At 42.6% G+C, this 144,179-nt stretch overlaps 1 protein-coding gene and 2 long non-coding RNA genes across 3 annotated transcripts; 2 read left to right on the plus strand and 1 right to left on the minus strand.

Moving 5' to 3' along the window:
* The first annotated feature begins 16,224 nt into the window (after nucleotides 1–16,224).
* LOC306669985 lies at nucleotides 16,225–28,257 on the plus strand. Its single transcript, XR_013766276.1, has 4 exons — nucleotides 16,225–16,508; nucleotides 23,919–24,044; nucleotides 26,850–26,911; nucleotides 27,499–28,257. It is a non-coding gene; the product is annotated as an uncharacterized lncRNA (long non-coding RNA).
* LOC306669986 lies at nucleotides 20,934–56,877 on the minus strand. Its single transcript, XR_013766277.1, has 3 exons — nucleotides 56,498–56,877; nucleotides 25,452–25,918; nucleotides 20,934–23,219 (listed from the first exon to the last, which is right to left on the minus strand). It is a non-coding gene; the product is annotated as an uncharacterized lncRNA (long non-coding RNA).
* A 210-nt stretch (nucleotides 56,878–57,087) lies between these two features.
* TAPT1 (transmembrane anterior posterior transformation 1) lies at nucleotides 57,088–112,102 on the plus strand. The gene is made up of 14 exons (XM_079154257.1): nucleotides 57,088–58,016; nucleotides 66,342–66,472; nucleotides 76,592–76,710; nucleotides 86,755–86,917; nucleotides 88,791–88,926; nucleotides 90,658–90,755; nucleotides 90,928–90,997; nucleotides 96,709–96,789; nucleotides 99,275–99,384; nucleotides 100,930–100,989; nucleotides 101,360–101,428; nucleotides 103,688–103,764; nucleotides 107,453–107,613; nucleotides 109,918–112,102. The coding sequence occupies exons 1-14, from the start codon at nucleotides 57,182–57,184 to the stop codon at nucleotides 110,145–110,147; spliced, it is 2,340 nt and encodes a 779-aa protein (XP_079010383.1). The 5' UTR covers nucleotides 57,088–57,181; the 3' UTR covers nucleotides 110,148–112,102.
* Nucleotides 112,103–144,179: the final 32,077 nt, after the last annotated feature.

Here is a 144,179-nt window from a genome sequence, read left to right on the forward strand (position 1 = left end):
CTGATCCATGGGATGTGCTCTTCATCCAGACGCGCTGCCCCAGGATGAACACAGGCTTCTGCCACCTGAGGTAGTCCTGATAAATTCTTTTATGTCCTCCAGCATGAGGTTTTGTGCAAAAACTTCTATTCAGAAGTTCATATTTTTAATTGAAAGTGAGATTGTCACAACTGAAAAAAAAATGTCTCCCCAGTTCTGCCACGTGGCTTCCCAGAGAGCCCACGGAGTCGAGGCTCCTCCTGCTGCCAAGTGAAGCTGCCCATTTCAGGCAGCTTGCCAGCCTTGCTGGACTACTGTTGTCCAAGAGTCTGACTTTTGTCCCTCTGGCAGGTGTGGTGTGGTGTCTTGCTGTTGAAGCTGGGTGTCCCCATGATCCTCAGTGAAGCGGGGCTCCTCCCTGTTCATCTCCATCGTCTGAGTCTCCCATTCAGAGTCCCCTCCGCCTGGCCTTTGATCATCTGGCTGGTTTTCTTCCCTTTACTCACTCACTGATTTGCAGGAGCGCTCCAATTTTATTTTTTATTTATTTTTTTCATTATCTGATGAGTTTATGTTTCACAGTGAAGTTTTTGATGATGTGAAAGTCCTCCCTTTGTGGTGTGAGGTAAGATCTGCCTTCTCTATTGTCCTGCATAGGAGTCCATTGCTAGCACCAGCTTCTTAACCATCCCTCTCTTATCTATATACCCATCTGCTTCTGAACCTTCTGTCCCCTTTCACTGTTGCTCGAATATTCCTGCCCCTGTGTTGTTTCAGACCCGGGGCTTGAGGCTTATCTTCACATCTGATAGGGAATGCCCCTTATTTGCTCTTCTTGAAAAAAATGAATTTAGCTATTCATGGACTCTTAATATTAGCCACAAGTTTGTGAATGTTAACTATTAAAAATGCTGGATTCTTAAAATTGATTTACTTTATCAATTAACTTTGGGAGGGAGGATTGATTTCATTGCAACTTTGTCATTCCTCTCAGGCACCTGATGGTATTGTCAAGTATACGGTCTTTGTCTTTTTCTTTGCATGAAGCAAATTACTCTCTGTGCAGCTCTTGTGTGGGCGGGCTGGAGCTTAGTGGTAGAGTGTGTGCCTAGCATGTGCAAGGCCTGGGTTCCATCCCCAGCACACAACGAACATACAGAAAAGTTCATGCGTTCTTCGTTAAGCAAAATTCTTAAATACGCTACATATAAAGATAATGTTATCTTTAATTAATGTTGCTATTCCCTTCCCTTCCAATCTTTAAGATTCTCATTTCTGTTTCTTGTGCTTATACCCATGATCTTCAAAACCACATTCACAGCAGCAGTGACAAAGGGCTGCACCTTGTCTTCCTAATCTTAATAAGGACGATCAAAGAGTGGCCATTACAGATCATTTGCTGTAGGATTTAGGTGTGTAAAGTGTATGTCCTTTCCCCAGGCTAAGAAGATTTTTGTTAGCCTAATTTTCAGAGAGATTTTAGAATAAATATACGTTAAATTTTGTCAGATTTTTAATCTATTCATTATATGACTGTTCTCTTCAGATCATTATTTGGATAATACCTAGCATATTTTGTGAATATTTTTTGCATGCTCAAGGAAAACATTATTCCATTGTAATTCTTATTTGCTTATTTATCTACTGTCAAGTTGTTCTCAACTGTTTGAAAGTCATTCATTCTACTTTAAAGTACTTATCCTTAATTAATAAGTTCTGTACTTGTGTTTATTTTTGTCTGTGAATTTCTAAAACTCAGCATTGACTCTATTTTTGCCTCTAACAGGAAAGGGGCCTTACTATTCTCTCCTTTCATAATTTTTTAAAATTTTGTGGTTCATAGATTCTACTAAACAATTCATCTATTAGGTTGTCTTATTTCAACTATGATGCTTCTCATATCCTAATTTTCAAGTCATTTATTCTTTACTAATGCTTATTCTGGCCTTGTATTGCATGTTTCGTTGGCTCTCCCTTTGAGATCTTTATCATATCTAATTTAAAAATCTTTTTATTTGCTCCATTCATTCTGCTTCATCTGGTATGAATTATTTCCATTTGTTTTTGTTGTCATTTGTTTGATATTGATTGAGCTGTCAGACGGTTCATTATTCTTTCTGCAAGCTCTTCTTGCCCTGGGAGAATGAATTGCTTCCCCTGTTCATCTGTGGCAAGAGAGGTAAGAGTCCATCCCTGGTGGCCCTCCTGGGAGTTCGAGGGGGAGAATGGACGGCGCCTCTGGACACTGGCATTACACGTTTTTCTCAGTCTCTCCCATTTGCCACTCCTGTGAGGCAAAACTGGTCTTTGCTAAAATGGCTTTAAGAAGGTACCAAATTTGATTGGCTTAAATAATTTATCATCCCATGGATCTAGAGGCTGGAAGTTCAAGACTAAGGTGTCAGCAGAGCCAGTTCATCCTGAGGGCTGTGACGTACAATCTCTCCACGCCTCTCTCCTTGGAGTTCCCTGGCTTGTAGAGTGTTGCCCCAAACTCTGCCTCCAGACTCACAATTTCCCCTTTTATAAGGGCACCCACCCTATGGGGTTAGGGACCCATCCTTCTCCAGTATCACCATATCTTAAAGAATCCCATTTTCAACAGCTCTATTTCCAAGTCAGGTCACACTCTGATGTACTAAGGGTTCAGACTTCAACCTGTCAATTTTCAGAGACACAATTGAAACCCATAACAGCCTTCGAAGTACCTCCCGGTCTTGGCCCTGGGTACTGCCACTTTACAGTGTAAGCAAGTATCCCTGTAAAGCAAGGAATAGAGAGAAGGTTTGCCCTCCCTTGTTATAGGCCTCCTGTCCCAGCTGCACATTAGCATCATTTCTCTTTGGTCTCCAGCTTGGACTGAGCTTCTGCTATGGTTTTTCTGATTCATACTGGCAGAAAACATGAGAGAGAGAGAGAGAAAGACAAACACATCGTGAAGGTACTTCTTCCGTCCGCAGCACTGCCTTCTTCCACTCTGAGCAGACATTACTCCTCCACACTGGCACCCGATCACCTCTTCCTCTCTGGGGGTTTTACAATTTTTAGTCACATTCTCAGGTTTGCCACTTTCTCTCCCACTTCTGGAACTTTCAAAGGATGTTTTCATGGGCAGGAGACATAGTCCTTGTTAATTTGGTACCTACTTGGAATCATCCTTTGCCAGAAATTGTTTTGTTGTGTCGGTAGTCAATACTTAGTTCATTAGCTCTCTCAGATTTAGAGAAGAAAGTTCACAATTCCCACAACGAAGACACTGGATAGGCAATTATAGACAAAAGCAAAGTTTAAAAATATGTTTTAAAGATTTTAGGTCTAGAAAGACTAAGCCACTGTAGACAGTTAGGATACTGATAAATGATGGTTCTCCATACAGGGGTTCTTTTTCAAAATAAGAGGATGCCTGCTCAAGAACCATAGATACGTGCATTTTTCTTTTCAGCATTTTGATCATACTTCATTACGGTTCTTCCTCGTATCTAAGGCACCCTGAACCTCCTCCAGTGTTGACATCTTCACTTTAGGGTTCACTCTTGGTGTTGTGCACTCTGTGAGTTTGAGCAAATATATAACATGGATCCACCATTGCAGTAGCATACAGAATAGTTTTGGTCCCCTAAAAAATCCTGTGCTCCACCTATTCACCCCTCTCTCCCCACTAACACTTGCTTTTTAAAAATTCTTAATGATACTTTTTCTCTTTTTTGCAATAACTTTAGATTTTTAGGAAAGTTACAAAGATAATACACAGAAGTCCTGTATGCCCTGCAGCCAGCTCCCTGCACTCTGAACATCTTATATTTTCACAGTAATGTGAGAGACCAGAACATACCTCCCCAAAATGGGAAGGATGGAGACAATCAAGCAGGTGCAGGAAAGCTCCCTGCTTTTCCTCTATTTGTCTAAAAGCAGGATATAGATTTACAAGGACAAAGGGTATTCCACCACTTTCCCACCAGGAAGAGCAAAGGTTAGTCACTGAGGACAATTTTGAAATTTTATTGTCTGAAGATGACACCAGAGTGGTCTATGTTTCCAAGCTTTACTGAATAACTTTATCTGCCAATTACGTGGAATCTCGAGATCTTTCCATATTATGGCCATAAAAACTCAAAGTCTTTTTCCAGAGTCTTATCACTTCTCTAACTACTCACTGTTCTTTGTTGAACATGTTTTATAAGCTGGAATTCAATGCCACCTCTGAAAATCACTCATTCTCTCGGTGGCTCTCAGGTATATAAGCAATATACATTTAATAAAGCTCTATTTGTTTTGCTCTTATTAATCTGTCTTTTGAAACAGAGGTGCTGTGTTAACTTTCCATTACTATAACAAATATCTGAGATAATCAACTAAAAGAAAAAAGGTTTATTTTGGCTCCCAGTTTTAGAAGTTCTAGGTCATGATCGATTGGCTTTGGGCCTGGGGTGAGGCAGTGCATCATGGTGAGGCATGCATAGTGGGATAGAACTTCTCACCTTATGGGCTGAAGTGAAAGAGAGGAGGAGGAAAGGGCTGGAGGTGGGGATGCCCCATATTTCCCATTGAGGGCATGTCCCCTGTGATCTACAGATCTTTCACTGAGCCCTATCTCTTAAGGGTTCCACTACCTCCCAATAGTGCCACAGGCTGGGGACCAAGCATTTAGTCCATGGACTTTTAGGGGATATTTATCCAAAATAATGGATAGCAGATCCATTCCAACCAAAAACCTATGAGGTTATTCTTTTGCTCTTGTAATTCATTTATTAAAACTGACATTGACATTGGTACATTTCTATTAACTAAACTCCAGACTTTATTTTGATTTTATCTGGTTTTCCATAAATTTCCTTTTACTATTTCAAGATCCAACCCAGGATGCCACACTGCATTAAGTTGCCCCTGTTCCCTCTGGACTGCAACAATTTCTCAGTCTGTCTTTCATGGTCATGGCCTTGACATTAAGGGCCACTGTTCAGATATAGTGTAAAATGTCCCATGATCTGGTTTAGTTTGATGCTTTTCTCAAGCAACTCCTGGGGTTCGACTTCTTTTCTGAAAGGGCACTACACATGTGAATTATCTCCTCACATCAAATTACTGGGTGCATGACATTTGCCCAGTGATATGAACTCTCATCACCTGGCTAAGGTAGTATTTTTAGGTTTCTTCACTGAAGGGTACTATTTTCCCTTTCCCTGTGTTATTCTTTGAAAAGTGTCACTCACTGTAGCCCATTCCCATGAGGGGAACGGGATGAGAGTGGAAATTCAGCTCCAACTCATGGAAGTGGGGTAACATCTGCATATATTATTAGGAATTCCCCTTTATCCCTTGCTCTTTGGATATAAATGTTCTATTTTATTTCTTTTCCTTGTGTTTATTTTAGCCATGTGCCAATGGTGTGGTACCAATGGCTCATACCAGCTTGGAAAGAGCTTACTGTTGAATTTTCAGGAATTTTACAAGCAGAGGGGTTGCCTAGACTTACAGCCAAGTCATCACGTAGCAGCCTGCAATCAGCCACGGCAGGAGCATTTACACCACCGATATTGGCAAACAGTACAGACCGGCCTTCCCCACAGCTGGTTGTAAACAGTAGCACACCCACATGTCATGGAGAGAGGCCAAGTGAGCAGGAAGGACTAAAAAAAGCAAAGGAAGATAGTGATTGGATATCACCGTGGGCTCTTTATTTCTTTTCTGATTGAAATAGAAAAATAAGACAGAACATCTCCCTTTTCTGCCACCTCACTCCTACATTGGACTCCACACCATCACCGAAGAAGACGCTTAGCCGTAAATCTGTGCAACCCCTCTGCTGTTTGTCCCAATCATGAGCTCAACATACCACCTCTGGAACCCTACCTCTTCACACCCCCAGCTGACGTATTTTTAATACCTGCAGTTATATTATCCTGAATGCTATCATGAGGTCTCCAGAGCAAGGCAATAATTATTACTTACAGCCACAACCACCATCCTTTTTGCATGTTCCAATTCTTCCTCCTTCTGAGGTTGTCCATAGGGCCACTCCTACACATACAAAGAAGGTTTTTCCTACCACTGGAGGGAACCCAAAATATATGTCTAGGAATTTATGTATGCATTGCCCCCTGCACCTCTCTATTCCAAAGACAGGGGGGATTCAATGCCCTTAATGTATCTCTAGTCCCTTTTAGATGAGAAGGAAAGGTTCCTGGATTCTTCCTCTTCTGAATGTAGCCTAAATACCTCATCCCTTAGGGTGCATAAGGCAAACTGGGGTTTCAAACCAAGGGTTTTATCATGCCTTTGAAAAGTAAACACACAGAGATAACCTGCTGAGGTCTCTTGGCTTTGAATCACCCTTTAACTTCCATGCTTGTCCTCCAGTCCAAGTCCCAGGTATTTTTGCTCTGAAAGTCAAAACATGCAAAAACATAAATATGTCCTCTGCCCACACTATCTTCTAGGTAAAGAGAGGGGCTGTGCAGATTAAGAACTTGACATTCAGTGTAGCTATAATAAAATGAAGTAAACTCCTTAGCCATCCTCCACTCTTTGGATTTTCTTGTTGTTATCATCCCAAACACCAGTACAATGGTTTTACTGAAAGGACCTTAAAATTGAATACGTAAAGCTTGGGAAACAGTGATTGGTCTCACAATGAAAAAACAGGTAACAAATGCTTCTCTGGGGGAATAAGTCACACACCTCCGCAAAATCATCAGGCAGAGCTGGCTTCTGTAGGGCATGGTGGCCCAGCGTGAGCAAGAAGCCCTCAAAACAGCCTATGGTTGCATCCCTATCATTGGGACCCACTGCAAATCTTCTGAATTGGAATCTCTAAGACTCTGTTGCCCAAGAGCCCCACCAGGTGCTCTGCAGGGCACCCAGATTTGACATCAGCTCCTCCAGTGTTCACCAATGCAAAATGATAACGTTCAGGAAAGGGTTACATCGCCACCTACAGGTGATATTGGTTTTGCAGCAACTAAATTCCCTCACAGGTACCGCAGACACCAGGAGTGTGGTTTCAATGGGATGTAAACATAGAGGCCTGAAATATTTACTTTTCTACAATCATTGCCTTCAGTTGAACCTTTAAAATGTCATTTGAGGTCTTTAAAAGGCACTTTGGGCCGAGTTCACAACTTCCCAGACATTTTATTTAAAGTTCAGCTCAGTTCAAACTTTGGTCTTAAACACCATCTGCGTCCTATTCCCTTGCTGCACCCTCCTCCACAGAGCCGGGTTCAGGCTGTACTGGTGCCATAAAGATTAGGATAGAGGTTTGGGGCATAATCTAGTCTGTTCATCCTCCAGAGTCCTTCAATTGGCAAGGGCGGTGAGGTCGGCCCTGGCACACACACCTCCTTCCCCCCTCTGCTTTTAGGTCTAGCTTTCCAAGGTTGGTGGAAGTGGGGAGCAGATGCTCACTGTAGCAGTGGTGCTGGGGTGTTTTCCTACACTCCTGCCAACACACTGTGGCATGGTGGTGGGGACAGGCCCCTGTTTGGATCAAATCAGACTCAAGCTCATTTTCCAGGGGTTTCACCTAATACCTGCCACCAGTGAGGATATCCTCCTGACGTCTCTTGACCCTGCCAGTGGTCCTCACCATCCCGCTTTCTGAGAGAGGTGTCTTCTGACCACTAGGGACCTCCTGGGGGCCCCGCTGCTCCTGCCTTTGCCTTCTGTTTCCCTCGCGGGAGCCTTTGGGCTGTGGCATCCTCTGGGGACAGAAGGGGAGGCATTACTGTCCCTTTCCTAGATATGAACACTGCAGGAGCTGCCAGTCCTACTGGCACAGCAGGAATGCAGAGGCAAAAGGCAGCCCTGGAGTCTCTGATCTTGCGTGCCCCCAGGTGGAGTGTCAGACCCTCCCAAGGACCCCTCACCACTGTCCACTCCACTTGATGGCAGCACCAGGTGGGTCCTCAGTTTCTGCAGCACCTGAGCAAGCCAACAGCAGGGCAGCACAATGGCAGTTTGTCCTTCATACAGACACCTCTAATCCCTATGGATGGTTTCATCTTTGCCACCTTCCATTGCAATTTGGGGGAAGCTAATTACCCACTCTTTCATCTCCCTTGCAGTGTGGTGCAGCCATATCACAATGTCTGAATGTCTGTCATGTGAACAGAAGTTTTCTAGAGTTAGAGGGGACTCTAGGGAATGTTTAACTTACTCAATTAAAAAAAAAAAAAAAAAAAAAAAAAAGGACAAATGAGTCTTCTTACCCCTTCTCCTTCCTCCTGCCTCGAATGCGGATATGATGGCTGAAGCTATGGCAGCCATCTTACAACCATGAGGAAAAGGTCAAAAGGCTTATAAAATACCAACCCTAGCATTGTTGACAAATGCTAAATCTATACCAAATTGAGTATATTAGAAAAATAAATCCCTTAGAGTCAGTTTTTCACAGTTTTAGAGTTAAAAGCATCTGTAAGTGAAAGAATCAATTTCTTATTTTTAAAATGAGAGTGTCTAATTAATAGGGATATTGAAAGAATTCAACAAGACCCAGTAAATAAAACTTGGAAGCCAATAGATATTTAATAAATGTTAGACCCCAAAGACAAATCCTTCTCCTTTCTTCTTACTTCTGCCCCCATGAATTTAGTGAGTCATAGACCCTTTCAGCTTTTTAAATGGATTGTCTTTTATAACGTTCAATTTTTCTGCTATTATGCATCATCTTATAACATAACTGAGTTTCTTTTTATTAAAATTTCCAGAACCCAGCTGGAACTTTTCATTGTTTTTCAATTGTTCTGAATTGAAAATATTAGTGATTCTCCTCAATAGTTTGTGAGAATAAAAAGGAATAATGTATGTGTAGGCTTCATTTTCACATTTTACCTGAAGAAGTAGCCTGTTTTTATTTAAGGAATACTGTTGCCACCATCAGCTATGAGTAATAATCCAAGATGTCTATTATTAATAGACGTAAAATTTAAATTAAAACTGAAACTCGCTGCCTATGCCAGAGGTGCCCAATAGTCAGCAGCAGCATCATAACTCACATTTGCTTATCCTTTTTGAGTTTACAAAAGTGTTTTCACAAGTTCAATCAACTGTCAGTGGGGAACATTTTTACCCACTTAGGACTGCGGGGACTGAGGCCCAGAGAGGTCTTGCGAATAACAAGCAGAAAAGAGTCGAGCTAACTCTGACACCAACTCTGGGACTCCATCCGTTCCCGCCTCCTGGAAGCCAAAGAATGGAGGGAAGTTAGAGGCCAGTGGGTGGAGGCCAAAATGATCACCGAAGCAAACAGACCTCACGTTGAAGTTCATGAAATCCTTCCACAAGTATCAGTGCACGCCTACTAGGGTCTCATGCCCTGTGGTCACTGTTGGGATGCGATGATGAACAAGGCAGAGGTGGCCTCTGCCCCAGGAGCTTGCTCTCCAGTGAAGAGAGGTGGGAAAACAAGCATTCCCAGCGGAATACAGGATGCTGTGTGGAAGGAAGGCCGAGCTGCCTTGGGAAGCCCGCAGGAAGGAGCGGAGCTTGAGTGAATTCTCGCTGAAGGGCACAGACTTTGGAGTAGCCAGAGCATCACAGACGAAGAGGTGACAATAGCTGAGCCAGATGAGGTTCGGGAGGGAACACACCACGGAGGACAGCACTGGCCCCCTGAGGAGTCAGGGCCTTATCCAGCAGGGGACCAGAAGAGGACTTCCAACACCTGCTGTGCGATTCCAGCCCCACAGGTTTACCTGAGACAAAGACACAGCTGAGCCGGACAGGAGGCGGGTGCGTAATAAATATTAGTTTCGCTCACATCGTCACCTCAAAGCCACTTCTCTTTTCATCCTTCTCATTCATAACATCAAAAACGAAAGACATGATTCTTAGAACATAAAATTTCCCTGACAAGCACATTAGTCGGGCTTCTCCAGAGAATCCAAACCAATAAGATATAGATAGATGAAGGATGGATGGATGGATGGATGGATGGATGGATGGATGGATGGATCGACAGATAGATAGATAAATTGCTCACAAGCCCTAATCCCAGGCTGAGGCAAGAGGAGAGCAAGTTTAAAGACAGCCTGGGCAATTCAGCCAGACCCTATCTCAAAATGAAAAATTTTAAAAGGCTGGGGTTGCTGCTCAGTGTTAAAGCCCCTGGGTTCAGTCCCCGGTGCTACAAAAAAACAAAATACAATAATTTTTTTTTTTAAAAAAAGGAAAGAATCATCTCACACGCTGATAAAGGTTGAGAAGTCCCCAGATCTGCTGTGTGCAAGCTGGAGACCCAGGAGAGCCAATGGTGTGGTTCCAGTTAAAGGCCTTACAGGCAGAAAAACAAACAAACAAACAAACAAACAAATCAGAACAAAGCAAAGCCGCCTCAGGGCAGTCATGCAGGAGGAGCCCCTCTTGCCAGTGGGAAGCATCACCCACACTGGGGAGGGCAACAGGCCTTACCCAGTCCGCTGATTCAGGTGTCAACTTCATCCAGAAAACCCCCTCACAGAAACACCCAGAATGTTCCACCTGGCACCCCATGACCCAATCCAGCTGACACATAAAATTAGCAACAAAACAAGAAAAAAGAGAGCTGTCAACTTTACTTTGGAAGAGAGACAAAGATAGAGATGGAGGTGATTTGTCACCCGTACACACACATTCCTACATTCATTTCCTCTATTTTTCTGATTTTTGCCACAAGTCAATGAACACTGACTGCACTGTGGCCTGGCTTCAACCTACAGACAGCACAGAGACATTGGCGATGCGGACACGTGTCCCCTTCTCCTCACTCCTGCAGCTGAGGAGAGAGTTTCTGGCACTCCAAGTGCAGGAAGGCCAGAAGAGCCAGATTCAAACGCAAAGAGATGGAAGTTGGTTAGCTAATAACCCAGCTTCCCTGTTTCTTAGGGGGACACAGAGCCATATGCTCTTCATGCTTCCTCAAAAGTCCCCAGCAGGACTGACCCCGGTTGCCCACAGAAGCGACCTACTGACAAGCTCAGCCTTTGTCATTTCTTCCTCTGCCAGTTCTGGTTTCCTCAGTCTGACCTTTCTGCTCCTGAAATTACTCCCCAAATAGCTACGGGCCATTTTGGGGGAGATCCCAAACTAGGACAAGAAGTGTTTGGGAAACATTAGTGTCACCAGTTCCCAACCAGTGAAGAGTCAGACCACCTCGCAAGGTTGACTCAGCGTCTTTTCTGCTCCCCAGGCCCTGGGATATCAGATTAATCAAAGGACCCCAGAGCTAGTCTTTGACTAGGGGGTGTCTCTTGTTGCTCCGGCTGGGTTCCCTGCTGCCTCCTCAATCAGCTTGGGTTAAGGCTACTTTTCCATCCTTGGGGCCTTTTACACCATGTGAAGAGGGGAAGGGAGTGCTCCTTGGTCCCCCACTTCCCAGATGGACGCATTGGCCTCGGCAACGAAACCCTGCAGTCACCGTGGTTCTCAGCAGTCATGGTGCCCCAGCAGCCTGAGCACCTCCAAAGCCCACTCCACTGAACCCTGACTCCTGGGCCACCTCCTGGGTGCTCAGCACCAGAAACACAAACAAAACTAGGACACAGTCTCCGCCATCTCACAGATGACCCCACCCAAAGGCTCAGGGTTCTAATCTGTATGATCAGCCAGGATTCCCCTGTTTCTGAAGTCTTAAAAGGGACCCTTGCCTTGTCCCTCCGCAGTTCCGCATCACTTGGGCACAGTCCGGGAGCGATTCCAGCGCCCCTGCTCTTTGATCTTATGAGATCCCGTCCACACCTCTGTCTCCTTGACTCCTAGCATTTCCCTCCATGCTTTCTGGCTTTTCCCTTCTCATTTCTCCATGCCTCTTTCTAGTCTCTTAAGAGACACTCAGGAAAATATCGAAACCTCATCAACAAGTTTTTATGCGTTCACAATCATCAAACTCCACCGATTCCTCAACTCTGTCCACCTGTCTTCCTGTGTTCATCTTTCCACTCACTCTCACATTCTTTGTGACAACTATTCCACACAAAGCCGAGGCTGATGGCATCTCTACTTCCCGTGGTGACAGTAACTGCCTAGGTTTCTGGCCCACACTGCTCTCCTGACCTTCAAACGCAGGTACCCAACCACACTTTGGGCATCTTCGTCCAGGCAGGTTCCCAACCTCAAAGAACCATCTTCTTCCAAAACCTGCTCCTCCTTCAGTGTTTCTTATTTCAGTAAATGACCCAACTACTCTATCCAGCTCCTCAGGCCTGACACAGGCAGGTCACCTTTGCTCCCTCATGCTCATCCTTCTCCCCATAGTTATCAATCTAGTCAACTGTACCTCCTCACTTCCCAGCCCTGCCGCCATACTAGTTAGTGCACACTGCCATCACCTCTCACCTGCATCATGGCTACAGTCTCCTACCTGGTTTCTTAACTTCCGTCATCCTTTCTGCATTAATTTCCTAGGAATGCTATACACATCACACAAACTGAGCAACTTCCAGGAATAGAATGCTGGTCTTACTGTTCTCCAACTCAGAAATCTAAGATCAAGGTATTGGCAGGACCACACTCCCTCTAAAGCATCTGGGGAGGACACTTCCTGCCTCTTACAGCTTCTGGTAGCCTTGGGTTCTCCTTGGCTTGTGGCTGCAGCAGTCCAACTCTGGCTCCTTCTTCACATGATCTCTTCCCTTTGTTTCTTAGTGTTCCTGTGTCTTCACAAGAGTTCTCATGTACGTATCTCTGTTTTCTCTTTTTAGAAGGACAACAGTCATACTGTCTTAGGGTCCATCCTAATCAAATGCACCCTCATCGTAACTTGATTATGTCCACAAAGACTCTACTTCTGAATCCATGGTATTGAGAGTTAGGAGTCTGCAAATCTTTTCAGGGGACACACTGCAACCCACCACATTTCCTTCTAAGTTTTCCTTTATGTTGCCACCAGAGTGCTTCTCCAATTTAGCTGCTGACTTTCAATTCTCTTGCTGACAATGATGGACAAGGGGGATGGAGCTGAGTGATGATAAAGCCAAGTATCCACGCTTATCACAAGCTTCTGCTGGGCTTGCCTGGGTTACCTAACAAGAGAGTGAGCCACAGAGCATTGTATTTGCCATTTGCAGATGACGGATCCCTTCGGCATTTGCCCACATTTGGTGACAATTTGGTGGCTTGGAGTTTTAAAGAGTAACAGTCCTTTGAGTCAAGGATGTGTTAATAGTTATACAGCATAATACCTCACAAGTATTGGAAGCATCATTATTTGGTTATTTTCTTAGGATTTTAGACTCTGCCTCCTACAGCTCAGTCTTTTCACTGACTTCAATTTTAAATTGCTTTGTTTTTTTCCTTTTGGAGTTCATGTGCTCTCACTGGATTAATCATAACCTTTGGTGTATGGCACGCTAGCATCATTGGTCCTTAAATGACTTTTACTTGTTTACTTTTTCGTAATCTAGTTAATCATTTGCTCAATCAGGCGATTGAACCTTGTAACTCATTACCCACCCTGAGAACCAAACCATTACCCATTCATCCAGATCTGCTCAGTGACTCCCCATCATTTCATGAACTAATTTTACTCGCCTAGAAGCAGAACTGGGAATTAGAAGGGAACTTTGAGGTCTTTTGCAGTTCATTCAGTTTGTAGGTAAAGAAACTGAGGGCCTGAGAAGTAAAATACTTGTCCCAGGTAACACGGACAGTGTTGTAAGTCTAGGGCAAGAATCCAAGATTCCTAAATCCCAGTGCACAAACATATACTCATAAATATCATTTTCAAAATTATCATTGACTACTACTTAATATAAATGCTAATATTTACTATTGGACAAATGAACAGGGAAATTTTATCTTTAGTTATGTGGGATCAGAGCACACCCATTCACTTACACATTGCCACAGCTGCTTTTACTATAACATCAGAGTTGGGTAGTTGAAACACACCTATGTCCTGAAAAATCTGACAGATACTCCTTTCCAAAAGTGGCAGTTAGCTAAAGGATCCCCATAGTCTCAGCATAAGCTGAGGATGACTCGACTGTGGTTCTGATTTGGACAAAGTGGTGAAGACCCCAGAGACCCACGAATACTAACATTACAGATAGCAGCACGTGTACCCTGGGAACTCACTTTGTCCTTGTTCTTATGTAGCCTTTCCTCTGCGTGTGTATGTGTGTGTGTGTGTGTGTGTGTGTGTGGAGAGAGAGAGAGAGAGAGAGAGAGAGGAGTCTCTGGTCCTTCTCATCAGGACACAGCCCTAGCTGGTTAGGCCCACCTTCTGACCTCGTTTAACCTTGATTATATCCTACAGGCCCTATCTCCAAATACAGCCACAGTGGGAGTTAGGGCTTCAGCATACCAATGCGAGGGAGAGAGGGACCCAATTCCATCTAAATTATCATTTAATTACTATGATGGCAATCATTCTTCCTACTCATCACAAAAAGAAAACAAAGCTATTTGACTCTAAAATCTGTGCTCCTTCCATTATGCATCAAATGAGTACTCACTTAAGTATATATTATTACTCAGAAAGGGTACAGCATGGTCCTAAAGTGTTCCTGAGAGGCTGGGCTCACTGGAAGGGGCCCCAAGTTCACAGGCATCCCTGGTCCCACTTTGAAACACTCACCAGTCTTTCTTCAGTTGCCCAAGATGACCCCTTAGAGGTGTGTAGTCAGGGCTACAGATGGGCTCACTGGGCTCAGATATGCAGAGAAAAATAATCTTTATTCTATCTAATACCTATCTTCAATATCACCCCTTGGCGCCCCCTAATTCCTGGAAGTGACTGCCCCTCTCCAGCTGCAGTCCAGAGAGAAGAAATGAGGACACCTCTGTCCCTGGCTGCAGTCCACCCTCACGTCCCCACATGTACCCTGGGGACCAGAATGGGGCTGATTTCTTATTCTTTTCCTCTACTATGTCCAGTGTAGGGGAGGCAGGCCCTGGGCCTCTGACTTCCCTGAATATCACATCCTCTTTTTACTTTTTCTTTTTTTTCTCTCGCTCTTTTATCTTATTTTGAGATAACTTGCCATGTTGCCTAGGTTGGTCTGTGATTGCTGGGCTCAAAACATCCTCCCATCTCAGCCTCCCCAGTAGCTGGGGACTACTACTGTACACCATTGTGCCTGGCTCTCAGGTCCATATCTAAGTTTAAATCATGGGAAGAATTGACTATGAGTGGTTAGGCACGTGAAATTTGGGCTAATTACTTGAAACCATGTTTTAAATTGGACTTAGTAAATTTAGAATTTTTTTCCTAGTATATGTTGTGTATAGTTTGATATTGAAGATGACAATTTCCTCAGTGGTGGTGACACCTTAGGAGGTGATCACTTTCAGGCCCCAAATATAGTGAGGCCACCACTGAGGAAATTGTTTCAAGGAGTCCTCAGCATGTCGGTGTTGATCCGACACTTGAGAGAACAAGACTACCGCGTTTCAAGAGGGCGCAAGTGCATCCAGGGACTTTGGTCGTGTTATTGACTTAACCTTATTGAAAAAAAAAATTTGCTGATTCCATGCTATTTTAATTGCACCAGAGGTACCTGGGATTTAGAGACATTTTTTAAAAGAATCCTTTTGTAAAATGAGGGCTAAGCCCCCAATTGTTTGTTTTGGTTCCTTTTTAATGCAAACTCAGATTTTTCTGTATACATTTGGTTTGTTTAAAGTAGATCTCTCTCTCTCTCTCTCTCTCTCTCTCTCTCTCTCACACACACACACACACACACACACACACACACACAAATATATATCTCAATTACCTTGAGAACCTATAATATTAGTTTTCAGGCTTCATTTTCAGATTGGAGGAGGGAGAAACGTAAGAGAAGGGAGGAGGACAAGATGAGTAATTGGCACTTTGGGATTTTTAAATAAAATTTCCCTAGAATGATCCCTTGGCATTTTAGACTGTTTTCCTGATGCATGAGTAGTTTAGAGACTAAAACAACATCAGAGGGAGGATGATGGAACACACAGAAACGTTGGTTTAGAACCTAAGACGCCCTGAGCTTAGTGGGGGTGCCCCACTCTGCCTCCTTAACACTGCCATCTGGCAAGGTTTTCCTTGTGATTAATGAGCAACCACTGTACAGCATCACCAGAATGCAAACAACTCCAATTACCAATGGAGCTAAACCATAATTACCATGCAAATGATTTCAATAATGTAACAGAATGGAATATCTGGTCATTACAGGGCAGACAATTCACAATGTTAATTGGGGTGAGTCTGTTTTCAGAGAGTAAATAATATTAACAGTAAAATAAATCCAAACTAATATTGGGTTTGACTTTGCTCATAATCAAGGGGAACGGTCTACTTCAGAAATTACATTCACACTACAAAGACAAACAACACGGCTTCCGTCTCCATCAGAGGGAAAATGATCGGGAGTGAAAGTATTGCAGAAGAAAACGAAAGTGGGATGAGATGTAGGATTTGAGAGAAGAGGTCAGCAACTGAAGGTCTTTAGGACAGAAGCTGGACAGGGAAACAGACAACCTTCCATTCCCAGAGTCTCCCAAATATACTTGGGGCAGGAGGTGATGGTCAAGAACTTGAGGAACAGGGGAGAAAAAAGAGAAAAAAACTGTGGGTAAGTCACCCCTATTTTTTTTTTTTTTTAATTTCTGTAGTTGTAGATGGACACAATACCTTTATTTTATTTATTTATTTCATGTGGTGCTGAGGATCAAACTCAGTGCCTCACACGTGCTAGGCAAGTGCTTTACCACTGAGCCACAAACCCAGCTCCAGTAAGTCACACCTTAAATCCCATTTTCCTCCCGTTCTTTATTTCTTTATACAGGTTCTTACTGTTGTTGCCATTTTTTTGAAGTCAAGTCCCCAGTTTAATTATTTCTGCCTTGACCTCTAAGGGCATTCAGAATAAATGAAGAAGTAAATAAGAACCAAGCCACAAAGACAGGAGCACTCCACTTTGAAGACTGAAATGAGAACGGAAGGTCAGATCTGAGATGGCCAAGGCCACCAGTCAGATGGTTTTGCACAAAACCTCCGCCCTCTTATGGACAAATGGGACTTCAAGGCCACCAGTAGACAGTAGAAGCTATTCAGGGACATAAGGCCTGTTAGTCTATCTGTGTTCTTTTTAAATGCATATTAATTGCACAGAATAGGGGGATTTACTGCGGCCTATCTGTACATACATTAGCAAACCTTGATCATATCCACTCCCAGGTTATCTTCCCTTCCCTCCCTTCCCCCTTCTCCGGATCCTCTTCCTTTTCTCTAATATTCTCCCTTCTACTTTCATATTATCTTTTCTCCCCCTACCGCCCTGGATTCTGCCTATGAGAGGAAACGTGATCTTTCTCCTTTTTTATTTATTTGGCTTATTTCAGTTAGCAGAATGATCTCCATTTCCATCCATTTTCCTGCAAATGGCAAAATTTTGTTCTTATTATGGCTGAATAAATTAATTAAATATAAATAAATATACATATATAAATATGTGTAAATTAATATATGTAATATATAAATATATATTATATAGTATATATAAATTAATAAATATATATATAGTCTATTGATGGGCACCTTGACCGTTATGAATTGGGCTGCAATAAAGCACAGGTGTGCAGGCTTTAGTTCCCCAAGTATATACCTAAGAGTGGTATACAGCAGATCATGTGGTAGTTCTATTTTTAGTTGTTTGAGAAATCTCCACAAGGGATTCCATAGTGGTTGTAGCAATTTGCATTCTCACCTATAGTGTATAAGGGTTCTTTTCTCCCTGCATTCTTACCAGCATTTATTGAATTTTTATATTCTTGATGACAGCCATTCTAACAAGGGTGAGATGGAATCTCAGTAGAGTTTGAATTTGCATTTCCCCGATGGCTACGATGCTGAGCATCTTTCACACAATTATTCACCATTTGTTCTTCTGTCTGTTCAGTTCAGTTGCCCAGTTATTGATTGTGCTATTTGTTATTTGGTGTTACATTTTTGAATTCTTTATATATTCTGGATGTTAATCCTTTGTCAGAAGAGTAGCTGACAAATATTTTATTCTACTCTGTAAGCTGTCTCTTAATTTCGTTGTTTCCTTTGCTGTGCAGAAGCTTTTTAACTTGATGCAACCCCATTTGTTGATTCTTGCTATTATTTCCTGAGCTTTTGGAGTCCTATTCAGGACTTCATTGCCTGTGTCTATGACCCAAAGTGTTTCCCCTACAGCAATGACAAAGTTTCAGGTCTTATACTTCGGTCTTTGATTCAGTTGGAATGGATTTTGTGCAGGTTGAGAGAGAGGATCCAGTTTCAGTCTTCTGCATATGTCTGTCCTCTTTCCCCACACCATTTGTTAAAGAGGCTGTCTTTTCTCCATCTTATGTTTCTTGCACCTTTGTCAAGAATCAGACCACTATGGTTGCATGGATTTATTTATGTGTCCTCTATTCTATTCCATTGGTCTGTGTGCCTTCCTTTACTTCAGTACTATGCTGCTTTTGTTACTATAGCTCTGTGGTATTTTTTGAAAGCGGATATTGTGATTCCCCAGCATTGCTTTTTGCTGGGTCTTTTGTGCTTCCCTATGAATTTTAGGATTGTTTTCTTTAATTTTATGAAGAAAGTCTTTTGTATTTTGATGGGAATTACATTGAATATATAAATTGCTCTCATTAACATGACCATCTTAACATTAATTCTGCCAATCCATGAACATGGAAGGTTTTTTTCATCTTCTAGTGGTTTCTTCAATTTCTTTCTGAAGTGTTCTACAATTTTCATTGTAGAGGCCTTTCACCTGCTTGATTAAATGTATTCCTAGGTTTTTTTTTAAAAACTATTGAATGAAATTATCTTCCTGATAATTTCTTTCTCAGCGGGTTTGGTTTTTGGTGTAAAGAAAAACTGTTGATTTTTTGTGTTAATTTTGTATCCTACTACTTTGCTGAATTTGTTTATCAAACCTAAAATTCTTCTGGTGGAGTCTTTAGGGTCTTCTGAGTTAGGATCTGCAAATAGGGATAATTTAACTTCTCCCTTTCCTACTTGTATCCCTCTTATTTCTTTCTCTTGCCTAATTGCTCTGGTTAAAATTTCAGTAATATATTAAGTAACAATGGTGAGACTGGACATCCCCATCTCATTCCTGATTTTAGAAAGAATGTTTTCAGGTTTTCCCCTTTCAGTATATTGCTGGCAGTGGGTTTGTTGTGTATAGTCTTTATTATTTTGAGGTTAAGCTCCTTTTATACCTAGTCCCTTCGGGGCTTTTATCATGAAAGGATACCAAATTTTGTCAAAGGCTTTTTCTGTTGAGATAATCATGTGATTTTTATCTCTGATTCTATTGATGTGGCATATTATGCTTTTTGATTTGCATTTGCTGAACCATCCTTGTATCCCTGAAATGGAATCAACTGGATCACAGTGTATAATATTTTTAATGTATTATTGAATTTGGTTCACAAGTATTTTATCTAGGAATTTTTTATCTGTGTTAATCAAGGATACTAGTCTATAGAGTTTTCTCTTTTACTGGTGTCCTTATCTGGTTGGGGGTATCAGGGTGATACTGGATTTGTAGAATGAGTTTGGAAGCATTCCTCCCCTTTCTATTTCATGGGATAGTCTGGGGATCATTGATGTTAGTATTTCTTTAAGGATTTGGTAAAACTCAGCCATGAATTTGTATAGTCCTGGACTATTCTTTGTAGGGAAACTTTTTACTACCGTTTCAATCTATTACTTATCAATCTGTTTAGGTTGTTTTTTATATATCCTCTTGGTTCAATTTTGGTAGATCTTATATGTCTAGAAATTTATCCCTTTCTTCTAGATTTCCCAATTTAGTGGAATATGTTTTTAAAATAGTTTCTAATGTTTCTCTGGATTTCAGTGGCATCTGTTGTAATATCACCTTTTTCATCTCTAATTTTATTAATTTTTGTCTCCTTCCTCTCCTTCTTTTGATTAGTTTGGCTAAGCATTTATCAATCTCATTTATTTTTTCAAAGAGCCAACTCTTTGTTTAATTGATTATTTTTTTTTTAGTCTCTATCATTAATATCAGCTCTGATCTTTATTTCTTTCCTTCTGCTGATTCGGGGTTTGGTTTGTTCTTGTTTTCTAAGAGCTCCATCCTTAGGTTATTTATTTGAGATCTCTCTTACCTTTTCATGTAGGCACTCCTCCCTCACCCCTGTTTTAATCTTCTGTCTCCGCCTTTGTGGCCTATTAGAATGGCTTCAAGTCCACGTCCTTCTCACTGCCTCTTCTTCCATATTTACAGCCTCTCCTCTCCCCATTCTATAGCACATCAGTAAGAAAAAAATTGAGACTCCTCCCTGCCGCTGCTAAAGCCCCCCACTTTCCTCCTCAGATGGAGTGCCCTCTGACCCATTGTCCTAGACTCCTACCACACGGCAGAAAGCATTGCTCCAGCAGAAGCAACGTGCTTTTTGAGTTCTTGTTGCTCACTGGGTTCATCGGCTTTTTTATTGCTGTGCCAAAAGACCTGACGAGGACAAGATAGAGAAGGAAGAGTTGATTTTGGCTCATGGTTTCTGAGGTTCAGCCCATGGTCAGCTGACTCCATAGCTCTGGACCAAAGGTAAGGCAAAATATCATAGCAGAAGGGAGGAGGGGAAGCAAGCAGCTCAAGATGTGACATCCATAAAGCCAAGAGAGCTCCACTCACCAGGGACAAAATACAAACCCGAATAGCACACCCTATGACCTCCAGCCACATCCACCTACCTACAGTCACCACCCAGTTCATTCATATCTGTGGATTAATTCACTGATTAGGTTATGCCTCTCATAACCCAATCATTTCACCTCTGAAAATTCTTGCATTATCTCACATATGAACTTTTGGGGGGACACCTAATACTGAAACCATAAAACATACACGCACACAGAGCCAATTTCTGATTGTGGCTCCTCCCCTCCTACTAAGCCGGATTGTGCAGTTTCCTTTCATTTCCTGATCCACAAAACATCCCTCAAATAAATTCCCTCTTTTATATAATCTTTGAGTTTATTTTTGTTGATTTCCAAAGAGAACCCTGACCCCACCCCCCTTCTCCTAAGAAACACAAGCCAAATCTCCACAGTATCCAGTGGTGGGGTGGGAAGAAGGGCCTTGGTCATCTGCTAAATGGGAGTGGTTTCTAAAGATTGCCCTGGTCACTTTAAATGACCTGTGGGTAAAGGACCTGCTCAGATGCAGTGGAGGTTGTGGTAAAGAAACAAGCCCCAGAACTAGATCTTGTGGGTCTGAACCTCATCTCAGCTCTGCATAGCTATATGACCTTGGGCAAATTGCTTAAAAGTCAAATGGAGAAAGGAAGAATACATTCCTCTGGCGGTTTCTGTGAGAAGGAATGAGTCAAACATGTGGAATTCATAGAGCAAAGCTTGACACCAGCGAGCATTGGTAAGTGTGTAAAGCTGGGTGATTATACGTTCTGAAAAACAGTCCATGTGAGTAAGCAAATAAGACTTTTTAACAGTGCTTTAATAAACTTACTCAATACCTGTATACAAGTAGTTATGTAGCACCCAGAGTAGGGGTGATATTGTCAACATTCAAGATTTTGTCAGAAATTCTCCTTTTGAACTTCATTTAGATCCTCACATACCTAGGTTTCATTGCCCTTATTCCAGCTAAAAAAGGGGATTCAATTACCAAACACCAAAATAATTATTAAAGCATGCAGACTGTATCACTGTTCTTCTACCTGTCCCCCCAAGCCTTGTCCAGAAGAGTGGCACTGTGAATAACTGCGGAGGTGAGGAACTGGAAATTTTTGTTCACATCTGGGCCCCTCTGGCTGGGGACCCTCTCTAGTGCTCACCAGGAAGGACACCTAGAATCCAGGTTCTGATTCTCCTCCTGGCCCAGCAGGCTCTTGGAGAGCTTGTAGGAAGACTGTCTCACAAGACTTTCCTGCCCTCTCCCTTCATCTACTTCTTCTAGAAGGCCTTGGTCAGCCCCTACTGCTGCTATGTCTTGATGGGGTGGGCTTGTCCCAGCCTGTCTATGGTACTTTGTTAGCCTCTCTAAAGGTGGCCAAGTCTGTCTCTTCAGAGTAGCTTCTGAGGGAGGTTCATGTGGACCAGTTCCCAGCAACCCATGAGGGACTTGAGAGCATACCCAGCACCTGTCTAAAGTTTACCCCCTACGATGTTCAGAATTTTAAAAAGGGGCTGGTCAGTACTTGGAATGAGATGCTGTAGCTCCCACTTGCTAATTAGAGCAGAAAGTCAAAAGGCCTGTGGGTCTCACTCCCAGGTTCCCATGCATGCTGTGCTTTGCATTTGGGATGCCTAGTGCCTACACACGCCTCAGTGCAGTGTGCTAGTAGTGGACATAACCAAGGCACAGGCACATTTCCAGGCACACACAAATCAGAGGGATAGTGGCGGTTGAATAGAATCAGGTCCTTCATGTTCTTATACCAAAAGGAGACCCGGCTCACCCAGGCCTTTAGTGGAGACAAGTCCGGGTGTCCTCCTCCAGTAGAGACTGTGATGTGATCTCAATGGGCTTCTGCATTGATTGCCACCATGAGACTCCATAGAGACCTCTGCAGCACTGAGGAGGCAGAACCCAGTGGGTTCCCCTGGTAACGGGATGGCGTGGTCTCCCTCCACAGTTCTGACACAGAGCACCTTGCACCATCATAGTAAAGGCACTGAGTAGTTGATATTCTGAGTTCTGAAGACTTTCAGGTGGTGGGATCGATTGCCCAGTTCCATAAAGTACTCTGAGCAGGGTCGTTTTGACAGAATGAGCACCATCACCACCTCCATCCGCACACTAAGTTCCACACAGAATAGGGATGGGGAAGTAGGAGTAGAAGAAAAATAAGACTTGGTGGGGTGCGGTCTTTCTTCTCATTTTAAAGACTGGGCCGATGTTTCTATTTGCCATTTTAGTGCCAACACCTGAGGCAGAGTTGATTATCCACCCGGAGTCACGCAATCATTTGTTGGGAACAATCCCAAAACTAAGTTTAGTAGAAGACTAAGGCAGTTAAAAAGACAGCTTCCTCCAGTCCTGCTCATCTCAGCCCACTTCCAAGCTGAAACAAAATGACAGTCATCATCCCTTTTCTTCTGATTTTTAAAATATGATCAAGGAGTTAAGATGTATATTGAAAACCTGACAATACAAAATAGAATATGAATACATACTTACTGTGTTGCGAGGTAAACAAGAATGGTCCTTTATTCATTTCCACTGGGTAACAAGATGGACTGCAAGCTTTTCCTGAACTGCATTGTGGTGTGGTTGTTTTTTGCTTTCTGGTTTTTTGGGCTTTGCCTGGTAAAAGTAACACACACGAAAAGCAATATAGAAATGTATAAAATAAAATTTAAAAGTCCTCCCTACCTCAAGAATTGCTGGTATTTTTTTTTTTGTAGGATTTCTTTACTTTCCTCTTTACTATAAATTTTAAAAAAACTTTTACATGTATCCTCCTGTCCTCAACTTCTGACAAGTTCATAAAAGGAAAATAAGGTGTCACACTCACTTGTGGTAGACTTCAGGATGGGGAAATTTTGAGATTTGAATGGGAACTTAAAGAATAGGTAGGTTTCTGCAGGTGAAGAGGACTTGGGGAGACATTTGTATTTGGCACTGAGCAAGAGTGTTACAAATGTGTGTTGAGTGAATGAATAAATTTACAGTAAAATTCTGGACTGAAATAAATTCATAATTTTAAAAGTTTATGAATAAAAATTCCTAAAAGAAGCAAAATGAGAGAAAGAAGAAGAAAAGAAAAAAATCAGTCTCAGTGATCATGACTTGAGCATGTTGCTAAATTTCAACTGGTACAAATTATCAGTTTTAATTCTCAACTTTTCATCAGTTCTTCTTCCAGAACAATTAAAAATACTCCTCATATATATAAATGGCTGGTCGTATGCCTGTGCTTTATTTCAATTTTTAAAAGTAGATATTCTTAAGAAAAAAATGGTTACATTTTCACTTTTCATATTGTCCTTGTTTGTTTTCAAGGGATCAGCCTCATTCAATAAATTTAGGAGCTTTCTACCTTTCTGAAGTCACCGGGACAGTTTCCATAAGCCAGTGAATATCTTCCTTCATAATCTAACGGACAGTCTTCACAATCGTGAACCCCAGGTGAGTGAGTGGAGAACAGGTGTATTTTTGAACACTAATTCAGTTCTTTAATGTTAATAGGACTTTTCAGATTTTCTATATTCTCATAAGTTGGTACTTTACATCTTTCTACAAATTTAATGAAATATTTCCAAAATTTTTAGCACAAAGTTATTCACGATATCTACTTGTTCATATCTAAAAACTCTTCTGTTGTAATTCTTTTTCCATTCCTGATAATAATTATCATTTACCATTGATATTAGTTGATATTGATGATTTACCATTGATATATTAATTGCATTGATGAAAGCTTGTGTATTTTGTTAGTCTTTGTAAAGAACTAGTTTTAATGTCTGACATTCTATTTTTTTGGTTCCCATTTAATTAATTTCTGCTCTTTATTACCACTTTCTACTCTTCCTTTGAGTTTTTCTGCCATTCATTTCAAACTTCCTGGACTAAATAGGTAGTTTGTTTGTTTTGGAATTTTATATGTTCTTTCATCTAATAAATATATTAAGGTTAGAAATTTCAAGTATTGCAACAACTATATTCCATTATCATTACTGTAGTTAATTATTATTAAGTTCTAAATATTTTATAGTTTTACTATAATCTCTTCTTGAGATGTCCATTACTAGTTAATGACCATAATTTTTATTTCTTATGCTGTGAAAATTGTTTTTAGTACCTATCGAAAGCTTACTTGCATTTTGGTCCATAGTGAATTAAATTTTAGGCAGTTGCTAAGATATCTGTGACTTAGTGCATGTGCATTCTCTAATGGATGGGATCAGGGTTCTAATATGCCTATTTTATTCTACTATTCAAATTTTTTAAACTTTTTTGAAATCTCTGTTCTATCAGGTTTTGAAAAATATGTTAAACTCTCCTGTTAGTTATAAGAATATATTTATTCCTCTTTGAAATGATTTTCCTGTTGGATTAAGTATTTTGAAAGGCAATGTTTTTAGGTGCAGATGGGTTCAGAACTTGATTAGTTTCTTGTTTCTTTTATGTAATGACTCTTCTTATTCCTAACATTGCTTTTACTGCTATGAAAAAGGTAACATTAGGCTAACAGTAATAGTTAATCATTAATAGTAATAATTAAGCTGATATTAATATTGCTGTCACGGCTTCTGGGAGAAGGGCTTGTGTAGGGAACTCTGTTTTCAGAGTCGGGGGATGGCTTGGGCTTCCTGCCCGTGAGTTCAGTATCCCTCTTCTTAGGCCAGCCCCTCTGGTGAAACACGCCATGTAATTTCCATTATGCCTCTCCTGGCCCTGCAGGGAGACCCCACAGTCCAGCTGGATGAGACTCTGCCAATGGACACTTCTTCATTGGCTACAGACCCTGCCCCTCCCATTAAACTGTAGCTCCTCTCCTCTCCGTCCCATCTCAGCCTTCTTTAGCTCTCTTACCAGCACAGGGAGCACATCACAGTGCCTGTCAGTGCCATCAGTGGCCATTGAGATACTTGGGCCTACGCTCAGTCCTGGTGTGAAGAAGCTCAAGGGCAAGGAAAGCCTACTGGACCGATCTAGGTGTGTGTTTCCTATATAAAGTGAGGAAGGCATATTTTTTTAGAAGTCTGAGGTCATTTCTAGCTCAGGAGAATGTCAAGAGACCAAGGCTCTGCTTGCAGTAAGGGAGTCTGCTTTTCATGCTTGGAAATTTCAAATACTAAGTACTTTACTAAGAAATTTAATAAATCCCCAGCATTAGTCCTAAAAGGACTCAGTGATGGGGAATGGCGAGAGATGCCGGGAGATAGAAAATACTTACTGGGATGCAGCCTGGACAAGCAGGAGCAATTTTCTTCAAAGAAACTCTCAAATTAATGATGACTATTTTTCCAGAAAGTTCTTTCTTCTGAACTGCCATATCTCTGAGAAAAAAAAAAAAAATGGCAGTTCTTAATACAAGGCGCACTAGCTATAAACATAAAACATTTTTCAAATACAACATGCCTTTAGCCTTTCAAAAAATCTAACAAAACAGCTTTCTATCGGTTAAAGAAAACGTTTTAAGTATATGCTATATAGACCTCCTGTTTTCTAGGAAAACACATGCAAGTGTTTTTACCCTCAAATGTTACATAAATTTGGGAGAATTATAAATTTTAGCAAAATTCAGATACAAAACACACAAATCTGCAATCTCTAGCGTGGTGTTCCTGCTTCCTTATCGTCAAACCATGAAATCACTAGATGGCAGCATGTAATAACAAATAATGACATTGCAAGCTTATGGATATTAACTGAAAAGCTACTTTAAGACCAACATCCGCCTTTGAAAGATCCTAAACAATAGAAAACTTTTCAGTCCTTCTCATCTTCACTTCACAGGATGGTGGGCCGATCAGAGGTGCTTTTCTTTCCCTTTACACGTTCACACTTTCTGTTCTACATAAAAGTTCTTGAGACGAAAATGTAGTGGATAGGATTCTGTAAAACATCTTTTCTTCTTTTATACTTACATAAACTACAGGAAAACTCATCTCTATGCAAAGAGGTTTTACTTAATAGATAATAAAACCAGTTATAATTAAGCCTTTCTCAAGGTCAGATCTTACTTAGCAAGGTCAGGAATTTATTTGGCAACTAATTATCTAAAAAAGAAAACTAAACTTTTAGCCCTAGGGGTAATTACCAATGCAACTGAGAAATTTAAGGTCTTAGGTAGCAAATTGGCACTCTACCAATCTAGGAAATAGACATATTTTGCTTGGCCTGAATTTGTGTGTGTGTGTGTGTGTGTGTATGTGTGTGTGTGTGCATGTGTGTTAAGAATTACCCATATTCTGATCTTATTCCTAGGTCTTTGATCTCCTTTAAGTTGACTTTTGTGCAGAGTGAGAGACGGTGTTTCATTCTTCTACGTATGTATATCCAGATTTCCTAGCAACATTTGTTAAAAAGACTGGTTTTTTTTTTTTTTTCTCCAAAGTATGCTTTTGGCACCTTCGTCAAGTATCAGATGACTGCATCCATCTGGGCTTGTCTGTGTCTTCTATTCTATTTCACTGGTCTTCGTGTTTGTTTTGCTCTTTTGTTACTATAGCTCTGAAGTATAATTTGAGATTAGGTATTGTGATGCTTCCAGCATGCTCTTTGTCATTCTGGGGCTTTTATTTTTCCAAATGAATTTTAGGACTCTTTTTTTTTTTTTCTAGTTCTGTAAAGAATGCCATTGGTATTTTGATGGGGATTGCATTTAATCTGTATATTGTCTTTGGAAGTATGGTCATTTTGATAATATTAATTCTGCCTATCCAAGAACATGGGCGGTCTTTCCATCACCCAAGATCTTTTTCAATTTCTTCAGTGTTCTGTAGTTTTCATTATAGAGGTCTTTTACCTCCTCGGTTAGATTTATTCCCAAGTTTGTTTCTGCTGCTGCTGTTGTTATTGTTTGTTTTTTGAGTCATTGTGAATGGTATAATTTTCCTGATTGCTTTCTCATCAGGTTCATTTTTGGAGTATAGGAAAGCTATTGACCAGAAACTTTGCAACCGCTAAAAGAAAACATCAACACTCCAACAGACTGATCCAATGGTCAACTTCCTCAACAAGATACCAAAAGCTAAGAAATAAAACCAAGAATCAACAGCATGGTATTGGCATCAAAATAGACACGAAGACCAATGAAATAGAATAGATAACACAGACAAACCCACAAACTTACAGTCATCTGATACTTGACAAAGGTGACAAAAATGTATGTTGGAGAAAAGACCACCTTTTTAACAAAGGGTGCTGAGGAAAGAGGACATCCATATGCAGAAGAATGAAACTAGATCCCTATCTCTCACCCTGCCCCAAAGCCAACCCAGAGTAGATCAAAGACTTAGAAATTAGACCAGAAACTTTGCAAGTGCTACAAGAAACTTCAACTTGTTGGTACCCGCACCAACTTCCTTAACAGGACCCCAAAAGTTCAAGAAATAAATTCAAGAATTAATAAGTGGGATGCCATCAAATTAAAAGGCTTCTGCAAAGCAAATGAAACAAGAACATGAAGAGAGAGCCCAAAGGATGGGAGAAAAAATTTACCAGCTATTCCTCTGACAGGGAATGAATATTCAGAATACATAAAGAACTCAAAAATCTCAACGCTACAGAAACAAATAACTTTCTTATGTTTATATATGAATACAGAACCAGTGTAACTCACATCATGTACAACCCCAAGAATGGGCATTTATTCTCCATGTATGTAAGATATGTCAAATATATTCTACTGTCATGAATAACTTAAAAGAACAAACAAGAATAGATGCAAGCATATGTGATCCATTGACTTTTGCTAAAAATGCCAAGAAAAACCAATGAGAACTGTCTTTTTAGTAAATGGTATTGAACAACTGACTATTCATCTGCAAATAAATACATATAATAACCTCAATTCTTAACTCACTATACTATATAATTAGCTCAAAATTAATGAGAACTAAAGATAAAAAGCTATAACTGTAAAACTTCTATAAGATAAAAAATAGTTTCTATAAGAATGCACAAAAGAGAAATCTTACAAACTTGGAAATAGGCTAAGATTTCTTCAATTAGAATTAAAAAGAACATGCCATAAAAGAAAAATTGACAAATATGACCTTGTCAAAATTAAAAATGGATCCCTATGATTGGGGATGAGGGACATTATATGCAAAGGGGCAGGAGAGAATTTTTTTAGGCAATGTAGTCAAAACTGTGTGTGATTGTGCTGGTGATTGCTTAGCTGAATATGTGTTTGAAACGCATAGACATGTACCACAATAGAGACAACCAGTTAGTGGGCCTGGCAGGGGGTAGGGAGGATGTAGAAGGGAGATAGCCTAGTAACAGCACCCCTGCAGTTGTTGTCTGCAACTTGCCTTTGATTCATGATACATGATTCTGGTTGCTATGTCCCAGTTTTCTGCACAAGATGCATGAAGGAACAGTCCAAATAGCAAAGAATTCTCATTTCTCCAGCTACAAATACTTCACACTTCAATCACTTTTAATCTAAAAATGCTCTGATTTTTGCATCTGCTTTTCTATCAACCTGACTGCTGCACTGGTACAAGATACCATCCTGAGGTTTCATACATGTGTGTGCACATGTGAGTACCTGTGTGTGTGTGTGTGTGTGTGTGTGTATAGTTATTTCATGATTTTTAAAATTTCTTTGGGCTTACCAAAGAATCTCCGCAGCCACAAGCCTGATATCGCAAACAATGAAGCCATAACGTTTAATTACCATAAAAAATTTAGGGCAGAGTTCATGACATATTTATTCCTAGAGTCATATTTTCACCAAATGAACAAGGTCCAAGAGAAGGTGGAAAGGACAGGGCCAAGCACACAAGCGGGGAGACTGGCTCTGGGTAAAACTCAGAGGTCCCGCTCATGGTGACAGGAAGAAAGATGGGCTGCAACTGGTAGCATTTTGAGGGGTTTGCTATGAATTTGGAAATGACATGGACTGGGCACAGTGAGGGCTTCAAGGAATTGAGCAAAGCCTGCAAGAACCACTGTGAGGCATTGAACACAAAGTCACAACAGAAGAGCATGCTGGGTCTCCTCAGGACTGACTGATCAGAAGTCTGAACTGCCAAAACATGTCTCCTCTGAGAGTCTTATGTGGGCTCTTTGCCCTTCACATGTAGGAATTGGAACATTTTGAAATAGCAGAATGGTGTGTGTGTGTGTGTGACATTATAGGTCTCCGGACGGTGAGAATGTGCAGGTATTACTATCTTTCTGTTACTATAGGTCCCTAAGTCTTCTCTTTTGAGGTTTAACATCTTAACCTACAACTCTCTCTCAAAGAGTCTTCATGTGGCCACTTTCGCAGCTTTCTCTTGGATGAAGATAACAACAACAACAGAAACAAAAACATAATTCTTCATTTTATCTTGTGAAGGTTGACTTATATGGCAACCTGGCAGGACCAAAGTGCCCAGAGAGCTCATCAAATGTTATCCTGGATGTTTCTGTGAAGGTGTTCTCAAATGAGGTGACATTCCAATTGGTGGACTTGGGGTGAAGCTGTTGCCCTCCATAATGTGGGTAGACCCTCACGCAATCAGGGTCTTAATGGAACAAAACCTGATCTTCACCAAGCAAGAAGGAATCTGCCAGAGAAGGCCTTCAGACTCAAACTGCAATGCTTCCTTGGGTCTTCGACATCCTGGCCTACACAAACAGATTTTGAACCCACCAAGACTCTACCACACAGAATTCATGTATTGGAATCTTAATCCCCAATATAACTGTGTTGAGAGATGGAAACTAATGGGAGGTGTTAGGTCTTGGGAGTCTGCTGCATTAACTCAGTTAATGCCCTTATGAACAAGCCTTTAGGAGAAGACTTGATTTCTTGCACACTTGCCTTTCTCCTTCCGCCAAGTGATCACATGCACAAAGGCCCTTGCCAGAGGCTGGTACCTTGATTTTGGACTTCCCAGTCTCCAAAATTGTGAACCAGCACATTTCTGTTCATTATAAATTATCCAGTTCCAATTATTCTGTTACAGCAGCACAAAAATGACTAATATATACATTTATTTAAAAGGTTTCACATAAGCTCTCCAGTAAGTAGATACTAGAAGCCATTTGTGCTAATCACTCTCTGTAGCCTTTCAAACTACGTTCACTTGAAAAGTAGCATAATTAACCATTACATATATACTTTCCTGTTTCTTCTTGATAGCTATAATTTCCTTTCCCCACAGAGGCCATTGAAACTTCGTGGTATCTAGTATCTTGATGAAGGCTTTCAAAGAGTTGTACAGTGATATGTTAAGACTCAATTCATGGTAGCAGTTTTAAAGATAATTAGTGACCAGGAGCTTATTATCCCCCAACTTTTCCATTCATCTTCAAATAAGTTGCTTTTTAAAAAAAATACCGCAGGGCTTCTAACACAATAACAAAGATTATTTTAAAGGTGAACTGGAAATTCAGCATCCAATCTATTGCAAATGAAGAGGACTTTTCTGGAACAAAAATGACTAATAATGTATTATCAAGAGCAATAACAGCTAGGCTGATGCAATTGGCAACTCACCCACGTATTTCCAAAAACAGCCTGCCTTTTATAGGTTGTGAGGTAATGCTGGGCTCCTTCTTCCACTCAGCTTTTAGGGTCTTTTCGATGACCCAGCTTATTGATAGATCAATACCTTCAAGCCAACTAGTCCTTGTTCCTGTTTGGGATGGGAAGTGAACTGAGAAATAGTACACAAAGGATATATTCTCTCTCCTTGCTACTCTATTTCTGCAGGATTTCATGCTGAGGACAGGGCTCCTCAGATGGCAAGCTCTTGCACAGAAGTCCAATTATTAAGAATGAAATTGTCTTATACTTGTAAAATGGCTGCCCCACTATGCTAACCCCTCCGTTTCGTATTCTCTTTCTCTTCCCTGGTCCTTTCTTGGGACTCCCCCAAGACCTATCCATAATTTCTAGCCAAAGAGATAATACATGGCAGATTCAGGGACTCCAGAAACCACTCTTGAGCATTTATCCATTTGGTCAGTACCAGGTCCCACAATTGCTAAATATTCTAAATATCATATCTGTGATCAGAAAGCTGATAAGTAGGTATGATTCTTTTTATTTTTTAAAACAGAGTCTTCTAATCAATCTATTTTGTTGAAGATATTAGTAATAAAAAAGAAATGAACATTTTATAGCAATCTACACTTGGTAATTTTTCCAATACATTAACATATTGAATAATTATTTATTGAGCCCTACCATGTTTTATTCATTTTTAAGTGTCAATGTTTTTTTCTTTTTTTAAATTTGCTCTTTTTAGTTAAACATGACAGTCGGATATATTTTGACATACCTTACATACATGGAGCATAAGTGCCCATTCTTGGGCTTGTACACAATGCGGAGTTACACTGGTTGTGTATTCATCTATGAACAGAGGAAAGTTATGTCTGATTCATTCTATTGTCTTTCCCATCCCCCCAACGTGCCCTGTCCAATCTGGTGAACCTTCCCACTCGCCACCCCCACAGCTTATTGTGAGTCAGCATCCACGTGTCAGAGAAATTATTCAACCTTTGGTTTTTTGGAATTGGCTTATTTCATTTAGCATGATAGTCTCCCATTCCATTCATTTACTGGCAAATACCATAATTTCGTTCTTCTTTAAGACTGAGTAATATTCCATTGTGTATATGTACTACATTTTCTTTATCCATTCATCTATTGAAGGGTACCTAGGTTGGTTGCATAGCTTAGCTATTGTGAATTAAGCTGCGATAAACATTGATGTGGCCACATCAGTATGCTGATTTTAAGTCCTTTGGGATAACTGGGTCAAATGGTGGTTCCATTCCAAGTTTTCTGAGGAATCTCCATACTGCTTTGCAGAGTGATTGCACCAATTTGCAGTCCCACCAGCAATGTATGAGTGCACCTTTTGCCCCACATCCTCACCAATATTTATTGTTGCTTGTATTCTTGATGATTGCCATTCTGACTAGAGTGAGACGAAATCTCAGTGTAGTGTTAATTTGCATTTCTCTAATGGCTAGTGATGTTGAGCATTCTTTCATTTATTTGTTGACTGATCGTGTTACTTCTGTGAAATGTATCCTCAGTTCCTTTGCCCACTTATTGATTGGGTTATTTGGTTTCTGGTATTAAGTTTTTTGAGTTCTTTGTATATCCCAGAGATTAATGCTCTATCTGAGGTGCAGTTGGCAAAGGTTTTCTCCCATTCTGTAGGCTCTCTGTCCACATTCTTGATTGTTTCCTTTGCTGTGAAGAAGGTTTTTAGTTTGCTACCATCCCATTTGTTGATTCTTGAATTTACCTCTTGTGCTTCAGAAGTCTTGTTGAGGAATTTGGTTCCTAAGCCAACATGATGGAAAGTTGGAGCAGTACCAAATTTTAAGCACAGCTCTATGTATTCATTCTCTCTCTCTCTCGCTCTCGCTCTGACCAAAAAGAAAAGAAAAAGAAAAAAAAAGAAAAGAAAAGAAAAGGAAAAGGAAAAGAAAGGAAAAAACACACCACAGACTAGGCAATATGTAAACAAAAGACACTTATTTCCCATGGCTCTAGAGGTTGGGAAGTCCAAGATAAAGGGGATAAAATGATTGGAGTCTGGTGAAGCCTGGGTGTTGGCCTGCAAGATGGTTCCTGGTTGCTGCATCCTTCAAGAGGGACAAATGCTGTGCCCTCCCACCTTCATAGGGACAGAAGAGCAAGAACGTGCTTCCTTCAACCAGGACCCCTTTTATAAAGCAGTTAATTACCTCCCAAAGGTCACACCTCTTAGTTCTGTTGCATTGGAGACTAAATGTCAGCATACCCTGGGAGAGGACACAAACATTCAAACCATAGCCCAGACTCACATAGGCATACACATCATCTATTCCTCAGGACAGCTACTTAAGTGGTACTGTGATAATTTGTCCTGGGAGTCTCAGGGATCTTAGCTAACGTTATTCTGTATGCTAGATGACGAGTCTTCTGTTAAGCACTATGCTAACTTAGTCCACCACAATATCTGTATCACCCCCAATAAGATACAGAAGAATTAACTGGAACCAGAAAAGCTGCATCCTTCAGGCTAAAGAGCTGGTAAGAGCAGAGCAAGGACCAGTTTGCTGATTCCAGCTTCCCCATGCTTTCTTCGTTCTTCCCTGTTCTCTTGAACTAGAAGTTGATCTTGGCAGAAGTATTGACTAACGGCACTATTGTAATCTCTAAATGGATCAAAGCAGCCCAGGCTCTGACTTTCAGCTTTAGTTTTAGCATCCCATATCTTTCACATTCCAAAAGTGTCAACTTGATACTGAAAACCACCTGATTTCCAGGAGAATCTCTGTTCCAATTTCTCTTTGGTAAATCTCATCTTTAAAGGATGGGAATGTGGCAATCCTAATACATGTTTTCTGTATTTTTCTTGTAGATCATGTTTAAGATTTAAATATTGACACTTCAACTGCCTAGGGTCATTATAGAACAGAGGGGAGACCTGCCCTGATTCTCGCCCCTCCACCCACTTCTCTGTAGCCTTGTCTGGAGGAGAATGCCGGAGCCCACACTTTGAGGACAAGGGCCAGTCTACCTTAATGTGTTCATAGCCACTAACCTAGTGTCTAGAAAGTGAGAAAACAAAAAATATTGTTTGAATACAGAAATTTCTATGGGTGAGAAATGATGCTAGTTATTTTTTCTGTTTTATAAAAATTTATTCCAAACTGTTATTTACTTTTTTATCCATATTTTATTATGATATTCACCTACTATGCAGTTTACCCATTTGAAGTGTACGATTCATTGTTTTGTCGTATATTCACAGTTATGCAATCAGCCCTATAGTCAGTGTTAGAACATCTTTATCAACCCCTGAAGAAACTGCACCCATTTACAAATGGTGCATTTGAAGGTGTCCAAAAGATATAGTTGTCCTAAGTCTGTTAACTACGTGCTGTGACTCCTACAGCATACTTCTCACTTCCTCCAGGTTAAAAATCTCCATCTCTGGTGTTGGGCTTCTGGCACTTGGTTCTGTCCTGTTATTTGGCAACTCTGGTGAGCTGTTAATGGCAGACAGCACATGGCAGAGTAACTCACCTCATGAGCCAAGGATCAAAGAGGAAGAGGAAGAGGTCAGGGGTCCCCCAGGTCCCTTCAACGTCATAACCCTAATAACCTGAAGACTTCCCAGAAGGCATCTCAAAAGTCCTACCATCTCTCATTAGTGCCACCTGGGCACAAAGCCTTTCCCACATGGACCGTAGGAGGATACTACCCACATTCAAAGGAGAGCAGTAGGAAATTTGTTGTGCTTTGTAATCAGCTTTAGAACAAATTACCAAGAAACAGGAAATGTCCCATTTCCCATCATATATATGTGTATATTTAGTATCATATTTACTAGCCCATCATAATCCCATGCAAATAAACAGAACTTTCCAAAACTGACCACTAAGCAGAGACTGGAAGGGAGTGAGGCAGTGAGCCACAGGAAGTTCTGAAAGAACACCAAAAGACAAGCCTGTGAATCTGAAGTCTAAAGATATTCAGAATAAATGATGGTAAATAATTATGCCTCTTCTTTCTATGTGTTTATGATACTGAGTTACATACAAATAAGATATTACAAAAAAATCTGTATTACAGAGATGTTCATGAAAAGGGTCTTTAGCATGATGTTTGAGTTTAGGGGATGGTGATAATTAACTGATCCTTCTCTTTAGAGTTCAAAATTAAGACATTAAGTTAGATGCATGGAGGTTGAGACATCAGCCTTAAAATTTAGAAGGGCTGAACTGGAGAGCACAGCTTCGCCTGTGCTGAACCTAGGCTTCCCGCCACCACCCACCCAGAAAGGCAGGCCGACATACCCAGGGAGAGCAAAGCCTGTCCTTGCACCCCAGCATGTGGAGAGCGGGGGCATGAAGACAGGTGGTCGGCAAGCAGATCCCAGAGCAAGACCTGCAAGGCCTGAGGAGCCAACGTCAGAGAAGGACAAACAGTCTGGGCTTTCTCTGCCTTCCACAACAGAAGAGCAAATGAGGAGACAGATGCTAACGGTGTTACTTGCACATTTTCCTTCCTTAAAAGAGGAAGGACAAGAGTCCTCCCTCCGTGGGAAGAAAGAAATGCTGTAAATGTAGTGTACCGGAAGATCACACAGAAATAAGATAACTCAGGGGTGGCAGCTTCATGGCCATTCATTTGCTCTGAGCCTGTAAAGCGTGGATTTTTTAAAGAAGGTATACAGGAAGCATCTATTGGAAAAAGAGAATGAGGGAAGACAGGAGCAGAAAGGCAGTTGTGTTTGGGGATAGGCAAGTGGCTACACTCACTTGAAAACCAAGGGTTTTGATGGGCAATAGTGGGAGACAGTGAAGAGGAATCTGGAGCCAGCTTGGGGAGGGTCCTGAAGGCGAGCCAAGGAGTTTGTACATTATTTGGCCAGGAATTGGAAGGCAATCAAAGTTTTTGAGTAGGAAGGGAACATAATTATGGCAATGCTCTAAGAAGATTAAGTGGGCAGCAGGGTGCTGAATATATTATCTGGGGAGAGTTTGGAAGCAGGAAGATTAGTTAGAGGCTCCGGCACGAGCTGGAAGTGGAAGTAACGTTAATTAGGGTCATCACAGTGGGCCTGGAAGGCCAATGACATCACTGTAGTGCTTTAGAGCTCACAGAGTTCATGTGGCATTAATTACCTCATGTGATACGGCACTCGTGGGAAGTAAGTAGCTCAATGATAAACACCCCGTAAGACAGCTTGCACTCAGCGAACGCTAATTGAATAAACACAAGGAAGACTCGAAAGGGTTCTGAGACTGCACACAACAAGGAACTCGAGCAGGGAGTCAAGGATGACTTACCACCTGCAGTAGAATAATTCATTTATACATCAAGCACTTATCAGGCTCTTACTATCTTCTAGGAATGTTCCAGATGCTGGGGTTATAACAAAGAACACAACAGACGCAGGCCTGACCCTCAGGGAGCTCATATGCCAATGAGAAGCAAGGACACAGAGTTACATGAAAATATCAAGCAGCATGTGGTCAAGGAAGACAAATCAGGGGGAGGAGAGGGGGGACGGAGCTCTTTTTAGATAGTATGGTTGTAGAAGCCCTCTTTCCAGAAGTGACGCCTCAGCAGAGACTGGAATGAAGTGAGAGGGGGCCACAGAAAGTTCTAGAGGAAGAGTATTCAGGACAGAGAGAACAGCAAGGTACCTGCCCTGGTACCTGTCTGGTGCATTCTGGAGACCACAAGCATACCTGTGAAGAGTCAAAGAAGGGAAGATGGCGGAAAACGAGTCCAGAAAGACTGTCAAAGTCCAAGTCCTGGAGAGCCTCGTAAGCCTTCTGTGTCACACACAATCACTCGAGGAGGGGCAAGAATGGACATAGATCAGTGAGAAGCACCACTCGAGTCCAGCAAGGCAAGATGGCAACTTGGGCAAATGTGGACAGCAAGAGAAGATGGAAAATGGCCAGAGTCCAGATATAGGATAAGGCAGTTTTTAGGCTGTTTTATTGGATTAGACGTGTAGTGGGGAAAAAAAAAGAGAGAGAGAGAAATTAAGGTGTTAAGGTCTGTGCTCTCTGTGGATGGGTAAATGGCCAAGCCGTTACAGAGATGGGGAATAGTGGGCCAAGAATCACCATTTTTGCTTGGAACCTATTGTACGTGACGCGCTTGATGAACACTCAAGTTAGGAGCAGTAAAGCAAGGATGTGAACCTGGAGTTAGGGGAGGAAGTCAGGGTCAGGGATATAATTTGAGATGTCTTCATTTTCAAGAAAATGAGGGCACAGTGGTACAGGCCTGTAGCCCCAGTTACTCAGGAGAAGAATCACTTAAGCCCAGAATTCTCAAGTCAGCTTTGCCAGTAACACTGTGAGAGCAAATCTCTATAGGAGGAGGAGGAGGAGGAGGAGGAGGAGGAGGGGGGAGGAGGGGGAGGGGGAGGAGGGGGAGGAGGAGGAGGAGGAGGAGGGGAAAAAGAGCAAACAACAAAAACCAAGAAGGCAGGAAAGAGAAGCAGTTTACACACTATTGAGTATTAAGTACTAACTTTGTGTTAAGCAATTTACTGTAGGGCAGCGGGGTACAGGAATCAGAGACAGTCCTTCTATTCAAAAGGTTCACAGTCCAATTGGGAATACAAGCAAGTAAACAACCAATGAAACTACAAGGTTATCAGTTCTATAACAGAGGTTTCCAGGGAATGCTAAAGGAGACAGCAGCAGAAGGGCACCAGGTCTGGGAATTTGATGAATCTCTCCTAAGGAAAATGATGCTCAAGAAAAGTTTTGAATATTGCAGAAGGGCTGCCTGGGTTGCGGTGGAATCTAGGTCTAAGGAGAAGGGTGTTTCAGGGGAAGAGAACCCAGTGTTCGAAAGCACAAGACGCGCAGTAGCATGAAATCTTCACACAACGGCAGTTACTTAGATATGGGTTGATAGTGATGGAGGCTGTGGGAGAGAGCCAAGAGTCATCTGGAAAGGTAAGAAGGGAAGAGATCAGGAAAGTTCTCTTTAGTTCACACCAAGGATTTTGATAGAAGACAAATTGAGTTTTAGAAATGCTGAGTTTGAAAGACAAATGGAACGTACCTAGAAGGTAACAAAAAACGGAAGATCAGAACTACAGGAGAATTCAGGGCCAGATTTATGTTTTTATTTATATGCCTATAGTATTGAAGCCCTAGAAATGAATTAAATATCTGAAAATTTGAAAGTGCATACAAAAGAGTAGCAAAAAAAGAACAGAGTCATAGGCAATGCCCATGGTAGACTAGGAGAAGAGGAGGAGGCAGAATGAAGGAAAAGAAGAGTCAGGGACATTTGAGAACTAGAGCACACTGCCACCAAAGCCTAGGACAGAAAAGAACTCATGAAGGAGACTGTAGCTGGCAATGTCAGGCACAGAAAGAGGTTAAAGAAAATTCATCAAGTGTCATGACCAAATGGTCCCTTGGTGACCTCGGGAGAATAATTTAGGAAAAGGTAGGGGTGAATTCATCAGCGATCAGGGTTTCAGCGAGAGTGAAGGCAGAGAGGGTGGGCTTCCAAGCTGTCGTCACCAGGCCTGCCCCATTTTCCTGCCTATCCCCTGCCGTTCATACTCCACCCTAACCCGACCCTTGGTCCTGGTGTTCTGTCCTGTCTCTCTCATTCCCTCTGTCTGCTGCCTCAGTACGAACACTTCTCGCACTGGCAACAATCCTGGCACTCAGCCAACTAGCAAGTTATGAGCTGAATCACTGAATAGACTGTCAGGTAAGGAATAGGTCAAGGGTCACCTTGATGAACTGTGTACCACCATAGATTCTGTGCAATGAACAGGACATCTTCAAGACCATCTTTGAATGTTAAGAATTCCTGGCGGTCTTTTAACCGTGGTGGTCTCTGCCATCCACCAGCATCTTGATCAGCAAGAGGTCATGGTTGGGATACTCTTCCATTTTTGCCATATGTACCACTTGGCCGTTTTAGGTGATAATAGTGGTAGTTGTGGTTGTTGTTTTATAACAAAAGAAAAGTTGATTTTTCTAATTTTAAGCATGTTGGTTAAATAACAAATTGCCATCCATTCTTCCAATCTGTAGAAGTACTATTTGGCTAAGACCATCTATATTTCTCCTTTTTTCCTTTACTTTTCTCCTCCCATAGCTCTTTGCCAGTGAAAATTAACTCAATGGAAATCTTGGCAAACTCTTGAGTCATACATTTGTTCTCTTTAATGTCATGGTCATATCTAGAGAATTGTTCTCCTGTACCAATTGGTATCTAGCTTTTAATGTAATTGGATCTTTGCATATCCAAAAGTCACTTATGCAAATTAAAACAATGACTCCACTCAATGAACAGGGAATGATGACCAGTGTCGTTATGAGAGCAAGTGAAGCTATTCAAAGCTACATCTTCATGATTTTCCTTTTAGAGATGAGTAGCTGAAACAAATGGAGTCAGAAAGGGAATAATTGGCCACTTAGTCTAATCCTTGCAATTTATAATAGTAACAAACAGCACAAATAGCAAACAAGTGAACTGCTGCTCCCCTGAGCCAATCAGTTACCAAGCTATGATAACTTGGCTTCCTATTTCTTGAGTCTTGCCTTCATCACTGATTCATCCAAGCCCTCCTGTACTCATCCCTGGATGATGACAACAGCTTTCCACTCTCTATTCTTGTTCCTCTTAAGTATATCCTCCACACCAGTCACCACAATGAGTTCCCTTACAAATACCAAGTCACTACCTTGTTCAAAACCCATGGAGGCCCCCCAGAGCTTCCCGGAATCTCTAAGCTCTTCACTGTGGCATGCAGGACATTTGGTTTCCAGGATCCTACCTGTGAATCTTCCCAACTCAAACTCAGTGAACGGGGTCAAGCCCTTGTATGGGGTTCAGATCACTGCCAGACTCCACTTTCCCCTCTGGTGAGTTTCCCTGTGGGGACTGTAGGGTCATCTTCTGTCATTGCACCACCAGTGCAGTGGCAGCTTCTGTCATTGTTCACTGTGGCAGGTGGTCCTACTTTTAATATTTGGTGGAAGGTGTGTCTCCCCTCTACCCCTTTCAGAAGACTTTTGGGGTCCTTATGCAAATATACCCACAAGCCTTTACAAACTGAGAAGTCTTTGCTAAACCACAGGATTAAAAAAAATAATGTTAATTGTACAGCATTTTCGAAAGTCAAGACATGCCTTAATTTTTTATATAACGGATGTGGTCCAATATGACTTCCAATGTTCACCTCTTAATAAAAAACTTCCACCTCACCAGGCACACTGTCACGTACATAGAATTGGATTTGTATAAGATTTAATTAACTGCCAACACACACACACATGTATCTTAAAGTTTCATATCTTTACTTCACATCTTTTAAAATGCTATGCTATTTTATATGTGGTGTAACAGATCACTGCCTGTGGCCAATGGCACTAAGGTCAGAGTCTTGTCTGACTTTAAACAAAACTCAAATAAATTATTAACCCCTTCGATTTATGATCATTGTTTCTTTTGTGCCAGACTTCCAAAAGCAAGAAGAAGGTAATAATTGCCAATGTGTCAGAAACCATTTTCCTCTGCATTTATAGACTTCAGTCAGACACAGAGGCCAGCGGGGAGGGGAATACCTATGACTCTTAGGACCTATGAATATTTCATAAGGTGAGGTTTTCAAACTTGGCTCATTCAAGCCCTTTCACTATGTGTAACCCTACTTCAGGAAGATTCTACTCAGGCAGCCAGCAAATGTTGACTACAGAAATAGGAATTTCCACTGAAAAACAGATGGGAGAAAACTTAGGGAGTATAATGTTGGACCCTCTGATAGCAGTAAAAATACCAGCAGGTCCCACAGACATTCAGTCAACTAGAAAGGTATGGCCTTTCTAAAGATCCTTAGATACATAAACATACAAAATCATCCACATTTTTGTCTACAAGTTCTCCAGCTTTCTGAAGTCATCCATTCTTAAAAACCCAAGCTGCAGTAGACACAGAATTAATTTAAGGACATTTGATGACTGTAGGACCTTTGGAAGGGTCAAGGAGTCATGTTTCAAAGATACCTAACTAGATACTCCTCACATTGTATTGGTTGTCCCTTCCAGAGAACTATCTCAACAAGAAAGGAGCTGCCTCATGCAGGAGATTGTGCTTCCGCCACCTACCTTCAGAGAAGACATAGGCCAATGGCGACACAGGGTTTAAGGCCATACCCTCTGCCTGAGGAGGAGCCCCATTCTCTGGTAGATTCATCCTCCAGGAAGTTCTCCATGGAATTAGGGCCAAGTTAGTCCCCAACCAAAACCACACCCGTTCTGGGCCTTCTCTCACTGCCCTTCTCCAGATCCTACCCTCAACCAGTCATTTCCACCACAGTCTTGTCACAATCTGTTTCTTGAGAACCCTTCCTAATGCAGTTGTGTTGTGGTTTGGATGTGAGGTGTCCCCCAAAAGCTCATCTGTGAGACAATGCAGGAAAGCTTAGAGGAGAAATGATTGGGTTATGAGGATCTTAATACAATCAGTGAATTAATCGCCTGATGGAATTAACTGAGTGGTAACTGTAGTCAGGTAGGGTATGAATGGAGGAGGTGGGTCATTGCGCATGTGACTTTGGTATATATTTCGTATCTGGTGAGTGGAGTCAGTCTCTGCTCTCTGATCATCATGTGAGCTGCTTCCCTCCGCCACACTATTCTGCCATGATGTTCTGCCTCACCTCAAGTCCCAAGGAATGAAGCCAGCCTCCTATGGACTGAGACCTCTGAAACTATGAACCCCTAAATAAATTTTTCCTCCCCTAAAATTGTTCTGGTCAGATCTTTTAGTCACAGCAGCGAAAAAACTGACAAAAACAAGTTGAATTTAGATTTTTGTTCTTGAAGAAGAACAACAACTCAAAGCATTACTGTTCTATGCTTTGGATTTGAATATCAGTGCTACATTGCTAAAAGGACTATTGGAGTGATAGCCTGCAGGGTGTACAGCCCTACTATCCATGTCAGGGTTTTCCCAAGAGGAAAACATCTTACCAATTATCATGTGTTGTGGCTTTTAGTCTGTCCTCTCTTAACTGCCTCCCAGGGAGGGAAGGAAGCCCCTACCCTGCCCCTAAAAAAAGAAAATGAAGAGAAAATCCTTGGTGTGGGAACCTCCTAGAGTTTGTCACTTGCCTTAAGAAGTTTCTGAAAACTTTTAATAGAGACACACAGCATAGGAACCCAGATAATTAAATTCTTACACATTTGTCCTTCTCCAAACTCAACCACCGTCATGCACAAGGTAGAGGATACTTTGCTCAATTATTTTAGGGACTATAACAAGATGCTATATGGAAGGGCATAAGGGAATGTGACAAGGAAGTCCTGGGGGAACCAAGATGTACCAGAAGGGTAAGGCATGTGGGAGACGCAGGGTGCATGCCCAGTCAGGCTAAGTTTGAGTAATGTACAAGTGACCACGGGGCTACAGAAAAGGAAGCAGTCTACCCCACTTGGTGAGAAGGGAAAGACCGGCAAAGGTTTCCCTGAATGTAGGACATCTTATCTATTCTGGAAGGAAGAGAAGTGGGTTACAAAGGAGAAAAGCAGAGAAGGAAAGCCCCAGGTGGAGCGGAGACCCAGATCGCAGAGTTAGGACCTGGAAAGCACACATGTCCTGCAGGAGTGTGGCAGGGACTGAGGCTAGCCTAGAACCAACTCAAGATGGTCCAGAGGATCATGGAATTTGTTTCCAGCAGGAAGTGCTTTGTCAATGTGCATCATAAAGACCAATCTGCCCACCACGTGAGGAGCAGATGAGAGAAGAGGCAGTGAAACCAGTTAGGGGACTTCAGGAAGGATTCCTGCTGTTTACCGCGTGCTCAGAGCATGCCAGGCACTTGGTGCATTCCGTTTCACTTAATCTTCTCGCTGATGGTCAAATACTCTTAAGCATCTCAAATGACTGGAGGAAAATGAGGCACAGGAGGTTAAACAGCCCAGGGTGTCAAAGCTGGTAAGTAGAAAGCAATGAATTAAAGCCAGGGAGTCTGGTTGCAGAGACTGCAGGGTTTTTTGCTAACCTATTCTGAAATCACCTGGTAGAAACACTCTGAGGCTATTTGAGAGCAGTAAAAGCTGGAGTAGTGAAAAGGGAACAAAACCAGCAGCATTTTCAGAGTGATTATGGGTGAGGCAAAGAGATAAGTAAAAATAACTGAGGTTTCCAGTTTCAGTGAACCAGGGAAAGAATTAATGAGAGGGGGTGGGCAGCAGCTCCAGTGGTGACAAGATACCCTTATTTGGGGCATGTTAAATTTGCAGAGGTTGGGAGACATCCTGTAAAATCTCTAATAACACGTCTGACTTCTTCCCAGCCTCACTTTCCTTCCTCCCTTCGTGGCAGGAGACCCTCTTCCGTCTCCTACAACTCAGTACCGCCATATTAGTTCTGTCAAAGTCTGTTCTCTGAGACTGGTGCAGATGCTGTTCGCACAGTAATGTCAGGGAGCTCTCTCACTGGATGGCTCTGATATTAAATGAGAGGCTTGCCCTTATTGAAGGAATTCATAAAAATTAAGAGAATATGATGGAAAGGAGGTTTTCTGGTGCCCTGGAGGAGCCTACCTGCTAAAATGCCTATCTCCTGAGACAAAACCAGACTGAAACAGATTAGGGTTTCCCATTAACCCAATAGCTATAGGCTGGACTGGGGTGGTTCTCAAAGTCCTCTCACAGGACACAAAAGACATGGAGAACAGAGAACAATTAGGAATGCCAGCTAATTCCCTAGAGCATCCAGGCTTTCTTTCAAAAATGTTTTTGTTTGAGAGATTATCTTTTTTTTCAAGCATGCCTCCTCTCTCCTTTCTTTTTTCCTCTTCTATCCTCCTTCCCTCACTCCTACTTGTTTTTCCTAAGCATATGCTTCTGCTACAGAGTCATATCCAAGCTACTACTTGTTTTTATGAAAAGAAAGTGTTAAAAGAAAAATTGAGGCCCAATAAAAATTTTAAAGAGTTTATTTGAGCAAACAGTTCACAAATTGGGAAGCACCCAAACCAAAAAGGTTTGGACTCTGTCAAAGAAGTACAAGAGACAGGCTTCTATAGAGTGAGGGTGTAAAGTAAGCAAATATTTGATCAATTACTGTTACGGCTGCCTTATTTTGTCTGTCCCACTGGAAGGTCCTAGCTATATAAATTTAAGTTTGGTGGCCACTTCTGATTGCTTGTATTTAAGTTTGACTTTTCTCTGATATGCACATTTATAAGTAATGACTCAAGTTAAGTTTCGACTATGTTTGCAATTTAAGCAAGATTAAGGTCATTTTCAAAGCCTAACAGGATTTGTCTTTGGGGGAATTTTTCAGGCCTATCTCCCATTTTTATTTGCTTTAACAGTCCCCCCTTTTGGTTATCCTTTCAGCCAGCTGAGAGCACGACAAGACTGCACAACATTACCATCAGTTACCACCAACTGAGGGAGTGGACATAGCCACTGGGACAGAGAGTCATGTTGACATTATCACCATCGATAGTTGCATCAGGACAAAGGTTGATGTCATCGTCACGGTCATCAGCAACTCCATGACCATCGTTGATCTGCTGGCTAAGCTCCTCAAGCAGTTTGGTCCTGGTGGTAACCTTCAGATGTGGCAATGGCTGCTGGAAAGCATTTTAAAACCCACAAGAGGATGCCAGGCATGCAAGAAGGAAGTGCCGTGACTAGGAGGAGAGTAACAGGCGAGGATTGAAAATCTCCCTGGAGCAGAAAATCCCACTGATTTCAACAAATCAGTGGAAGTGGCAACACCTATTTGTTGAAAAACTTGTATCTGTTCTTTAAGCTCTTTTAAATTTTTGACAATTCCTGACTTATGAACACAGAAGCAATTGTTTTCACCAATAACGGCATGTGAACTACTCTGTTTAGCCAAAGTGGTATCTAAGATTCATTTATTTTGCAAGTCTACTGAAGAGAACTCAGTTTACATGATTTTGAGAAAAATCATTTTTACATGATTTTGAGAAAAATCATTAAAGTTTTTTTTTCTAAAGTCTTGAAGACATGTTTAGTAGCTTCTTCTAATTCATAAATTCCAAAGAAAGAATCAATGCTCTGACAAGTGGAAAACCCAGAAATGCATGTCATGAGAGGGTTAGCACACTTTAGCTTTCTCTCATGTGGAGTTATTTTATGAACAAATGAACCAAATTAATGGTTCTGCAGAGGGTTTTGGTTTTTTGTTTGTTTGTTTGTTTGTCTTTGTACTTGAATTTTAGGAGTCACCAGTCCTAAATTCTGAGCAATTCTTGTACAAGTTTGTGCCACTTTGGAAATAAAGTCCTATTCCTTTTAAGGACAAAGTTAAAATTTGAGTTTCTTGGCTTGGGCAAGTCTCAGACCTATTGCTCTCAGGTTCCTTAAAAACTAGGGAGCAGGCAGCACTCCTAATTACAGAATTTAGATAGAGAGTTTGCTGTAGGATTTGGGAGAATCTATTTGAATTGCAGTATTTATAATGAGTATAGGCAAAGGAGGATTTCATGTGGTCACCTTGGGAAAATCTAACCAGAGTTTCAACACACAATTGAGGCACAATAAATCCTAGAGATTATCAGTCTGATTACTAAAAATACAGAGAGGGAATTCATCTTTGATTTGAGGATGGATAAAATACAGTTGGGAAGAACTGATTAGCCAGGCTGGGTTGATACCACGCTGGCTTACTGGCTGGATACAACTGTCAAAACCTATCAGGTTCTTCATCTATATGGGCACAAATCCAGTCTTCTGCCTGATTAGTTATAGATGATATTTTTTTTGGTACAGTATCCACTAAGGAGTGTTTACAATCAATGTTAGTAAAGCCTAATAAAATTAAATTTTAAAAAGCAATGAAAACTGCTTGGCAGAAATCCAAAGGAGATGTTTTACAAAAGCAAAGCCACAGGATTTGGACATCAAAGCAAGGCATGACCTTGGTGTATGGCCCTCCAAACAAATCCCCAAAGCAAAGTAACCTCCCAGTGCCTGCTCCACCCTCCAAGTTGCTTTCACAGTTCTGGAATACGCAGTGAAGGCTGATGGCAGGGAAGAGATAGGGAATGGCTAGAGGAGGAATACAAGAAGGTTCAAGAAGGCCAGAGAGCCAAGAGAAAGTGACAAGCTAACAGGAAAAGAGAAGCAGAGGTGAGACACCACTTCCCAAAGGCCACCTCTAGTGGCCCTAGTCTTGCCAGGACTCTTTGTCATTAGCCAATACTGATTATTTGTTTTAAGTCATAAGTATTTCATCGACAGTCCTAGCTCCTCAGGGGGGATTCTCTTCTCCATGGTTGCCTGTGCTTGTATGACAGAGTCTGCCTAGATACTCCATGGTGTCCCTGTTCTGGGCCCCCAGTGGGGCCTGCAAGCACCTGTGGGGTCCCTGCCTCAGGGGAAGGGTGTGAATGCAAAAGGAAAGCCTGTCATCTAGCACTCACTGCTTCCCTCTTGCCCTGCCCTCGGGGAGTGTGATGAAAAGGGAAAAAAGACACTAGGGTGTACACCATTCCAGCAGCCAGCCCAGACTCAGGCCAGGAATGGCCATGCGGCCATAATCCCCAGGAGGGCTCCGCCAGCATCCCTGCAGGAGCCTGTACTCCAAGGAAGGGAGCTCAGAGGGAAACAGGAACAGACCCGCTGGGCACGAAGGGGCTGTGCAGAGAGGACCTGGGAGCCCGCGAACCAAGAGCAGAGGGCGCCCGCCTCATTCTCTGGCGGGAACTAGATCCAGGAACCGAAGGACACGTGTCAAAGGGAGAAAGAAAGCACCAAGAAGTAGTGAGAATTTCTTTTCCTTTCCTTTTTCTAATAGCCTACCACCATGGGCTGTTAAAGTTCATTTTAAAGTGACTTATGAGTCATTTTATGTAGTGTTTAATGCATACTCCAACTTTGGGGATGAAATTTGTACACAATATACCTGATTCTTTCTCAATCTAGTTTATACAACTTCAATTCAAAGGGGTTAGAGGCTTGGTGCCTGGAAACAAAAGCAGACCATCTCTGGCGTTCCTCAGCCTCTCCAGACCCTCGCTGTGCCCAGTGCCCCACCCCCATACGGTGCCAGTGCTGAATCCAGAGGCAGTGGTCCATCAGAGCAATCTGGACGTTGCAGAGGAAGAAAGAGAGAGGCCTAGAGGATCTGTCAGGGAGATGCAGAATAGGACAGTTCAATCCACCTTTATTTTATTCACGTGCCCAGAACTCAATTTCTCAGAGGTCCAACACACTTAAGAACAGGCAACAAAATTGTATTGTACTTTGTCCTGAAGGCAGAACAAGAAGAACAAAAACAGGGTCAAAACAGGGTGGAAGGGGAACGTTAGCTGAAAGTAGAAAGGGACTCAAAGAGAACGCCCGTTCTTCATGCCCCAGAGATTCGGCAGCTGATCTTGGCCACTGCACAAGCCGACAAGTTTCCTTTAAGGTTATTGCAGTCCTGGAACCTCTCCAGCCTTATAAAATAAAGCTAACCTTTGGAGCTGTGTGATCTGGTAGGGGAAGCAATTACATTAGGGTAAGAAGAGCACATTTCCTATGGTCGACTGACTTCACCAGACTGTCAATAGATTCTACCCAATAAATAAATAAATAAAAAGATCTACCAGTCCCTGCTTACCTAGCCTAACTGGTTCTTTACCTTGCCCACCTTTCACATAGTATTACAACAATGACAAACTCGCCTGTCAGACCAGGAGCATCCCAAGGGCAGGTACTGTGTTTCTTCATGTTATAATCTCCATGCCCTGTGCTAGGAAGTGCCCAGCAAATACTCAGCGATGACACAGGTGGATGGCTAGGTGAGGCCTCACTGGATGGACACACAAATCATGCGTGTGGTAGCAACTGCCCCATTATTTGTGAGGCGACTCAAATTTTGCATGACTTAGGCAGTCTCAGGACCAGTGAGAAAAGCAGTAAGAGGGCAGGGTCATGGCAGAGGGCTTTGTGTTCTGGTTCATCTGACCTGAGTGGTAGATCTCAGTACATGTGGTAAGCCCCCTGCTCCCAGCCTGATGGCAAGGGTATCAGAGACGCCTGATGTCAAGGGCGTGATGTCACAGAACTTTCTCAAAAGCAGTAATATTCAAGAGTCATGACAGGGTGTGTACTGTGGGGTTAGGGATAATAGATAAGACCCCTTTGACTGAGATTTTAAGTGTTAAACAAGTAGTAGCAGTTCAGGGAAAAGCTCAGGGCCTGGTATAAAGAATCAGAGGACAAATGAGGAAGTCAAGGTAAAATCTCAATCAGATGGGCCAGCTTGATGACAGCTTCATCTCGTTGGGTGTAGGGCTGTTGAGGACTCACTAGATAAGGAGATATTGGCAGCAAAACTAATGCCAGATCCACCAGTTGGAAGGGCCTGGGGTCTTTTGCTCCTCAGGGATTCCATTCCCACTCTCCTCTTTGATCATCCTCTCCCCTTCACCCAGCAGTATCTAGCCACGCTCACGTCTCTCCCACGTTAAAGAAAACATAAGCAAACGTCCCTTCTAGCAGACATTGTCGGCAGTGTGTTGTCTCACTTCTTCACTACTTTCTCACTCTTCTTGGGTACATGCAGCTGAATCTCTCTTTCTCCACTCATGAGATTGCGCTCACTGAGGATCATATCCTTGCCATCCAAACTTATATTGCAAAAAAAAAAAAAAAAAAAAAAAAATATATATATATATATATATATATATATATTATGCAATTGTCTATTTTCTGGCCTGTCTCTTCTACTAAATTGTGAAGTCCTTAGGATGAGGTCATGCCTTATTCACCTTTATAACCTTGGTAACAAGGGCTGTACTACTTGTAATTATCAATGAGTAATAGAACCGTTTTTTGCATGATGCTTATTTAATCTTCACAATAATCCTACATAATAGGTATCATTATCCTCATTTAAAGCTCAAAGAAGTTAAGTAATTTGCTCCAGTCCCCAAAGCAAGTAAGTAGCAGTTAGGATTCAACCTATATTAGCATAACTATAAGTGCATGGTTTTCCTATTCCACTGCACTGTGCCTTTTAACCATAATACAGATATGGGGACAGTTTCTGCAAGTATGGCATAGTCCGCAGGACAGAGAAATGCGTTAAAGAAAGTTACCACACAGTGCGGCCTGCAGTTGTAGGTGCATGGCAATGGGTACACTCAGAAGAGAGAATGGCCAAGGGGAAAAGGGCAGTGAAGGAGGACTGAGATAGGCAAGGAGCTGGAGCTTAAAGGCCATGTAGAGATTGATTGGCAAAGTTGGAAAGAGTTCTGGGCAGATGTAGGAAATAAATTTAGTTTTCTTATACCTCAGTTGTTGCATCAGAATAAGCTTGAGAAATTAATATTCTGAGTGTAGCATAGATGACAAAGCTGCTAATGCCAATATTTTGACATTCCAAACACTGAAATGATTAAATGTACGTGTCTAAATGCCAATGAGGATGATTTCTCAGAAGTATCACACGTTATATTGAGAGTGTCTTTTCTGAATGCTGCCAGAGTCCTCAAGCAGGCCATTATGAACGTATTCCTTCATGTCTTGTGCCTCATCAATGCATTCTGCTGTGTTCCAAGTGTTAATTAAAATTGCACGCTGATTGCCAAAGTAAAAGCAAAAGTGCTTATATTAAAATAAGTGTCTAAATTAAATGGTTCAAAACAGAGTCTGATTCCAAGTTGACATACAGTTCTTCCCCTTCCCCGTGATTGTTCAGGGAGAAGGCTGAGCGTCAGACATAAAGTTTAAGTGTATTTTTCCTGGTATTCTTAATTATTCAAAATAATCTAGAACTTTTTACAAAAAGCAGCTTCATAAATCATTATCCATTTTAGTCTTTCAGTTGTCTGACATGGTTGGATTTGGAATTTCTAGGTTCAGTGTGATATTTTATATGTGAAGAATACATTGCCTATTGCTGAACAGTATCTGTGAGCTCCTATCACAAACTTAATCCTTAGTGCATGCTTGACGGTCTTATAGACAAAACAATTTTTGAAAAATGCTTGTTCTATAAAGGTTATGCTAATTTCTCAGAAAAAAAATGTTTGTAAAATTTCCTAAACATTGGACTTGGACATTAGAATAAGACAAATACAAAGTAAATGCTCAAAGAACACAGACTACTGTTCTGATTGTTCTACCCAACTATTAGGGGGAGACCTGCAAGCAAACTCCAATACATGTGAGTTCAGAAAATCTTCTATTATTCACCTTTTGAAGGTGGCCAGGGGAATTTTGGCTACCTCTTAATTCCCTAATCTCTCATTCCACTTCCTGACTACTCTTGCCCATTCTTCTGTCTAGCAATACCATGCTCCACAATGTTTTCCCCAAGATTTAGTTCTGGAAAATGAAACTCAGTTCTGAATTCTGCCAAATACCATGCATCTTCCTACCTCTCTCACTGTGCACATGCTCCAGCATGGGCCTGTGGGTGACTTGGTTGCCTTCCTCAGCTCCATTTCCATCTGAAAGTGCATCTTCCTAGACCCATCCAAAGGCCACCTCCTCCTACATCATCCTGGCTCCCCTTGAAGCAGAGTTACTGAGTCTCTCTTTTGAACCATCAGAGTACTTCTCTCATTGCTTTATGGGAGCACTTGTCACGTTGCAGTGTAATTACTCATGGGTAGGAAGCACATCTTATTCATCTCTGCTCCTCTAGGGTTTTGTACATTACCTACACATAAAATATGGTCGACAGATGTTTACTGAAAAAGAAATACTAGAGTCTAATGACTGAAGGTAAGCAATTTAAGAGGAACATTATGATTCAGAAAGGGTACTTGAATCCATCAGAAGAAAAAGAACAGTACAAGTGAATGCCAAGTCAACATTTAATGCCAGCCTAAAATAATCCAAAAGATACCTGAAAATCACATAATTCAAAAAATAGAAGGAAAGTTCAAAACAATCTAGCCTGTCCTCTTCTAGAAACATGGATTAGACAAATGAGACCAAGAGTGCATTTACTTTTGTGACTGTGTGTGGCAGACATCCTAATCCAGGTGTCCCAACCCCAAGTTCATAGCTTTCTCCGTTATTCTCTGTTAACTCTCTGGAGACCTTTTCTAGCCTATTTCCATCATTGGAAATTACACTCTATGGTCCAGTCTCAAAAAAATATTTACTTTGACACAGAAACGTAATGGGTCGTTTTGAGAAAACCATCAGTTAGCTATAAACAAATGCTTGCATGGGTGAATCCACCTGTGTGTTTATATATGTCCCTGAAGGATTAACCAATGCTGCCTATCTTAAAATTTAATTATTTAAATGCATAATCAGGAGAAAAAAATCTTGATCAGTTATTTTTTAAACTTCCCTAACACAAAGAAAAACAATTGTTTTCAAAGAGCTAGTCATACTATCCATAAAACACTGTCCTTTGAACACCAGTCTAGAGACAAAATCACACCAATTAGTCTTTCTCTATGGGACATTATTAAAATGTTAGCGGGAAACCAATGGCTGATTTGGGGAGAACGTTACATTGCCCCAAATCAACAGAATCAACTCATATTTGTACCTTTAATTTCTTAATGTGAGATGGATTTTATTGGCTGTATTAAGATAAATTAGAAACTATGTGTTTATCAAGTTTGTAAAAGTAAAGTCAAATTGCATAAAACTCTATTGTTCATAAGAATATCTAAACAATTACATTAGATCATAAATACCAGCATTATAATAAACACCAAAAGTGATTATTTAAAAACTGTTCACAGCACTAAACTTTTATTTACACAATTAGTCTATCATCTACCTAAATATATGGATGAAAGGTCAGAGAAAAAGGTGTAATGATAAATAATGGTATGTGTCTGAGTTAGCTTCAGTTTTCTTAGCAAATATTCATGAGTTATACATGCTCAACTTTGAACACCAGCATGTATCTATCATTGGTGGCATACTGCTCAGGGGAATGTGAATTAACATTGTATCAGCTTGGCACAGCAAAATGAGGTGAACAAAACTGTCCCAAGAAAATAATGCTTGAAAAATTCACAATACATTTTCTTTTATTGTTTGAAAAATTAATCTCAGTACTGTTCTCCTCCATGAATCTGTATACTTTATAATATTTATTAGGCATGCAGATGGAAGTGAAGCAGGTAAAAGTTGTTCATTACTTGAGAATGATGCTAAATTGGAAAGTGTCAGAAACAACAGAAGCATTTACATACAAACATAAATTTAAAACTGAATAGGGAAATATAGTAGATGAATGTAAATGAGTAATTTAAAAACTGTAAGCCTTGAAATTAGATAAGCAAATTTCTAAAAGCTGGAAAGGAGAAATCAAGCAGAATATATTGAAAATTTGAAAATTTATTATGCATCTGCAATAATTTTGGTAATCAAGACAAAAGGAGACAAATACTTAGGTTTGCATAAGAACAAATTATATCTAAATATTAGGTTTTTTTTTTTTTTTTTTTTTTTTTTTTTATAAGAACCAGAGAGTACATTCACTTTTCAGTTATCTCAGAACCAGGAGAGAGAAAAGGAAAAATATTTTAATGGAAATAGTGATCAATGAACAGAAAGAAAGTTTATTATCAAAGTAGGATTGAAGGCCAAAAAGAACTTAAAAGGCAGAGAAGAGAAAATTTACTCAGCTATCAAAATCCTTAAGTGTTCAATTAGAAAAATTAAGAAAAGGGAAAAATGTATCCTAAATATTACATGAAGACTTCTGATTATCAACTATTACTTGATGAGTGGCCAAAAGAAACAATAAATTACTCACCACTGGGAATAATGGAAACAAGATAATAAAATATTCTGAAAGGATTAGCAACATGAACTGGCTGGTAAATAAAATCTCCTATGCCTCCAGAATTTTAAAATCAAGTCTTTACTAACTGGAATCATACAGAAGGATTGCTGACTATTAAAAACAAATTTACTGGAAGACCTGACTTGATTCTGCAAAGAGATCCTTATTAATTAACTAATACAGTTCTCAACATGACGTATCTATATTTTTTATCATGAGAAATGAACAATGTTGTTTCTCCTCCAAGAGAGAAACCTGCTGTCATCACCAGTCTTTTTCATCAAGATTTTGAATTTTCCAGAAATTTAAAATCCAATACAAAATAAACATACATTTCATCATGAATTAAAAGTGCTGTCAGCCAATAGGACATGAACTTATTTGATATACTTCTATTATATAAAGCAAAACGATAAGTCTCCATAATCTTTTATAAAAACATCCCTTCTAACAAAGTATATTTTCAGTAAGTCTGATTTACGATCTGTCACTTATTCTCACCAGATAAATGCTTTTCACTCATGATTATTTTAGTTAAATTGCAGCAGGTACATTAGAATCAAAGGCACATTATTTATGCTATATCTCCCAGAAACAAACTGGGCTGGTGTACTTTGGAAATCCATGGAATAAAGCCCAGAAAAGATAAAACATAGTGAATATTGAGTCAAAAAAAATTTGCAAAAGACAGAAAATATTATTACTGAAACCCAGAGATGTAATAAATTTACATAAATTTAGTCAAGGGCTTGCTCTGGGCCCAGTAGTATATTTTATTTTCTTAGCACCTAAGTGGCAAAGCTATTCAGATTTTTAAAAAACCTCAACCCTTATTTTTCTTTGAAGATAAAATGGTGAATGAATTAAATTCAGGACTAGTTTGTGAATTAGACATGTGGTTTTATGGTTCAGAAAATAGAAATGTACTACAAAATATATTTTCAATTGAGAAATACAGATGAAAATAAAACTACTCAATTTACTGTTTGCATCTATACTACCAAAATGAACTCTATAGTACCATAATCATCTCCAAAACTATTTCAGCTGCTGCTAAGTGTCACCTGAGAGCAGTGTTCTTAAACTTAAGTGTGCAGGGAAACTTGTTTCAAATGCAGATACCCTGAGGTCTGGGATGAGAATCACAGCCATAGAGACAGAGGTCAGTAAGAATTCAACAGTTTGTTCCCCTAAGGTTAAGGGAAAGAGAACTAATGCACAGAATACGAGAAAGATGCACAAAGACTTACATGCCTCTGATGTGTTATCAATACAGTTACCACATTTAAATTCCTTGAATTCAAATTTCAGACTCAAATACCAAATGACTAAGGATTTTACTTGCCTATCCAGCTGTTTTTAACACAGGAGTCCAAGAATCTAAAAAGGGATTCATAGAGAAGTTAGCACAAAATTTTTGAGCTTAGAAGAGGCCATCAGAGTCTAGTCTGATGCTCCAGTTGGGAAACACAAGCAGAGAGAGGTCACTTGTGCTCATTTGGTGAAGACTATTCCATTGGAAAGTCAGAGAAAATCCAGGCCTTTTCATGATTGAGGTCTTTCATCAAAGTATTTGAGGTTTTTGTTACTCAGCTAAAGTGTAGGGAACTAATTTCAAACACATTTTAGGGCCAATATATCAAGAGATAAAACTGAAAAGTGAAAATTTCACAGTCTAAGTGAAAAGAAGGACTCAAAATTATTGTGAAGAGGAAAGAAAAAGGAAAATAGTATTTTTTTCTTGCTACCACTATCAAAGAGATAGTGCCCGATTTACCAATGAATGACACTGAGGGCCCAAGTGGGTGTCTTTCCAGGGTTATGTAGTTACACAAATGGTCAAGATGGTATATTTCCCAATGCTTGTAATGACAAGCCCAGTGTTCCTTGCACTGTCAGTGCTGATCCTGGGAAGAAAGTGTGCATGTGTACAAACTGAAAACCACCTCATTTTAAACATTATTTTATGAAATGGTGGAGCATAATGATTTGGTTTGGACAGTAAGGAATAAGAGTTTAAGGGCTCCATGAAGATAATGTTTTGGAGCTTTGAATCCCTGGCTCATAAACAATGTATTCAATATGTAGTTTTTGTCAGAAACTTGTAATTGTTAAATCTTTAATTAATACCAAGTTATGCAATTTACTTTTGGAAATTGTGTATACTAGTCATGAGTTTCCATTCTTTTAAATAATTATATTTCATATTTTGATATTTTCAAAATACACCAGCCACGTAGTTGATGCAACTATCAGACACTTCTCATTTCTGAACTCACATCCAATATTCATCACTTTTCTGGATTAAAATTTCCCATGGATGGAGTGCTTCTTTCACTAGCAGATAGTACAATTCTTATTACTTGCAGAATGTTGAAGTTGATTTTTGTAGGTCATTGCCATCTAAATTTAGTGTTATCCTATAACTTACCTCAGATTATTGTTGATGCTTCGTTAATAGGAGGGTTAAAATACTCCTTTTTTAAATGACAGTATTATGAATCTAAGCCTATAGCTTCCTTTCTATAACTGACATTAGCTATTTATCTTCTTCAGAGATTTGCTGGTCCTTCTGTGCTGTGTAAATTACTTCTTACCTTAAGGCTATTTGTAACTTAAAAGATTCAGAATACATATTTGAAAATACCCTTTCCTGACTTTTGAGTAAGTTGCATACCCACACAAGGGAAGAATAGTGTTGATTACAAAGATTACTTACATTATTATTTTTTACTTTTATTTTTTCAGTACTGGGTATTGAACTCAGGGACACTTAACCACTGAGCCATATCCTAAGTCCCACCCCCTTTTTTAAAAAATTCTGAGACAGGGTCTCACTAATATGCTGAGGCTGCCCCTGAACTTGTGATCCTCCTATCTCAGCCTCCAAAGAAGCTGGGATTACAGGCATGTGCCACTGTGCCCAGCACATTAACATTTTTTTAAAATTATGGTGCCATTTTAGTATATCTTGAAATTGTGCAGTTTCACAACAAAAGACACAGTTGCAGAGAGACTATAAATCCCTCAACTTTCCCACATTCTACTTTGCTCCTCTTGTTGTCCAGAACACCCGCAGTACCTAGCCTGGACACAGCTGCTCCTTTCCTCTTTGCTATTAAAAAAATTAGGCACAGGCTTTGGGACACAATGTCTTTCTCCAGGACTGATTACAAAATGAGAGATGTCCATTCCTACAACGGGCTGCCTTAGGAAACAAAAATTGGGATTCCTTCCCTTCTGGCCATAATTAAATACAGGGGCAACAAGCCAATAACTGTGGTGAGGCACTAAACAGAAACTGACACAACGGTAATAAAGTCTACTTCCTTCTTGACAATCGGTGTGTAACAGAATGGGGGATGATTTTACACATAAAAGACTAGAGAGAGGATTTGAGCATTAAGGTATCTTAAAGGCCACAAAGTTGTCAGTATCTTTGATTTTCAAAACAGATTTGAACAGGGCATTTTGTTTTTGATTGATTCAGCTAAAGTTCAGTTTTGACCAAATACAAGCAGAACAGAATTTTATACGGGATGCTCGATGGGAATACAGTTTGGAAATGTACTCCTGTGAGTTATCCGTTTCAGAGGATAAGGAGGTTCCAAAGGTTGCACTGGCCTCCCTTCCCAGGGTCAGCTCTCACCTGCCAAGCTTTTCAGTCCGTCTTGATCCCTCACCCCGGCCTCCAGCACGGGTCAGCCCGCCAAGCGCGGCCCTCCGGGGCTCCCCAGGGCAGCCCGCTCTCTGACCCTTGCTCAGAGTTCGCTGTATGTGATGGCCAGCGGCGGCGGGACCCTCGGGCTCTCTCCGGGGATCAACGCAAGCTGGATTTTGCTTTACTCAGGCCTGCTCAGGCCTCAGGTCTAGGGAAGTTTCCTGGCAGCTTCGCATATGGGAGGGATCAGTTCTGCTTTTGCTAAAGGTTCCAAAAGCACAGGTGAGCGGCCGAGTTGGCACACGGGAAATCGAGTGCCACTCTCCACGACTGGAGCGCACAGCAGTAACGGGCGAAGCGGGTGGCACAGGTCCCCGAGTCCCACGAGCGCGGCGGCGGGGTGTCACGCCACGGCCGGGAAGGACAAGTCCAGACCCGCAAAGCGCCCAGGTGACCGAGCACGGACGCCGCGGCGGCCCAGGGCCATCCAGCCCCATTCCCGACAGTGGTGTCGCCGCGCGCTCAACGCGCCAGGCACCGCGCACGTCGGGCCGAGGCCCGGGCGGGTGGCGTTCCCTCCGCACCCCCACCTGTTGTGAAGCTCCCCCAGCTCCTTGCCCCAGTGCTTTGGAAACTGTCAACGGCCAGACAATGTGACAGGCGACCATAAATATGCAGGAGAGATGCAGCCAAAAACGCAGACACACGGGGCCAGCGCTCGCGGGAGTCGGGGACCTGGAGCCCTGCCCTGGTCGCCGCGCCCGCGCCAGCGCTGCCAAGGCCGGGCGGGCGGCGCCGGCGCACTCCGGGCACCACGCCTGCAAAAGGGGCCCCGGGCGGGCGGCCGGACACCTCGCAGACGGCTGGCAGCTGGCGCCGCGGCCGCCGCCCCCGGCCTCCGCAGCCGACCCGCCGCGCGCCGCCGTCGCCGCGCCCGCCCCGCTCCCGCCGACTCCCGGGCTCGAGCCCCGGAATCGCCCGCTCTCTCCGGGCGCGCGGCCCGGGGGCATGGAGCCCGGCGCGGGGTCCCGGCCGGTCGAGCTCGCCGCGGCGAGGGAAGCCGCCGCCCGCCACGGCGAAGGCAGGAAGAAGATGGCGGCGGCCGTGGCGGCGGCGGCGGCGGCGGCGGCCTCGCACGCGCCGCTGACGCCAATGGCGCGCGCCGGCCGGCGGGCTACGGATGGCGGTAGTGGCGGCGGCCCGGGCTCCGGCGAGGGGCGGGGCGAGGCGGGGAGGGGGCCGGCCGGAGGCGGAGGCCGGGCCGGCGGCTGGAGAGAGGCGGCGGGGACGGTTTGTTGTGCTCGGAACATGGCGGGCGTCGGCGACGCGGCCGCCCCGGGAGAAGGCGGCGGTGGCGGCACGGACAGCCAGGAGCGGGACGGTCGCGGCGAGGCGGAGCAGCCGGGCGGCGGCGGCAGCCACGGGCCTTCTCCTGCACCCCAGCACACGGAGACGCTGGGCTTCTACGAGAGCGACCGGAGGCGGGAGAGGCGCCGCGGCCGCGCAGGTGAGCCGGCGGGCGGGCTGCGTAGGCCGCGGCGGGGCGCGGGCGGCGGGCGGCGGGGTCTGCGGCCCGCTCCTCCCGGCCGCCGCTGCTGCGGGTCGCCGGGTCGTGGGCGCGCGGAGCGGCCGCGTTCCCAGGCTGCCCGGGCCGCTGACAGCTCCCGGGCGGGCTGCGCGCGGCCGAGGCCGGGCGGCGGCGCCGGGCAGGTGTGCCCCGCGGGAGCGCTGCCCGCCCTCCGCCTGCCAGCCTGAGGCCGGCGGGCACCGCTGCCCCGGGAGCCCGAGTGGGAAGCGCGGGGCTCTCCTGGTGGTGCTCGCCCAAGGTGACTTTTTTGTTCCGTATTTTAAACGAACTTGAGCGGTAGAAACCTGTTAACTTGCCCTCCAAATAAATTTTTCACACACGCAGCTAGCAGTGTAGCGATGACCGTGAAGTTCGGTAGGTTTTTTTTTTTTCTTTCTTTCCCCAGAACAAAAATGTTTAGCACTCCTCAAAATGTTTCCGTGAACTTTTCCTAAACTGAAACTTAGACCAAAATAATAATGATAATGATAATTAAGAATTTTTTTGCCACATGAAAAAATATGCATCACTTCTGCATATTTGGTGATCACTTCTGCATCACCTACTTTCAATAACCGCTTTTAAGCATGTTATAATATTACAATTTCTGTGAGCTCGAAGATTTTATTGTTTTTGAAGAATTTTTAAAAATTGCTTTTGTATTCATACTGCAGTTGGATGGTAAACTTAAAAGAAAGGAAGATCTTGAGGTATTTGTTTCATGGAATATAATTACAGTGTTTTAATTCTTACATAATTCCAAGTCTTGGACAGCAAACTGAACCATAGCTCCATTAAATTTCTTCCAACTAAAACATTGATTCTAGACTGACACAGCTGAATAGAGGCTGTATTAGCTGTTATTTCTTGCAGTTCATACACATAAGTGTTTAAGTTATAAGGCTGACTGACTGCATCATTGGTTGTTCCTGGGTGTCGAAATTATAGGAGTACTAAAAGGCCAGGAGGCTGATCAGAAGAGCTCCAAATTGATTTGCTAATTCTCAGAACTGGGCATAAATTTTTGAATAGGTTCATATCATTGAGAACTTAAAGTACAAACTGTGCCTTGTTTGGTCTTTTTTAGTTAACCACTTGAAATTTCTCAACCATACTTTATTTGGTTTAGTTGTCAGTTAAACACTTGCTCGAGTCTTTTTGAATTGGCAGGATCTAAGTAAGACAAAGCATTAAATCTCTCAGCTGCCTGTTTACTTAGACTTGACTATTGAAAGCACTATGCAAATAGAAATAATCTGACCAGTTTTCACTGTAGTTTTTCTAAAATATTTATGAGTTTCAGGAAAGCCAACATTTTAGAAGCCGTTTTGTTGTTTGCGTGGAGAGAAAATGAAGTTATCAAGAGCCTTTGGTGGACAAAGACCTTGGGCTGGTGGAATAGCACCTAATTCTCCTTCCCTGGCTCTTCTGGGGTGGGTCTGGATACCTGGACTCCATAGACTTCACATACCCTACACCGGTTCTTCACCAGCATGGTGCACTAAAGATCTTTGAACCTGGGTTTTTAACCCATGGTTACAGTCCTCATTAGAGAGACATTTCCAGCTTTAGCTGTTGGGATGGTCTCCTTCCTTCGCCATTTCCCTCAGTTTTGTGAGGAGAGACGATAGTGGTCACTCCTGTTTGTTAAGTCACACTAGCCTTGGGGATGGGACCTTAGATGAGCATGTTCCTAGGAACATGTCAGCTGGAGGCCACAGCCACTCTTATTGCAGCCTGCACCTGCATGATCTCCTTCCTCTGTCCTCTGGTGTGTGCTCCTGCTGCAGCTCGTGTCCACCTGTAATTCTGATGCTGCATTGGTGGAAGCGTCCCCACTAGATTAGAATTCGTTGGCCATTCTCCCTACATTCACCCTGCTCCTCCAGCACTGTCCCTTCACTGCTCTGTAATTTTCCCTTCCTTTCCAGAATTTAGAAAACTGTTCCCTGGGCCCAAGGGCCTTTGAGTGGCACCACCTAGTGTTAGACATAAAGCATTTCTCCCCGAGTCAAAGGAGTCTTAGGAGGCGGCAGTCACACTGAAGACGATACTCCTAGTAAGTAAGTCCTGTGCACTTGTGCTGATATCCCCCCTGCAAGTCGGGTCAGTCTTTGTTTTTCCTTTTCGAAAGTCACAGCTTAGTGTCTTGGTGGCTTAAACATCACTTAGTTCCAGACTTCCCTTGATCATTTCATCCAGGGTAGTTAGGGCTTTGGTTATAAGACATTTGTCGGTCAGTCCATATTCTCTCCATCTGAGTAAAATGAATCAAGATGTAAAATTAAAGATTCTTTTCTTTTTTTTCCCTTTGATTTTGTTCCTGATCTTCTTGATTTATATGCTTAGAAAAATAAATATATATATTTATATGTATACCAAATACATTTATCTACTTTAGGTGTGATTTTCTTATTGTTTCTTTTCAAACTCTTCTCTCTGTCCTCAGAATTCCCTTTTTGACTGAGATACTGCTTGGCAGTAGGCTGAATCTTATCTCTGATGCTGGTACTTAGACGTTACCAGAGGGACAGATCCCACTGACTGCTCCTAAGTGTGGTCACACCTTGAACACTGGGAAGATGGTCATCCAGACTGCACACTCACGTCTTCAGTTTTCTTTTTTTCCTATTCTTAAAAATGCTGTATTTTCCATTTTGCTCTTTGTCATAAGGACAGATAATGAGAACTGCATATCATTTTGTAGTTGTCCTTCTTCCCCTTTTGACTCATCCACAGAATTCCTAGGAGGGAAATATTCACCTTGTGTATTGGCTTCCGGCAGGTCACCTTTGGACTGAGAGTTAGGCAATCTGTTTTCTTGGCTTGGTTCAGTCATTGAATTGCTTTTGTAGCCTGTGCTTGTTTAGACGGCTTGCCTAATCCATTTGGCTGTTTCATAATGTCACTACTAAATAGTACCTAAATTATCTAAGGCGTAAGTCACCATGGAGACCTAACAGAAGGCTCAGTGTGAGAGATAAGTGTAACACCTGCCAGTGAGACTGGAGCAGTAGCTTCCTAAGGCGAGTGTCAGGTGCGTAGGGATCAGTATTCCTGATAAACAAAAAGGCTAAATTAGGTTGGGCGAACAGTATAGTTTCTAATGAGAGTAGTGCCAGGGGCCCGTGGTTTTCCTTTTTTCTTGGCCACTCTTTCTTCAGGAGCTTAGACTCATTTTCTGTCCTTTAATTCTCTTCTTTGCTTACCCATCGTTGGACCTCTTGCTTGATCTCCATAAGAGGCTGGGCAGAGGCAGGAGAAAGGACTGAAACTCAGAAAAGCCAATAGATCTGCTCTTTAGGAATTCACATAAAAGATTTCCAGTGGGGAAAAAGGTTCTAACTATTTGTATTCCTCATGTCTTGTTTTTTGTGTAATTGAAAAATTTAAGTTCTTCTTTCAGATACTCCCGTGGTGTTGAAATGTTTTCATTTAACCATCCTTCACCCTCTGTAGAATAACTGTACAATTACCCCTGTGTTCCCAAACTCATCCTAGTGGATGACTAAAGGCCACGGATTCTGAAATTGTGCCCTAAAGTCAGTTAATTTCTTATTTACAAAGGAAAATAAAAATAATTAGAAAATTGACTGAGAAATTACTTAGAGTAGCCACAACCCTGCTACAGATAAGTAAAATTAGCTTCTTTTCTCCGACAACCTATTGTTCTGCTTTTAAACTTACTCACTTGCTTTACTAATTAGCAGTGTAAGCTAAACAAAGTGAAAAGTTATTCACTTTGGTCTCTGATCAATTCATTGTTTTGGCTTTTTAAATTATTTAACTGCAACCTAGTTTACCCTTAAAAATTCAGTCCTAATGGCTCATTTATGGTTCAGTGTGACAAATACATTTTTAAAAAGTCTCCAGAAAGACTTATAGCATTCACAATCAGATTATTAGTATTCTGTTCCCATTTTTAATCCTTTATTTTGTATTCTGTGACCTTGGAAAAAGTTATTTTTTAATTTATTTCTGTACGTGTTTTCCATCTCTAAATTCTTGAATATTCTGCCTCTTCTTTATTTTCCTAAATGAGACTATAAACATTTTTTTGAGGAGCATAATAACTTGAATATACTATGAAAAATGGTTCCTTTGCTTACATTTGAGTTCAAAGGGCAGAATTACTGTTATGTTGATTCCCTACTCTGATTTTTAATTTGCCTTTCACAGGGGTGTGCCTTGCATTTATGTAATAAATTTACATTTACTATTTAATGTAATTGTAGTAGAGTTTATAAAAGCTTTCAGTTAAAAAGGCTGGAGATTTGCATGTTTCATATTTTCTTAACAGTTAACTAGTATTACTTTCCAATTTTTTCACTGAGCAATGCTATTTTAGGAATGATATATTTAGATGTATTACTGAACAGATAAATATATTTATGATTACTCATTACTTTTAATTAATGCTTCTTTGTCCTAGGCTCTTCTAAAATAAGCTGTCTCAGAAAAAATAATTAAGCATAATAATAATTCTTTTAAGGGTGTGGAAGAAGCAATTTATACTCTTTCTGTTTGGATTATAGAGGAGTTTCATGGGGGGAGCTGAGAATTGAATAAAAATATGCTGGAGGAATTGATTTGTATTTATGATTGGTATTATATTCCTCATGTTAAATATACACAATTGATAAACAAACCTTAGTTCTAATGTAGAAGCACTTACGTTATAATTAAATGGTAGAATACCTCTATTTATAATAGTTTTTTCTGAATGTTGTTTTTTCTTCCTAAGATCTAAAATAAATATTTGGATTCTTTTGTTTTGGAAAAGACTGCTCTTCAAATGGAAAGGTGGATGTCTGACATAACAGATGAGAGTGACTCCTTTGCTAAGAAAGAACGAAATGACACCAGACACAGGAAGAGTTGAGGTGTACTCCTCTAGCAGATTCTTTAAGGATGGACATGCAGGCGATTAACAGCAGCTCTCTTAAGTAATGACAGAAATGATACCAAATCACAGGGCAGATAGTTGAGACAGGTGTGCAGAGTGCTAGAGAAGAGTGTTTAACAAAGAAAAACCGAGACGCAGGTACGCTTGGATGCCACCAGTGGGTACGAGCTGCAGAATACAGCCTGGCAGGGGTCGGGGAGATCAGAACTGTGGTGGGGCAGTGCCATACCCTTCCTTCTACAGGACTCACATCCCAGTCAGGGCTAGGTCGTGTTCTCTCAGTGACTGTTGAATAGGTGCATGATGGTTTGAATGTAGGGGAGAGAGCATGCTGGATGTGGTTCAAGATCTGGGTTCTGGTCTGGTTTTGCCCTTAACTTTTCCATGACTTTGACCATGTGTTTCTTAATTTTCTCAGCTTCTTCATTTGCGAAATGTGAATGCCATTAACTGTGCTCTTTAACTCATAATTATTGTGAAAATTACATGAAGTAATGCATGCAAGGCCTTTGTAAACTGTCTTGTGCCTCAGCGTGAAGGCTCCTCCTGATCCTTTAAACAGGGCCTCTTCTCCTTGAGTTGGTGAGAGGAGGTAAAGGAAAGCTCTCAACAGTTGGCACCTTGAGGTTTGGGATATTTTGTTTTGTTTTGCTTGTGTCTCATTACTTATTGTATCTTCTAAAACTGTTCTCCATCCCATCAGCCTAGCATTTATTGTGCTCAGGGACAGCCCCTTCTGTCAGCTCACTCAGGGCTGGACATCAGGAATATAGGGGTGCATGGCATTTGCTCTCAAAAAATTCATGGTCTCCTAAAGCAACTGAATGGTGAGTGGTGTGGTGTCACAGAAGTCAGCCCAGGTGCTGTGGTGGCACAGGGAAAGGGGAGTGCCTACTTTTCCAGAAAGAACACGGGCTCCTCTTTACAGCTCCTGATAGTGATAGCATAAAACAGTGGCAAAGGGCTCGTTCTTAGGGACAGACTTCTTGACTTTGAATTCTGGCTCAGCTGCTTGTTTTCTTTGAGACCCTCTCTGTACCTTGTTTCTTCATCTGCAAAATGGGCATAACTCTAGAGCCTGTTTCATAGTTGTGGGGGTGTCAAACTATGTTTTTATCATTTAATGTTTTAACGTTCTCTGTTATAGTGTCAGAATTGGTTTTAGCTAAAATTCTTATTTCTGGAGGTAGACTCCTGACTCTCTTGTTAGTTAATCTATAATATAGTTGAAACACTTTGTTTCTTACAGAAAACTGTTTACTGTTTAACCATAGGAGCAGGACTGCAGAAATAGCATCAGTAAATGTTAAGTAATGGCCAAGCCAGCAGTGGCGAATACTGTAGAACTTGTTAAATGAACAGTAAGTGGTTCATGCCATTATGACATGCTTTGTGGTTTTCATATGCATCCATATAGATACGGTCAGTCCCTCAGTGATCTCTGTGGAAGGCAGGCAGGAAGCAGAGCTGCCTGAGCATCAGTTTTCTCTTCTGTGAAATTGAGATCTCCCACTCAACCAGGGTCACAAGGCTGAAGCGTGAGAGGGTCTTTCTGGAGCTCCTTCTCCTTGCTGACCCCGTGCTCTTCTTGGGGTCATAACAACTGATTATAGTAAAAGCCAGCCTCTGCAGACCCCAAGGGGGACACCACCGCGGAAGGTCATTTTCCAAATAAACTAGATAGTTGTCTAAGCCTTTTTATTCAGTTTGCTTTTTTAAATTTAACGATTACATGAGGACCTGTGTCTCTATCTCTTTACCCAGAAATCAGACCCTGAGGCTGCCCAGCTTCTGTCCACGCACTTATGTGCATGGTGAGAATCTCCCTACGGGGTGCCCAAGGCTCTCCTGGCTGACTGCACTGTGGCACCTCTTCTCTCAGGGCCTGGGTTCAGGCACCTGCTATGCCACCCTTTACCATCACTGACCCATGAACAGAGTAGAAGATAGTATCTGTAAGTGTCAGCTGAGTTGTCCCGGTTTTCCTGTTTTAGGATCTCTTCTCTTCCAGAGAATCTGGATTTCTCTTCTTTTGCCTTTGGATTTCTGATTCTCTTTCTTAAAACTGATACTTTGTTATTTATGACGCTGTTCCACTAATGATGGACATCTCCATTAATTCTACTTTTTGTGTTCATACAGGTCATCTTTAAATGTGGTATCACTAACTCTCCAAGCAGATTATGAATCTAGTGTTTAAAGGTGTGTGTGTGTGTGTGTGTGTGTGTGTGTGTATGTGTGTTTATGCACATTTAAAAAGAACAGAAAACACAAGCCACTTAACATGATTAGGGCTCTTTTCCAGCACCAGAGGAGTGAGCTGTTTCCGACTCCCTGTTTAGGCACAGTTCAATCTGCTTCTGAGGACGTTTTTGACTATAAACGCTTTCCCCTACAGGCAGATTAGCTCCTAGAGCTCAATGCAAGATGCAGCTCCTTAAGCAGATACACATAAATGAAATCAACTTTCCCTTGTCATTTTAGGAGGAAACTTCAGTACTACATTTGGTAGAAAAAGCACAGGCTGGCCCAGAGCCAAGAGAGCAGTTTGAAACCTTTTGGTATCCTGAGTTTTGGAAAAGAATTTGGTCTCTATGGAGTAGGAGAGGGAAGGAAGGGCTGTTGGGAGGCCACTGAGGTGGTGGGCTGTCAGGGAAGTTGACTCTGGGTAGACCAGAGCCAGGCATGCTGCCAGGACCCCAGGCAGAGAGACTTTAACCCGCTTTGGCCTTGCCCTCCTCATCTGGGATGAGGGGCGGTTGGATGGATTTGCCCCTGAGGAACAGGAAGCTGGGTAGATGGGAAGACTCTGGGAAAGGGAGGGGTCTAACTGTGGGTGGCTTGGTGCAGCTGCTGTGACCGTCCTGGTGTAAGCCTTCATGTAGGGAGATGCCATCATTGGCTACTTGTGCCAGTGGATCTGAGACCGCGGGCGCAGTGTTCACGTGGCTCACGCAGCGTGGGTCTTGGCCTCCAGCAGTGCCTTCCAGGGCGCCTGGTTCCCTTGGACTATCCGCATGTCCACCTGATAGATTCTTGGTAGCTACTCTTTTCCTCCCCCCTCTCCCCATCAGTCCAGGTCCTGTGTCCCCTGTAAGACCAAGGACTGGGCTCTGGAAAAACACTTTTTGGACTCTCCTGGCTCTTAGTAAACATTCCCTTCCACGTGCTTTGGCGTTTCCAGTTTACACCACATACAGCAGCGTTTGCTGGTCGCTGTGCGTAGTTTGCTTCTAGGAACAGAATTCTAGATTGGTTCTCTTCTGGTTTTACGTGTATTACTGTGGCCCCAGCTAGCCTGTATGTTCCTTGATAAACACTGTTCTTTTTGTTTTGTGTTGTTGTTTTTTTTTCTGTAGAGCTTTCATTGTTGAGGTTCCTCAGTGCTGAACTAACAAGAGGGTACTTCCTCGAACATAATGAGGCCAAGTATACAGAAAGAAGAGAAAGAGTGTACACTTGTATGCGAATACCAAGAGAATTGGAAAAGGTACAATTTTATTTTTCATTTCCAGACATCATTTTGAAACTTACATCAAAGTGTTAGTTATGAAATAACTGTGACGATTTTCAGTTGAGTTTCTAAAATTGGAAATGATGCAATAAGTAATTAAGTATATTGGGGAAGTAGGAATTGCCTTATAGGAGGAGACTTTAAAAAGTTAAGTTGTTAATGTTCGAACCACTGATTGATAGTATAATAAATTTTGTCAAAAATCTTAACTTTGCTATCTACTAAGCTATCATATTTATGCTATATCCAAATAACTTTCTCCACTTCTGTACTCTTATAATCCCTTCCATTTTTTTTTTCACTAGAAGCAGTATTTTTTCCTCTTAGCATGAGAAATCATTTAATCTCAGCCTTTTTAAGGTCTCAGTCTCTTAGAAGCCCCCATATGTAAGACATAAATGACAGTTTGCTTGACCGTTCCAGAAAGTGTCACTGTGAGGATGAGCTTAGTAACAGCATCAGGAAACTTCTCATGCCTTGTCCCCAACCTGTCTCACCCCTCAGGGCTGATCCTACAGGACACAGCTCCCTCTTTCCTCTGCGTGCTGCTAGAGTTGCTGAGTCTGAACAATTGCATATTTTCTTGCTAGAAGAAAAGAAGTAAGAAATGATTCAGCTGGGCTCTGTAGAAACCCGTTTTCGTACTTTGCAGGAACAGAGCTCATTGGTGCCGTTGTTTCCTGGGATCATGCTTTCTGTGACAGTGCCTCTCGGGAGCTTTGCTGGCCTGCTCCGTCAGTGCAGGCTGATAACAAGACATGGTAGGCTGTGGGAAGCAGGGACCTACCTGGCTGGTGTGGCTAATGCATTTTTTTTTCTGACAGTCCATCAGCCTGGTAGAAGGGTGACTAGGGCAGAGTGACGGTTTCAGAAGCATCCCTTTACTAGTTTCCTGCTGGAGTGCCGCTTGCTGCGGTTTTAGGGAGTTCTGTATTTGGATGGGATTTAGAGAACGGGAGAGGGGAGCCAACAGGGGTGGAGAGAACAGATGTGACAGTGGTCTGCTGGCCTTTGAGAGCCTCAGGCAGTATACTAGTTCTGCTGCTTTTCTAGGAGGGGGAGTTTTGGGGGGAGGAGCCCGTTGAGTCCAGGGGGCTGAAGGGTGAGGCCCAGGATGGAGGGTCACATGAGACTCTGCCACACCCTCCTCCACCAGGCAGCAGCTGCATTTTATGTACTGGGTTTATCTAAGATTTTGTCTGGGGGTAGGAGGAGGGGAGAGAGAAGTTTCTTCTGCTTATAAAAAAAATAAAAGGTGAAAACAGTTGTTCCACACTTGGACGTGAGAGCGAAGCCATGAGGTGAAGTGGGAGGGCATGTGCAGAGCAAGGGGAGGACGGTCAGCGGGCCTGTGTTCATCAGGACCAGGTTGGCACACTCACCTCTACCTGGCCAGCCTCGGCCCCCAGAGGGAATTTTTCTCCACACATCTGAGCAGTGCTGAGCTCCCATTTTCTCTGGGAGGACAGAGAGGGATTTGCCTGCAACCCACAGTCAGTCTTCAAGAACCGGGGCATCGCCCCAGAGCAACCCTTCAGTTTCCCATCCTGTGGCACAACCAATGAGCAGTGGTGATATCCGGTTGCCTTCTCAGGCTCCTGGGCACGTTCAGTGCGGTCCTCTTGTGGGGAAATGCCCCCAGGTCTGGATGGGACTGAAGCATCCGCAGACATTTCAAACAGTTCAAACAGGGTCCATCGCAGGACCACTGTTGGGTCATGTGAGCGGTATGGTTAGTGGCCATCAGATTTCCTTTTTGTTAAGAAGAGAATAGAAAAAGCGTTAGAGGACATTGCCTGTTCTAAGGGTTAGATTGTCCATGAAACTTTTGGTTCGTTTTTATGAACGTGAAATGTATAGCATCAGGTTGAGTCAACACTATTCATATACAGTCGGAATAATTTTCTAATCATTTTCTTTCCTCTGAAAAAAGATTCTGGTTGTAGGCATTTTTAGGAAAATGTGATGTCTTATAACAACACTTCAGAAGATTTAAAGCTTAAATGGACAAAAGGCTGTCACATTTTTCAATTTTGAGCTATCTGCTTAACTTTCCTTTTTCATTCTTTGTGGTCATATACAACACCAGGGCACCCCGACACGATCACGGAAGCCTGGAGCCTGGCCGCTCCAGCGCACTTCCCGGCGCTTCCCTGCTTCCCGCTCTGAACTCCACCAGTCTCTGAAATCCATTTACAGTTTGGGGTTTTTTTGTTTGTTTGTTTTCAGTTAGTGTCAAGGAAAGTTTGGTCAGAATCATTCCACTGTTCTTCCCTTTTCCGTCCCTTCTTCCCCCTCCTCTAATCCCCTTCATCCTCTACCATTCTTCCCTATATTGTGATGAAATTCCCTCTCCCCTTTTATTTCATTTCTCTTTCTTTCTTTTTCTTTTTTAAATCTCCTCCCCACCACAGCCACTTTATTTTGGATTATCTTCCACAAATCAGAGAAAACATTTGACCTTTGACTTTTGGACACTGGCTTATTTTCACTTAGCATGATAGTCTCCAGTTCCTTCCATTTACAGGCAAATGCTGTAATGTCATTCTTCTTTATGGCTGAGTAATATTCGGTTGTGTTTATCTACCACATCTTCTTTATCCATTCATTGATCTCCTTAACTTCCAAGACCACGTGAAATGTAGAACAAAGCAGAGTCAGATTGCAGTTTAATTCTAGGCTTAAATGTCTTGCATAATAGCATGAATTTATTCTGGCATCTTTAAGACTTATTTTATACAGGCAGGCTTTCGTTTAACACTATTATTGTAAACATTAATTTAAATGATATTTTATTGGTCTCCTTTTAGTTTACATTGTATATTCTAACATGTAATGCTTTACCCATCTTTTTTTCTTTTTCTCTTTTTTTTGAAAATGCTTTGGTATTTTTACATAATATTTTCAGGAAGATAAACTTGAAAATTAAAGATCAGATTGCTTTTTATAAAGGTTGTAAATACTACAAAGCATGTAATTAATGTTTGTCCTTTAAGGTCACAAGAAAGATCAACTCAGTATCTCCTACCAAACCTGTTTGTTAATGTAAAAGAAAAGAACTCCAAGATTTTTGGGTACTTTCATCACTGGACTAAACTCATCCTTGACATCTAGTAAAGGCGAGTTGCTTGTATAAGTGAAGTAGTATTTCCAGCCTTTCATTTGTACTGTTGTTTTCATGCTTGAACTTCTTATTTTAGGGGGGCACTTCTTTTCCCCAGCACACACACTTCCCAGCCCTCACACACATTTGGGGGGTCTTATCCCAGACCTGCTGCTAAAACCTCTTGGTCCACTTGGTGAACTTCATTTTCTGTCTGTACAACCAAGGAGATTGAACGACCCTTTCTCCGAGCTGTGAATGGAGAGTCCGGAGGAGAAGTGGTTAAGGGGATGGCCTCTAAAGCCAGGCTGCCTGGCTTGGGATCTGGGCCCATAGCTGATGAGCGCTGAGTCCTTGAGTAGCCACGTAACCTCCTGTGCCTCAGTGTGCTCTGTGGATGTTGGTCGTTGGTCACGTGGTGGTCCCTGTAGGGGCGCTTTGAAATCCGCAGCAGTCCTTCCCTCACGCACATTGGGAGATGCCTACACATTGAAGAATTCCCAGGAAGAGAGTATCGAGTGGGAGAACTCAGTTCTGTTTTTATGAGGGGCAGAGAGGTCAACATCCTGGGAAAAGAATCCCAGAGTCTTTCAAAATAATGAACTTAATCAAAGTATCAGGTTGAGCCTTCCTGTTAGTCAGATGGAGGTGAACTTTATGAAAATGTAGGAGTATCTATTGTTTCACCTCCATTTCAGCAAAGCAGTCCTGGAGCTAGCTCACTGTGAAATGAGGAAACGAGTAGATCCTGCTTACTCAGACCCATGTTGATGGCAGTGATTTCTTGGGCTCCTACTCAATTTCTGATTTCATGAAAACATGTTTGGAGAATCATTCCTCTAAATTCTTCTCATGACGAAGCCGTTGTTTGTGTCCTACCCTTGCCAGATGTCCCCTCCACATGGCTGCTTAGAAGCAGGAAGAACACCAGGGTAGACGTCACAGAATTTCAGCAGCTGTGGCTGGGTTTCTCCTTGGCACCAGTGTGTCACCCCTGCTGTGACAGTGGTGGCTGCAGCCTCCAGGCTCCTGCTGCGGTTGTCTCAGCTCTCTTAACAGTGTCCCAGCCCCCTCCAGAACCTCAGAGGAGAGGGAGGAGCAGCCCAGTGTCCCCAGCCTCTGCAGCATGGTGAAGTCCCTGCTTGCTCTGGGGCATATCAGACAAGCCAGCAAAGAAAAACTTCAGGGCCCCTTTCACCAAGGCGTTTTAAAGATGGCATGGGAACTTGGTACCGTGGGGCTGTTAGTAACTTATTTCTGTCACGTTAGCTTTGTAAACAGTCTTGAACCTCTGTCTTCCTTTGCTCTGTGCTCTGTCAGGTCCCTAACTGATATGTCCCTTCTTACCTGCCCCTTTGCTTACTGTCAGTCTTCTGTGATGCCACTGATCACTCCCCGGAAAGGAGATCTGAGTCTGGGAGCTGGTGACCACCCTCGGCAGCAGCCTCCCTTTATCTGCAGCTCTGAAGACCCTGCACCTTAGTGACTCACCTGGCTATGGAACCTGAAGACTCCCCACCCCCATCTCCCAGCCCTCCCCAGGAGCTTCACTGCCCTCTCTGTCCCTGGCAGGACACCAAGTAATAGCTCACGTCTGGTGGGTTGTCATGAGTCGTAAGCTGTCAACATGGATTGGAAATAAGTAGGAAAATCCCAAGATCATTCTATGTGCATGGTCTTTCTACAAATCAAAAAATCAGTTGATTTAATTTCCTCTTATGAAATCTATCCTGTTAAATGCATGCAGATGTAGATTGTGATTAGTAGGAAGTCATTTATCAAGACTCCTTAGTTTCCCATGGTTACAGAGTCTATGTAGCCTTGCCTATCATGAAAGAGCCTGACTCAGTTCTTTCGTTGGCTGTCTTCTAGAGGATAGCCCTCCTAGGGACTTGGATTTTTTAAATTCAGGTGAATAAAAATGACTCTGTGATAGGAATGTCCTTGAGTCTGCAGTGATTGCTTTCAGAGTCTGTGACTTGTCAGCGTCCTTACTGAGAGCCTATTCATCTGACGTTCTTCTAATAATGCATCCCTATCCTGGGTTTCTTGAAGGCATCTGGAGCATAAGATAAAACTTTGAGCTCCTTAGCAATTAACCAAAGATCATTTCATGCCTCTTACATGATAATTAAAGTTCTAGCCTCACAGCCCATAATACTCACACTGCACCTTGCATGCTTTCCTCTGCCTGGAATTCTGGTCCTCTCTACTGTGCCTGGCAGAATCTAGTGCCCATCTTGTCTCCTCTGTGGGATACCTTTCCCGGCTCTTGCTCCTCCTGCATGTTCCCTGGTGTCCCCGCACTCCACCCACAACAGACAGACTGCACAGACCTGGTCTCTCACCTGGTTTCCAGAGCACAGTGACTGCTTCTTTCACTGGCACTTATTACACAGCTTTTGGTCCCTGGGGAAGGTCTTTCCTAAAGATCTTTTATCCCCAGTGCAGGACTGAGCAAGAATGGTCTTGACCCTGTGGCGCAGACTAGACTTTATAAAGAGCGAGACTAGGGGCAGGACAGGGTGTCTCTTGCTCTCTCTCGAGACTCTTCACTCCTCTCACCACACCCAGACCTGTGATCCGCAGTCAGGGTGGTGACAGTCGTGGGAGAGATGGCATTGAGAATATCCAGAAGATGGTCCATGTCTCCGAAGGGATGTGTTGTGAATTCCAAAACCATTTTGCTTCTTTAATTTTAGTCATAATGTTTTCTTTGTCTTGAAATTTCAAATGCTATTAAAAGGAGACAGGAGATTTTTTCAAAAGGGAAAATCACGGTTAAAAAAAAAAAAGTTCATTTCCCGTAGGGAGAGGCTGGCATTTTTGTTTATTTCTTTTTCAAGTGTGTAAGAGCGATAGTAGTCTATTCAAAATAAATGTGGCGTGAAAACGATGTAGAAATTTTCACAAACGTGATATTGTGCTGACCTGTGAGTCACAGAAGCACTTCCATTTTGTCATTTTCTCAACATTGAAGATCAGCTGTTAAAAACTTATGTGAAAACTTTTAAAAATATGTATTAAGTGTACCTTTTTTCCTCACATCCTCGCCAACATTTCTTGTTGCTTATATTCTTGATAATTGCCGTTCTGACTGGAGTGAGATGAAATCTCAGTGTAGTTTTAATTTGCATTTCTCTAATAAGTTATACTACATGTACGTATAATATGTCAAAATACATTCTACTATCATGTATAACTAATTAAGTAGAATTTTGAAAAATGTATTGAAATGGCAAATCTAGCTGTGAGTTCGAGCCTGGATAGCTGAGTGACAAGTGTCAGTATAACAGTAGTGCTTCCGTTCTCTACAGCCTGGCACCCTGGCCCTGGCAGTGCTGCTCGAGAACTCGGGCAGTCTCCTGAGTCTCACTGTAGGAGGGGCTGCTGCTCTCTGCCCTGAGAGCGGAGGTGAAGGGTGGCTGAGGCCCTGTGCACTGGTAGTCTGCAGCCCAGCAGCGCAGAGACTTCTGAAGTCTGCCAGGCTAGGCCTCCCGGACAGAGGCCCCTGAATGTTTCTGTCCTTTGGTTGTTTTCACTTACAGGAATAGCAAGAATCACCTCATTCATCAGCAGACAATTAGGTTGAAATAATTATTTTTTCATATACATTTTGGTGAATCTCTGCTGAGAATGGATTTTAAGAGATTTTTAAATTGAGTGCCTGTGATTCATTAGCTCAGTTCTTTTAATTCACTTTTGTACAAAGAATGTACCAAAGTGTTCCAGCTCCCTGCCCTCTGCAAAGCTCCCTGAGCCAACTTGAGTCACCTCCACTGCTGTGATAGCCCCTCAGGCAGGGAACTAAATCTTAACCTGCTTCTTTTTGGGGGACCTGATTTTCAGACTGGGTTACCACCTTTTTGGGTCATGAATTTTAAAAAGGAAGTAGGAAACATCAATCTATATTTCTTAGAATAAAAATATTTTTGTGAAGCATTTTTTTGATATTTTGAGTGTATATATGAATCTGTGCATAGTGAATTGCAATATAAAGTGCGTTTCTGATGGGGTTGTTTTCAAAAGTTGAATCCTTTCCTTTGGGCAGTAAGTTCCTTCGTAGGACTTTTGACCTTCTTAAAGTAGTGAATATGTATTTTATTCAGCTTTCAGTCTGCCTGATCAGAGCTGTACAATGAATGTTAGGTGAAGAGAGGGGTAGGAGGACAAATCAAAGAACGGGGCAGCCCTAGGAAGGTTTTCACAGAAGGTATGTGTAGCATTTTGTCTTCCATCCCTGAGATAGGGTGTGTTTCTACCCCAGGATACAAAAAAAGGAAAAGCCCAGAATTCCAGCTTGTGATTTCTTCTTGGAGTGTTTTCATTATGCTTTGTTTCTTTGGGGTATTTTTGTTTTTTTGCTTCTTGTTAGACATGATGATTCAGAGATGACATACTCATTATATAAGGCCTTCCCCTTAAAGGTGAGGGACAGGTGAAATCAGCACAGCCTTCTACCTGGTAGCTGAGGTGAGGCTGCACAGCTCACCTGGAGAACTGCGGAATGGGAGGAGAGGGAGGGACCGCCACTTACGGGGGCCTGGGATTTGAGGCGGCGAATTCCAAAATCGTTGTACTCCAAAATCATTGTACTCTAAAATCATTGTATGTCTTGCATTTCAGCAACAATGTTGTATTTATTTTGAAATTTCAAATGGCATTTAAAGGAGAGCAGGAGACATTTGTGCTTCTCAAAAGGGAAGCAGAGACATATGGCACTGATCTTATTAGCTTACAGTTACACCCTGTATGTTTAAGGGGAATTTTCTTTAGCGATTACTTAAGAATGCCAGAATGCTTTACGGTTATTTGGTCTGAATAAAAAGGAAATAGTAGTTACGTGTTTTATCAAGATGCCATACAGATTACCTGAAGGTATGGAAGTGCACATTATTATTGTTGATATATTCTCAAAGCTTTTAATTCTTAACAACAAAGCTAGCTTTAAACCTAAATATGTGACATCATTATACCCTTTGTACATTCGACTCATTAAATTTCCATTATTCCTGCATTTTTTCTGACACCAAGCAATGGGCAAGACCAGTTAGCAGAAAGGAAATGGCTTTGACCCTTGTAGCAGGAGAAATGGAAAGGCCCTGCCCTGCTGGGTCTGCTTCAGAGGGCGCCAGCCTGGGGGCAGGCAGCAATCTTGAGCTGTTCCCGGCTCCCTTGCATGTCCTGGGGCGCCTTCAGAGCTCCAGGTGTGTGGGTCAGGGGTGATAATGACCTCAGGAGTGTTAGAGGATTAAGCAGTGAGCACCGGCCACCATCCGGAACACCTGTGGCGCCAGGCACCTCCCGTGCACGTGGGTTGGCCTCCTGGGTCTCCGTGTGTTACGCCGGAAGCTCGCACAGACACCAACCTGCACAGTGCAGCTTCACATCCTTCATGGATGAGTGTTTTCAGAATTATATTTCATTTGCTCTTTTAGGAAATTTTTGCCTAAAATTTAAAAGAGTGCTGTTTCCTACGAATGTGTAACGTCAGAACAACAGGTGCTGGAGTTGCGGCACGCTTCTGTTTCACCAGACCCTGAAAGGCTGGTATTCCTTCCTGTCATTGTTCCGCGTCCGTGACTTCTTCAGGTTGGGCTGCTAGTGTCCTGCACCTCCGTGTGAGTTGTGTGGTGCTCGGGGCTCCGGGTGGTCCAGTTGCAGGGCTGGCCCATGTGGGCAGACTTGCCCACCCAGGGCTTACACAGCCATTTTAAATGTGGAAGGGTGGTCCCCTGACTCGTGCCCTATGTTGACTGTAGATGATGCCAATTCAGATTCCTCTACGCCAGCAAAAGGTGACGGTACCTTAACATCTGAGGAAAGTGTCACCCTTCCTCAACCCCGTCTGTGCTCCTGTCTGTGCTTTGTGCCCTAGGAGGCCCCCTCCCTGTGCCCCATCTCTGCTGCTAGTCTGGCCTCCTTTGTGACACATGCCCTCCTCAGCTGGGGGGGCACATGCTCTTGTCTCCTCAGATGTTGCTTCAGGGTCTCCTCTCCTGGGGAGCTTTTCTCAGTCTCCCCACATTGGTTTGGCCATCAGCTGCCCTGTGCTCAGCACGCTAGGTCTGTCCTCATGTCTGTTATCACCATGCAGATCTACGAGGTGACTGGGACAAGGTTCCTGAGGCAGAAGCCACCTCCTGGCCTCCTGTTGTCCTGTGCCCACCAGGCTGCACACATTACTAGGCCCATGTTAGCAGCTAGTGGGCGTTGGCCCAGCGAGAGCTTGTAGAGACTGCCACCTGCTCCCTTTCCCGTGTGCTGTGTCCTCCTGCGCACACACCACAGGGCCTTCTGGGAATGCAGGCTCTGGCAGTTTCTATCTTGGGTGCTGTGCCGGGCAGTCTACCTGCAGCCTGGAAAGGCTTTTTGGTGGCAGGGGAAGAATAAATAAAGACCACTACTTAGGCTTGTGCACCTCTCCTTTGTGTGTAAATCAGGAACAGATGCAAAACAGAGACTCCGCTGGACAGTCACCCATCGGGAGGGAGGATTGCTAAAAACCACAGTCTGTGGCGTGTGACTTGTTGGATTAGCATTGTGCTTTCATTGTTGTCCATGATGAGTCTAAATTATTGAAATCAGAACAAAAACTTAGGATCTTCTTATTCAGCCTAACAAGTTTATGTTATAAACACATGAATTGATGATTGACTGATGATTGACTTAAACACAATTTCATGTACGCTGAAAGCGCCATCAGATGTGGCATAGCCGTGGCTGGGGCAACTTGTTTTCTGAGTGAGTGACTTCTTGTAGATGGTAAACCAAAGACTCTGGAAGGAGAAATACAAACCTTACTTCAAAAGAGTACTATCATTAAAATGTAGTACATGTGCCCAAGTGGAGCTGTTAATTTCCTATATCCTGAGCTAAGTTGTAAGAAATTTCCCAGCAAGTTTAGAAATTTTCCAGTTATTTGATGTCCTTACCTATAGTTGTTTGAAGAATATTTGACTTATTTTCCCTTCTGTCCTTTTAAAATGCAGCTCATGTTTTTTGGCATCTTCCTGTGCCTGGATGCGTTTCTGTATGTGTTCACTCTGCTTCCTTTGAGAGTTTTCCTGGCACTGTTCAGACTCCTCACTCTGCCTTGCTATGGCTTAAGGTAAGCTTAAGATCATTAACTATTTTAAGTGGCTAAATTATTTCATTATTTTTACTACTTATAGGGTTTTTAGAATATGGATAATTCGTGTTTTTATCACATCTTAGCCCTTAATGCATAAATTGTTTATCTTTTGAATGTGTATTAAATGTTTATATAATATTATACATTTTATATGCATTTTTTTTCCCCAGAAACAAAACTTTACTGTAGCTGATAAAAATAACATTAATGCAAGAGGCTGTGTGAGAGCCCAGAATTAAGAATTAAAGACTTGCCTCTGCCTTATTTTTCTCAAAGTTCCTGGGCCTGCTGGGTGTCTTTTGTGAAAGAGGCCTGGGTTCTGGGTTAGGGAGGTAGCAGGCAGGTGATTCCAGAATCTTCTAAGGAGCTCTTACGGCAGGGTTCGTCCTCCCATTCATTTCAGAATCACTGTGGTAGTGTCCTGTAGAGCCTTAGTAATTGATTACAGGGGAGACTCCCCTTGATTTGTGACATCAGAAAAACTCATGCAGGCTACTGCCCCCTCGTGGGAAGGGTCAGACAGCCCGACCCGACTTTAAGCAGCTGGTTAGTTGTGGTAAACACCTGACTTCTCTAAGCCCGTTCTCTCATTACTAAAAAAGGGATATTGAAAGCTCAGTATCTTTCCCACAAAGACTGGGAGATGTAAAGAGGCCCTAGCATAATACCTGGTTCATAAGAGACAGAACACATACCAACTTCTCTCCCTTTCTTCTCTTCCAAATCAGAGTAGGTGGAGAGTGTTGGACCTGTGTGAAGCTTAGTGCTTTATTGGTGTTAAGGTTGGAAGGAGTTGGGATTTTGCAGTTTTTTTCTTCGTATAGTTATGGCAACATGCCTCCACTCATTGTAGTTACTCTTCATTAGCATTATTATTTTAGCATAGTTTCTGAGTTACATCTGTAATATGCATTACTTTTCTAAATGCATTTCATTATGAAAAAAGTTTTTAAAAAGATTGCTAAAATGGACAATTTGTGAAACAATTTACTATAGTGACTCTTGGTATATGTAATGTGTAATTAATGAAATAGATTAATCCTGGAAATTGAGTAATAAAAGTATTTGTCCATATACAGAATCATATATATATTTTTTAAGAACTAAGAGCTCTAAAATCTTTAAAGTAGAAAACAAACATAAACTTAACGTTTAGTAACACATAGTTCCTTTAAAAAGTGAGAGTTTTGATAGGAAAATTCTTTCATTTTAAGTAGGAATGATTTACTGATCATATTGTGACAAAGAATAAAAGTTATTCTTTGAGAGACTGCATGGACTAAAAACAGTTCTAAGATTTCAGCTTGTGTTTTTTGTATGTATGATACTTTACATACTCATCTTTCTGACTTTCCAGAATAATAGTGAATGATACATATTTTATTAATCATAAGTTATTCAGATGGGAGGATCATCTTAGGAATGTAACTATTAGCTTTATGATATTTCAAGTAGACCTTTCAAATAGATTTCAGATACCTTGAGAATTTTTGAGAAGGCCTTGTTCTTATGAGCATACTTTTTCAAGACAATTGTGGCTTGGTGCTTTTATAATAACAAAACCTCACCTCAGTTCATTGTTTTATTACTGTTTTGAGCTCAATAAAATCATGACATTTTACTCACCTTGTCAGAAGGCGAGAACAAAATCTAGCAAAACATTGCTAAATATAAATCTTCACCTGTAGCTGCTTAAAGAGGATAGATAACCTGGAAATTTGGATATAGTCAGACTAAACTGCCTGACATAAAAAAACTAATACCTGGGGATTTTCACATCTACGTTGTGAACTAGATGATCTCTTCACTATCCTGATGGACAAGGTTGGGCAGTTCGTATTCCAGCCACCTTCTTGTGAATGGCTTTCAGAGACTTAGCGTGTCGTAGATGATCATTGGCATAATGGATGAGATGAAGCATGGGAAGAGCTCGTAGCCAGCAGACTCCTCCTTCTAGAGCTGGTTCTTTCCTAGGGTCCGTTAGCACACAGATGACATGCACGGAGCCACAGTGACTTGCCATTGTTCCCAAGGGTCTCTTTTGGAGCATTTATTTGAAGTCCCCTCGTGTTCAGTCATTTACTCTGTGCCACACTCAGGCTCATTTCTGTGTGTCCCCTGTCACTTAGGGAAGAAGGGCACTTAAGTAGCACTAGAAAAGTCTTGTTTGTTCTGAATACTAAAAAAGGTATTGCAGGGAATAGGAATCTTAACTCCTCTGTTCCCATTTGTTGAGTGACTAATGCTTCCAAGAGCCAATCTTTTTTTAGTTTAAGATTTTTTTAAGCACATAAAGGTGATTGCTTTTTCATATTAGTTTGAAACACTTTTCAATCTAAATTAGTTTGAATCCCATTTGTTTTCTCTTTCCAAGATTTAACAGCAGAAAGGACACTAGAGGGCAGCCTGTTATAGTCTTTATTTAAGATTCCACTGTGCAACTGGGATTAACTAAAAAATTACATTTCATGCTGTCTCTAATATTTATATGATATATATATAAAACATGAAATTCAGTTAAAATTACATAACAGAATTTCAATAATCTTGAATACTCTGTGAGGGTAGGCTAGATGACACAGAATATGAAAATACTGCCCTAAAATCTCAGTGCCTTTAGGAAGCAAAAGGCACTGAGATTGAGTAGTGTTAAAATTGAGTAGTATGTCCTTACAGTAATATGTGTTACAATTTTATCTTCTTTGAGCAATTTTGAGAACAATTCTCTGAGCATTATTTTTTTTCAATAGCACTAGAAATAAGTTTTTATTTACACAATTAATGTTACTACATTACTAAATATGTGTATGAAAGATAAGAGTAAAAATAAGAGATAAATAACGATCAGTGTCTGATTTGGACTTAGTTCTCTTAATAATCAAGTATGTGTGAATTATATACATGCCCAGTTTATAACACTAGTGTACATCTGTTATGGGCATATGTACAGGAGAATGTGAATTAATGAACATTATTTTTAAAAACACAAAACTTACATAGTAATGTGAGAAGTTATATTAAACAAAGAGATTATTAATATAAAGTCTAAGATTTTCAAATATTTTAGTATAAAAATACATTTTACTTTTACAAAATGATTATTTAGAAATAGCCAAATTCTGCCTTTTTATAGCTTTCCTTCCAGTGTGCTCTACTTCTGTTAAAGATTATTTGACTTGCCTTGCCTATAGCTATATTATATTCCATCTTTTTCAGCAAGCAAAAAGTGCTCTTTCCTTCAGTCTGACTTTTTTTTTCCAAAGGGATGAGAAGAAATTAAAGAAACCAGCCAAGGAGTTGTTTGTATTCTTTTTTTCCAACTAATGTTTTCATTTTTGTCCCTTTCATATTTAAGTCTTCTTTCCATAAAAATTCTTCCTAGTCTCTTAATTCTTTAAAATTATTTTTAAAAAGAGGGGAAAAGTGTATTTGTCAAATTCATCAAATGATGGTATGGTAACTAGCAATCTGCAGCCTATGGTCCTACTTCTGTAATAGAGACACGTGTGCCTTTGCATAGTTGAGGTCCTTGCTTCCTCTGCTAGTAGAGTTCTGTCTGGTATGGCATTTGTGAGAGGCTTTTTTAATCTTGTAATTTAGTCTTTGAATCTATTTCTGCATCTTCTGAAAACTTGGCTTGGTTTTAGGCTCTGGCTTTGGTTTTAGTTTATTTTTTTTGCCAGAGGTAATAACCAAATGAGCAAAGCCTCTGCCTTTCACTGTGGGCCAGGACCGGGATGAGCCTGTAGCCCCCAAGTGAGTCAGCCTTCATCGCAGTTGCTCAGTCACAGTGCGCTCTGCCAGCTTCTGATCCTGTCGAGGTTTTATTCTTCTTGAGCTGTTGACGGGGTAATTACCTTGAGTCTGTAGCTAGCTGGGTATGTTATTTACAAAGGATGGCCTCTATAAAAAGTTGACTTCTATCCTCAGTGATCTCAGAAATACTTAGTTGAATCTGTTCCTAGTGAATTAGTGATCTTGGAAGGTTTTTGTTTCTAGTCGACTTAGTCGACTTAAAAAAAAAGAAAAAGAAAAATACATCTAGATTGTTGAAAAGCAGATTCATTTACATATTTCTTCCCTTTCCTAAATAGGGTACTATCATTTTAGAAGAAATATTTCAAAAATGTTTTGAATTAAAAATGATCTTTTTAATGACTGAGGATGTGGAAAACAAATAAATTGTGATGAGTTGTGATTCATTATGTGAGGTGTCTGTTTCTAGGGAGAAAGAGGAATTTGTTTTTCAGAAGAATAGACTACTCTGTATTATGCTAATGAGATATCAACTATCATTTTTCAAAATTTACTTGTAGAGGAAATAAAAAATAGCCAACTGTGTAAGTATTTTTAATTTACCTGGCATTTTTGTGGGCCCTGTTTCCTCCTAAAATTTGTGATGTTATTTTGTTCTTCAAATTGTCAGTCACATTTGAGTGGAAAGTCGAAGGAGATTATAGAGGAAATGACAAAATTTGGTGCTGAGAGCTGGTAGTTATTGTTGGAATACTTCGCTAGACCATCTTAGTGGTGAGTCAAGTGGATTAAGTAATAAGTGCTGCAGTATTTTCCTTTAACTGTTAGAACAAATAAACAAGCAAATTTTCTGATCCCTTACCCCAGTTTTAGGCATAAACTCTTGTTCGAGGCCTCCATGACTTTTTTCCCCCTTGTTTTAAGAGGCAAGAGTGTCTTCTTTGAGAGTTGACCCCATAGAAAAACTCTTCTTTCACAGAACAACTGTGAACTTAAAACACTTGAGTTTTTTAATGAATTGGGTTTCCTCCACGTGACTTACCTCCTTCAGGATAGTTCTGCCCCAAATTAACTTCGCACATGCTTTATAAATAGGTTTTCTCTTTTCAGGCAAAATTAAGAACTTGGTTCTGGCCTAAGTGATTGGCACCACCAGGAGAGCACACTTAGGGAGCATGGTGTCTCTCTGGGGAGGAAGAACACCTGCTGCTTCCTCTGGCCAGGGCTAATCTGCAGGACTTGCTGGTGGAGAGCAGTGTTTGTTATGCTAGAGTCTTCCTAACCTCGGGTTTTGTTATCCCGTTCCTCACCATGAGGCTCTAAGTAGCGTAGCAACATTACAACCTTCTCTCTTTCTTTCTCTCTCGTAAATCAGACCGAAGGGAGGAGCACTTTCACTTCCTTTATAGGATGGAAGGTGGTGGCACAGGGACTCCTTGTGGTGAGTAAACCCTGATTTTTCCTTCTATACTCTTGGCCAAATTGACATCAGTACAATGAATTATAATTGTGATGCAGAAGTAACAGCATAGGCAAACATAACCATCTGGGCACAGAAACATGCTGCAGAAAGGGGATTCCCTGTCATTTAATAGCATCCTTACTTGGTCTTAAAGCTTTGACCATGTTTGTTTATGAAGAATTTGACTATGATTTCTCTCAACATGAAAATTACCTGTAAATGATCTTAATTGCACATGCTGGTCTAGATTGGACAACTCCACAGTGGATGGCAGACCTTCAGGGCTTCCATGTAAACACTTTGTTTTACATTACTCCAAATTACTGAACGTAGCTTTATAAAATCCATTATTGTTTTCTAATATAGGTTGAAATTATTTTGAAGTTCAAATACAGATGTTAATCATTCAGTGAAAGTGCTAAGTAATTATTTTTCTCCTATATATCAGTCATGCTTGAAAATAACTCAGTTCCCTAGTTAAGGAAAACATCTTGTTCCTAGTACTTTATTCTCATTTACTTTAAAATTATAAAGGGACTTCTCTTTCAAAAATATGAACCATTTTAAATATTTTACATTTTTTATATTAATAGTGCTTATATTTCTACACTCCTTCAATTCCATAAAATGTTTTAAAATATTAAAAGAGAAAGATCCAATTTTTATATTTTATGATGAAATAACTCATGCCGATACCCTGGCCTGTTTCAATGATGATTTAAATGTATAGGATTCTCCCATTTTTCTTGCTCATTTTTTGTTGCTGCCTCTCCCACCCATTACCAGAGCTACTTCAGTAGTAGACTCCTAGAGAGAGAGGAACAGCCTGCCCTGGACCATCTTCTCCACATGTAGCTTTGTCCCCATACACCTGTGAGCCCTCCACAACAACTGGAGGTGTTTAAAATGGTGAATTCTGCAATATAAAATAGTAAATTGTAATAATTAGTAAGAGAGCAATGAAGTATTATAGGAATAAAAGGTAGAATTTAGGAATGTAGAAAATTTTGTTTTTGTAAGGGTAGTTTAGATAGAAATTTTTTCAAGCTTCTGTTGAATGTCTTATTTTGAAAATGTTTTAAGTTCTCATGAATATCTTATAAATGTTACTTGACTTGGGTAACACACAGCCAAACTCATAAATTAGATGAGTTGGGTTTTTACTCTGCCCAACATATTTCACTTAGGATTTTCTATATTTGCAAAAGGAATTGCCAGTAACTGCCATTTTACAGCCATTTATAACAAAAAATTTTAACCTGCAATATTCAAAGGCCAATGCCAAGTTGATTGGCAAGGCTGTAGGTAAGCTTCTCATAAGGTTTGAAATGTTTCCACATAGTCACCTAAAAATATCCTGGCACAGAAGAAACAAATACTGTGATTGGTTCAAGTTGTTGTAACCGGGTAAACTTATTTGTGAGGTCAGTTCTCTTATTAGAGAGCCAATGATGCACATAGGTATCTATAAGAGGCCACCTTAGAAATAGTGCTTTATTTTTGCAACTTTCATTTTCCATTAACCAGGACATTTGGGTGAAAACAAAGGGTTCTACTTCTTTTATTCTTCATTTGAATAATATTCCTTAATTTTGAAAATCAGTTATCTCTATAGCAGCCAGAACAGGGTTAGCAGTGGAAGATTTTGTCCAGTGGGGAGTACCCAGATTGAAGGAGATTGGATGAAAACACCTAGTCCTGGATATTTACCTATATTTTTAGAAATAAAGTGAGAGGTATATCAGTTTTTCCAGGTGGTAAATTATATAGTGTTAAATTTTAGTGAGACACAGAACATGTTGAGTTGTTGGTTCCTATAAGCTTAAAAGTTCTTTTGTAAGAAGTTGTGAATGTGGAGCATGCCTTCTAGAACCAGACTGCCAGGCTTCTGGCCCTGCTCCACCTCAGAGCACCTTATTCGCTGTGCAGCCACAGGCACCTGCTCAGCTACCCCTGGCCCCAGGTGTAAAACTGGGATAGTGGTGGTACCGTCCTCACTGGACTATTGTGAGCACTCAAGGGGGTCTCTGCGGAGTGCCTGGAACAGTGCCTGCCCTGCAGTAACTGAATGGTAGCATAGGTGTTTTTACAGCTTTCCTTGGCCTTCACAGCCTGGTTTAATCCTGGGTAAGATGAAACTAAATTAAAATTGTTTACTCTTAATTTTGAAATTTTAACTTAACTATCTTGGTTCAAAAAGTGTGATGTTACATTATTTTGATATGTATTTCCAATATTTGGTAGATCTGATTTCTACCAATGATCTTAACTGTAATCTTCCTCCTTAGGTGTGCTACCAAATTGTTTCTGTGTTGCAAATATGTTTATAAAGAAATGCAATTGGGCATATACCAAAGGAGACTTATATCTAAGTATAGTTTTCTACTTTAGTTAGTAATCAAAACCATTTTGGTAAATCAGTGCAATTTAAATAATATTAGCCTATGTTTAGTTCCCATCATTTTAATTCATAAAATATCACCCGTTGTCCTTAAGTCCAAAGGGCCTGTGCTTGGTGCCACGTGCTGTTCAGCATGTGCTGAGCTGCACACACTTCACAGGAGGTGCAGCAACACAGGCGCTTCTGAGGACGTCTGGGGCCACGTCTGCACCGACACCTCTCAGTTCATCTCCCGGCCATCAGGTGGAGATGGCCACTCGTGGGCCAGGGGCTTGAGAGCGTTCACAATGTCTCCTTCTCTCAGCTTTTGAACTAGAAGTGTGTTTACTGTGAACAGAAATAGAACTCTCTCTCGTGTGGGTAGAGGCAGGAAATACCCTGAGTTGTCGGGTAACCCTTGGCAGAGATCTGTGCTCTGGACTGGGTGTGTAGGACATGGGAGATGAGGGTCACTTGGGGTTCCATGAGATGACAAGGGCTGGAATCTGTGTGGGAGGAAGAGGGACAACACTGGGGAAAAGAAAGGGTGTGACCCATGAAATGACAGGGGCTGGTTCAGCATCCTCGATGTGCTTTTGCCCAGGGCCCCGACTTTGACTGCCCAGAACATCTCACTAGGTTTCTCCTGCCTGTTTCAAGACATGTGATCTGTCTTAAACACATTCTGACCCTTCTCCCATTTAGGCTCATTGGAATGTCTTCCCAGCCACTTGTAACCCATCTTGGAATTGCCTCTCTTTAGGACTTGCGGGATCCCATTTTCTGTCTGTAAACAGATCAGCCGAGGTCGTTCTTAACTTAGGTTCACATGGTAGAAAACAGTGAGGTTCTGTGACAGCTGCTCACGGAATTGGCACGCATTGTCATGGTCTTGTGAAGCAGTATTCCAGGTGATAGTTTGGAAGACTTAAAGATTCCTCGCCTACTCTTAAGAAAGCCCCTGAAAGTGGACAACAGTTAGGAAAGAGCCCCAGAGTGCAGGTAGCCAAGGCATAAGCAGGCCATTCAGAGGCTAGAGGCTGAGCAGCAGATGAGCTCACGCTGGTATTGTTGCTTGGAATGTTGCCAAGATTGGAAAGAAGAGGCTTTGTAGCTCCTTTTTATTGAGTGTGCTGCACAACAAAAGGCCAAATACAGGAGACCAAGCATCTTCCTTCTTGAGGAATCTGTCTTTAGTAGACATGGAGAAAGCATCTTTCCTACCCACGTCACAGGAGTTCTATATCCAATGAAAGAAATCCCGAATCCCTTTTTTCTTTTTTCTAATTTATGTTTTGTTCTGTCTTATTATTTCCTTTCACATGTTATGTTTGTTAGGTTTAGATTTTCACACTCTGATCTCATAATTAAGAAATGATTCTTCTCATTAATTATGAAAAGTTTCATAATTTTAATTCACATCACAAAGAACTTCCATAGTATAAGCGGTGTCCTATACACTAGTACCAAAAAGAATTCACAGGCAAGGTAAATAATCATTTATTTATGTATGTATGTATGTATGTATGTATGTATGTTTATGTGGTGCTAAGGATCAAACCCAGGACCTCACATGTGCTAGGCAAGTGCTCTACCACTGAGTTATAACCCCAACCCCTTTATAAAGGATGTTGAGTCTCCTACTGGGAGAAATTAACTTTGAAACTACACTGGATACTGTTTTTCACCCACAAGATTGGCAGATTCAGAAGCCTGTCACACACTGTTGGATGCACAGTGACTGCAGAATTCCTGCTCATGTGGCCAGCAGAAGAGTAAATGGGCACTCTCCACAGAAGGCACATCAGCTGATCCTACCAAAATGTCAAATGAATGTAACCCCCAACTCCAGTTTCAAGAATGCATTTAGCTATATTGCCATTTATGAGACATGACATGTACATTGTGCCATAGTTGTAGTAAAAGAACTGGACACCTGTCGGGGGTGTTTAAGTAAGTGGTGGTACATCTGCTTGGGAGATGCTGTACTGCCGTGAAAGTTTGAATTCCTCGTGAACCAAGATGGAAAAACCTGTTATGCTTCTGAATGAAAAATGCAAGGTGCAGACCGGTGTGCACAGAATGCTGACATTGTCAGAGGGCTGGCCCAGCAAGAAAGGGCTTCAACAGGAGGTGGAAGGCTACGGTTGCTTTAAGGCTCTCTGTCCGCAGAAACCTGCCCTCTGTTCACTTGTGAAGACTCCTGACTTCTCATTGTAGTTCTGGCTTAACATCTTATTCTGTAGACAAAAATATTCATACTGTCAAGTATTCATTTAGTATGACTTTCCTTGTGAGCTTGAAGTTCTTAAAAGATCAGCCTAATTCTCATTATTACCTTTGCTAGTATATGACCAGTAAATTGTGTATTTTGAGAACACAAAGTAAGACTCATATTTTCATTTCTTCTTGTGTGTTTCAGAGATAGACGTTTGCTTCAGCCTGCCCAGGTGTGTGACATTTTGAAGGGTGTCATTTTGGTGATCTGTTATTTCATGATGCACTATGTCGACTACTCTATGATGTACCACCTGATAAGGGGGCAGTCTGTCATCAAGCTCTACATCATCTACAACATGCTCGAGGTAAGCGCTCTTGTGACCCTGCAGGGCCAGTCTAGCCCCGCTGCCTGCACACGTGACCAGTGCACATGACTCGAGTCTCCCAGTGTAGAAGGTACCTGAGAGTCGAGGACACTTTTCTAGCAACTCTAGTGAAGGTGCTTCTGGCCTTTAATGTGTTACTTGGGGCTCTGGTAAGTGTGATTCTGCTTTGGTAGAACTGGGGTGGGCCTGGAGAATCTGTGCATCTAATGAGGTGGTGCTTGGGCTGCTGGTTCTGGGACACACTTAGGGTAGCAGGCCTGTGTGTGATGTGTCCTCCAGCACGGAGGGGAACTACTGCTGGGCGTGTACACTGCCAAAAGCCAGGGAGTTTGTTTTGCAAATTCATTGGAAATCCATGTTGTGTTTTTCACTAGAACTTTTTTTAAAGACTATGAAATAAATGCTATGATTATATGTATGTCTGCTGTAATAGATTTGCATTTTAAATTACTTTGAGATTTTTACATAAATTTTCCCAATTTCTCTAAAAACTTCGTATTTTTAATATAAAAGATATTTCACTTTAAACAAACAACACAAAGTAAAACCCTATATTTGTAACAAAAGAAATTTAAGTTACAAATTCACTTTATAAAAAATTACTATTTTATAAACAGAATTTTAATCAGTTTGTTTTAAATAGAAAGCTATACTAATTATACACTAATTTTGAAATTGAATACGTGAATTGCTGATTAAAATGGCTTAAATAGTTAACTTGTAACTTTGCTTGATGATGTGGCTTAAGCATAGCAGGTGCAAGCCCAGGCTCTAGGTCTAGAGACAGATTCCCTCTGATGGAGTCCTGATGCTTTCTCTTACTACCTGGCTATCCTGGTCTTGGCAACTGGTTGCCAGTAATCTACAATCATCCATTTTTCACCAGTAGAGTAGAGATACTAGGGGAGTTACGGGCTAAATGAGACAATGCAAAGAGCTTAGCACAGTGCCAGGCATGTAGTGAGAGCGCCCTGATGAGTCGGTGTCAGCAAGTGCTTCCAGCTGCACAGGCTGCGTGCTGTGCACTGCACTAGGCCCTCACAGACCTGGGGAGCGAGCCTGTGCTCATGGAGCTTATGCTCTGTGAGTGGGAGAGAGCCCGTGAGGAAGGAGATGTGAGAACATCATGAAGACTGATGAGAAAGACCACCATAATGTGCGGAGACTGTGGGCCACGAGAGGACAGGGCATCCTGGGAAGGGCCTCTCAGAAGGTAGCAGTTGGCTGACTCCCAGGTAGTGTGATGCCCCCCTTCCCCCTTCTCATGTGTCTTTGTGTTACACCAAGTTCAAGAAGAGCAATACCCCAAATGTCTTTAGGAAATAAATCTGCAGATTTTAAATTCCATACAATAAATTTCAAGCAAAATACAGCTGCATTGTATACAAATATTAGGTGTGCATAGAGTGAGTCAACTGATATTGTCCTTAAATTTAAGTTTGCGGGGCTGGGGAGATAGCTGAGTCGGTAGAGTGCTTGCAAAGGCCCTGGGTTTGATCCCCAGCACCCCCCCCCCCCAAAAAATTCAAGTTTGCATGCTGAGTTTAAAGTGCTAAAACCAGAGGCACCATGATCTTGATGTTCCTGTCCACTTTAATTATTGCCACTATGTAAGACTTCTTATAACGAACAGCAAACTGGAGACAAAGTCTAATTCAAATCCTGCAAATATTTGAGTACTTACTGTGTGCCAGAGAATAAAGAAATATGAATGAATAAGTAACCAAAGATCCCTGTACTTTACTTTCTAGTACTAGGATTTAAAAAATCAGGTCTCTAATATTCAAGTTGCATCTGAATTGTACCATGTTTGGGGTACTGTGAAAAAGTGTCTTTTGCCATTTCTCTGTAGGTCGCCGACCGCTTGTTTTCATCATTCGGACAAGATATCCTAGATGCCCTCTACTGGACAGCAACAGAGCCCAAAGAGAGAAAGAGAGCCCACATTGGGGTGATCCCTCATTTTTTCATGGCTGTTCTCTATGTCTGTATCCTTTTAGATTTGCTGAAAATTCCAGAAGTCAGCACATATTCTACCTTTTTTTTTTTTTTTTAATTGCTATTTACAGATTTAAAGATGTATATGTGTATTCAGGAAATTAGGTGAAATATCTGTCTCCTTTTAAGAAACTGGTTTAATAGAAATTGGAAATGAGTTTAAAGAGTGTCATGTTTACATGACCCTCTGAACTTCTGGAAATTATTCTAGTCATACTATAACTGAACCCAGGCGTGCTATGCCACTGAGCCACATTGAGCCAACCCTTTTTATTTTTTATTTGGAGACAGCGTCTTGCCAAAAGTTGCTGAGGCTGACTTCTTCTAACTCGCCATCATTCTGCTTCAGCCCCGAGTCATAGGGATGGCAGGTGTGCACCACTGTTACCTTGCTGTTGGCATTATCTTTTAAGTCCGTGAATTCTTTTTTTTTTTTTTTTTTTTAATTTTGTATTTATTCCCTTTAGGTATACATGACAGTAGAATGTATTTTGACATATCATACATACATGGAGTATAACTTCCCATTGATGTGGAGTTAACTGGTCACATATTCATATATGAACGTAGGAAAGTTATGTCCTGTTCATTCTACTGTCATTCCATCCTCCATCCCTTCCCTCCCCAAGACACCCCCCCAGTCCAAACATCTGAACTTCCACTCCTCCCTCCCCTCTCTCCTACCTACTGTGAGTCAGCATCAAAACATTTGGCCTCTGGTTTTTTGGGACTGGCTTATTTCACTTCACATGATAGTCTCGAGTTCCATCTATTTACCTGCAAATGCCATAATTTTATTCTTCTTTATGGCTGAGTGATATTTCATTATGTATATGCACTGCCTGTGAATTCTTTATTACAATTTGTGTGCGTGTATGTGTGTGTGTGTGTGTTTGTACTAGTTTAAAATCTGTGTGTGTGTGTGCACGTACTCACATGTATATTTACACTGAGCATGCCTACTCTTGAGGTCCTTGTGGAGTCAGGACTCACACACAATCTTACTGTCTCTGAAAAAGTGGCACTTTGAAGAAATTGGGTTCATATTTGGGAAGTTAAGAGCTAAATGGAAAGATACCTAAGGGCTAAGTGGAAAGATACCTTTGAGGGCAGAAACTTGTTCCAGTTTTAGTGGAGTAAAGCAGTTACCATTTTAGATTATACATTAGCTGTTCCATATGAAATATGAATATTTCTGAATGACATGGAAAAGCATCTTAATTTTCAGACATTTCTTGCCATCATAACTCTCCATGTCACCTAAAGAACCAAAGAAGACAGTCACCTCCAGACCATCTTTTATCTCGTTCTTTTTCTTTTTAAATTCAAATTATCTTAATTCAGAATGTATATTCCTAAGTCTCTTCTTTCAGTATTTACAATAATTTATTCCATTTATTTACCAAACTATTTTGAAGGTGTGTTTCATAGGCACTGTGCCGTGTTCTAGGGATTCCCCGTTTCGGGGGGCTGGGGGTCTAAGTAAATGAATGCACAGAGGTTCCTTTCTGCTGGTTTGGCTCATTTCATGTGGATTACATTCCTTTTCTCCTGTCAAATTTATATCAGTGGTAACTGACAGGGAAATTATGAAGACAATAAAATACAATATTTGGTTTAGAAAGTATGGTCATTTCTCCATTTTTCGCTTTCAAAATTTTTAGTGTTATCTATCAATAATATGAAATCAAATTTTAGTTTTTTCCTTGACTTTCCATTAGTTTTGCATGCGATTCTCATAATGGTTCAGGCAACAACACTCAATGTAGCTTTTAACTCACACAACAAGTCCCTGCTTACTATCATGATGTCTAATAATGTAAGTATGAGGTTCTACATTACATTGGGGTTTATATGGTACTGCAGAGGTGATACTGTAGAAGAAATGAAGTTCTTTGTTCTGTATAATATTCTCCAGAAAGTTTTTATATATAGCAAGTCAATTTTTAAAAGTAGGACAATGATAAAGATATTTCTGTTTTCCATTTCAGTTTGTTGAAATTAAAGGAAGCGTTTTCAAGAAGTTTGAAAAGAACAATCTCTTTCAAATGTCAAATAGTGGTATGTACAATTAGATTCTACTTGCAGCTCTAATTAAAATTGATTCAAAGTGGTTGATTGCCATAAATATAACTGCTGAATTACATTTTAATTAAAAAAAATTTTGAACTACTCGTACTGACACATTTGGATAAAGGTTAAACATTTTTAACCCTACCTACTTCTAAAAGTTAATTCAGTGTGGTTTATTGCCATAAAACATTAGAACATTATCACCACTAGAAGAGAATATAGGAGAATATATTCACAATCTTTGTGTAAACAAACATTTTTAGAGAATGCACAAGAAGCACTAACCATAAGAAGAAATAAATTGGACTTCAAATACTTATACTCAATTAAAAAGTTAAGAAAAAATTCCAAGTATTGTGGCACACACCTGTAATTCCAGTGACTTAGAAGCTGAAGCAGGAGGATCATAAGTTCAAGGCCAGTCTCAGCAATTTAGCAAGGCACTGTCTTAAAATCAGAAAAAACAAAGGCTGGGGATGTGGCTCAGTGGTAAAGTACCTAGTTCAACCTCAGTACCTGGAAAAAAAAGAAAATCCAAAGACAAGCCACACTATTGAAAGATTGATATGTATATAGCAAACAGTATTTTTGTTTCCTGAACATACTACAAATTCAGCTAATCAGTTATGAAAAAATAATTTTAAAAAGGGCAAAAGACTAAAACAGACATTTTGTAAAAGATGTATAAATCACCAATAAGCCATGAAAAGGTGCTTATTAACATTGTTGGGGAAAACATCACCAGAGAAATGCAAAGGAAAGCCATTAGAGACTTTGCAGAACCAGAACCCTTGTCCTGACAGTGCCAGAAGTTAGTGAGGATAGGAATTCAGCTGACACACTCAGGCAATGATGGTGTGGATGTAAAAACTACAGCTGCTCTGGAAAACTTCTGGCAGTTTCTTTCTTAAAACAGTTAAATGGCAATGCTGTAATTCAGCATTGAAAATTATTATGGCAACTTTATTCAGAGTAGCCAGAAACCAAATGTCTATCAATAAGAAAATAAGCCCCAGAGTACTACTCAGCAATGAAAGAAAAAATATGAGCTGCTTATATATCCTATCGTGTACATCTCAGAAGCATTGTGTTCAGCAAAAAAAAAAAAAAAGCCAGATACATACACAAAAAGGGCATACTGTTGGATTTCATTTATATGAGGCTTATGACCAGATACCAGTTAGTTGATGATAGAAGTGAGTGACCGCCAACTGGGGACAGGTACCCATGGGGAGGAGTCCAAGGAAACTTTCTGGGTGAGATAACTCTTCTGCATATTTATTAGGAGATTGACAACACAGATGAAGCATTTTTCCAGAACTCAGTACATTCCACTCTGTGTAATTTGCTTCTATATTTGACAAGGAGAATAATAACATATGAAGATAATAAAGCAAAAAAAAAAAAAAAAAATGTTTAGCATTGTAGGAGAAAATCAGGCCAGGAATCAAAAGAACAAATGGAATATTAACAAGTCTTGATGATCCTGTGGGGCCACAGAGAGCCTTAGCTCAGAGCTCTGAGAGCAGTGGTGCATCTCTACTCCCGTTTCTTTCCTTTCACGTGTGTGGGGTCAAGTGCTGTGAATCTGAATGAACCGGGAGCCTCAAGGAAGGCATTTTGTGGTCAGCTTTAATAGCTGTAGTTAACCGTAGGACATATTGATGGAACTCTAAGAATTTTATTTGTTGCAGAAATCATCTTTTTATTAACTTATATCAGTACCCTGCTTTGAGTATGTGCAGTTTATAGAGCTTGAAACTAGATGTAGATTTTTTTGTAAGTTTTAAGTTTTCAGTCATCATATATTGGGGCTTTGAAATTATTAGGAAATTGTGAGTGATTTTTAAGTCCATTTACCAACATTTTGAGGTCATTACTATCTCTTCTTCTCTCTTTCGTAAACAGGTTCCCCAAATTACAGCCTTTTAGCACAGAGATTATGAATTTGATATTCAGTTTTTAAAATTTTTGAAAAAATGGGCATGTTGATCAAGTGAGCATATGAGCTCAGAAGAAATTCAGGAGTTTATTATGAATTAAAATGGTTAGTAATTAACACCAAAAAAGTTTTACTTTTTATTATTAAGTAGAATACTTCATGTTATAATGCAAAATGGTCTACATTGTACCTTTTCATTTTTTATAAGAAATTAACTTTATGCTAAGATAATTTTAAAACCCCAAAAATCTGTCCTAAGCAATCTTGCTCATATTGCAGTGTTCAGTATTAAAGGGAAAGATGAGGAGTCACCTAGAGTCGCCCTTTGCAACTCTTGCCCCTGCACTCGGTCATGGCCACACCACAAGATGTGCACAGCACTATTTCTTTGTGTGTGCATTTTCCTGTGAATTTTTTCTCCCTGAGAAGTTGAGCTACCAAATATGTAGTGTAAGGTTCTGTCCTTCATGCTGGGTTAATGTGGCAGACTTTGGAAGTTGTAGAGTAACTTTATTGCTCTAGCACTTGCTGACCATATGTTTTCTTTATAGGAATTGCCTGAGGACAAGTGAATTCAAGTTTAGTTAATAAAACCAAACTTTTAATAGTTGATCCTTTTTTTCACTTCATTTTAAGCACCAGCTGAATGTGGGACTTAGGGCTTTCCAATTTGAAAGCCTGAAATGAAAAATTTTGCCCGTTGATAATGTGAACTGCATTTAGAAAGAGCCTTCAGGAGAGTTAATCCTCTTAACACAAGCCTGGAAGCCTGCCATTAGTTTGAAGGCTCTTGGTCACTCATTTCCCATTTAGACTGCCACTCTAAGTGTGTTAATGTGTCTCTGTTGGTGGTACTGTAGCCAGGCAAAAGGAGCTCCCCTAATTAGAATGTCAGAAGTGTCTTAAAAGGGTTGCTCACCACTGCTTTAAGCTCCTTAGTAAAGGGGAAGAGAAAACATTCCCATTATGGAAGTTGTGATTTTTAATCTATGTAAGTTCAATCCTAATTAAAACCCAACTGTTTGGGAGATGAGATGGGATATAAATATGTTTTTATTGTGTTGTTCATATAAGATTTTGTTACCAAAAAACTTTTTTTTTTTTTTTTTTTTAATTTGAGCTGTGCATTCATAAGGCTCAATGTTAAGTCAAATCTTGGCTTCAGAATATTTATGTAAAACATTTCATTGTGAAAAAACGAAGTTGGGAGTGTCGGATATGACTTTTAATATTCACAAAGCTTCATTTTCATAGTTAAATTGATAATTTTTTTTTTTTTTTTTTTTTTTTTTTTTTTGGTATCAGGGATTGAACTGAGGGGCACTCCACCACTGAGCCACATCCCCAGCCCTGTTTTGTATTTTATTTAGAGGCAGGGTCTCACTAAGTTGTTTAGTGCCTCAGCCTCCCAAACCAATGGGATTATAGGTAGGCACCACCTTGCCCAGCCAAATGAGTTCTTGAAATCAAAATGTATTTATTTATGATGTTAGTTCCCTTTTTAACCTTTGAATTTAGCATTGTTCACATCCTTCATTTTATAAAATTGTGTTTATCTACGAGCATTTATCAATTTTATCTGTCACATGTTTTGAAATAGTCTGCTTTTCTAAAATCTATTTAAATATCCCCTTAATAACATAACATGCCTTTTGTCCTTTCATCAGCATGTTCAGAATTGGAATGTTGCATATTTTCTCCATGCAGCAACTCCATGTGTTTTAGAATCAGATATTAATTTAAATGCTGCTCTTGTTTTTGCTTTATTTTATTGGCACTCATAAAATTTCCTTTGGCTATTTCAAACGATGTTCTAAATTTCTCAAGGCAGTTTTTTTCCAGATAATTATGTAATGAGCCATATCCATACAGATCAAAAATAAGTCAATTTCTTAGTTGTTTATCAAAATCAGAAAGGACTTATACACATATGTAGAGACAGCTTTGTGAATAATTTTACAGAATTCTAATTCCAGTGTATCTTTGAGAAATTTAATCCCATGAATTAAGATCTAAAATTAACTGTAGTTAAGTAACAGAGAATATATTTTGTGTCACATTTTGATGGCAGTTATTCTAGGGCAAACTTTAATTAAATATATGTCCTCTTTTAAATCACAAAATAAATTGGACATGTTGATCTAGATCTAGCCAAAACACGTGTACCTGGAAGCCCCACATGCACTTCCATCCATTTGTATCCTGCCTTTCGAGAGCCACATCTGTGCTCTGCACCTTGTGACTCACTGCTCTGAGCTTGCACCCAGAACATGGTATCTCATAAGGAATAGCACGAGTTTCATAAAGAGAACAGCAGTTTGTGCTCACTGGCTTCAAGGCAGTAAAAGTGCAGCCTCAATCCATCTCAAATAAAGAACTGAGCTACTCTGCAAAGGGAGGTCTCAGCAACTTCCTGAAGAGTCTGACAAGTTAGGGAAGACTCAGGTAGTAAAGGCCAGCTCACTTGCAGAGCCCAGAGTTCTGCTATGGAAGAAAAGAACAGCAATGATAGTCCATGAAATTGGAACTGAACTGCAGAGTGCTCATAGGAGGTACCATAGCTCGATGGTGTGGGTGAGCCCAGTCTTGCTTAGGTGGCAGAATAATTGGAAGTGACAGAGAATGTATCAGAGCTTTTCTGACAGGCTGCTTTGTGTTTCTAGCCACAGCCCCCACCATTACACAGAAACCCACATGGGTATGCACACCTACTGCAGATGGATCAATTTCATCCATCACTCAGCTACATAGTATCCTAGAAAATAACAGCTGAAAAGGTGAAATGTGGAAACCAGCATTTGACAGAAATTTAATTATTTGCTTGTATTAAGTTTATTCTAAACAATCATATTTACCATAAATTAGTATGAGTTACTACTAATTAGTAATTTGTGGTAGATATCATTGTGAAACCTAATTGGTTTGTTCTGTATATACTCTTAAGAAATACTGTTGTGATACCAGCATTCTCTTAGCTCAGGGATTAATCAGGGCAGTACTTATATACTTAGTGTTTGCCAGATTAGTAGTCTGGGACGTGAGGGTTTTATGTTACTCATATTCTTGTGTTTTATTACCTGCTTCTTTTTTCCTTTTCTAAAATTAAAACAGTTGTTGTAAGTCCCCAGAGATCATGGAAAAAATTTTATGACCAAGTCTGAACAGTTTGCTCGTTTGAATATTTTTTGAATGTGTAAAAAACTTGAATTTCTATGTAAGAATTCTATGTAAAAGAATTTTATGTAAAAGAAAGAAATGCTTACCAATGTTGCACCACCTTGCATATATATATAAAATAGTATACAGTCAACCCGCAATATCTGTGAGTTTTGCACTCTGGGTTTCAGCCAACCACAGATTTGAAATAGTCTACAACAAAAAAATGACATCTGGTCTGAATATTATAGATTTTTTCCTTGTCATTATTCCATAAATAATACAGGGTAACTATTTACAGAGAATTCACATTATATTAGGTATTAAAAATAATCTAGAAAAGATTTAAAATATATGAAAGGGTGTGATGGGTTATATACTGTTTGATATAAGGGATTGAGCCTCTTGGGTGTTACATCTGCAGCTGTCCTGGAACCAGTGACTCACAGATTCTCTGATTCATTTTTAGTCTTTTGTTTTGCAGGTAGTTGTATGTAGCAATAATCTCATCGTGTTTTAACAGAACTGTTTTACGTATGTACTGTTTTATTGTCTGTATGAATTAAAGTACTTATGTTATTTTGTTTTTGTTTTTGTTTAGATATTAAGGAACGATTCACAAATTATGTGCTTTTGTTGATAGTGTGTTTAAGGAACATGGAGCAGTTTTCTTGGAATCCAGGTAACTAGCTCTCACCAATTGTGTTCTGTAATTTTACTCTTAAACCAAAATCTTTCTTTCACATGTAATAAGATGAGTACTGTAGAGAACTTTGGAGGACTGGTATTATTTGGGTATTGGAAATTCCTGGTCAGGAGAACAGATGAGGATATCTGGTGTGGTTGGATTCCTTGTTTCCCATAGCCTCACTGTCTCTGGAGCTGCATGGTGGCTCATGAGCAGACCCTGCTATGCAGGGCAGTCCTGGGCTCACTCAGCTGTGGTCACCTACGCACAGGCAGACATTTTTATTTTCACAGTTGACTGGAGGATTCTGTGCTCTTCCCCAATGTTTTTCTTTTACCTGTTCACTGTTAATTTATAGGCTGAGTAGGGATAAAGAATTATAAAGCAGTAGATTTTGCTCCTTGTGTATCTGAATCCAGGCTCACAGGAACTTACCACAGTCTGACTCCTCACCCTCCTTCAGCAGACACTCCCCAGGCAGGCGTGGTGGGAGGCGGTAGGCGAGGGACTGTGGCAAATGCCGAAGTGCTAAGACGTGTTGCAGGACTCGGGCTGGGGAGAGAAATGGGCTGTCGCGCTGCTGAAGTGAGCTGGGTGGGAAACAGTCGCTTGCTCAGGCATCTCAAGTAATTCAGAATTTTTCCCCCAATGCTTCAAAAAAATAAAAAATAAAGTAAGTTTATTTTACATCTGAAATTTTTGTACAACTTTGTTCTTAATGCCCTAGACAATGTTTTGCACTTCATTTATCTTCCCAATATCAGGGATGTTCTAGGCATCTAATACCTTTTGTTAATTTATTTTACTCCATTACTTATTTTCAGGTACCTTTGGAAAACGAGAAACAAATATGAAATGAAATATACATATGATCTTGGAAATAAATTTCCAGAACTTACTTTCTTAGAGAAACTGTAACATCAAATGATAGATCTTACAGTGGTTATGCATTCTAATCTAAATACACCCAAATGCCTCCTGATTTGTGGCAGAAAATGCCCCGCCCCACACACACCTCGATTGTTTGTGTACCTGGATCTTTTTAATAAATGGTGGTATCAGTAGGTCAGCCTGTAGTGTTCAGACTGGGTGTGTGTGGCTGGCCCACGGACCCAGGTGGGGTCACTAATCCTAGAGCAGGGTTGTTACACAAAAGGACAGTACTCAAGCTTCCTGACAACTGAGTGTGTGAAGTAATATTCTCATTTGTACTGCGACATTAAACAGGTTATCGTAAGTTTCCTTCAATGCTGTGGCAGATAAAATGGTAAAAGGGACTCTGTGCTTATTGGTGAATCTTTCATTTTTTTAAAAACCTTTTTTAAAACCAAAATACTATTTATAATAGAAGCTTTCTCTAAGTACTCAGAATAATTAATAACCAAAAATACTAGCTATTTTGTGTGCCAGGCACATTGCTGTGCACCTTTACCTTACTTAATTCTCATAATAATGGAATGTAGACAACTTCTATTAGCCTTTTCTTGTAGATGAGGGATCTGGAACTGATATAATTAAAAACAACTGGGAATAGTGGCACATGCCTGTGACCCAGTTACTCAGGACGAGGCAGAGCATTGCAAGTTCCATGCTAACCCGTAACCTAGAGAGACCCTGCCTCAAAAATGAGAAGGGCGAGATGCATATCAGTGGTAGTAATAGAGGCCCTACTACTTTTGCAGAAAACAAAGAAGAAGAAACTTGCCCAGGGTCATATAGCAGGTAGTGGCAGAGTTTATTGTTGAAAGAGGTCCCTGGTTTCTGGAACTACCATGATGCCAGACTCAGAATAGCCGCCTGGCATCATCAGCACGTGTGGCCCCGCTCCCGCCGCCAGGTCCATGGTTGCCATGGGTCCTCATCAGCATTTCCAGCCATCCTTTTCTTGCTCTGTCCCAGTCTTACATACTTCCTCTAGGTCTTAGAAGGTTACCTGTGGACTTTAAATAATATAAAAATTTATCAGCTACTTAGTACTGAATTAATATTTTAGTAAGTATAAAAGTAAGCAGATTTAAGAATTTGCATCCATACAACAGTGAAATAAATGATTGATCAATATCTTTAAATCATGTGATCAAAAAGGAAGAGAAGTGCTCAGTGGACTCCAGCACATCTCTGTGACTATTTACTGTCAACTGAGGCGACTATAGAATTAAAAGGCTTTCCTCAGGAACCTGCCTGACCTGGTCATCACCAGGAGGTCAGCTCCATGAAGGCAGCTCTCTGCTCACATTGCGGCCAACGTGCAAAGCAGTGCTTGGGACACAAAGTACTGAGTGGCTATTGTTGGATGAATTGTCCTTCAAGTTCGTAAAATGTACTCTTGCTAAAGATTTAATTGAACACTAGTTTTATCACCGTTTATTGAAAATGTTAAGTTTTGCTTTGTGGAGATTTTAGATTTCTGATAGGTTCTGATATGGATTCTGCTCATATTAAGAGATGTACTTATCTGTCTTTTCTCCATACTGTATAGATCATCTCTGGGTGCTGTTTCCAGATGTCTGTATGGTGATTGCTTCAGAAATTGCTGTGGATATTGTAAAGCATGCCTTTATCACCAAGTTCAATGACATTACTGCAGATGTATGTATTTCTATAAGCAATTCAGTGGTCAGAGTTTACTGCTTAATATTACAAAGTTAATAACGAGTTCAGGTTTATTGTGTTTATGGAAATAATAGGATATGACTACTACTTTAAAGTTAATATTACAAAACTTTAAGTTCCTTAAGATTATTACACTACTGAAAGGGTTTTGCTTCAGATTGAACAGTCCTAGTTCCATGCTTTGGGTGAAAGTATACAACAAAGCTAGGAGTTGAGTTTAGATGTCACCAACTCAAAATCATCATAAACTATTAAAACTGTCACTTCCTATTGACTTAAGTTTTTAAAATCATATTGCATCTACTTTAAATATAAGACATCAGAACTTCTTTCTGGGTAGGTTTTTAAAGTATTTTCTATTTCAGAATTGATTTTTTTTCTGTGATTATCAATTGGTTCCTAAATTTTAGAAGACAAAAACCACACGTTTTTCTGGTGAAAGTTCTTGATGAAACTTCAAGGAATTTGTTTTACATTATAACCACAGTCTGTAGGCTTTCCAGAAATAGAAGCAATAGGCTTATTGTATAGATGGAGAGGTTCCTGAGGCGTCCTCTTGCTGGTTCCATACCAAATAAGTATGATTAGTTCCACAGTTTTCTGGATTTTATTGAGTTATACTTTTTAATAAACAGTTTTACTCTGACACTGGTTGTATAAAGACTTAAAACCAAATGCAGTTGCAGTTCTACATGATGATCTAAATCTGATCATGAGTGTCTGAAGGATTTGACATACTAGAAGAAAACATAGTTAGGAATTCTTTTGTGAAGCACTGATAAGCGATTTCACCTTTTCCTTTCTTAGTTTCAGTAGAAAATGATTTCATTTTCATAGCATCATTTTCTTAGCACCTGAAGTCAAAGTTAATAGGCTTCAGATGTTTTCTGTAATTTTTGGTGAAAACGACAGTGCCCTTGTAGTTCTTCCCAAAAGTCTTTTATCTTGTCAGTATTCATTTTTCTAAGAAGGCAGCTATTAGGGTAGATGTACATACAGTATTGATGACTTTCTTTTGTTGGGGGGAATACCAGGGATTGAACCCAAGGGCACTTAACCACTGAGCCACATCTCCGGACAGGTCCCACCAAGCTGCTGAGGCTGACCTCAGACTTGCAGTCTTCCTGCCTCAGTCTCCTGAACCTCTGGGGTTATAGGCATGTGCCACCACACCCAGCAATAACAACTTTTTAAACTGTTCATTTAAGATTTTGAACTTCCTTTTTATAAACATATAACACTACTTGTAAAATATCCACTTCCCAAAATTCTAAACTCTTGGGATCATAATTATTCAATTTTTTTTTAAAGAAAACTTTAAAAAGCCTATACATGTAATAATTCAGGGAACAGTCTGTGTTTTACCCTTACTTCTGGAAGACAAATAGACCATGTCCACATGTCTGATTATTAACATCTATTCCTGGTAAATTATTGAACCCTTTATCTACAAAGCCCAAATCTTTCCACATTGTGTATTTGCATGAAATTACTGAATGTTTCTTTCTTATTTATCTTTAGGTCTACAGTGAATACAGAGCCAGCCTTGCTTTTGACCTTGTTAGCAGCCGACAGAAAAATGTGAGCATTTTATTAAAGGCATAGTACAAAAGTAGAAACAGAGGTTAAATTTAGCACAGAGTATTAGGTAAGGGAAAACCATATTCCTGCTTACCTGTGTTCTTTATATAAGCATTTACACAGCAATAGTACTTAACATTACATGGTGTATGATTTTTGTAGCACTGTAATATTTATATGATTTTGCATTTTAAACTTCTTGTGAACAAATAGATTTCTACATCATTGTATTAAATTACAGAACAGGTGCCAGGGTCCCTTCCTGCTCATAGCCTCACCTGTTTAGAACATTTGTTGGGATGAGTGAACCGTACTTTTTAAATGCTGGTTAAATTCAGAGAATCTGAGCCCTCCTCTTTTTTCTCTGCAGGCATATACTGACTACAGTGACTCAGTAGCACGCAGGATGGGCTTTATTCCTCTCCCGCTGGCTGTCTTAGTAAGTCCAGTGTGAGCGCGCACGTGCGCGTGTGTGTGTGTGTTTAAATGATATAGCGGTCATCATATAACATTCATAAATTATCAGTAAGTTTGATTCAAAGGGATTGGATATAAAAATTAAAGATAAATAACTTGGAAGAAAAGTTTTATAGTTATGTCATTTTTCTTTTGGATTAAGCGATATAAATGAACTGTTTTTGTACGTGGGTTTTCTAACAATGAGGATGTTCTTTCTTGTTCATTTGGCAACGATTTTTCTTTTTTAATGGCTATCCTAGTGGTGGACACTGACATAACCACTGGAATGCATAGTGGGGGCAGTATAAATTGTTCCCACATTCTGAAAGAAGGCAGTTTGACAGTGTCCAATTTTGATGCCATTATTCTAGTTCTAGAAATTTACCCTAAGGAAATAGTTATGAAAGGCACACAGTGATTGGTAGACAAGGCTAAGCACTGCAGTGGCATTTGTAGTAGTAAGAACTATAGTGTGCCCAAATGAAGGCATATTTGGTATCTCCTGTAATCGCCACTTCTAAAGTTTTTTTCAAGAATTTTTCATTGAAAATTCCTGCTGTTATGACTAGGAAATACCATTTTTAAAAAAATAAAAATAGTCCTGAAATTCAAATGTACCCTAGAAAGTTGCCACCCTTGTCCATTTTAATGAATTTCTCAGAATAGTCTTGTAAATAGTTGCTAGCTTATATCGGGACTATAATGTTAATTAAGATTTGCTGACTGCACCTGTATTTGATTATGTTCCTTCTTGACTACCTGTTCTTTTGTCAAAACAAACTTGACCATCTTTTTGCCAAAGGGCATCTGGAGTTCCCCTTAGAAGCAGTCTTGTGCATATCAACTGGGAAAAGTATCAACAAGTTGTGAGACAGCCAGCTGAATTTTCAACCAGCTTGCCAGTCCTTTTTCAGATGATGGATAAATAATAGATTTAATGTTATTTACATGTCACTATGACTTTCCAGATAACCACATCCTAAATATTTTTAATTATTTTTAATAGCTTGTTATTACCTTACAAAGCAGAGGGTTTTTGCTTGGGAAAAGGAACTCCTGAAATTTGGGGAAAATGGAGGAATTTTTTTTTTTTTTTTTTTTTTTTTTTCTTTTGCGGTGCTGGGGATGGAGCTTAGGGACTTGTGCTTGCAACGCAAGCACTCTATTGACTGAGCTATCTCCCCAGCCCGAAAATGGAGGATATTAAAGAGAAAAATTATTGGGTAAAAGTTTAAGAGAGTGACAAAATAGAATATTAAATTTTTCTAATTTGTTTTCTACAACATGATACATACAGTTGAGAGGGTACACATAGATTGCCTGATTTTCAAAAAAGGATTAGCTAAATGGCAACAGTCATTTCCCTGTTAGAGGCTGTGACAGGTGAGGACTTCCATTGTTTTCTCATAGTAAAATTTTATTGAACTTATGATAGTCTAGTCCCCTACCTAATCCCATTTTTGAAAATATCTTAAAAACATATGTTGATATTTAAGATATCCTGATAGACTCTTCCATTTGACAACTCACTTTACTGGATAAGCACATTTCTTCTCCCTGATTCTCAATTTCCATGTAGCTGTCCCACTGGGCCTTCATCTGTGGGCATAGCTGTACCTGTTATGTGTAAGCATTCCCTTTGACTGGTGCCACCAGAGTTATTCAGCAGAATTCTGAGGATAATGCTGTTATTCCTGTGTTTCTGCAAGATAAGTAAGAAATTAGGTATTTAACTATAATTATCCAGAAAAGTTTTTCCAGCCCTTAAGTAATTAATTTATTAATAGTGTTTAGATTTTTTAAACAGTATGAACCTCCTAAGGTTCCCTTTTCTTAATGCTCCCTGCAAGTTATTGGGAACTCTTGAAGAAGTTGAGGATGGCGGATAGGGAAATACCTACCACATGGTTCCATCCAGCTGTGGTAGCAACCAGGAAGAAAAGATGAATTCATTTATGCTTTCCAGAATTAGTTATTGTAAAAACCAGCTGATCTGCATATCTGTTAGGTACAGGCAGGAGTGTCAGTCATGTGCTAGGTTAAGGGAGCAATTGAGCTGCATCCTGGACTTGGGCTGAAATGTCATAGGTAGGCAGATCCTGACAGGAATTGGCAAATCTAAAACCACCCTTGGAGTTAGACAAAGGCCACAGGTTTGAAATCAGCATGCAGAAATCTCCTACTTAGACATTAACGAATAACTCTTGTGTGTCTGTTGCTTTGGTTTGTTTCTGGCTAGCTCATCAGAGTCGTGACAAGCTCAATTAAAGTACAAGGAATCCTGTCGTATGCCTGTGTCATACTCTTCTATTTCGGGTAAGACAGACTATTCTTGATAATGTTTTTAAGTGTAAGTAAATGCAAGATGCAGTGGAAGTGAGTAGCTCCCAAATCATGCTTCTGCTCCATGTGCTTTAGATTTTATTTTAATCTTCAGGAAGTCTTACATTAAACCCTTTTTGCTTAAGATTTTGTTTCCCATATTTTCTTTTATGAAAAAAAGTCAGTTTTTGAAGTCAGACAGTTTTCCAAGTTTAAAAACAACTCTGACCTTTTGGTGTGTTTGCCACATTTAATTATTTAGCACACACTAAGGCCACATCAGATCAATTCATGGGTGAGGCAGGAACATCATTTCTCATCTGCTGGCTGAGCCTTACCTGCAGATCTGTTAGTCCTGCGTAGCTTACATTCTAGTTGGGGGAGAGAGACAGACAGTAAGTGAACAACTCAAGCTGTTTAATATAAGTCATAAATGGTAAAAAGAAAATAACATGAAATGGCACCTGTGCCACCATCGGTTTTCTCAAGAAGTGAACCGATGATACAAGTAACCTAGCCTGGTATCAGGTACCTTACTCAAAAAGAAAACTGGGCAGCCCATCTGCACCCTGGCTTATGTGCCGTGCATAGGAGCCAGTGCTAGGGAGTATTGATCTGGGGGGCTCAGATCCAACCATCTCCAGAAGAAAAGAGTGGGGAGTGAATAAGCAGAGCAGGAATCATCTCAGCTGTAGATCCCCAGGGGGTCTCACCGAGGGTGAAGTCTGGTTTTCAGGGACATCCCTGGGGGTCTCTTGTTTGAGTGTTTTCTGAGTCTGTCTGCTACCCACATCCTGCTGGCCTGTGGCAAGTGCACAAGATACCTTTGTCGAAGCGACCAGTAAACAGTTTTCCCCTAAGCACATGGAGCCATGACTCTGCTTGCCAGCATCTGCAGTGCCCATCTGGGTCCTCACCCTTCAGATCTGTGTTGAGGCCATGTGGCTGGTGGCAGTGGTACCCACAGCAAGACAATTCTGATCAGATTGCGTACCATTTCCTATTTGAATGAACACATAACTACTTTACTTAGTTTTTTGTTGCTGATAGCACAGTATCACAGACTGGGTAAGTTATAAAGAACAGAGGTTTATTTTGTCCAAGGTTTATTTTGTCCCACATTCTTGTCCAAGATCCAGGGGCCACATCTGGTGATGCCTTCTTGCTGGCAGAGTACTGAGTAGGCTCCCTCTCAAGATACCCCATTCACCCATTCAAGAGAGCAGAGCCCTAATCCCCACTGGGTCCCACTACATAATAGCTCATAATGGGAATGCATTTCAAACTGTAGTACTTTACTAAGGAAACCCGTCAGTTTTTTTGGCATTAAAAGACAAGATCCCCTGTTCTCATCACCCCTCAGAGTCTTAGCATGTGCCAAGTTTATCAGGTGTTATTGCTGTAATTGTTCTCATCTTTGTTTAACTCTGGTGTTTTTCACATAAACAAAAGTAGAAGTGAAGCATATGTATAATATACCCGAAAACTTTAGTTAGAATTTTGTGTGCAGAAATCACCAACTTAAAATGCAGGATATACGTCTCCTGACCAGTGTCACCTCTTTCCCAACCTCTTAGCACATTCCACCTGGATGGTGCTGCCAAACACATCTGCTCACTGTCTCTCCCCTGCCTCATCTATTCTGATTACCCATGTCTCAAGAGTAATACCTAAGTTGTCCTCTCCTTTACAAATTTTCTGAGTCACCATGTCCGTGACATCTTTACTCATTAACTCCACTGACCCAGGAACCTCCCTTCAGCAAACACATCCGAATTCTGTGGGCCTCAAAATGCTGTGCTTTTCTCTGTCACACCCAGGCTGCTTCCTTTCCCCCAGACTCACTCTGACCAGTGGCAGAGAGAGACTCGCTGACCACCACCCTTCTAGATGCCTTCTGCAGTCTTGGGTATCCTGCTGAGCTCCACAGCTGGTCCCAGGCTGCTGTAGGGACCAGCCAAGAAGTCAGACAAGTGCCCTGCCCTGGGGTTAAGTAGCAACCAGAAGTCGCTCTAAAGTGACAGTTGTAGTGTTATGAAGAAAACTATGGTCGTGTGAGAGATGGAGAATAACGGGTGGAGAGAGCAGCTCTGCGAGAGGACCCGAGACCTAGGCCTGATGGGAGGAACTGCCTGTGGGGGACATGGCTGCAGGTCCCAGGCACGTCCCCAGGGAAGGGAGGTGGCAACAGTGTCCTGCGCAGAGGAGGCAAGGTCCAGCAGTTTCTGTAAGGGCATTGGAGCTTCTGGGTGGAGAATGAGTCAGAGTGCGGCGAGAGGACCATGGCTACTGTCCAGGGAAGGGTGACCAGGGCCGGAACTAAAGTGGTAGCAGTGCAGAATAATGCGTAGTTGACCAGTTACGTGAATCGTGTAGACGTGAGATGTGAGAGAGGAATCAAACGAGATCACAGTGTCTGGACCCACGCCGTTAGGGCAGTGGAATGGCCACTTACCTGCTGGGGAAGCCTGTGACAAACACACGCTTGGGTGGAGAAGTGGGGGCTTCAGGGTGCGTAGGAGGGTTGGGATGGAGCACATGGTTTGGATTGAGTCCGCTGTGCCTCTTCCGGGGCCCCTAGGCAGAGTTGTGGAAACGGGAGGATGCAGCGTGCAGGGGAAGAGATGGCGCTGGTGGCCAGTGTGCAGCCCTGGACCTGGTGGGGCTCCACGCTCGTGTTCTCGCTCCTGGCTGTAGGAGCTGAGGACCGAGAGGAAGCCCACCTGCAGACCCCTCTGCAGACTTGTCCTCCCACCTGTGACTCCAGGTTACTGCCAGCATTTCATCTCCGGCATGGGAAGCAGCGGTCACTTCTCTTAGGGCAGAACTGGCATCCAGTCCTTGCCTACTATCTGTGACTAAACAACAGTGGGGTACTTTTGTCCTAGCATTTTTTGCCAGATTTATTGATCAGATGCCTTAAAATATTAGATATCTTTTGGCCCAGAAATTCTCTGTAATTATAGGCGTCAAGAAGCAATTTATCTTAAGGAAATACAGATTTAACATCAAGTTTCTTAGAAAAGTTTTAATTTAAAAAATAGGAAATATTCTAAATATTCAGATATAGAGGTTATTTGGGGGCTTTGTTATATGATATCCCATACAGTGAAACATTCTTAAGGCCACTTAAAATAATGTCATTGAAGAACATAACTGACATGGAAAAATAGTCATGATGTACTGTTATATAAATGACAGCAGTAATAAAGTAACAAACTCGTCCAGGTCCTCGCAGGACTCCAGGCAGACACTGGACCCACGTTGGTGCTCTGGTTCCCGTGGGGGGCGCCCGGTCCGCTCCTGCCTTGTGAGGACCCCATTTCTGCACAGTGAAAAAGAACTAGTGAATGTATGCTCAGAGCAGACACTGAAGGACATTGTTCCATGTTATCTGCATGTACTAAGTGTATTTGTTTTGTAGTAAGAGAATAAATGTTAAATTACTTAGTAGCGGCAAAGTCTCTAACTGGTAATGATTAACATTACAGAACTAAGGAGTTTATTAGAAGTTTTCCTTTGGGACCCTGGGTGCTAGGAGGGGAACTTGTGCACCCTCACCAGGTCTTGGCTCCTGGGCCCACCCCTTCTCTCCAGGCCCACCTTCCTATTAGCGGGGCAGGAGATGGCGTGTGTAGTGATTTCAATGAATTCCAACAGCCGTCATTTGTTCCGGTGTTAGGTTGATATCCCTGAAAATACTTAATAGCATCGTGCTGTTGGGGAAGTCCTGCCAGTACGTGAAGGAGGCCAAAATGGAGGACAAGCTGTTTGACCCTCCCCCAGCCAGCACTCCAGGCAAACCATCCAGCAAATCACACAACAAATCCAGACCCTCACAAGGTACGTGCGCTGCTTTTCACAACTCTTGAACCGTTTGGGTTTTTAACAGTTGTATTTTAGATCTCGTCACAGATCCATGTGACACAATACTCTGAGTTTTACACTCGTTCATTCGTTGGTCAGTAGGTGACTCAGCCCATTAAATGCCCAGTCCAGGGGACATGCAGGGAGGGAAGGGCAGGACCCCTGCTCTAGTGGAGCTTATGCTACATGGTTGGGAGGAGAGAGGAGCACGCACTGTGCTGGGTGGCTGTGGAGAGTGCAGAGAGCCGAGGTGGGCCTCAGAAGGGAAGAGGCACGGCTGTGGGCACAGCGCTGAGCAGAGCTGCTTGGCACATTTAAGGACAACAAAGACCAGGCCCTTGGGAGACCTCAGCTTGGTCTTGGAAAGGGAAGGGGCCAAGGTAGGGCTCAGCATGGCAGAGGAGCAGCTGGCGATCAGAGGGTCATCTCAAGGTTGTGGAGAACAGACTCAGGAGAGTGACCCAGGCCAGGGCCAGAGTGGAGGCTGCCTGGCAGAGCAGGGGCTGGCCACATCTGGTAGAACTGGAAGATGAGGGAAGGACTTGCTGGCAAGTGGTCGGCACAGTGTGAGGAAGAGAGGAGAGTGAGGGTGATGCCAGGTGTCCGCCTGAGGGTTCCGAGGAAGGGCTGAGCCCGGGCTCGGTTCTTGTCATTATGTGGCGTCCCTGTGAACAAAGGTGTTAGTTCACAAAACCTTGAGTTCACATGGTTTATTTTTAAACACATGGAGCAGCCATGTGCCAGGTAACGCAGGTGAACCTCCACGCCGGGGGAGGTGACAGGTGAGAACCAGAGCCATGAGGGGACTGGTAGGGATGGGGGTGCTCTTCCTGGAGGTCGCTCTGCCTGAACTGCATCCGTCAGGTGAGATGGGGCTGGTGAGAAGGGCACTGGGGTCAGGGCCAGTGCTGGGTGAAGTCACCGAGGCCTGAGGAGGATCCGGAGAGCTGGCAGTCCTGCGTTGTGTGCAGGGTGCTCCCAACGGCAGGGAGACAGCTGGACCAGGATGTGGCCGGAGCAAGGCCGTGCTCCTCACGTGTGCTTCACAGGGCCGGAGCAGCCAAAGTCGAAAGTCGCAAGTAATTTTTTCACTGTAAAGAACATATGGAGGGGCTGGCGTAGTGGCTGAGTGGTGGAGCACTTGCCTAGCCTGTGAGGCACTGGCTTCGATTCTCAGCATGGCATATAAATAAATGAAATAAAGGTCCATCAGCAACAACAAACAAGTTGTTTTAAATCAAGTACTGTTAGTAATACGAAGATCGCACTTAGTTCAGCCAACTAGGTAGCTCATGGTGGGTCTGACACGTTCTCTTACGTGCAGTAAGAAAGTGATCAGTGTCAGTCTTGTTGAAAGAGGAGCCTGATGGGGACAGGTAAAACTCTGAAGCACACACTGCAGAGTGAGCTGTCAGATCAGGGCTCATGCAGTGGACGGTGCACATAAGACCAAAGTCTGCGAGGAACGTCCCGGAGGCCAGGAGACCGTAGACTAGAGTCCGTTCTGGAGGGTCAGACAGGAAAGGGCAGGGAGGAGCTACCCCATTCTAGAAGAAACAGAAGACAGCAGGCTTGGGGGGAGGGTCCCGGAGAGGCAGCTGGGCACGTATACTGCCCACACTACTGCCCACACGATGGCAGCGATGCACCAGGTGCACACAGAGGCAGAACTCACCGTACAGGTACCAGGTGTGCTTCGTGTTCCTTTTCGGCCCAAAGAAGCCTGTCCCCAAGGCCAGGCTCTAGGATCTCTGCGGCTTAAAATAAACACTGGAGACTTGACTGGGTGATCGGTGGGGTCTCCCGCTCATCTGGACGTCTGGAGGTGGCGGTGCTGCACTGTGTCTAGCTACAGTGACTAGAAGAGGAGACGCAAGGCATTCATGTGTCCCCTGAATCCTGAGCGGAGGGGCCAGGGCTTGTTTTTCAGATCTGGCAACAGTCACATTGGGGTATGACCATTGAGGAAGTAGCCTTGATGTCAGAGTTGGATCTCTTCAGAACAGGGTGACAGTGTTTTTTTTTTTTTTTAATGTGACATGATCAAAATAATACACCCTTCCTTCTGGAAAATCCTGAGTAGGCAGTAGGGTGGCTTTTGAGTGTTACTTTAAATTATGGTTGTTTATCCATTGTACACTCTGGTCATCTGTTTTTCCAAAGAGGGAAGATGATGGGGACACTTTTCAGCACTACTGAAAAAACAGTATTGAGGAGCTCATAATCAGTATAAATTGAGGGGACACTGTGTTCTAATTCAGTGGATCTCCTTTTCCACAGGACTTTCCACAGAGGAAAACCTGTCTGCCTCGGTCACCAGCCAGCCTGCTCATCAGAAGGAAAATGTCATACCACTACTTGTGACCAGCAATTCTGATCAGTTTCTGACAACTCCAGATGGTGATGACAAGGACATAACTCAAGAAAATTCTGAATTAAAACACAGATCCTCAAAGAAAGATTTGTTAGAGATAGACAGGTTCACAATTTGTGGAAACCGAATTGACTGAATTCTGTGGCTTGTGCTAAGGATGCCCGCCTGGGGCAGCAAGTGCTGAGCTGCCAGGACAGAGGGATGCTAAACATGGCACTTGAATATTTATTTGAAAACTTAAATTATTAATGTCAAGCAAATCTTAGTATCTTTCTTCCAGTAACGTGGTCTGGCAAAAGGTCAGATCATGGAGCAGCAGCAACCTCCGGCCTCGACTCTGGGAAACTTGATGGTGACAAGCACTTCCTCCTGTGTGGCCAGGAGCAGAGCTCTTGGCTTGCCAGCCTGGGCTTCCAGAGCGCTGCGCGGCCTCCAGGCTTCCTCGGTGTGCGGATATCCACCTGGACCGCTGTGGAGCTTCACCACAGATGACTTCCAGTCGCACCGTTTTCCTAAACAGTTTTCAAACTTTACTTCATCTGCCAAAGCATTAAAATTATTAAACATAAGTCAAGATAAATGTTCTTACCACCAGAGTAATCCTTGAAGATATATCTGAATTAATCAGAATAAAAGGCTACCTTAAGTAAGACATGATGAATAGTAGCGTTTTATAGAGGGAAAAAAAAGCCCTAAGCCAGTTCATTTATTTAAGAGAAAAAATTAATTAATGAAGGTTATGCATCACTGAGAAAATGTTTTATAATTTTACAGTTTACTCTAAAGCAAAAATGTGAGCTGTGTTTCATTTAATTGCAGTGGATAAAATAGAAATTTTCCTTATAAAAAGGCACTTTTTTTAACTGAAAAGGCAGAGCAGTGTTAACTTTAAGGTATAGTTAACTGGTTTTGCTTTAAAACTAATCACTTTATCAGCTAAAGGATTCAGTGTGAATAGGCTGAAAAATTGTCAGTGTACACAATTCAAAACTGTCAACTTTAACTGGATTTTTTAAAGTAACAGTTTCAAAGCAAATATTCCAAGATGAATGGGCACTATCATCTTGCTTGGGCCTTTAAGATGCGTTCATTCATCCATCAGTGGTGCGCCTGTGCCCCGACGGGTCTGTGTTCTGCGTACGGAGGTGACAGAGGACATGCCTATGCTGCAGGCCCGGCTGTCCTGGGAGAGGACCCCGTGTGAAAGTGAATGGGGCGTCTGGGGTATGGGTGGCAGTCTGGGTGCAGGAGGCAGTTGAGTGTGGATGTTGGGAACAGCAACCAAAGGGTGCTTTTTGGTTTTGTTGGAGATTAAGATTCCATTTTTGCTTTATTGCTAGTCATGGCCTACATTGTAGGACAGGTGATTGCCACCCCATTTTATCTTGAGAATCCTTTCAGCATTTCTATAAAAATTTGACCACTTCTGATTTCAGAGCTGTCCAGAAGATGGTACTGTTAACTTTACTTCCATTGGTGTTTCATTTTTTAAATTGGTGTTTCATTTTTTAAATTGTTTTATGCAAATGTTTCAGGCATACTTATGCAGAAGGCAAATTTGGGGGGATTTGTCTATCCTGGATAAACTATAAAGCAAGCTTTAATGCTTTGGCTTGTTCATTTGAAGTACAAAAGTGAATTTTAATGTTTTGCACTAAACTAAAGGTATCTGAAGATTGATGTTGAAGAGATTGTACAGATATACATTTGTGAAACCAAGATGTATTTTGAAGTTAAAAATGAACATTTTAATTGCTTTGTGTATGTTTCAGTGTAGCCCCACTTTAAAACCTTTTTTCCATCTCCTTCTCACCAACTAAAGGAACAGCACTCTTGGTGAATAGGAGTTGTTTGGAGAGAGCTTTTGCCAAACACAGCCCTGATCAGAGCAAGAGCGCGGCTTTGGTCTGCCGTTCTGCTTGAGTGACCCCGTTACTGTGCGGCCACCTTCAGACTTCATTTCCTCTGCACACGCCATTGGGAGTGTGGGGCGAGACGCGTTTCTTCTGTCATAATGGCATTCAGTACTAATTTTATAAGTGCATCTTGTGTGAAACTCAATAAATTCAATTTTGTAATCTTTTTTAAAAAGGTCACTGAATTTATTTTAGTAATGTTTACTGTTGCATTTGGTGGAGTGGATTTCCCATTCACTCTACCATAAGAAATTTTTTCTAATTTACAAATGATAGGTCTGTCCTGATTTGAATTATTGTTTTGTTTCGGATGGTGACAAAATGTTAAATTTTGTCTTTGAAAGGATAGTTTTGGGCCCTGGCCATAGACCCTGTAATACCTGTCAGCACATGGAGGTGTTTGCATTTCACGGGTTCTGAATGTCACACATGTGCTCTTCCTGTCTGGGAGCCACGCTCGGGACAGTGCTGTAGGCACAGCATGGGTTGGACACTTCTTAGCCTTTCCTTTGGAACAGAAGTGGAAATACCAGATGTCGTTCATGAATTTGTCCAGGCTTCCTTGTGGTTTTCCGCCAGCATTTAGACTTTATATTCGTTATACATAAGCATGAAAGAAACTTGCTGTAATTAGCTCCTCAGAATTTACCCCGCCACTTCTGTTAACTCAGCAGAGGCGGTCAATCCCAAAGTAATTTTAAATCACTGTGGTTTGATACGTTTCAGCTTCATATATTTTTTTTTCCACAAAGATTCTTTCATTGCCTCCCGAGTGTCAGGAACCATGGAGAATTAGGGTCAGCAGTGCGTGAGGCCTCTGCCTCCTGGGGAAGACTGACAGCAGCAAGTCAGTGGAATACCACCGTGACCTCTCCGGCTTATTTCACCCCTAAGATAAATGTAGCTCTAGCGTTTTTACATAAAACTGATTTTTTTTCCTATTATATTTGCTTATTGAAGTGATGTAACTCTATGAAGTTAGAAATGTTAGAAAGAATTTTTAAAAAGTGCTTTTTCACTAAAGACAACTAATTGTTCCCAGAATCTCTCCTGGACCATAAGCACAGGGTCTAAGCTGGGCCTGGAGCCACTGGGTTAAGGGCTGTTTCCCAGCCCCTCATGCCGTCTCGTGTGGCTACAAGATTAATTCCTATGGGGATATAGGTTGAAGGGATGTACAGTATTATCAGGTCAGAACCCTTAAGATGAAGGGTCCCTTTCACCTTCCCACCAGCTGTGATCTAGAGAAGGTGGTGACCCGCCCCAATCATACAGATAAATGCATGCACCTAGGGTGGCAGGTCATGCAAGAGAAAGGGCCTGGGTCCCTGACTGTGTGAAGAGCGGGGTTGCTGGTGACCTGAGAAAACAGTCTGTACATGAGAGGGGAGTAAACAGGAGACATCTGTGTTTCAAAACCCAGAGTCTGGAGGTCAGTGTTAAGGCAAGGAAGTCCCTGTTAGTACAGCAAGAAATCCGAAAGGGTCTGTTGCGAGACCTTCAAGTAAGAAGAGGTGTTAGACCTAACTCTAAGCACGTACTTCTGAAGATACTGTAAGGGAGAAGACGGAGGTCATTCTGCCCCACTTTTTCCGAGGTGGGACTCCGGCACCCTTGAACCGAACACACCTTGTTCAGAAGTGGCCGAGCACTATTTGCTCACATACTCTTACCAGACAGACACACCCTGCCCTCATCCCTCAGGGAAGGGCACAGTAAGAGAGGAAAGTGTGGGCGCAGCCCAAGCACGAAGTGGAAGCAAAGGGACTGGTAAGCCAGGAGAGCCTAGAACCCTGCCTGGTGGACGGGCCTGGGGGCCATCCTGGCACGAGGAATGTGTGTGATGGAGAAGGGGAGGCCTTCAGAAGAGATCCGAGAAGCTGACTGTAGGAAGCAGCTGAGGCTGACATGCGGTGCAAACAAGGCGTTGCCCTTCTAAATTTCAAGAAGAAAAGATAGGTAAACATACTGGCAAGCCAGGGGAAGGACTTTTCTACCGAGCGAGCGAGCGAGCGAGTGGAGGAAAGCTGAGTACTAGTAAACAAGGATCCTAAACGGATTGTGAGAGCATGTTGGCATTTTAGTGAAGTGATTAGGACGGGAATCACAGAATGAGTAACCTCCTGCAGGGGATCGTCCTACAAAGCAAGCTTAAGGTTAATTTAGAAACTGACATTGTCATTTCACTTTGGATACATCTACATAAGAATGTAAACTGAGAAGGCCAGAGATGGCTACTCCCTTAGGGTTAACCAGGCAGTGCAATGCATAACAAGGAAAATACATGAATATCTTCTCGTTGGACTTCATATAACATACATATTAATTGTGCAGTCTCTGCAAAGCCCAGAAATAAACTGTGCTCTCTGATCATAGGGTTTATCTGTGGTCTAGTGGGGGGACTGTTGGCTAAACAAACCCAGCAACTGGGGTGTGGTCATGAACAGGCGCCTGTTGCTGTGGAATGCCTCATTCAGGCAGGTTCTGCTGTGATCACTGCTGGAGCTGAGCACCTTAGACAGTTCCCAGCACGTGAAGGAGCCAATAAGTACTGGATGAATAAAACGGGCACCACTGTAGAGGATGTGCGCTTGGAAAAGGAGCAGGGCTTGGTGGATAAGGAGGGAAGGAGGGGCAAGGCAGGTATGGCAGAAGGAGGAAAACCGCCTGGGTTCAGCGGCCTGCTGGTGAACATAGGTGCCTAAGTGCCAGCGTGGTGCTGAGACCCTGAGGAGGAAAGCTCCAGTCCAGCAAGTTGGAGACGAGACAGGGGCTGGATGTCACAAGGTGACGTCTTGCTGAGGATCTTGGATCTGATCTTGTAGGCAAAGGACAGAGAGGAGCGTAAGTGGGATTTTAAGTTGGATCGTTACCCAACTTACAATGAGAAAAGGAATGAAAAATCTTTGTAAAGTACGAAAAGCTCCCATCAGACCAATGTGTTAGAAAAGGCAGGCCGGTGGCCTCACAACGGGTCATTATCTAATCGCTTCGGTTTCATGTTCTGTGCTAAGCTCACCTATTTTCTTTCACTTAATCTTTACATCACTGTGAAGCACACACTTTATGTGGGAGTAAAAACCATAACTGTACCTTAGAATGGTTGAGTCACTTGTCCAAGACCACACAGGTAGCGGATGACAGCAGAAAGGAGGCCGTCTGCACCAGAGAGGAGGGGCCGTCAGGGATGCAGGCAGGGTGACCTGGGTGACCGGCCTCGGGAATGCGTGTCCCTCTGGAAGTTCAGGGCAGGCGGCTGGCTGTGATGTCGCCATCAGGTACTTGCTCAATGTGGTGCTGCAAACCTGTCTCCACATCTGAAACGGGATTAACAGTCTCCACTTCTCGGGTTGTAGGGAGCAGGGGAGGTAGCGCACCTGGAACCAGTTGTCTATGAAGGGGCGAGTGACGAAGCTCTGTGTGAGTCTGAGTCGCCTGATGCCTTGTGCCCTGGGCTGTGACACCACAGGCCCCGAACAGGTTAGAAGTGGAGATCCCAGGGCCCCGCCCAGACCTGCAAATCAGAAACTCCAGGTGATTCTGGAGCACACCAGAGTGAGAATCCTGCCAGGAGTCCTCACTGCCCAGGTCTGGACCTCAGAATTATGGGGCCAAATACACGGTTGTCTACTTTTCCCCAAATCAGAGGCTAGAAAGACTCAAACAGGACTTGAGAGTCAGAAGTCCTCTCAGATGCCTCCATTTGATTCAAAACCTACAGTTCCTTGCTGTCACTTGCTCAGGGCCAGGCAGCTGGACAGAGCCAGAAGAGACTGAGGACCACGAGGGGCTTGCTTCCGAATCTCCCCGCCAGCCCGTGTGCTTCCCACTCACGCTCAGGGCTCTGTCCCATCCCCAGGCAACGACTTCTCAGATGAGCCACGCAGATCATGGTGCACTGGGTCAGGATGTCATGCACATTCCAAAGCAGTGACACCAGGAGTTGTGAGGAGAGAACAGGCATGCCACTAAATACAACTGAGCACAGACTCTGGGGACTCTGGGAGGGGCTGTCCAGGAGGCAGGGTCCCACCTTCGGAAGCTCAGGTTCCACTGGAGCTCACAGATGACATGAGTGAGCGGTTATTTCAGGTGATCTGTGCTGCAGAGAACAAGAAGTGTGATAAGGGCTTGAGGCTTCCTTGGCTCTGGATGGTCAAAGCCTCTCGAGGTGACGTGTGAGCTACCTGCACAAAGAGAAGGGAACTCATTCCGGTGCCACCCAGACCTGCAATCGCTAGGCTGCCCAGGCGTGTGTGGGCTGTAGTGCCCAGACAGGAAGCCAAGGGCCTGGGGGTGGGAGTGATGTGCAGCAGTGTGGAGTGAGCAGTGAGAGGTGGAGGCCAGGTCCCCGGGGACAGGTGACAAGCGGAGGCAGGCAGCTGCCATGGGAGGCGAGCAAGGAACTGCTCATAAGGGGTGAGCTGGCTTGAGGGACTGGGAGTCAGGCCAGGGCAGTGCCAGGAACCACCCGGCCCAGGGCACAGCTGTGCTCTGCAGACACCTTGCCACAGCATCCTGCAGCCATCCAGGCTGGGACGGAGCACTCGGAACCCAGTCTCTTTTTTGCTTCTTTAACACTGCCTCGTAGGCAAAGCCGATTCTTGTCTGATTTTGTTTCCTGCTGGATAACCATGGTAATGAGCACTCCTCAACGCTGTCATTCTTCCAGAGTGGTTCCTGGAGTCAGGCTGGCCCAGAATGAAAACCACATTTCTGTAAGGGGAAGTGTGAGCCCTGAGCTGAGTGGCAGGAGACTGGGCTGAGCCGCCCCCGTCAAGGAGGGCCGGACAGAGAATCGGGGGCCTCCTGGTGAGGTGAACCAATGCCGAGCAAGTTTGGACTCTACACATCTCTGTTAGCTTTCTGCCACTGTGACAAATTCCTGGACAGTCAGCTTCTGAAGAGGAAAGGGTTCTTTCAGCTTACCGTTTTGGAGGTTTCGTTCCCTGGTCATTCGGGCTTGCCCTGAGGCAGCACATCATGATAGGAGCACATGGAGGGGCAGAACGCTTGGCTAGTGGCCAGGGGGCAAAAAATGAGAGGAAGAGGATGGGCTGGAGCCCCTGATGCCCCGCAAGGGCACACCCCAATGACCTGAGGACCTCCAGGAGTGCCACCCTGGCCTTCAATGGGCCTCTAGGAGACATCGAAGAGAAATCGCAGCACCACCTTCAATTGAAAACCACCACAGGAAGGGATATGGTCTTGCCCTGCAAATACAGTGGATACCAACGCACTGTCCATTTCTTCTTCAAAGAGGTTCAGGGTTGACTCGGGTCCTAGGATGATGGAATTTGTGCATCCAAGGGCTCCAACAAAGCATCCACCCTCTCTCCCAGGGTTCATTTCTCCTGCACCCCTGACAACTCATCCTCCAGCTTTGTCTTGAAATAAAAGCTACAGTATGATCAATGTTTTAATCAGCACTTATTAAACATTGACCACAAACTATCATTCAAGGCCGTGTTCATCAGCCTTCCAGCTCTGTGACAGAACACCCGAGACAAATTGACCTAAAAGAGAGAAGTTTTATCTTGGTTCACAGTTTCAGAGGCTTTAATCCATAGTCTCTTAGCTCTGTTGTTTCTGGGCCTGAGGCAGGAAGGATATCATGGAGGAGAGGGTTTGGCAGAGCAAAACTGCTTGCCCGTGGTGGCTGGAAAGGAGAAAGAAAGAAGAAGGGGCAGGGATCTCAGAAGACCCCTGAGGGGCACACTCCCTACTTCCTCCAATGAGGCTTTGCGTCTAAGGTTTCTACCAGCTCCCATTAGCACCACCAGCTGGGGACCAAGTCTTCAGCACATGAGCCTTTAGGGAATGTTCCAGATCCAAACCATAACAAAGACCCTTTTAATTCATTGCCTCACTTAACCTGCACAGTGTCCCTTTAAAGTCCCCATTTTACAGATGTGGAAACCAAGGATCAGGAGACTCCTTTCTCAACTAAGCCACCCAGATGGGCCAAGACTTCAACCCTGATCCATCTGATCACAGAGCACTGGTCCTTAACCACTACGTGGCCTACACAACTCCCAAGTGCCCTGCACAAGAGCTGCTACCAACATCCACAAGACTTTTTTCCCCCTTAAATGGTTTTCTAACAAAACCATGCACAGTTAACAGATTTTTCCACTCTTTCTGCCTTCCTTTCAGTTCACATTTTCCAGACTCTCATATGATTCTAATTCCCCATAGATGGGCTTTGCTGAGCGTTATTTTTAGAATTGGATTATGAATGGATTACTCCGGTTATCCTGCTTGTATGGTTGAATCATCTTCTTTCTCCTTAAGGAACCATGAAGCATGAGGCAGAACAGGAACTTCCGTGATGCCTGGCTCTTTTCAAATAGTCTCTCCTTGACTTCTGACTCAAGGCTGAAAGGTGGGCACAACAGGACCAATGATGCCTGTGTGCCAACCACAAAAACAAGGTCCTGGTTTTCCAACAGTTCAGGTGCAGCACCAGGGCCAAAATAGAGGGCTCCCACTGGGCGTGGTGGTACACGCCTGCAATCCCTATGGCTTGGGAGGCTGAGATAGGAAGACCTATAGCAAGACTTGATAGCAAGTTCAAGGCCAGCCTCAGCAACTTAGCCAGGCCCTAATCAAATTAGTGAGACCCTGTCTCAAAAGATAAAAAGGACTGGGGATGTTGCCCAGTGGTTAAGCACCCCTGAGTTCAATCCCTGGTACCAAAAAGAGGAGGACTCCTGTAATGGTCAGCTTGATTGGATGAAGAGATGCCAATGATTAAGAGGCCTCTGGGTGTGTCCATGAGGGCGTGTCTAGGAATGATTGGCATGTGAGATAGTGAACTGGAGACGCTCCTCAGCGTGGGCAGCACCACCCAATAGGATGGAATAAAAGCTGGAAGAACAAGGAAGCAGATGCAGATGCAAGCTCAGCTCTTCTTGAACTGGTTCTTGATCGCTGCTTTGATCCTCTGGGGATATTGGACTCTCACTTCTTCACTCTTCCAAAGTGGCCTCTGCCAGTGACTCTTCAGGTAGTTTCAAGAAGCTTTGGTCTCAGACTAGGGTAGCACTGTTGATCTTTCTTGTTCAGGGACTTTTGCGTCTTGGGCTGAGCAGCTGCTGGTTCTTCTAGCTCTCCAGCTGCAGACGGCCTTGTGGACTATCCAGCTTGTGAGCCAAGTTGATAAACCCCCTTTTATAATCGTACTTCCTGTTGATTGTGTTCTTCTAGAGAACTCTGACTAATACAACTCCCCACCATAGGTCAGCACATGCTTGCTAAAAAAGGACTCTCAGCTGGTGGGCAGATTATGCCCAGCCCTGCAGTCTCTATGCTAAGGAAGGAAGGGAGGGAATAGCAATGGTAAATACCACATATTTAAAAGCTAAGGCAGAAGACAGTTAAGAAAAGGGTGGAGGCTGAGAGGAATACCTGTTACTGCACCATCTGATTTGGTGTGTGTTCCTTCAAACAGCCTCTGATTCTGTATACACAGATGTAGGCACCACTTGTAAATGTGTTTCAGTGAGTCCCTATCATGCATGCTGATTATAAGACAGAGGCATGTGGTAAGACATCTCACGACATCTTCCATTTCTATTACACGTGGTGGCATTCTCCCTTTCAATCATTTAAAATATTTTCTGTGTAGAATTCCAGGTATGACCAGATCATAGTTTGTTTAACCAATTCCTTTGCATTGTGCACTCTTCTGATTATTTTCTTAGGATCCATTCCCGGAGTACAAATTCCTTGGTCAAAGGCACCAAATGGCTTTTGCTGGATGTTAGCTAATTGACTTCCAGAGGCACCCCTGAGATCAATCCCTGGTACCAAAAAAAAAAAAAAAAAAAAAAAAAAAAAAAGATTCCAGCCTCTGGAAGTGTGCCCAAAGTCCCACACTCTCGCCAACCCTGGGTTGGGTGAGTGTCCGCCTAGTTTTTGCCAACATTACAGGAATTTTAAAAGAGGTACCTAGTTTTAGGAGTGTGATTAAATATTTTTGCTACTAGGCATTTTTAATTTCTTTCACATCATTTAGTGATGTTTATATCTTTTAATGTTCTTTTTGGTGTTGGTATTTTTCTTAATGAAATTAAGAAAATTTAATGAATTCATTCGATCTTTTAGGGCATTGAAATAAGTTCATAAAATAATAGAAATTCTTGGCTGCACCTAGATGAGGCCAGGCCCTCAGTGGGACTCAGAAATCAATTTTTACTCTTGCAATACACCATCTACAAAGAAGGAAAGAGGAAAGGAAATTTTAGTATGTCAAATACTTACAAGGTCTCTGATAAGAAGCCAGAAACCCGTTCATGAAGCATCTCTCATGTGGGGCATCTTTGAGAAAAGACTGCCGAAGATGGAGAAATAACAGATTATATTCAAGGGCTCTGGATTAGTTCTTGCAAAAATTGAATTCCTGTATCACAAAACTATAAGGTATTCAAGGCACCCTTGACTGTTTTAGACCTCTGCTTTCTCTGCTTCTAAAGTAAGACTGGATGCCTGGACACATTGACCAATTAGTGACTCTTACACTCCCTGGACCTGTCATCCTAAAGTAATAAAAGTTTCAGCACTCTCTTTTCTTCCATTTGAAACCTCTCTTGTCAGTTAATCCATGCTAGACTTGGGACTTCAGAGGCATCTACTGCAGGCTTTGTTTTTAGGAGTCAGGCTATTGAGCACAAAAGACCTTCCATGGCAATTACTTCAGGAAAAGAAAATGGAATAAGGTGGAAAGATGGTAGACACCCACAGAACTGAGCAGTACCTTCCCGAAGCAGAGAGGTCAGGTGACCTCTCAGCTGCCTTCCACAGCCCAATGTCCTGTGAACCACGGTCGCTCTGCCTGGGTCATGGAGTGTGTGGACCTGAGGAAGACTTGTTCCCTCATTTCCATTTTATTGGGAAATTTCAGAAGTCTTGGGGATCTATTTTTTAAGGAATAACTCAGCTGTTGGGTAACTCAGTCTCCTTTTCTCCAAAATGGGCTCTTTTCTAGAAGACTCCTGGAAGTAGTGGAACAAGCGTGGACTTTGGAATCAGAAAACCTGTGTCTGAGGGGATCACCTCTACTCCAACGTGGAACCTCTGTCAAGCAATGTCACCTCTCTGAAGCTCTCTCCTCTATGAGTACACTGGGGATAACAGCAACCTGCCAGCACTGCTGCATGGTTACAGGGACTAATAAGAAGTAAGTTTCTTAGCAGATACCCTTCCTCTCTCCTTCTCCAGCGGAAGGATAAATAGTCTCATGTTTGGGCCATTTTACAAAATTCACCCAACAAACATTTACTGTAGTGCTCTAAGCATGGTGCTAAGTACTGATGAGATAACACAAAGATGACTCAAAGATGTCACCAGAACTCTAGACGTGGAATAGATATGGTAAGAACCACTGATAGAAGGAGAGTAAGTGCTGGGGTGGGTTCCAGGACGGGGAGAAGAAGTTTAACTTTGTGAGAAAGAAGGCATTTGAAGTGAATTTCCACTAGTTAGGCAAGATTCGGCTGCAAGTGACAGGAGACCCAGCTCCAACAACTTTAACAGAAGGTGGCAATTCATCTCACTTAGCAAGAAGCTTGAACATGTCACCCAATTAATGATTAATGATTCAACATTGATTAATGATTCAACAATGTTAAGTCTGTTTCCCCCTCTTGGTCTCAAGATGGTTGCTGCACTTCCAAGCATCACAATTTGTATTAAAGGTAGGAAACAGGGAGGAAGTAAATGACATGCCCATCATGTCTTCCTTTTAATTAGAAAGGTGAACGCTTCCCCAATCCCTCTGATCTGCAGTTGGAAGCATTGGTTACATTGGCTATAAGTGAGCCTGAGAAACAGAGGCATAAGAAACTCCTGGTTGGCCTAGACCAATGTCTTTCAAAAATTTGACTGCAGCCCATAACAGGAACATACATTTTACATACACAGTTGTGTACATACACAGTTGTAGCCCCAAAGGAAACTTTGATGAAGCAATACTTGCCTTTATTCTGAGTGCATGTGAAGACAGCTTGAGAGAAGCCAGGGACTGTCAGGCGCCCAGCACCAGGCCAGCTGTTCTCCGGCATGTCTGGAAGGAGGGATGGCTGGAAGTTGTTCAAGCCCTGCCCACCACCAGAGCCCTGCTGCCACAGGAGGGCCCTGTCATGAAGCATCAGTGCTGGGCAGGAGTTCTCAGATCCCAGACACCCTTCTTCCTGGGGTTCATGTCTCCTACAATGGGCCGGCTTCTCCAGGCCTGCGCTGTTCCTTCAGGTGGGTTCTAGGTACAGAATATCTATTTCCTCTCACATAGAATAAGTTACCCCACTTCTCAGATACACAGTCATCACAAAGGCTCACCCAGGGTGCTGATCAGACTCATTATCTGCACATTTCCCCCAACAGCTTTAGACAGCTGAGCCATGATGAACCTGAGCAGCTGCACGGGCTCACATCACACGAGCTTTGGTGAATGGAATATTCGATGACTGGACCCAGCCTGGGATAGAGCATGCCATATCTCTGGTTTCCTGCCATCATGGTTGACCCAGTAAGCTGAGGACCCTGCAATTGGGTATGAAAGAGTCCCCACTCTCCACAAAAGTAGAATTTTGTTCTGTCTCCTTTGTGTTCGCTAATAAAGAATCCTTGTCTTTTTTTTTTTTTTTTTTTTTTTTGGGTACTGGGGGTTGAATCCAGGGAGGCACTTTACCACCAAACTACATCCCTGGACCTTTGTGTTTTTTTTTAAATTTTGGGTCAGGGTCTCACTGAGACCTGCTGAGGCTGGCCTGAAACTTGCAATCCTTCCGCCTCAGCCTCCAGAGTCACACAGCAGGCATCCTTGTCTTTCCCAGTGTCTTTTCCTCACCCATGAAGCAGTGCTTCACTAAATCTTTGATCATGCCCCATCCTGATGCTTATTTTAATAAAAGTCTTGGCACTGCTAGTATGGGATGTTAGCTTCCTTAGTCAGAAAGTAATGGTTGGTGACAATGGACAGGGAAGAGGACCCATGCCCAGGGAGCCTTTGAGACTGGCTTATGCTTGCACAGGAGGGCTCATCTAACCAGTTGTCATGGGGATTGCAAACATCTGTACTATCAAGGTAGGAAGAACTCTTCCTTAAGGGAATCCCAACTCATTATCTTCTGTTCATTTGTTCATTCATTTGTCCATTCCTTCAGTTCAACACACCAAGTGAGAAGAGTTCCAAAGGATCATGTTTCCTTCACTGCATGGCATATAAGAAGTAGCCAGCTGGGTGAGCTGGGTGCAGTGGCATGCAACTATAGTCCCAGCTTCTCAGAGACCGAGGCAGAAGGATCCCTTACACCCAGGAGTTTGAGGCCAGCTGGTCATGGGCAATATAGTGAGACCCCATCTAAGGGGGATTAAAACATGTATGTATGTATATCTCCATCTAAAACTCACTGTGGTATTTACAGAAATAAGGATGCACTACTGATTTCTCTGTGCTACCTCCAAGCCTTGTCAGGAAATTGTGGTTAATAATTAATGAACAAAAAAAGCAAAGTCTCCATTCTCTCTTAAGGTAGGGCTCTCAGTGGCTGAGAGAAATGATCAAAATGTGATGAGGAGGCTGATAAATTTGTGCATTTTTGTTAGTGTCTAATCCTTTCTGGATTTTTTTTTCTTATAAATTATGCTATTTAATAGGTGAAATGGGCTCAATTATTTTCATTTTTCAGATCAGGAGAAAGAGACCTAAAAAGTGAGGTGGCCAGCCCTGGATCCCACCTCCCATGCTAGTGACAAAGACCAGACACACCCAAATGCAGGTCTTTGACCCAGGGCTCTGGGTTGGTCCCACCACACCCCTGAGGAAAGCACCTTGCCACCACTGTGAATTAAGCCCCTGTGATTTCCCAATTAAAATAGCTCTGTCACTTTGACATAGTGACTGCTGGCAGCATAGTCTTTTCCTCCACTATCTAATTAGGTCACAAGATAACCCCCTACCCAGCTGCCTATGGACTCCATTTGAAAGTCAAGGCTCTATCTCACCATGGAAGTGGCTTCCTAACTGAGAACTGGAACCTTCTGTGCCCTTGGTCAACTCCTCCTAGACCATCAAAGCCAACCTCCTGAGCTTTTCTGTGGTCCAGGGCCATGTTTGCCAGCTGGACCATGATCTGCTCCACAGAATAGGTAAACCCAGCAGAGCAGAGGAAGGTCATAGAATTTTCCTGACCTATGACCCTAAAGATGACATGGGCATCAGCTTGGTTCCTCACAGGGACAAGAGGGGTTCAGAGAAAGGAACCACTTTTCACAGATGGCCCACCTTGCCAGGACCAGTATTTGCCACAGACTTTCTTAATCCTCACAGCAAGGACAGGTATCTAAAGTTTGTACCAGGAGCCTGAGGAGCATGGAGGCCAGGGAAACCCCCTCAGATCATCCAGCATGTGTGGAGAGGAGAGCTGAACCCATTTGGATGCCAAAGACCATTCCCCAGTGACAGACTGAAGGATGGCGGCATCCTCCCATTCAGGATCAGAGACTACAATCCCGGGGTGTAACGGGTGCCAAGCATAGAAGATGATTAAGAAGGAACATGGCCAGCTCATGTAACTGGCAGCAACCACCAGGATCCGGCAGAGTGAAAGACTCCTTAGGGAAACCTCAGTAATTCCTGGATCAAGGAATCCAAGAATCAGGACAAAAATCCAGGACACATCACAGATGGATGGATTCTCCTTAGGATAGACAGAGCTGGTCATTTCTGAGAAGAGTAAAGGCTCACATTGCCTGCTCATGCTTCCTTTCAGGTTACCATGTAGAATCAGCCAGTCCTCTCCAGTGGGAGACTGAGCCGGACTCAGAAGATCCTACAGCCTCCCATCGTGAGATGTGACAGATGTGGCATTGAGATGACACACAACAAGAGATAATGAAAGGGAGTGGAGTTTGTGGTGCAGGTCTGGAGCATTTGAAAAAGGACTGTACGATCCCTGAAAGTGAGGCTGGGGGAAAATGAGAACCGGGGCCTCCTTCCTCCAGATACGCCTGTCCGTGTGCTCACCTCCACCTGCAAGGATCAGGGGTGAGGAAGACAGATAACACTTTCACCAGTGCCTTTGGCCATGTGGGACCCAACGCTGACCCTTCATGGAGAGAGCCTGGATCAGCATGGAAAGAGCCAGCTGGAATCATACATGGGAGAGCACACCTGGGGGATGTCAGGAAAGGGGTGTCTACTGCTCCAGGTGTCTGCAGGGTGTGGGTGGAGAGACCCCAGGAGCACCTCTTTACCTCTGCCTAGAAGATGAGCCCCTGGGACTGGTGCCATGGAGAGCTCTGCAGGCTGACAGAGAGCCCAGGAGACACCCCTAATCTACGTCTCTCACTCCACCATGGGGAAATAAGGCAGACCCCCGGAAGGTCACATTATGGAAGGGCCAGCCATTGGGCTACATTCTTCATACTCCAGCAGGAACCTGAGCTCCTTCCCCCAAGGGGCCTTAGGCTGGTTGCAGGAGGAGGGTGCAGGGCCTTGGCAGCACAGGGAGCCGCAGTCCAGGGAAGCAGAGAGCAGTGGGAAGGAGAGGCTCCCTGGTGTCAGCTTGGTGTGTGGCAGATCTCTAGAAGCTAGTCGGCCAGGGCTCGCTGGTGGGCTGCTTCTGGAGAATTCTGGACACCCACTCTCTCCCCACATTCCAGCCCAGGAAGGGCAACTCCAGACACAGCGAAGGCCGGAGTCTCTTCTGGCTGGCTAGCATCTTTGGGCTGGGAAGCATTTTACATCTCATCCTCAGTTCTGAATCACATTTTATCCAACAAGATGCTCCTGCTGCTTTCAAACAATGGAAAGCCACTCTCTCCCTCCATGGAAAGCCACTCTCTCCCTCCATGGAAAACCACTCTCTCCCTCCATGGAAAGCCACTCTCTCCCTCCATGGAAAGCCACTCTCTCCCTCCATGGAAAGCCACTCTCTCCCTCCATGGAAAGCCACTCTCTCCCTCCATGGAAAGCCACTCTCTCCCTCCATGCTACCTCTCCAAGTCTGAGTCTTCCTCGCTGGGACCACACTTGATGTCAGTCCGAAAATAAAGGTCAATAAACAAATAATGAAAATCACCAAGTTACGATTTAGAAAAGCATACAGTGTGGAAAATATTTGAAAATTACGTGGCAAATAGGGTATTACAATATAACTCAATAACAAAAAAGCCCAATGGAAGAGGAGAGAGGAATATGGAAAATTCTTGAAAGCATAAAACCTCACAGCCAATAAACAAAATATGCAATACCTCATGCAAACTAAAAAGTACCAATTTGGAACAGTAAGAAGAGATTTCTTTTTGCTTATCAAATTAGCACAAAGATTACAAAGAATTATAGGACTATTGTTGATGAGTATTGTGAGCATTTCCCTGCATTCTTATTAGGGATTGTAAATTAATATGTCTTTTCTGGAGAGTTATTTGCGAGAAAGTATCCAAAAAAAATAAAAGAAACATAAGTTAATTATATTTAGGGATCCAAAATGATGGACAGCTCAAGTTCTAGAATCAGATAAACCTAAGTTTGGTTATGGCCTCTGCTGTCAACTCCTGTTTAAGCTGAGGTAAGTCGTTTGCCATCTCCAAGTCTCAGTTACTGTATCTGTAAAATGGGATTAATCACAGTACCTACTTCCTAAGGTTCTCAGAGCATTAAATGAGGCACTTGGTTCCACCTCCCGCACTTAGTAAGCACTCAACAAATATCACTCTTTGATTGTTTCTAAGAATTTAGTCTAAGAACGTGGAGTGCTTGTTTTGACAATGTTCTTTGTAACAACACAAATGCTGATGGTATCTAAAAAAAATGCAGAGTATTTAAATTACAGCTCAGCCACACAATGATTTTCAGGCAGATATTTTAAAATATAATAAAATCTTTATTGATAGAGAAAAATGTTTACAATGTGTTAAGTGAAATAAAAACAGGATACGAGACTACAATGTGAAACTACTTATGCTAAAAGAAAATCTTCACCAAGACACCAAGAACATTGGTCAAACTGTTGACCATTAAACCATACAGGATCATGTGATTTAAAAAAAAATATGTTTTATATTTTAGACTAACTTTAGGTTCACAACAAAATTGAGCTTCAAGTACTGAGAGTTTCCACATGGCCCACCCTGCACCGCACATGGCCTTCCCTGCCAGCCACATCGCCACCAAAGTGAACCACTTGTTACAGTCCATGAGCCTGCATTGGTACATCCCTCATCCCTGGGTTCCAATTGGTCCACTCTTGGTGGTGTACATTCTTTGGATTTTGACATACATGTGTACAATGTGTCCACCATTCTAGCATCAAAGGAATACTTTCACTCCTCAAAATCTTCTATGTTCCAGCCACTTATCCTTCCCTCCCTCCTGACTCCTGGCAACTCTGATCTTTTTACTCCTCTGTGGTTTCGCCTTTTCCAGAATGTCACATGGTTGGAGTCGTGTAAACTTTCACTGACGTCTTTCCCACATAAAGCTCATCTGTGCCTTTTCATGATTCAATGGCTGATGTCTTTGTAGCATAAGGTGGATAGGCCAGTTTATCCATTCATGGACTAAAGGTTGTCTTGGTTGTTTCTAGGTTTTGACAATGATTGATAAACCTTCTATAGGTATTCACATGAAAATCTTTATGTGGTTGTAAACTTTGATGATTTTTAAAAATGTTTTTGTTGATATATAACTCATGTTGTGGGGCACAACTTAAGAAGAGACCAATCACCACTGAGAAGTCCAAATTTGAGAGTCTTTGTTAACCTGCCAGCTAACTGCCTCACACAATGTCCAAAATGGCTATTGGGAGGACAACCCCGAGTGTAGCGCTGCGGGGGTTTTTATACCATAAGTAAAGCATGTCAGTACATTAATCGTAAGTGGCTGTTGCTGTGATTGAAAACTACAAACTAACATCATGAGATCCAAAATCATAAGCAACAGGGGAAGTGGGTCAAAACGACCTTAGTCGGGTACAAGAAAAATGGTTACTAACATCTGACAGGGTACATTGTCCAAGAAAATATAGGAACCAAAAAGAGGACAATTTTACATTATTGTCATTTTGTGTTGCCAAACATGCTATGCTAAGCAACAGTTGATGGGTACAGAGACGGGTGTTCCCACAGGAGAAGCATTTCCTACGTGACATGGAGTCTCAGGTAAAATGGAGTCTGCTTGGTCATTGCCATAGGTCCTGGTCCGTGACAATGTGCAGTACAAGTCACCAGTTTAACTCATGCAATTCAGTGCTTTCTAGCGTATCCAGAGTTGTGTCTCCATCTCCATAATCAGTTGTAGGACCCTTAAATAATCCCCAAAATAGACCCTGTACCCATTAGCAGTCCTTCCTCATCCCACCTGCCCCAGCCTTGGCTACCTCCCATCTACCCTGTCTCTATCCATTGCCCATTCTGGATACTTCCTCCCAGTGGAATCGCACAGCATGTGGTCTTTGGTGTCTGACTGCTTTCACTTTGATAGTATTTTCAGGGTTTACCTACACTGCGGCATGCATCAGTAAGTCATCCCTCGTGTTCTTTCTGAATCCTATGTGCTGTGCAGGTATGGCACATTTTCTACGGGTCTTTGAGTTCTTGCACTTGTTGACTATTCAGAGTACGATGTCACGGACGTCTGGGCACAGCCTCTTATGTGGACATCTGTTGCATCTAGGAGGGCAATTGCCTAGCCCTGAAGTAAATCCTCAGCCTCTGATGACCCCTCCAGCTGTGTTGCATGTTCCCGCTCCTGAGGATGCTTTGAGCTGTGTTTCATGTCCAGTCTTCTGAGGCCCCTTCCAGCCGTGTTGCATGTTCAGCCTCTCAGGCCCCTTCCAGCTGGGTTGCATGTTCCCCCTTCTGAGGCCCTTTCCAGCAGTGTTGCATGTTCAGCCTCTGAGGCCCCTGCCAACTGTGTTGCATGTTCAGTCTGAGGCCCCTGCCAGCAGTGTTGCATGTTCAGCATCTGAGGCCCCTTCCAACTGTGTTGCATGTTCAGTCTGAGGCCCCTGCCAGCAGTGTTGCATGTTCAGCCTCTGAGGCCCCTTCCAGCCATGTTCCATGTTCAGCCTCTGAGGCCCCTTCCAGTCATGTTGCATGTTCAGCCTCTGAGGCCCCTTCCAGCTGTGTTGCATGTTCAGTCTGAGGCCCCTGCCAGCAGTGTTGCATGTTCAGCCTCTGAGGCCCCTTCAAGCCATGTTCCATGTTCAGATTCTGAGGCCCCTTCCAGCTATGTTGCATGTTCAGCCTCTGAGGCCCCTTCCAGCCGTGTTGCATGTTCAGCCTCTGAGGCCCCTTCCAGCCGTGTTGCATGTTCAGCCTCTGAGGCCCCTGCCAGCAGTGTTGCATGTTCAACCTCTGAGGCCCCTTCCAGCCAGGTTGCATGTTCAGCCTCTGAGGCCCCTTCCAGCCGTGTTGCATGTTCAGCCTCTGAGGCCCCTTCCAGCAGTGTTGCATGTTCAGTCTGAGGCCCCTGCCAGCAGTGTTGCATGTTCAGCCTCTGAGGCCCCTTCAAGCCGTGTTGCATGTTCAGCCTCTCAGGCCCCTTCCAACTGTGTTGCATGTTCAGCCTCTCAGGCCCCTTCCAGCTGGGTTGCATGTTCCCCCTTCTGAGGCCCCTTCCAGCAGTGTTGCATGTTCAGCCTCTGAGGCCCCTTCCAACTGTGTTGCATGTTCAGTCTGAGGCCCCTGCCAGCAGTGTTGCATGTTCAGCCTCTGAGGCCCCTTCCAGCCGTGTTCCATGTTCAGCCTCTGAGGCCCCTTCCAGCTATGTTGCATGTTCAGTCTGACCCCCTGCCAGCAGTGTTGCATGTTCAGCCTCTGAGGCCCCTTCAAGCCATGTTCTATGTTCAGATTCTGAGGCCCCTTCCAGCTATGTTGCATGTTCAGCCTCTGAGGCCCCTTGCAGCCGTGTTGCATGTTCAGCCTCTGAGGCGCCTTCCAGCAGTGTTGCATGTTCAGCCTCTGAGGCCCCTTCCAGCTATGTTGCATGTTCAGCCTCTGAGGCCCCTTCCAGTCATGTTGCATGTTTAGCCTCTGAGGCCCCTTCCAGCCATGTTGCATGTTCAGCCTCTGAGGACCCTTCCAGCCAGGTTGCATGTTCAGCCTCTGAGGCCCCTTCCAGCCGTGTTTCATGTTGAGCCTCTGAGGCCCCTTCCAGCCATGCATGTTCAGCCTCTGAGGCCCCTTCAAGCCGTGTTGCATGTTCAGCCTCTGAGCCCCCTTCCAGCTGTGTCGCATGTTCAGTCTGAGGCCCCTTCCAGCCGTGTTGCATGTTCAGCCTCTGAGGCCCCTTCCAGCCGTGTTCCATGTTCAGCCTCTGAGGCCCCTTCCAGCCATGTTGCATGTTCAGTCTCTGAGGCCCCTTCCAGCTGGGTTGCACAGCAGCTACTCCCTGGCCGTGGACACATTCGGGTTCCACTCTCCACATCCTCCCCGCGCCTGTTAGGAGTTGCCTGTCATGGCATCCATCGTGGCTGTGCGGGATGAGGAGTGTTTTTAGACACCAAACTGTTCCTGATGGAAGTTCCTCAGTTTGGCAATTGTGAAGGGTGTGTTAATGAAAGGAATCACAAGTTGAAAGCCCCTCTGGGTGGATTTCCATGAGCCAAAGTGCATAGAGACAGTTCCATTTGGGGATGTCAGTGGGGTCTGTGGGAGGACACGGGGGCTTTGTGATCAGCATGTCTACTTTTCGAGGTGGGCAGAATCAGACCCAAAGGCTAAGACAACAGAAGACGCAGACACACCATGAAGATGGGTCTGAGCCTCTTCATCCTGTCCCAGATGTTGTGGGAATCAAGCAAGAAGTGGCAAACATGCTCTTGAAGAGTGAGAGAAACCAAACTTTATTTTACACCGCAGGCCCAGAGGAGATCAGCACTGCAGGTTCTGAGCACCTCTTCCCAGTTTTTTACCACATTTATAGGCTATCTAGTGTCATCAGTTTTCTGGTCTGAAATGATACATAGTTGTGCACAAGGTTTTCAAGGGAGAAGCGTGCTACAGAAGCAGAGTGCAATCAGGAGACTGGCTCCTCTTACACAAGGCCTTAGGTTCATCTCTAGCCTGGAGCCTTCACAGGGGTGAGAGTAGTTAGCTCCTAGGGAAAGTTCTTTACAATCCAAGCCTAGGAGTGAGTGATGCTAATCAGGTGTCCTGAAAACGGGCTGGCTGGGAAGGGGAGGAGAGGTGAACTCTCCCTTTCCCAGGCACTGATTTTCACAGACACTGCTCTTAGTTTATTTTGCATCCTGGCCTGGGTCAGCTACCCGTTACACAGTCACCCAGCAGACATCTGCAGGCCCAAGGGAAGTGTCAGCAGTCTGAGCCAAAACAGCCTTTGGGTTCCCCCCAAAAAACCTGGGCAGCTGTATTGTCATAACCCACATCGGAGGTGTGACCTACAGCAAAGCCAGGGGCACCTAATAATGTATTGTCCAGCTGTGTGACCTCCAAAATTGGTGATTTTTAAGTCAACTAAGAGCAAGTGAAGCTAGTTGGTGTATTTACATTTATGCTCATGACCGTATCAGCTCCTAGCAAAGCCCAACCCCTGAGGAAGAGATGAGGCTCAGCTCGACTTCCTAATTCCAAGTCACCCCAGTGCCACAGCTGAACTCAGCACCTGGGGCGGCCACGTGCCATCAGTTCTCAGCTCCCCAGGAGCATTGTGCCCACACGCCCAAGCTCCAGATGTCTCAAACCATCAAATGACACGGGTTTTTTTTCTTTTTAAGTGCAAACCTAATAATATGACCTTTGTGTGTGTAGCCCAAGCTACAGGCCTGAAAATATCCAAAGAGCAGCAGCAATCACTGAAAAAGGAGGACTTCCTGCCTTTACCCCTGCAAGCAGTCCCTGTGCATCACTTATCCTGGGCCCAGAAGCTTCCTCACCGTCCCAAGTGCTGCAAAGCCCCTCCACACCCACCCAGGGCATCTGTTCTACAGTAATAAGGGGTGGCTCCTTGTGGTACTCATCCTTTCTATTCTGAGTTCTTGTTTGGTTGGCTTGTTTTTCTTTCTTTCTTTGCTGCACTGGGGTTGGACGCAGGGTCTCAGGCAGGGTAGGCGAGCACTCTACACTGAGCTGCACCCCAGCCTTTTTGCTTTGTTTACAGGTTCTCTCTAAGTCGCCCGGCTTTGGGAGCTTTGCCATCTCGGAGCTGCTGTCCCTGGGGGACTGGCTGTACCCCTTCCAGATCAAGCTAACAGCTTTGGGGTGCAAACGTCTGCCTTTCACCTTCAAAACCCAGATCCAGACCCAACCCCTGCTCTACCAGCTCTCACACTCTGGGCCACTATCCCCTGCCCCAATGGCCCCAAGGCCAGGTACCAGGCCGCTAGGGACAACCCCATACCCCGAGCCTGCTGAAAGTTTTCAGACTAGCCAATCCTAGACCTGCTTCCCTCGCCTCACCTCCTCCCTCCCGTGGAAACTACAGGAAGGCCGTCTTCCTCAGCCCCCCTCCCTCTGCCTCATGACCTGCCCTGCACTCCCCCAGTGACCCTGCTGCCACGTGGTACCTCCTGTTTCTAGTGATCTGTGGGTATACAAAGTTCTTGCTTCATGACAGTCATTTCTGTTGCAAAAACAAACCTCAGGTGTCCTTTAAACACTGCTAGAGACCCAGTCTAGAGCTCCTCACTCCCCACAGGTAATTTTCTTTTTTTTTTTTTTTTTTATTTTTTTTTTTTTTATTTTTATTTTTTTTATTGTAAACAAATGGGATACATGTTGTTTCTCTGATTGTACATGGCGTAAAGGCATACCATTTGTGTAATCATAAATTTACATAGAGCAATGTTGTTTGATTCATTCTGTTATTTTTTTCCCTTCCCCCCACCCCTCCCACCCCTCTTTACCCTCTATACAGTAGTTCCTTCCTCCATACTTGCCCCCCTCCCTAACCCTAACTCTAACCCTTCCCTCCCCCCCATTATGTGTCAACCTCCACTTATTAGCGATATCATTCGTCCTTTGGCTTTTTTGAGATTGGCTTATCTCACTTAGCATGATATTCTCCAATTTCATCCATTTGCCTGCAAATGTCATAATTTTATCATTCTTTATGGCTGAGTAATATTCCATAGTATATATATACCACAGTTTCTTTATCCACTCATCAATTGAAGGGCATCTAGGTTGGTTCCACAGTCTGGCTATTGTGAATTGAGCAGCTATGAACATTGATGTGGCTGTATTTCTGTAGTATGCAGATTTTAAGTCCTTTGGGTATAGGCCAAGGAGTGGGATAGCTGGGTCAAATGGTGGTTCCATTCCAAGTTTTCTAAGGAATCTCCACACTGCTTTCCATAGCGGCTGCACTAATTTGCAGCCCCACCAGCAGTGTATGAGTGTACCTTTCTCCCCACATCCTCGCCAACACCTGTTGTTGCTCGTGTTCTTGATAATCGCCATTCTAATTGGGGTGAGATGGAACCTTAGGGTGGTTTTGATTTGCATTTCTCTTATTACTAGAGATGTTGAACATTTTTCCATATGTTTGTTGATTGCTTGTAGATCTTCTTCTGTGAAGTGTCTATTCATTTCCTTAGCCCATTTGTTGACTGGACTGTTTGAATTCTTGGAGTAGAGTTTTTTGAGTTCTTTATAGATTCTGGAGATTAGTGCTCTATCTGAAGTATGATTGGCAAAGATATTCTCCCACTCTGTAGGCTCTTTCTTCGCATTGCTGATAGTTTCCTTTGCTGAGAGAAAGCTTTTTAGTTTGAATCTATCCCAGTGGTTGATTCTAGCTTTTATTTCTTGTGCTATGGGAGTCCTGTTAAGGAAGTCTGGTCCTAGACCAACAAGATGAAGATTTGGACCTACTTTTTCTTCTATAATCTGCAGGGTCTCTGGTCTGATTCCGAGGTCCTTAATCCATTTTGAGTTTAGTTTCGTGCATGGTGAGAGATATGGGTTTAGTTTCATTCTGTTGCATATGGATTTCCAATTCTCCCAGCACCATTTGTTGAAGAGGCTATCTTTTCTCCATTGCATATTTTTGGCCCCTTTGTCTAGTATGAGAAAATTGTATTTATTTGGGTTTGTGTCCGTGTCCTCTATTCTGTACCATTGATCTACCTTTCTATTTTGGTACCAATACCATGCCGTTTTTGTTACTATTGCTTTGTAGTAGAGTTGAAGATCTGGTATTGCAATACCCCCTGTTTCACTCTTCCTGCTAAGGATTGCTTTAGCTATTCTGGGTTTCTTATTCTTCCAGATGAATTTCATAATTGCCTGCTCTATTTCTGTAAGGTACGTCATTGGGATTTTAATTGGAATTGCATTGAATTTGTATAGCACTTTAGGTAGTATGGCCATTTTGACAATATTAATTCTTCCTATCCAAGAACCTGGAAGATCTTTCCATCTTCTAAGGTGTTCTTTAATTTCTTTCTTTAGTGTTGTATAGTTCTCATTGTAGAGGTCTTTCACCTCTTTTGTGAGATTGATTCCCAAGTATTTTATTTTTTTCGAGGCTATTGTGAATGGGGTAGTTTTCCTAATTTCTCTTTCTGAAGATTCATCACTTATGTATAAAAATGCGTTGGATTTATGGGCATTGATCTTGTAACCTGCTACTTTACTGAAATCACTTATGAGTTCTAAGAGTTTTCTGGTGGAATTTCCAGGTTCCTCTAAATATATAATCATGTCATCAGCGAACAGGGATAGTTTGAGTTCTTCTTTTCCAATTCGTATCCCTTTAATTTCTTTGGTTTGTCTAATTGCTCTGGCCAGAGTCTCAAGAACGATGTTGAATAGAAGTGGTGAAAGAGGGCATCCCTGCCTTGTTCCAGTTTTTAGGGGGAATGCTTTCAGTTTTTCACCATTTAGAATGATATTAGCCATGGGCTTAGCATAAATGGCCTTTACAATATTAAGGAATGTTCCCACTATCCCTATTTTTTCTAGCGTTTTGAGCATGAAGGGGTGCTGTATTTTATCAAATGCTTTTTCTGCATCTATTGAAATAATCATGTGATTCTTGACTTTAAGTCTATTAATATGGTGAATTACGTTTATTGATTTCCTGATGTTGAACCAACCTTGCATCCCTGGGATGAAACCCACTTGATCATGGTGCACTATCTTTTTAATATGTTTTTGTATGCGATTTGCTAAAATTTTGTTGAGAATTTTTGCGTCGATGTTCATTAAGGATATTGGTCTGAAATTTTCTTTCCTTGATGAGTCTCTGTCTGGTTTAGGTATCAGTGTGATATTGGCTTCATAGAATGAGTTTGGGAGGGTTCCCTCCTCTTCTATTTTATGGAATACTTTGAGAAGTATTGGAATGAGCTCTTCCTTAAAGGTTTTGTAGAACTCGGCTGAGAACCCATCTGGTCCCGGACTTTTCTTTGTTGGTAGGCTTTTGATGACTTCTTCTATTTCAGTACTTGAAATTGGTCTATTTAAATTGTTTATGTCCTCCTCATTCAGTTTAGGCAATTCATATGTCTCTAGAAATCTGTTGATGTCTTCGAAATTTTCTATTTTGTTGGAGTATAGATTTTCAAAATAGCTTCTAATTATGTTTTGTATTTCCATCCTGTCTGTTGTGATATTTCCTTGTTCATTCCGAATTTTAGTGATTGGGTTTTCTCTCGTCTTCTCTTTGTTAGTGTGGCTAAAGGTTTATCAATTTTGTTTATTTTTTCGAAGAACCAACTATTTATTTTGTCAATTTTTTGTATTGTTTCTTTTGTTTCAATTTCATTGATTTCAGCTCTGAGTTTAACAATTTCCTGTCTTCTACTACTTTTGGTGCTGTTCTGTTCTTCTTTTTCTAAGGCTTTGAGCTGTAGTGTTAGGTTGTTTATTTGTTGAGTTTTACTTCTTTTATTAAATGCGCTCCATGAAATAAATTTCCCTCTAAGTACTGCTTTCATAGTGTCCCAGAGGTTTTGATATGATGTTTCTTTGTTCTCATTTACCTCTAAGAATTTTTTAATTTCCTTCCTAATATCTTCTGTTATCCATTCATCATATAATAGCATATTGTTTAATCTCCAGATGTTGGAATAGTTTCTGTGTTTTACTCTTTCATTTATTTCTAACTTCAATCCATTATGATCTGATAGAATACATGCTAGTGTCTCTATCTTCTTGTATTTGCTAACATTAGCTTTGTGGCATAATATATGGTCTATTTTAGAGAAGGATCCATGTGCTGCTGAGAAGAAAGTGTATTCACTCTTGGTTGGATGGAATATTCTATAAATGTCCGTTAAGTCTAAATTATTGATTGTGTTGTTGAGATCTATGGTTTCTTTGCTCAATTTTTGTCTGGAAGATCTGTCCAGTGGTGAGAGCGGCGTGTTAAAATCACCTAGTATTATTGTGTTGTGGTCTATTTGGTTTCTGAAATTGAGAAGGATTTGTTTGACATACATAGATGAGCCACTGTTTGGGGCATAGATGTTTATGATTGTTATATCTTGCTGATTTATGCTTCCCTTAAGCAGTATGAAATGACCTTCTTTATCCCTTCTGACTAACTTTGGCTTGAAGTCCACATTATCGGAAATGAGGATGGATACTCCAGCTTTTTTGCTGAGTCCATGTGCATGGTATGTTTTTCCCCATCCTTTCACCTTTAATCTATGGGTATCTTTTTCTATGAGGTGAGTCTCTTGCAGGCAACATATTGTTGGATCTTTCTTTTTAATCCAGTCTGCCAGTCTATGTCTTTTGATTGATGAATTCAGGCCATTAACGTTCAGGGTTATTATAGAGAAATGATTTGGTTTCCCGGTCATTTGGTTCATTTTTAAAATTTTGTTTATTTATTTGTTTGACACAACTTGTTTCCTCCTTTATTTGACAATTCCTTTAGGATAATTCCTCCCTTTGCTGATTTGCTTCTTTGTTTTTCATCTCTTCCTCATGGAATATTTTGTTGAGAATGTTCTGTAATGCTGGCTTTCTTTTTGTAAATTCTTTTAGCTTTTGTTTATCATGGAAGGATTTTATTTCATCGTCAAATTTGAAGGTAAGTTTTGCTGGGTATAAGATTCTTGGTTGGCATCCATTTTCTTTCAGGGCTTGAAAAATGTTGTTCCAGGCCCTTCTAGCTTTTAGGGTCTGGATTGAAAAATCTGCTGATATGCGTATTGGTTTCCCCCTGAATGTAATTTGGTTCTTTTCTCTCACAGCCTTTAAAATTCTGTCTTTATTTTGTATGTTAGATATTTTCATTATAATGTGCCTTGGTGTGGGTCTGTTGTAATTTTGTGTATTTGGAGTCCTGTAAGCCTCTTGAACTTGATTTTCCATTTCATTCTTCAGATTTGGGAAATTTTCTGATATTATTTCATTCAGAATAATAGGTTGTTCATTCCTTTGGCTTGTTTCTCTAGGCCTTCCTCAATCCCAATAATTCTTAAATTTGGCCTTTTCATGATATCCCATAGTTCTTGTAGATTCTGTTCATGATTTCTTACCATCTTCTCTGTTTGTTCAGCTTTGTTTTCAAGGTTAAATATTTTGTCTTCAATGTCTGAGGTTCTGTCTTCCAGGTGTTCTATCCTATTGGATATGCTTTCTATGGAGTTCTTAATTTGGTTTATTGTTTCCTTCATGTCAAGGATTTCTGTTTGGTTTTTTTTCAATATCTCTAACTCTTTATTGAAATGATCTTTTGCTTCCTGTATTTGCTCTTTTAACTGTCGATTGGTGCGATCAATCAATGCTTGCATTTGCTCTTTCATCTCATCATTCAATGCTTGCATTTGCTCTTTCATCTCCTCGTTTGCTTCTCTGATCATTTTAATTATGTACATTCTGAACTCCTTTTCTGTCATTTCTTCTGCCATGCTGTCATTGGGTTTTATTGATGTAACATCTAGATTTGTTTGCAGCATTTTCTTTCCTTGTTTTCTCATGTTGTTCAGATATCAGTGGACCGCTGAGATATTGCAGATTTCCTCTGTTGATTTACAATGACCCTGAAGATTTCTATATATATCCCCTCTTAGCCTTCAGTAGGCTGAAGTCTTGGAGGAGGTTGATAATGCGGTGCTGCACAAGGAAGCTGCCTCTCTAGGAGTGGTGGCCTTCAGGTGGGGTATATTCCCTGCTAGTGGGCAGAGGTGCCTCCACTTGTTGACCAATGGTCATCCAAAGGGGACCTAGGCTGTGGGCTGAGGCAAGGCCTGTTTGGGCCTGAGCCTCTGGTTTTACCGTCCTTGTGGGAAACCTCACCCAGCAGGGAGGACTCACCCGGTGGGGAGGTCTCGCTGGTCAGTTTCCTCCTAGAGGTTCCCCTCAATTTACATCTACTGCCTGGGCTGGGCTGCCTTCCTCTGCAAAGTTTCCAGGGGCCCGGCCCTACCTCCTGGGCCTGGGAGCCTCACCCTTCGCAGATGAATCTCCTTAGGCTGCCCCTCCTCAGAGAATTTGCCCATAGGCCTGGAACCTTCGCTCCGCCCTAAGCCTGTCTCTGTGCGGCTCTTCCACCCAGAAGCCTCCTAGATCCTGGGACCCTGTTCTGCACCTAATCGCCTGGCTGCGTGGCCCCTCCTCTGAGCAGCCACCTGTGGCCCCGAACAATCGCTCTGAGTCCCAGAGACCCGCCACAGGCCTCTTCCTCCAGACAGCTGCCCAGTATGCCGGTGCGGTCACTAGGAGTCCAAGAAACTCACTTCGTGCCTCCTCCTCCCACCAACCACCCGTAGCCCGGGGCAATCAATCACTCCGAGTCGAAGTGACCCTGCCCGTTCCTCCTCCTTCTCCAGATAACCCCCCGGGTGTTCAGGAGCAGTCCCTCTGAGTGGCTCTGAATCCACGTGACCCGCTGCACGGGTCCTCTGGGCCACCGCCCGGAGCTCTGGTGTGGTCCCTCAAGACCAAGCGTCCCACCACGCTTCTCCTCCAGGCAGCCCCCCTGTGTTCAGGAGCTGTCACTTTAAGACCAAATAACTCACCACTCGCCTTCTCCTCTGAGCAGCCGCCTGGAGCGCTAATGCAGTCACTGCGAGTCCAAAGGACCCGCCGCGCTCCTTCTCCTCCTTCTCCTACTCCTCCGGGCAGGCCCCGGGGTTCAGAAGTGGTCAGGGTCCAAACAGCTCGCCACGCAGCCCCTTCTCTGGCAACCGCCTGTAGTTCCCGTATAGTCGCCCGAATCCAAGCGGCTGCTCCTCTTCCTCCTCTTCCTCAGGGCAGGCCCCGGGGTTCAGAAGCGTCGTTCTGATTCCAAACAGCTCGCCGCGCGGCTTCTCCTCTGGCAACCGCCTGCAGCTCTGGCGCAGTCTCTCCGAATCCAAGTGGCCACGCTCCTCTCCTCCTCCTCAGGGCAGGCCCTGGTGTCCTGAGTCCACACAGTTCTCCCCGCCACTCCTCCCCTGGGCAGCCGCCGGAGCCCCAGTGGCTGCTCCGAGTCCCAGCGCTGTGCCGACCGGCCTCCTCTATGGCGCTCCAGCGGGGGGAGGGGCGTCTCGCCGGCAGTTCTACTTCACAAAGTTTCCTGCGTTCCGGGACCCCCGTCCCATCCGGGATGCCCCCCCAGGGGGTGAGAGTCACCCGGCTACTTTGAGTTGGTCCCAAGCGTCTCAATATCTCCTCTCTTGAATCCTGAGTTCTGGAGCAACACGTAATGCAGCCACCCTCTAGGCCGCCATCTTGAAAACCTCCAGGTAATTTTCAAAAATACCCAATTCTTTGTTTTAAATCTCTTGTTGCCTTAAATTAGACCAGAGGACTGAGGATGAGGCTTAGTGGTAGCGCTCTGGCCTGTCATGCATGAGGCCCTAGGTTCAATCCCAGCACCATGAACAAACAAAAACCCACAGGGGTTCTGCTTCCTCCAGTCAACTCATGGTAGCCCCCTCTGGCCAGGGTCAAAGCCCACGGGGTGGCCAGAGCCCCAGGCCATCAGCCAGGAAACCTCGCACTGTTGACACTGGGGTTCGTACCACACTGCCTCCCAAAGGGCTGCCTCCCTGAAGACATTTCCCTCACCTAGGAGTGCTGGCCTGACCACTCGGTGACCTGCATTGGCCAGCCGCCAGGAGAGCTGTTGCCTGAGCAAGTGTTTTGCAATTCCTTGGATCTCTTCCCCTGGTGACTGGGTTTCAGGGAATGGGAACCCTTGGTTTCAGAGAACCTGAATGGGGTGTGCTTTCCATTGATTGAAAAGCCCAAGGGATGGTGCAGAGCCAAGACCGCTTCTCCTGCCTCCCGCTTCTGCAGAGGTCTCTGGCTCCTCTCTGAGACGACAGGGAGAGTCGTGGGTCGGGGCCCATCAGATAGCTCTACCTTGGTGTTTCTCGTGGGTTCGTTCCCATTCGCGGATCTTTGAGATTTCCCACGCTGTAGGTAGATCTCAGAGCTCATTGTGGCCATTTTCAGGGAGTCGAAAGATTCACGTTCAGCCAAGCCATCTCAATCTTTCTTTGTTCCTTTTCCTTTTTTCCCTGTCATGTCCATTTCAAAGGCATCCTCTCTCCCAGTTCAGGCAGGACACAGCAGAAATGTGACACTGTGCATCCTTCCTACGAAGCCTGGCGGGTCTGGCTCCTCTGGAGTCGGGGGAGGGGTGGGCCAGGAGGCTAGACATGAAGTCTCCCTGGGTTCCTGCTAAGTGGTAGATGCTTAAAGCTCGGTTCTTCTTTTAATTTCTAGGCCAGCCATGACAAAGCACCACAAGCCAGGTGACTTCCAGCAAAAGGCATTTATTTTCTCAGTTTTGGAAGCTAGAGGCACAAATGCATGGTTCGGTCACCTCCTCGGCCACCTCCTCTTGCCTCTCCAGATCCCGTCTTGTGGCAGCACCACCCCAGACTCCACCTCTACTCACACTGTGCCCTCCTCCCTGTGTCTGGGTCCAGATTTCCTCTTCGCTCCAAGGACATCGAGCACAGTGGATCAAGCGCCCACCCTGCTCCCATACGCTCTCACTGCACTAATGACTCCAGGCACAGCCCCATTTGCAGTAAGTCACTTCCACAGGAACTGAGGGATGAGGGATTCAGCATGTCTTTTCAAGGGGACACAGTTCAGCCCAGAGCCGCTCTTTGTCCTCTCCCTCCCATGAGGTGCTTCTGTGGGTTCTTCTGAGGTGTCTCATTATCCCATATCTGCCCTTGCCCCCACCGGGCACTGCTGGCGTAGGGGGCACACTCTGACTTCTCCAGGCTCCTCATCCTACAGATGCCAGTGGTGATGATCAATCAGGGCTGAGTCCCGTTTCCCCAGATGTTGAAGGCTGAACACCCGAGAAACGCCCACGCAAGCGTAGAAAGCAAGTTTTATTTAAAGGATAGAACAGAGGTAGACTTCTCTGCAGAGAAGGGGTTCCGGAGCTGGGTGTCCAAGGAAGGGGGGGTGTCCTGCCCTTTCATACAGTTTAGATTCCCTTTGTTCTCATGGTCTCCTTCTCCCTTTATCTTGCCTATGTGACTAGGGACTAAAAGTGGGCCAAAGGTGGGGAAGACCTCCCAGGGATGCCTTTCTGCGTCTGCCCAAATGGGCAGGAAAGGAGCAGCCCAGGAGGTACTTCATTAACCACGTCTTGAGAGGTCGCCTTGGTAACAGGTGGAGGGAAGGGGGCAGGACTCTGGAAGTGTTAGCATTTGATTACCCTTTCTTTCAAACCAGCCTGATCTGACCCAGACATTTATTATTTACACTGTTTTTTTGCCCCCACTCTCACCGCGATCTCAGTAGTGGCTCACTAGAGGTCCCCAAGCCTGGCAGTAACCCTCTTGGATAGGATTTTTTCCAGGCCGGTTCTAGTCTGGTTCCTTCCTGATGTTTCCCTGGCCCACAGGAAAACTCACAAGCCTCTGGTCCGACCAGCATCTGAGAATGCAGGCTGCCCTTGACAGTCCCCATAGCTCCTCACCACGCGTCCTGTTCCAGGAGCTGTGCTCGCCTACAGCCCCCAAAGTTCAGGAGCCTGAGCGGTCACTCAGGGTGGTCACTGGACTCTGCTCTGGTCTTCCGGGGGTCCTGGTAATACCACTGGTTACCTTAAGGAGTCCTGCTTCCTCAGGTGTTGAAGTATAAGGCCAGAGAAGCACGCCGAGGCAAGTGTAGAGTAGAAAGTAAGAAGCTTTATCAAAGAAAAGTAAAAGCAGACTTTTGCCAGGTGGAAGAAGGGGACCCAAAGGCAGAATCCATGGGATGAGTAAATCTTATCCTTTTCATATGTTTTACTTCCCTATTCCTTCCCTCTTTTCTCTCTTTATTTATTAATTAACAATTAATTAAAGCCCGTAGTCCTCCATAAGGGTAGGTAAAGTTGGTAATCAATGGGTTCCGGAGATCCTTGACATTCCATTCTCCCAGGGGCAGTCTCCAACTTCCAGAGGCAGATGGCCTTCATGGCCTCCATTTTCTCCATTTGACCCCATCCCCTATTGCTATACTAACTGCCTGTCCCAAATTCTGGCTTCACTGGTTCTGCATCTCAGCTGGCCCAGGAGACTTTCTGTGCCAAATTGAATGCTAGTCCTGGCCTGCTGGCACCCACCCCTCAACTCTTTGACTCAGGGTTTCTTCTTTGACCCCTTCCCTTCATTTAGGATGAGGAGGTCAGCCTCTTCTCTTCCTGCTCAGAAGAGGAGGAGAAATTCCATAATGAGTTCCACCCGGGTGCATTTGCTAGGGATTCATCTTGTGTCCTCCATCTTCTGAATTTCTCCTCTTCTCTGGTGGAGGCTGAAGGGGGCAGTGAGCCAGGATCACAGAAGTTTGCAGATTTGGGCATTCCTGGGGAACGTGTCCAACACCACCTTTTAGAGTGCGTGGGAGAACTGCTGTCTTTGGTTTGGGGAGCTCAGGAAATCACAACGGACACAGTAAGTCCCACTCTTCTTTTCCACTTGGCATTCTTGATATGTGATAAAGGCCCAGCTCATAGCAAGCGCTCCATGGATGACAACACTGAGAGTGAGTTCCAGTGCCTGCAGCTCTCGTAACCCAGCCCCCTTGGCACACATCTGCTGGCAGCCACTGGCAGCCACAGGGCTCAGGATGTTGCACCAATCCACTGCATGCTGCATAAAAGACAATATACTAAGTTTCTTTTCAGGGTACCATGCCTTCCAGGCCCCTGGACTTGGATAGATGGGAATTTGTGCATGTGGGAGTGACGTGAGCCAACCAAGACCTGCTTCTGTTCAATTGTTTCTACCAAGAAGACTTCTCTGAACACTTTATCCAAAAAGGAACCATTCTCCACTCGGTCTTCTCTATCCTTCCTAACTCTTCTTCAGAGCCATTTTCACTACCTGAAAGCATATTCAATTACAGTTTGCTGGTTTGTCTCTGGGATAGAAACTTCATGAGAGCTGAGTCCTGCCTGCCCTATTTCCTGCTGCATCAGAGGCTAAGCAGGGTTGGGCACATGGTAGATATTGTGGGTTCAATGGTGCTCCCCAGTTCTGCCAAGCAAAGTCCTTCAGCACCTGAGTGCATGGCTTATTTGGGGAAAAGGTCTTTGCAGACATAATTAAGGATCTTGAATTGCGATCATCCTGGATTCAGATGGACCCTAATTGTAAAGGTGAATGTCTTTATAAGGGAAGGGAGCAGGAGGGGACCCAGAAGAAAAGCCATCTGAGATGGAAGCAGAGTTAGGAGCAAGGCAGCCACAGCCACGGGCGACTTGGAGCCACCAGAAGCGGAAGAAGCAAGAATGGATATGGATACTCCCCTAGATCCTTCAAAGGGAGCACAACCTTGTGAACACTTGGTTAAGAATTTCTTGGCTCCCACTTATGACTCAGTTATCCTACTCCTTGGTCTTTTCCCAAAAGACCTAAAATTGACAGATGACAGCAATACAGTCACTCAATGTTTATAGCAGCACAATTCACAGTAGCTAAATTATGGAATCAACCCAGATGTCCATCAATAGAGGGCGTTTGCCAGTAAATGAATGGAAATGGAGAATATCATGCTAAGTGAAACAAGCCAAACTCAGAAACTCAAAGATTGGATGTTTTCTCTTATACGTGGAAGATAGAGTAAAATAATGGAAAGGGGGAGGGAAGGATAGGATAACATAAAGAACCAGTCAAATATAAATTAATAGGCAAGCAAAAGGAAGTCTAGTTAGGGGACAGAGAAGTGGGGAGGACTGGCAGGTCATGAACTGGAATGGATTTTCATGCATGCATGAGTTTCTTGGAATGAACCCAACTGCTACGTTTAACTATAAAGCTCTAATTAAAAAAAAAAAAAAAAAAAGGATAAAAAAGAATTCCTGGGCTCCAGAACTACATGAT

Source organism: Sciurus vulgaris, assembly GCF_902686455.1.
Source record: "Sciurus vulgaris genome assembly, chromosome: 9".
NCBI lineage: Eukaryota > Metazoa > Chordata > Mammalia > Rodentia > Sciuridae > Sciurus > Sciurus vulgaris.

What these genes read in the sequence shown, in the direction of transcription:
- TAPT1 (XM_079154257.1), top strand. Translation starts at nt 57,182, where the DNA reads ATGCAGGAGAGATGCAGCCAAAAACGCAGACACACGGGGCCAGCGCTC. An exon ending in TCATCTACAACATGCTCGAG is followed by an intron (nt 86,918 to 88,790) that starts GTAAGCGCTCTT and finishes ATTTCTCTGTAG; the next exon opens with GTCGCCGACCGCTTGTTTTC. An exon ending in GCAGTTTTCTTGGAATCCAG is followed by an intron (nt 96,790 to 99,274) that starts GTAACTAGCTCT and finishes CATACTGTATAG; the next exon opens with ATCATCTCTGGGTGCTGTTT.